The 131,539-nt window shown below is 50.7% G+C and overlaps 7 protein-coding genes across 7 annotated transcripts in view; 4 read left to right on the top strand and 3 right to left on the bottom strand.

The window, feature by feature from the left end:
* Positions 1-7,804, bottom strand: part of LOC103528983 (keratin, type II cytoskeletal cochleal) — a 9,684-nt gene extending 1,880 nt beyond the window's left edge. Inside the window, 9 exon segments of the mRNA XM_008494394.2 lie at positions 302-336; positions 854-1,074; positions 2,285-2,410; positions 2,539-2,703; positions 3,451-3,546; positions 3,735-3,766; positions 3,769-3,794; positions 6,365-6,573; positions 7,318-7,804. Of these exon segments, the coding sequence (XP_008492616.2) occupies positions 302-336; positions 854-1,074; positions 2,285-2,410; positions 2,539-2,703; positions 3,451-3,546; positions 3,735-3,766; positions 3,769-3,794; positions 6,365-6,573; positions 7,318-7,707 (1,300 nt within the window). The 5' untranslated portion in view covers positions 7,708-7,804.
* A 15,534-nt stretch (positions 7,805-23,338) lies between these two features.
* Positions 23,339-43,779, top strand: LOC103528996 (keratin, type II cytoskeletal 80). The gene is given in 12 exon segments (XM_008494409.2): positions 23,339-23,659; positions 26,977-27,191; positions 32,178-32,238; positions 33,220-33,315; positions 35,651-35,815; positions 36,281-36,319; positions 36,322-36,408; positions 36,503-36,723; positions 37,614-37,669; positions 37,750-37,779; positions 37,782-38,039; positions 43,640-43,779. Coding segments are annotated over 12 exon segments (1,689 nt in total).
* A 16,006-nt stretch (positions 43,780-59,785) lies between these two features.
* Positions 59,786-64,131, bottom strand: BCDIN3D (BCDIN3 domain containing RNA methyltransferase). Its single transcript, XM_008494410.2, has 2 exons — positions 63,933-64,131; positions 59,786-61,900 (listed from the first exon to the last, which is right to left on the bottom strand). The coding sequence occupies exons 1-2, from the start codon at positions 64,107-64,109 to the stop codon at positions 61,301-61,303; spliced, it is 777 nt and encodes a 258-aa protein (XP_008492632.1). The 5' UTR covers positions 64,110-64,131; the 3' UTR covers positions 59,786-61,300.
* Positions 64,132-68,741: 4,610 nt separating this feature from the next.
* Positions 68,742-83,936, bottom strand: FAIM2 (Fas apoptotic inhibitory molecule 2). The gene is made up of 12 exons (XM_008494396.2): positions 83,859-83,936; positions 82,154-82,334; positions 79,156-79,259; positions 78,951-79,015; positions 78,173-78,226; positions 75,354-75,404; positions 74,842-74,881; positions 74,330-74,367; positions 72,699-72,786; positions 72,074-72,169; positions 70,612-70,665; positions 68,742-68,891 (listed from the first exon to the last, which is right to left on the bottom strand). Exons 1-12 carry the CDS (start codon positions 83,871-83,873, stop codon positions 68,742-68,744), a joined length of 936 nt encoding a protein of 311 aa, XP_008492618.1. The 5' UTR covers positions 83,874-83,936.
* Positions 83,937-96,863: 12,927 nt separating this feature from the next.
* Positions 96,864-102,842, top strand: AQP2 (aquaporin 2). The gene is made up of 4 exons (XM_008494397.2): positions 96,864-97,239; positions 99,589-99,753; positions 101,360-101,440; positions 102,591-102,842. The coding sequence occupies exons 1-4, from the start codon at positions 96,874-96,876 to the stop codon at positions 102,804-102,806; spliced, it is 828 nt and encodes a 275-aa protein (XP_008492619.1). The 5' UTR covers positions 96,864-96,873; the 3' UTR covers positions 102,807-102,842.
* Positions 102,843-110,850: 8,008 nt separating this feature from the next.
* AQP5 (aquaporin 5) lies at positions 110,851-113,894 on the top strand. The gene is made up of 4 exons (XM_008494398.2): positions 110,851-111,228; positions 112,612-112,776; positions 113,036-113,119; positions 113,709-113,894. Exons 1-4 carry the CDS (start codon positions 110,866-110,868, stop codon positions 113,892-113,894), a joined length of 798 nt encoding a protein of 265 aa, XP_008492620.1. The 5' UTR covers positions 110,851-110,865.
* Positions 113,895-127,647: 13,753 nt separating this feature from the next.
* LOC103528998 (exendin-3-like) lies at positions 127,648-128,754 on the top strand. The gene is made up of 3 exons (XM_008494411.2): positions 127,648-127,748; positions 128,415-128,570; positions 128,694-128,754. The coding sequence occupies exons 1-3, from the start codon at positions 127,648-127,650 to the stop codon at positions 128,752-128,754; spliced, it is 318 nt and encodes a 105-aa protein (XP_008492633.2).
* Positions 128,755-131,539: the final 2,785 nt, after the last annotated feature.

The raw sequence follows: 131,539 nt of genomic DNA on the forward strand, positions 1-131,539 counted from the left end.
ACCCTGACACCAGGCGGTGCCTTTTCTCATTGGTAATTTTTCTTTCCATAATAAAAATGGAAGGAAAAGGTGATAATACTCTCCCCAGTTAAATTTCATACAGGTGAGTTAGAGCTGAAGTCTATCACAGAGCCAAGGGCACCACCAGCTTCTTTAGTGTTAGCTCCCAGTGCTAACTGGGATGCAGAAGCTGAGGCAGGGCACTAGGAGGCTCCTGCTCACAGGCTCCTCTGGTCCCCACCTGCATTTTCAATGGGATTATGGCTTTGTGTAACCAATATAAATTATAAAATCCACTCACAGATGTTGACATTACCAACGCCATCGCCGGCCAACCTGTTGGAGAAGGAAAACACAAAGGCAAAAAGGAGGAGGATGAGTTAGACTCTGCATTACTCAGTGTTCCCCCAGGGCTCCAGAGCTGAGGATGAAGACAATGGCAGGGAGTTATTACTCCTCTTGTAAATAATTCAGACAAGATAAGTGTGCCGTACAGAGCTTTGTTCTGGCCCTGCATTTACAAGCTCTGTTATCACTGGGGGTGGCAGAAAGAGCACAAAGGCTCCATCTCAATTCCATGGGGATTTAAGCCACTTGGAAATTTTCTGCACATATGATGGAAAACAACTTTTTTTTGCCTTCTTTGCATATTTTCACCAGAAGTATCAAACTTTGCCCAGAACTTGCCAGGCTGACTCTTCAGCTGAAGCATTTTCAGGACCCCCCCCCAAATTGATTTAAAATGCAAGGTTTTCTATTCTGTACTCCCACAGAACCGAGTCCTCATAATGTTCCCGAGCAAAGGGAAAAAAAGTGCTGAACCCTCAGGTGAAACCCCCCAGCCTGCACCCACCTGCTCTCCTCCCCCTCCAGCAGCTTCCTGTAGGTTGCAATCTCGATGTCCAGGGCCAGCTTGACGTTCATCAGCTCCTGGTACTCCCGGAGCTGCCTGGCCATGTCCTGCTTGGCTTTTTGCAGAGCTGCTTCCAGCTCCTCCAGCTTTGCCTTGGCATCTTTGAGAGCCAACTCACCCCGTTCCTCAGCCTCAGCAATGGATGCTTCCACCTTGGCACGCTGCAGGGACAGAGCAGGGAACAGCAGTGGGGACCTCACTCACCTCCTTGGGAGAGGACACTGCTGCTGATGGACTTGTGACATCTACTGGCCAGACCATGTCTGTGGAGACATCTGCTCAACTTAGAGCCCTACAACTTCATGCCTACAATTTATTTTTCTATTTTTTTAATTTCTTTTTTTTTTTTTTTTTTTTGGCACTCAGCAAGCAGAGGAAGCTCATCTCATCCCAAGACACATCTTCCCAAAAGGGAAGCTCTATTTCTCTCTTCTATTTCTCTCCCCTGGCTGCATTTTTGGAACACTTTCTCCAGGTCATCCCAGCCCACCCACACCACACACACTGAGATTTAAGGCAAGCTCAGGTTTTCTCCTGCTGTGCCCCAGAACTTGCTCAGAGCCACTTGGTCTCCAGTAAGCTCTGATCTGAGGCAAGCGTGGACTCGAGCAGACCTGCAGTTACCAAATAATGCAGACCTACCCCAAAATCATCCCTGTGGGGCCACAACAAGCTGGAAGTCTAACACACCCTAACCTGTGCCCCCTGCACCTCCCCAAAAACCCCATGAGCAGGAAGGGCTCACTGAACACAGAGCTTTTTATTCTCATTCATTATAGGAGGGAGCTGCACGGGGTCAGCTCTTTGCTTGCATGTGTTGAAGCCTCCCTGCCCCGAAACCAAATAAACAGAAATGGATGAATCACAAGGGCTTATCTCCAGCCTTGGGAAACGTGGTTATTATTCAGGTCCAGTTTTCAGCCCCAAACATGGTCTGAGCCACTCACTGGTCTGGCATTCACCACCCATTTTATCAAGAGATAACAGCTCCTGGAGAAATCAAACAGAGCTCCCATACAGCTAAAAAATTCTTTTCTGTGCCCAAACACCGTGTTCCCTTCTGGAAAAAAAAGGAGTAGACAAAGACCCCAAAGGAAGAGGGCACAGAGAATGCCTGTGGCTGGCAAGGAGACCACACACAGCCTTGCCCTTTGGAAGCAGCTCCTCATCACTGCCCTCCTGTGCTCCCAGGTCCCTGGCAGAATTCCCAGCAGGCTGGGAGTGTTCCCAGCTCCTGCCCACATCCCAGTGCTCCCAGCACAGCTCCTCCCTCCAGCAGAGTCCAGGTTTGGAGGTGAACACCCCAATCCCTGCTACCTGCTGCTGCTAAATCCACTGCTCTACTGCAGGAGGATGAGGGCAGTTCCTCACCTGGGCTTTGGCACCTTCGATTTCCCCCTGCAGCCTCTGGATCATGCGGTTGATCTCAGAGATCTCGTTCTTCGTGTTGCGCAGATCATCCCCGTGCTTCCCCGCAGTCACCTGCAGAGCCTCGTACTGGGACAAAAAAAATAAACCAAAACCAAACAAAAACCCAACTCAAAACAGAGTAAGAGAAAAGGATGGAGCTGGTTCAAATCTTTCCCCCCCCCCCCCCCTTTTTTTTTTTCCCCCCCATTCTTCACCTTGCTCTGGTACCAGGACTCAGCCTCTGCCCGGCTCCGGTTGGCGATCTCCTCGTACTGAGCCTTGACCTCTGCGATGATGCTGTCCAGGTCCAGGTTTCTGTTGTTATCCATGGACAGCACCACAGAAGTGTCAGAGATCTGGGCCTGCAGCTCATGAAGCTCCTGCCAGTTGTATGAAAAACACCACCATTAATCACTGACTTCTAAGGGCTTCTCTTTTGGAAGCCAATTAAAGAAAGAGCCCAAGAAGAAAAAGGAAAGGGAGGCAGATGAGATGAATTCAATCTAAACAATCATTAGTTAGAAGGAAACCAACTGGCTCACATCAACCTTGCAAAGCACAAAGTGCTGGAGTGGGGCTACTTCTTATCACCTGCATTTTGACAGCAAGGTTAATTTACCCCACTCCTGAGATAAGAATCCAGAATGAAATGGGAATCCAAGGAGCTTCAGCATCAGCTTCATAACAAGGTCAGGGCCAAATTCCAGCCCCTCACCCAGGGATGCAACGTGTCCAGTTCAATCAGTCTCTGATTTTGCTAGTAATGGGCAAGATAAAGAAGTCTGGGACAAGGAGCTTTCCTTTTTTTTCTCTCACACAGCTCACAAACACACACCAGCACTATAACTCGAGCTATGTTACACTCCTTTTTCTTGTTTTCATACTAACTGCAGCCAAAAAGTAATGTATGTCCAGCAATAAATCCATCTCCCACCCCAGACAGGGAGAAACCCCCATGACAGCTCACACCAGGGGAGCTTCACTAACAGGTTCTGTTGTGCTTATGCAAGGGAAGACACCAGGTCTCCATCACTCTTCTCATCTCTGGAAGCACCACATGAATTTTCTGTCCCCATCCACTGTTCTTCACCCACTGCAGCAGCCACAAGAAGCAGGAATGACCTTACCGCTTCATAGAGAGACCTCAGGAAGTTGATCTCATCTGTCAGGGCATCCACCTTGGCCTCCAGCTCCACTTTGTTCATGTAGGCAGCATCCACATCCTAAAAAAGAGTGAGAATCCACTGAGACTGCCGGAACTTTGATGACTAAATCCAGCCAGCCTGTGATGGCTTCAGAAGCAGAGCCCCTCAGGCTCCCCAACCTGTCTGCCTTCCATGTCCCCTACCAGCTCCTAAAAATTCTCTACCAAACCCCTGGGAGCAGTCCCAGCAACATCCCTGGCACACACCTTCTTCAGCACCACGAACTCGTTCTCTGCTGTGTGCGTTTGTTGATTTCATCTTCATATCTGCCAGAAAAAAAAACCAAAACAAAACAAAAAAAGGGATTGGTGTCAAGTTAGAGCCTGGGTAAAAGGAAAAAAAACCATGAGTGACAAGTTACCCCGATTCCCTTCTCTCTCCTTCCATTTCTTTTCATCCAGCTCAGCACAGCCCTGACCTCTCCAAGCAACCTGGCACGTCACAAGGGGTACCAGCTGCATGTCCAGGGATCTGTTTGGATCAGCTGCTGTCTGAAGGCTATTCTGATCCACACCACCAAGACCACTCCCCTGGAGAGCACTTCTCACCCAGGCTTTCCCATACTCCTTAAAATTCACTGCACTTTTCCTCCCTGCTGCTGCTGCTTCCTTATTGCAGACACTGGAAATGTGTCAGGCCCCTGTGCTGGTGAGAGCTGGGTGTAATGACCCTGATACCAGGCCTCAAAGCCACACAGACTTCTAATATCTGCTCCATTCCTTCTTTATGTGTTCCTCTCCAGCTGTAATGAGTAGATCCTCAGCAGATAAGCATCGTGCTCCACTGACTTCACGGGGAGGTTCCCTGGTTCGTACCAGTGCAAGCCTGGCTGAGAGCCAGACACCAGCCTAAACTACAGCCAAACCTGCTTAGTGAAACCAACAGCAAGAAGCTGCTAGAAGAACCCTGAAAGTCATCCAAGGAACAGAGCAGGAACCACTTTCTCTGTCTGTTTTGGATTGACTGTTGCCAGAGTTACCACTCTGTTTATTTGCACACTTCCCTGCATGGCTAACACGGAAATTTGCCTTCCAAAGGGTGAGCTGCTTGACTTTCAGCAGTCTTCATGCACCTCCCCTTCTGGTCCCCACTGGAAAGTTGCCTGTCCACATTGGCAGAAATGGACATTATCCCTTTCAAAGTCAATGGGCTGCATCCATTGGTATTGCAGTTGTATCACCTGCAAGCTCTGTGATCTGCTGCGTAGGCACAGAGGGAATCAGAGTAAAAAGACTGAATTATTCTAGAAAAGTTTGTTCAGTTCCTCATTTCCTGGGAGAAGCTCCCCTGTGCTGGTCAAGGAATTGATAAATCATTCAATATTCTGCCTGAGCTCCTCATGGCACCTGAGGAACAGTCACACCTTGGCATGCCCCATACCCAACGGGGATCTCCAGCTGCTCCTGCCCACCCTTGCTCTGCACCAAACCCTTGGGCAGGGCAGGTGCCAGGAAAGGGACTGAACCCCATCCCTGGGAGCCACCTGCATGGAAATCCCCTCCTCTAATCCAAAATGCAAATGGAGACTGACTTTGCAAACTGAACACAGGGAAAAGAAGGAACGACATGGGAAGAGCAGTCGTGTGTTGAGTGTTCTGCTTAAAAGATGAAATTTTCTTGGTGTAAATGGGGAGAAGCAGGTTCTAGATTCCAGCTGCTACATCCTCTGCTGCACCAGCATCTTGGGCTCTAAATTCCTGCTTCCCTTCCCCTAGCACACAGGCTTTTGGTTTTACACAGACCTGCAAGCAGGAGGAACACGGGTGCACACCTTGCACTCATGTAACATGCAAACTAAAATCAGGGTTTAATTCCCCTGGGTGCAAACCTGCTCCTTGCTGCTGCTTTGCAGAGGTGGGTGCAGGTGGGATGACCACAGAGTAGAGAGATACCTCAGCAAGTCTGGGGGGAAACATCATCATTTTCCATGGACCTCCTTGGGAATTACTGGCTATTGACTTGCCCTAAACACACCCTGGGTATTACCAGATCTGTTTGCTTTCAGTTCCTGCTTGATCCAGTTTGCCAGCTCCCTCTTTTCTTTTTTTCTTTTTTTTTTTTCTTTCTTTCTCTCTTCCTTTCTTTTCTTTCTTTCTTTCTTTTCTTTCTTTCTTTCTTTCTTTCTTTCTTTTCTTTCTTTTCTTTCTTTCTTTTCTTTCTTTCTTTCTTTCTTTCTTTCTTTCTTTCTTTCTTTCTTTCTTTCTTTCTTTCTTTCTTCTTCTTCTTTCTCTTTCTTTCTTTCTTTCTCTCTTTCTCTCTTTCTTCTTCTCTCTTTCTCTCTTTCTCTCTTTCTCTCTTTCTCTCTTTCTCTCTTTCTCTCTTTCTCTCTCTTCTCTCTTTCTTTCTCTCTTTCTCTTTCTTTTTTTGTTATTATTAAAGGCATTCCCCTGAACAGCTGGGTTGGGCACAGGCAGGGACAAAGGGTACTTTCTTCATGGGACTCCTCCACACCATTACAATTTGGGACTGAAAAGTCAGTGAAGAATTGCAGGTCAAGCTGCTCCATTCCCTACCCAGGAAAGCAAGCAGAGCTCACCCACCCCCTGCCAACCTCCTGGGCTTCCTCTGGCCCCCAGTGGGCACACCCAACCCCAAGTACAAAGCCAACTCTCAGAGGCCCCAAAGCAAAGCCAGGAGGATGGAGCCACGTGAGAACAAGAGTCCAGGAACAATGAGTGATCCAGGCAAGAAGAATCCAGGCAGATTCCCTGGACTTGACACCTAAGCCAGAAAAAAAATCTCACTCCCTAGCAGAAAAAGTTGGGGATGTCTCTGCCAAGCTACTGACCAACCTGCCAGCTCGACTACACTGTTAGGAGGGAAGGGGATACTTTACTTGGCTTTGAAATCCTCCACCAGATCCTGCATGTTCTTCAGCTCAGCCTCCAGACGACCTCTGTCACTCAGCAGCCCATCCAGCTGCCTCCTCAGGTTGCTGATGTAGGTCTCAAACATGGGGGCAATGTTACTCTGGGCAGTTTTCTGGTCTTGAAGAAGGCTCCATTTGGTCTCCAGCATTTTGTTTTGCTGCTCCAGGAACCGGACCTGGAAAGCAACCAAGGGGTCATTTTGGAAGCAGAAGGAAGGGGAGCTGACACTACAGGGTTTGGATCCTGGGGAGGGACAGGCTGGGGATGGCATCTGAGGAATTCAGCTTGCTCACGGGAGGATGATAAAGACCATGAGGGAGCAGGGCTGCTCTGGGGCTTGGCTTTTGGCTTTAAGGCTTTGTATGAATTAAAGATAAGTGAAAAGATAAGATTCTGCTTGCCTGACACTTGACAGAGCCATCCAGGGGCCTCAAAGTCAGCCAGTTACCCAAACTCCAGGTCTGGATTCTTTGCATTTTGAGAATGCCAGAGCTGAAGTTTACACAGGATCAAGGAGTGCAGGGGAGGAAAGCTGCAAACACCCAGAGCCAGCTCTGATTTATGTAAAGATCTGTTATGCTGGGACAATTCCTCTGCCCCAGGGGATGGTTCCCTCCTCCCTGAATTTGGTGGCAGTGGGTGCAGATTTGATCTTTAAAGTCTGCACCCACATTAAGCAGCAGCTAAACAGGGGGGTACAAAGCTGGCCTAAGCAGGGGAAAATCCTTGACTGATGGCAGTGCCAGCAAGGTGTTAATGAGTTACTGGGTTGCAGTAAGCAAACCACATCATGGTTCTGGGGACCTGTTCCTGAATCCCTGATCCCTGATCCTGAATCCCTCACTGGGTTCAGTGAGTTCTGGCTCAGACCTCGTTTTAAGCAGTGTCCACAGAGCTCTCTGCCTTTCCAAAACCTCACCTTGTCGATGAAAGAGGCAAATCTGTTGTTGAGGGTCTTGATCTGCTCCTTCTCCTCCTTGCGCACCTGCTGGATTTTGGGGTCAATCTCCAGGTTCAGGGGTGTCAGGAGGTTCTGGTTGATGGTGACCTCCTGGATGCCCCCGGGGCTGAGCATTCCACCGAATCCCATCCCTCCAGAGCTGTATCCAGCTCGGACGCTGCTGCCTCCGAGGGAAATCCTCTTGTTGGAGGAGCCGAGGTTGTAGAGGCTGGAGCTGCCAAAGCCACCAGCCCTGCCCAGGCTGGCAGCCCCTCCAACCCCACGGCTTGAGGCCACGGTGCTGACCCGCACTTGGCTGAGCCCTGGGATGGCCACAGAACGGGAGCTGAAAGTCACAGAGCGGGACATGGCTGCTCCGAGGGGCTGCTTGGGATCCCCCACCCTTCCAAAAGCTGAGGGAGAAGCTGGGCTGGAGAGACAGGGAAGTGAGCAGCCTCCTGGCTGCTTCTCCTTTTATCCGTTAGAAAAACTGGGCTTGGCCCAAGGGCAAAAGAGGGATCGTTTTACTGCCTCGGAGAGCTGGGTGTGACTGGCTGCCTTCCCACCCTCCCTGAACCTGCTGGAGAAGGGAAGGGAAGGGAAAAAGGGAAGGGAAGGGAAGGAGAATGGAAAAATGGAAGGGAAAAAGGGAAGGGAAGGGGAAGGGGAAAGGAAAAGGGAAGGGAAAAAAGGAAGGGAAGGGAACAGGAAAGGGAAAATGGGAAGGGAAGGGGAAAGGAGGAAGAAAAGGGGAAGGGAAGGGTCAGGACACACCTGGTGCCCCTGCCACATGGATTGAATCTGTGATTCCATGTGCAGCCTGGGATCTCCTGGGCTCCCTAGGCAGAGACCCAACAGCCCGACCCCCATTTCCTCAGAGGCTGAATGGATGTTGGAATGGGAAGAGGGGGAACACCCGTTGATTTTTAAGTCTGTGGCAGAGCAGGCAGCACCCCTGGCATCACAGAACCAGAAAAAAATGGGAGAGCAGGGAGTCGAAAAGGAGCCTGAGCCCAGTGCCAAGTCCAGCCTGGTTTCACCCAACCAGCCCCTGGCTGGGGACACAGACGAGGCTGCAGCAGGCAGGGGACAGGTGAGATGTCACAGCTCTGCCCTCACACCACGACTCTGTCTGCTCTCTCCTGTTGGTGCTAAAATCAAGTTAATTTCTCTGGCTTGCACCTTGCCCTTGGCAGTGCCCAAGGTGCCATTCAAATGAGACAGAATGAGGTTTCTGCCTGAATTTCTGGGCTCCTGTGCAGGAGAGGCAGAGAATAAAAAAATAAAATGGTGTCTCTGTATTTTCAAGTAGCCCTGAAGGGACAGATCTCTTCACTGCTAGGTGATAAAATCTCCATGAGATTTCAAAGTCTGGCCTCAACGTGTCACTCTTCAGCTCTTCTCAGGACAGCAAGATAGCACTGGCTGCACTCTGTGACCACAGCCTGTGACAAATATGAACTTCCTGCTCTGTGGTAAGAACACGAGCTGGCTGGAGGTGCCAGCTACGAGGAGGAAATTCTCTTGTTGAAGGAGGAAAAGGGGGAGATCAAAGGGGGAGATTCCTCCCTTGTCCTACAAGCTGGCTCAGCTTCCACCAGTCAAAAAACTCAGACAACCCATGGGGTGTAAATCAGATTTTTGTGTTAATGACACTCAGCTACACTTGAGCTGGTGGCTGCTGGAGGCAGCTGGGAAATTATTATCTCAGCTGTACACAGGTGGGAGTCCCTCAGCCCATGCTGGCAGAATTCTCCAGTTCCTTTTGTAGATCCAGGTCTTCTGAGTCCAGAGAGAGAGCCAGGCTGCTCTCCTGCCACTCCTCAGGATTCTCTTGAAAAGACAAGGATGGAATCTGAAAATGTGATTTAGAGTCCAACAGTCAGGCAAGAATAACTGCCCCCAAAGCAAGCCCTGGGTTTTATCAGGTTTCATCCCAGCCTCAGCTCCTTTGGATCAGCAGACAGGGATTTTTTTGCACAACCCAAGATACAAACTAGGAAGCAATCAGGCAGATAAACCCAACCCTGCTGCCAGATAAACTCCCATAAACTGTTCTGAGCTGCTTGGGCAGTAAGAGAACTGAATTCACCCTGGTTTGCACTATCAAGGGACAGATCCATGAAAAACCATGTAAAAATCTGGTGCCACCAGGCACCACTGACTTTAGGGAAGGATGAGTCTGCCTGGCAGCCCAAGTTCAGGCTTTCTTTCCTGCACCATCAGACAATCATAGAATCATAGAATCATAGAATCATAGAATCATAGAATTGGCTGGGTTGGAAGGGACCTCAGAGATCATCAAGTCCAACCCTTGATCCACTCCCGCTGCAGTTCCCAGCCCATGGCACTCAGTGCCACATCCAGGCTCTTTGGAAATATCTCCAGACACGGAGAATCCACTACTTCCCTGGGCAGCCCATTCCAATGCCTGATCACCCTCTCCAGAAAGAAATTCTTTCTAATCTCCAACCTAAACCTCCCCTGGCACTCCCCAGGTGGCCAAGAAGGCCAATGGCATCCTGGCCTGTATCCGGAACAGCGTGGCCAGCAGGTCCAAGGAAGTGATTCTGCCCCTGTACTCAGCCCTGGTGAGGCCACACCTCGAGTCCTGTGTCCAGTTCTGGGCCCCCCAGTTCAGGAAGGATATCGAGGTCCTGGAGCAGGTCCAAAGGAGGCAACTGGGCTGGTGAAGGGACTCGAGCACAGTCCCTATGAGGAGAGGCTGAGAGAGCTGGGGGTGTTCAGCCTAAAGAAGAGGAGGCTCAGGGGAGACCTCATCACTCTCTACAACTCCCTGAAAGGAGGTTGGAGCCAGGGGGGGGTTGGGATCTTTTGCCAAACGACTTTCAACAAGACAAGAGGGCAGGGTCTCAAGTTGTGCCAGGGGAAGTTTAGGTCAGATATTAGAAAGAATTTCTTTATTGAAAGAGTGATCCAGCATTGGAATGGGCTGCCCAGGGAAGTAGTGGATTCTCCGTCCCTGGAGATATTTCAAAAGAGCCTGGATGTGGCACTCAGTGCCATGGTCTAGCAACCGCAACAGTGGTTCAAGGGTTGGACTCGATGATCTCTGAGGTCCCTTCCAACCCAGCCAATTCTATGATTCTAGGATTCTATGATTGAGACCCTGCCCTCTTGTCTTGCTGAGAGTTGCCTGGGAAAAGAGCCCAACCCCCCCCTGGCTCCAACCTCCTTTCAGGGAGTTGGAGAGAGTGATGAGGTCTCCCCTGAGCCTCCTCTTCTCCAGCCTCAACACCCCCAGCTCCCTCAGCCCTTCCTCACAGCAATTCTGCTGGATCCCTTCACCAGCCCAGTTGCCTCCTTTGGACAACGCAGGAGAGGCTCGGGAAAGGCTCCTTCTGCTCCATGCTCCCCAGCGGGGTTGGTACCTGGCACTCCCAACCCATCCTACCCGTGAATGGTCCCAGTTTAAATCCGGTTTCCAGTAAGTTTCAGCCAGAGCAGGATCCGGCAACCCAGAGGTGTCAGGGACAGAGTTTTCCTGTGTTGTTGGGGTTGCCATGGTAACCCGGCATCTTTTCACAACCTCCGGACTCATAAATTCTTCCAAGCCCATGCAAATGACCCCCGGAGATTCAGGTTTGGCCAGAGAGAAGCCGCTGCAGGGGCTGGTTGGGCACCCGCTGAGGGAAGGGAGGAGCCGGCCGTGGTGTCACAGCCACAGCTGGCACTGGGCACCAAGGCTCAGGCAGCTGAGGAAAAAATCACCAGGGAGAAATCCCTCTAGAAACAGGTTGGTAAATTTTACTTTTATTTATATATAAATATAGATATAAATATAAATATAAATATAAAGATAAAGATAAATAATATAAATATAAATATAAATAACATAAATATAAATAATATAAGTATAAATAGATAGATATAAATAATTTTTTTTAAAACCTGTATTAATTAAAGTAAAGACCCATCCTCAGCAGCTCCTGGGGACACAGAGATTCCTCCAGAGGAAACTCGTTCCCTTCCTGCCCCACGCACACACTGACAGACCCCGGGGAGCAGTGCTGGGCGGAGGGGGGTGCCCAGCCCCAGGTTTGATGGGTCTCTTCATCCCTGCTCCCTCTCTTTAAAGCTCCAGATCATGACGCAGCTCTTCAAGGCAGCACTTCCAGGCAGGTGATGGTTGGGATTTATCCCAGGGATTGGTACCCAGACAACAGGAATTCCTCGGGACCCTTACATCCCATTCCTCCCACTCCTCACTTCCAGAGCAGATAAAAGGCTCTCCTGAACCTGGTAGGATCTTGGTAGGATCCTGAGAGGATCCTGCTGGGATTCCCCAATTCCCGTTAAGTCCCCACCCTCTGGCTCTCACACTGGGAAAGCTGAATAAGCTGAAATCCTCATTTCTTTGGTAAACAAGAGGTTTTTCTGAGGTCCTGATGTCCCTCTGGTGCCTCCCTCTGCCTCCAGTGCCCCTGCACACTCGTCACCATTGTTCACCCTGCAGTTCCAGCACTTTTACACCTGGAAACCTCATTCTGCTCCGACTCCTGGAACGCCTCAGATCTCGTGCTGGTGGGATGGGGCTAACTAAATATTCAGTTTTTCCAGCTACATCCTCTTCTGCAGCTGAGCAGAGCAGCCTTGGGATTAAACAGGGACAATCAGGGACATCAGGGATGCGCTGGGGTGACAGAGCAGCTCCAGGATAAGGAGAAGGCTCCCTCCAGGAGCATCCTCTCTCACCTTTCCTCTTCCTTTTGCCTTTTTGCTGAGGCTGGGAAGCCCTTGACTCAGCTCCTTGCTGTGGAATCCACCCCTGAGAACACCTCCCCAGGCTCAGGATTCCCCACGCCTCTTCTCTTAGCTGAACCCCCTCCCAAAAAAAAGAGCATCAGTCCCAAGGGGTTCAGGTAACAGCAGGAAACACCTCAGCAGCACCTGCAGAACAACTGGGACCCCCCCCCAGACACACACCAAGGAGTTGCTGCTGCTGGAGTCCCCCCCATTCCAGTATTTTCCATCTGCTCAGCACAGCCCCATGGATGGATTCCCATGGATGGAGATCCAGGGATCCTTCCCAAGTGCTCAGCACAGCCCCATGGATGGATTCCCATGGATGGATTCCCATGGATGGAGATCCAGGGATCCTTCCCAGGTGCTCAGCACAGCACCATGGATGGATTCCCATGGATGGATTCCTGTGGATGGATTCCCATGGATGGATTCCCATGGATGGAGATCCAGGGATCCTTCCCAGGTGCTCAGCACAGCACCATGGATGAATTCCCATGGATGGATTCCTGTGGATGGAGCCCCACAGATGGATTCCCATGGATGGATTCCCATGGATGGAGATCCAGGGATCCTTCCCAGGTGTCCAGCAGCAAATCTCTCCATGCCTGACCCGTGGTGGAACCATCCCAGCTCTGCTCTTTCTTCTCCTTCAGCCTATTTCACAAGCACCAAAGGCTGTTTTCTTTCCCCTCTCCTCCAAATTACACCACCTTATGATCAGAAGAAGTCGTGAAGGAACAACTATAAATATAGTTATAATTATGTGTAATCATAATTACACAGATAATTTTTACATGAAAGTCGAGAGTCACTCCTACAGCTAAAGCCTTGAGGAAAAACAAACAAACAAAGGAAAACACTGCAGTTCTCAGAGCAGGGGTGAAACTGCCAGCCCTGCTCAGTTTTTCTGGAAAGAGCACATCACAGAAAGGGATGGAAAACAATGTTCTCTCCTCCTAAAATCCCACCTGACTTCTGAGTCCTGCCTGCTGAGGCTGTTGGTTTGTTCCAGTCCCTAACAACTACTCTGATCTAATCCCTGGGGATACTCACAGGGTCCAGAGCAGGCAAACCAGGGCAGATCAGAGTCCACCTGACTGAAGCCAGCAATACATGTTGGACAGCCCTAAAACACAGTGAGCCTTCCCCTGTGAGCCATATTCCTCTGGCCATATTCCCCTGGCCATATTACCCTGGCCATATTCCTCTGGCCATATTCCTGTGGCCATATTCCCCTGACCATATTCCCGTGGCCATATTCCTGTGGCTATATTCCCCTGGCCATATTCCCCTGGCCATATTCCTCTGGCCGTATTCCCTTGTCCATATTCCCCTGGCCATATTCCTGTGGCCATATTCCTGTGGTTGTATTCCTCTGGCTGTATTCCCTTGGCCATATTCCCCTGGCCATATTCCTCTGGCTGTATTCCCTTGTCCATATTCCCCTGGCCATATTCCCCTGGCCATATTCCTGTGGTTGTATTCCTCTGGCTGTATTCCCTTGTCCATATTCCCCTGGCCATATTCCCCTGGCCATATTCCTGTGGTCATATTCCTCTGGCCATATTCCCTTGTCCATATCCCCCTGGCCATATTTCCCTGGCCATATCCCCCTGGCCATATTCCTCTGGCCATATTCCTGTGGCCATATTCCCCTGACCATATTCCCCCATCCCTCGGTGGTTTAACACTTCTGAAGCTGAAGGTTTCATCCTGACCAGCAGATTTAACCACTGCTGCAAGGTCTTCTCTCCCTGTTCTTGGTCCACTCCTTGGTTAAGCTCATCCCTACTTGGTGCAGCCCGAGGTAATGAGATTGCAGGTGGCATGTCCCTGTTTTAATTAACTCAGTTGCAAACGAACGTGTCCCGTTTCCAGCAGATGGGAACCGTGAGGCCACTTCACTGCACTCACCAGTTTCTAGGACCTGAAATAAAACTTGTGCAGCAGCAATCAGCATTGTTACAGGAGGCTCTGGGCATGATCCATGGCTTAAAGGATAACACCACAAAGTGAATGGAGCAAGGAAGGAGGGAAACACTCTTCTAAAATCCAGTTTCATCTAATCCAGCTTGGGCAGAGCCAATGGGGTGATGCCACTTGACACTAACCGATCCTCCATCTCCCAGGAAGTTCTTGCTTCCCCCATAATACTCAGGATCCACCATGGCAGCCATCCCAATACACCCGTGTTTGTACAGCCCTTGGCACAACGTAATTGTGGACAACAAGTGGGTTTCTTAATAGCTACCACAGGAAAAAACAACACCTTCCCCCTGGTGACTGCACGGGAACAAAGCTGCTCCGCACCCTCCGGCCCCGGTTAGGAATTCCAAGCTCTTTTGCAAAATCAAAGTTGTCCAAACAGATCTGTTGCCCAAGAAATGCTCCTAAGGAAGGAAAACAATGAAGAAAAACACAGAAACTGCATGGGGTGTTTTGGAGATAAAGTGTCCTGTGGGCAGGGAGGCCATGGACGAGGCAGGAATAAAAAACCTGTCAGGTCCCTTCACGTGGAGCAGGGGGTCCCAGCCATGGCTGCAAATATTCACTTGACTGGATTACAAAAACTCCATCAGATTAAAAGCAAAACTTTCCTCCTGCTCCAGAGAAGTTGTACCTGGCTACCTGGTACCAGCCAGGGCTTCCAGAGATGGTTTCTTCTCGACAAGCACTGGGACATCCACAACAGGAATGTTTTCCTTGTGCAGCTGCAGGAATTTTAATGCCTTCAACTTGTAAAAATGGAATTTTATAGGACTGACCCCAAACAGCTCAACCTTTGAACACACAGTCAATTTCTGGGAGGCAAAGGCACGGGAAAGCAAAGGCAGAAGGGCTAAACCAAAGAGGTACAGAACCTCTCCCAGATGAGTCAGATTCAGAGGACGAGAAGATGAAAAAAAGAACTCAAACAATTAATCTGTTATGAGCATTTTATTAGGGCTGTAATCAGCAGCCCAAGATGGTTATCTCTGCTTACAGAGGGGCCAGTCCAGCTCCTGGGGAGACAAGAATTTTTTTTTCTTACAACAGCAAACACAGAAAACACAGAACCAAGGACAACCGTGCCCCCAAGACCTGACCTCCAGCACTCCCCACCTGTCTGCTGTCTCACCAGCCAGATATTTATTTTATCTCAGCACTGATATCTCAGCCAGCAGACACCCTGCTCCAGCTTTTAACCCAAATACGACAGAGTTGGCAGCTTCCAAATGAAAGGCAACAGGAAGGTGGTGCAGCCCCTCCCTTTCTTCTGCTCTTCCCCTGGCTTTGGACTCAGTCTCAGGCTTTACAGGATGAGCAAAGGGCAACATTGCAGCCTTGGACCTGCTGGGGAGCCAAGCCTGGGGTGCTGATGGCAGCAGAGGGTGTGGTTGGGCTGCGTCAGGCTCCATCGTAATCAATACATTCAATTATGATAATAATCATCATAATTACCTTGTACCTGCCCACATGGCCTATGACATGAATGACTCTTCCCAGGCCAATGGGAGGGGAGGGAGGACCAGGTCCAGCCTGCAGCTGGGGCTCCCTATGGCCATGCCTGCTGCTCCAAGGAACCCCCTCCATCCCCAGCACCCAACAGCCTCCTCCATCCCCAGCACCCAACAGCCCCCTCCCTGGCCCTGCCAGCACCCAACAGCCCCCTCCATCCCCAGCACCCAACAGCCCCCTCCCTGGCCCTGCCAGCACCCAACAGCCTCCTCCATCCCCAGCACCCAACAGCCTCCTCCATCCCCAGCACCCAACAGCCTCCTCCCTGCCCCTGCCAGCACCCAACAGCCTCCTCCATCCCCAGCACCCAACAGCCCCCTCCATCCCCAGCACCCAACAGCCCCCTCCCTGGCCCTGCCAGCACCCAACAGCCCCCTCCATCCCCAGCACCCAACAGCCCCCTTCATCCCCAGCACCCAACAGCCCCCTCCCTGGCCCTGCCAGCACCCCAAAGCCACTTCCAGCTCTCAGCACTTTTCCACGAGGACAGCGTGGGAGGAGAGAGAGGCTTGGCAGGAGAAGAAGGGGGAAAACAGTGCCAAGTGTAGAGCAGCTCTCTGGGGTGCTGAGGATGTTTCCTTCCCATGTGTTGGGGACTGCACAGCTCCCCCCCAGTGCCAGGGAAGAGCTTCCAAGGGGATGAAGGGAGCTCTGGGGGGGACTCTGAGCTCCCAATCTTCACCGGGCGTGCACGGGGCGTGGAGCAGTCGTGCAGAATTTGACCCCGGGAGTTGAAAACGGGGATGAATCAGCTCTGGGAGCAGATTGAAGAGGGATTACCCGCTCGCTCCTGGGCTCGGCGTGGCCCCGACACACGCACACACGTGGGGTTACACGGGGCTCTCACACCCGCAGAGGTGGCCGCGTCATCTCCAGCCTCCCGAAGCCCAGAGGGAAAGGGAAGGGAAAAGGAGATTCCTCCCCCTGCCTAAAGGTGCTGAGTTGGGCCCTGCGCCCGTGCCACACGTGCTCTGCAAACTTTCCAAACCTGCTGAGCTGCTGCAGGGCACGGGCTCTGGTGCCAAAGTTGCCCTCCCAGATGCACCCGGGTGGCGAGTGGCTCCCAGGAGGCTCCCAGGAGCCACCCATCTGCTGGGATGTGGGAGGACACGAAGGCTCGAGCTCCACTATTGCTCCACCAGAATCCTTTATGGTGTTCACGCAGAATCCAAAATAAAAAAAAAAAAAAAAAAAGAAAAACAACAAACAAAAAAACCCCCTATGGTGTGGCTCACTACACATTTATAGACTCCCCGATATCTACTGAATGATTTAGGGTTTTGTTGGCTACATTCTCAGAAATGCTTTGCTCCAACATAAACATCTCATCCAGTCGTTACCACAGTTTGCAGCTTTTACAAGCTCAGAACATTTTCCAGGGTCCAAAATCCTCCAAGAATTCCCAGGCTGTGTGCTGGTCGCACCACTCCGTGCCTTGCAGGATTATCCACCTCCATCTCCATCTCCACCTGCATCTCCATCTCCATCTCCATCTCCACCTGCATCTCCATCTCCACCTCCATCTCCATCTCCACCTGCATCTCCATCTCCACCTGCATCTCCATCTCCACCTTCATCTCCACCTCCATCTCCATCTCTTCTCATGGTGTTTTTCGGGTCACCCAGCACCAAACCACTCAGGCACCATCTGCCCCCTGGCAGGAGCTCGGGTGCTGCTCAGGAGCAGAAGGGGCTGCACCTTGTACCCCTCTGCCTGCACTGCATAACCAGGGCGTGGGCTCTGCCAGGGGAGGTTTAGGTTGGATATTAGGAAAGAATTCTTTCCAGAGAGGGTGATCAGACATTGGAATGGGCTGCCCAGGGAGGGAGTGGATTCTCCACCCCTGGAGGTTTTTAAGAAGAGATTGGATGTGGCACTGAGTGCCATGGGCTGGGAACCACGGGGGGAGTGGATCAAGGGTTGGATTTAAGGATCTCAGAGCTCCTTTCCAACCCAGATGATTCTGTGACCACAATCCACCCCAGGAAATCTGTGGGGAGGGTGGGCTTGCTCTGAGTTTATTCCGGAGAGGTGTTGGTGGCACAAGGTGAGAAGAGGGAGACTGAGCTCCAGTTCAGTCAGGTGGCCAGGAAAAAGAAACAAATCCAGACCTTCTGCCTGAGAGTTCAGGCACGTGGCTCTGGAAAAGAGCAGGCACAAGGCAAGTGAGAGGACACTGGTTCTCCAGCACAAGGAGCTCCCATCCTGATCTCAGTGGGATCCCACAGCAAATTGTCCCTTGGTTTATTCAAACACAACCTCTGCCTTGGCAGTGACATCATCCCCAGGCTCATCCCCCCACTCACCATCCCCCTGGCTCCCACCTTGTGGCTCCCACCTGATGACAAATGCAGCAGGAGCCCAAATCACTGCCCTCAGAGAGGAAAAACACACCCTAAGACATCTCACTTCATGTGCCAGCCCTTACATTTCTGGGCTCAGGCTGATTTTTAGGAGAGAAACCACTGCAGGTTTGGCCCGATCTGATCAGCCACCAATCCCCACCTTGGAGCAAAGTGATCTGTTTCTGTGATTCCCAATGCAATATCCATCTCCTGACTATCACTTTGAAGTCTTAGGCATCCCTCCCAAAATAAATAAATAAATAAATAAATATCCCAGTGTGTTTTAGCCTCAGAACTTGCATGTTGCAAGACAAGCAGATGGCCTCATAAATATCCATACAAGCTTATTAAGAGCTGAAGGTTTGCAGAACCCAATGAAAGACAATACCTCATTATTTATGCTGCAAACCCTGTGAGAATGACACACAATGCAGAAACAAAATGCCTAATTAAAAGTGACACAAGAGCCCAGAACCAGATTGTAATCAGAGTGGTGGATACTGGGTGCTGTCTGAAAGGAATGAAGTCATCTGCTCAAGTGTGGATTGAGAAACACCAAGCAGTAAATCCTCACCTTGTGTCTCCTTTGTGCTCTTTTCATAAGCAGGGAGGTTGAGAAAGGAGAAGCCACAGCAACAGAACTGGTTGTTGGAAAGGGAACTGGAACCCTCAGGCTCCCAGCACAGCTCAAGACTGGGCTGCACCAGAACCTGGCAGGAGTCAAGTGGGGCAGATGGAGAGCAGAGAATCAGAGATTCAGCCTTCATCTGAGAATAAAGGAGAGGTTTCTATGATGAAGCAAAATCTCTTTATTTGGGAGATGATCCCATGTGGCTGCTTCCCCAGCTGCTGTGTACAGTGGGGAGGGAAGAGCCTGCAGCACACAGCAGAAACAAATGATATCACCACCACTTAACCAGTCCTCTTTTTTTTGTTTCAATACCTGAAATTTCCAGGAAACTATGTGAGCAAGAGCACAGGAGATGAGCTGGAAACATTCCTGAGTGTGAAGCAGATGTAGGCACGTCCCATCCTGCCTTCCAAACCCTTCTATAAATTCTTTACCGGTGACGTCTGTTTGGAGGGAAGAGATTGAGGCAGCAGGGTTTTATCTGTTCCCTCTTTCACCCAAAAATCAAAAAGGAGGAAGGAGGGAAGAGGGCTGGAAGAGATGTGAATGGCTTTGGACAGGCACAGAAAGGAATGACAGGAGGTGAGAATGGCACTGAATGAGCACGGAAAGAAGGAATAAAAAGGAAAAGCAGGGAAAGAACAGGGGTGGGGAAGGCTGCAGAGCTGTCCCCTGCCATCCCCCAAACCAGAGGGCACAAAAGCCCCAGAGTCTGGGTGAAATTCTGTCCCCAGCATGGGCAGGGTGGCTCCAGTTCTCCCCTCAGTGCCCAGCCCGTCTCTCCCAGGGCTGGAAAGGGTCATCCCAGGAGAGCAATGGAAAAACCACATCCATGGCTAAGTCAGCACAGAGCCCTGTGGTCACTGGGGTGTCCCTGGCTGTCCTAGCCCAGCACTGCTCTGGGAATGCCTCCAGCCCAGCCCAACACCTTCTCTTCTCCACCAGGCACTGCAGAGATGAGAAAAGAGCTGAGCTAAAGCATCTCTGCAATCCAAGCCCCTCAGCACAGAGCCAGCCCTGGGCTGGGGCCCCTGGGACCTCTCCTCCCACCAGCCCATGGCACAGAGCACAGAGCAGCCTCTCCTGTCACAGGAGACAAATTTAACCAAAGCAAACCAAACATTTAACACCACAGCTCCTCTTCTTGTTGCTTTTTTCCAATCTGAAGTGAACTTGGTGAGCTTGGCTCTCTGGAAGCAGGAACCTGCAGCCTCCCTGCCTTGTCCTACCTGTGGTCACACTATCAGCCATTCCTCTGCCATGTGTCACTTGGATCAAATCCCTGCTCCAGACACTCCTCATGTGCCTGATGGGGTTTAAGCTCAGTCCTGCTGCCCCACTCCTTACCCCAGCAGCTCTCTGCATCCCTCAGCCCTGTCTTGCTCTTACTTCACCTTCATCATTCAGATTGCTTTGGGCAAATGCTGATTCCTTGTTTATGCTTCATACACAACCTATACTTAATAAACAGCAATTACTTATGGAACCTTGATAAATAAATTATTCTTCTATGCATCTACCTATTGAGCCAAGAACCCTAAAAGGTGATTTTCTAGGTGGCTAGGATGAACCTCCAGGTATCAGGAGAAGGGGGACGAGGCTCTCCAGGTTTGTTTGCAAAGATTTAAGCAGACCCAAGCCACCCTGTGATGGTTTAAGCCTCCTTCTACCCATCCCCAAACCTCAGCCCACCAGAACACCACTCTGAAAGCTCAAAGCAACACCTTGCCTTGCTCCAGACAAGTCCAGAATGGGAGGACATGGGAGCACTCAGAATGTTTGGATGGTGATGACTCCATCCAAAAAGGATCAGGAGACAAACTAGATCAGGCTGCAAGGTCACAGGCAACACCACTACGGCAGGAGGACACAGAACACTTTAGCTGGAGGGGTCTGGACCCTCCAGAGCCTCCTGGTACCACCTTCTTGTCCCCATCCTTTTCTAGCTTGTTTTGCTGTGTAGCTAAGAATGCTGGCCCTAAATCCTAAAGTCTGCTTGGGGAGAGCAGCTCATCCCAAGCTGAACCTAATACCTGGCCAAGCAGGAGCATGGAGAGCAGAAGCAGGAAGGGAAGAAACCCCCTGACTCAGCACTGCCTCTCCCACGGGGCAGGGAAAGCAGCACAGGACAGAACCCTGCAGCAGATCTCCCTTCTCCATCCAGCTCAGGGTGGCAGATTTCTGCATGGCCAGGTGCCCCCACCATGCCAAAGAGCAGTCTCATTTCAGCATCAGGCTGAATCATGACTTAGGGCCTGAAATTTGGGTCCCCCGAGGAGCCAGCACCATGAGCAGCAGTGATGGGGAAAACCTGGATCCTCCCCCACACCCTTCACATCTCTGTCTGCCCAGGAACCCAAAAAGGAGAGGTTAGAAAGCAGGTAGAGCCTCCCTCTCTCCCTCTTCCCACACATCCTCACACCACTTGCCAGCAGAGATGATCACTTGCAAACAGTGTCCATTCCAAGCCATCATCCTCCTGCATCCTTCTGTAGCAGGAGGATTCAGTGCCCTCCCCCAACACCTAAGAGAGTGGGTATGGGATGTTTTCCACCCTGCTGCCCAGGAACTGGGGCTCAACAGGCACCAAAGCCATGTTTTACAATGAGGTCTGATCATCAGAAGGGTTTTTTTGTGCCATTCTGCACCAAGAGATGCCACTTCAGCCAAACTGGATATCATTACAGGCTGGATGTACTGTTAGAAATTTATTTTCAAGTGAAAATAAGCCCCAAGTAACAGGGAGAGCAGAACTGCCTTTTAGGGGAGGAAAGAATTGGGATGGATGCCCTGGCAGATGTGGGTGCTGCTGTGAGGAGCAACAGAGCTTTCTTTGGAGCAGTGGTTCCTGGGATCCTGCAGAATGCAACATCCCACCTTGCTCAGTGCTTAACATCCCACCCTGCACAGTGCAGGACACAGCTCCAAGCAGCTCTGAAACTGAATTTCACCTCCATCTCCTAGGGAGCCATCACAAAACTGTCCTCAGTACCCAGATGCAGCAAAAAACCTGCCAGGTGACCCCATGACCTGATGCTAATCAGGAACACTGATGTGCCTGCAACCACAAAGCCACAAGGAGATAGAGAATCTCACCTCACCTTGGAAGAGCCATGAGCTTTGTCATCTCCCAGCCATGCATTTTGGTTTAATCCTTAAAATGAACTCTCAGAGTGAACTGGAAAATGCTCCCAAGGGTTCACTGAGTGAGGGAGTCGCTATTCAGATGGAGCATTAGGGGAAACCCTGGTAAAGGTGTTTTGATAAGATGGGCAGCCATGTGAAAGCACACTGTTCTGGGCAAAATATTAGAATTACACTTGAAGGTTATCCCTACTGGAATGGCTCATCTTCCTTCTGAAGTCCTTCTTCAGACAGAAACTACTACATCATCAGATATGTTTCGTGTTGTAGCAGGTCTGTGACAGATCCCAGCTTTCACTTCACTTGGCAGGGAAATTCCCAGCTCATCTCCAACACAGTCCAGAACCAGACTGAGAAACAGCAGCTTTCCCACAAAATAAAAAATGTCAATTTGGGGCAGAGAAGACCATCATCACCTTTCCTGAGAACTCTGCAATGCCCTAGACAGAAACAGTTGCTCTTCTGTCCTGACTTTTCACATGAGAAACCAAATTAAAGCAAAAAAAAAAACCAAAAAAAACCAAACCACACACAAAAAAACTTTCAAGAGAGCCACGTTCAGCACTGATTTATACCTTGGTCCAAACAGGTATTTAAGGGCGTGCCAGCTGGGCAGCCTGCAGTTCATTAAAAGAAGTTTGGTTTCGTGTCTGCAGTGCCAGCTCTTAAAGAGCTTTCAAGGAGCAGGAGTGAGGCTGGCAGAGATGGACTTGGGCACTTCTGAGATCCAACTTTGTGTCTGGAGGTTCAGAAAGTCTCCAGTGTTGCCAGATGAGTGGACTCTGGGTCACCACACCCATGGGTCTCAAGATGAGACCTTTCATCCCTAAACCACCCAGAGCCCTGGAAGCTTCCCTGATGTGCTTGTGTGGTCACAGGAGGAACCGTGAGCACCTCTGCTCACGATGAGCTTGAGATGTGCTTCCAAATTCCTACCCCTAGCCAGTTCAGACTCTTTCTTCGTAATTTTGAACACTCACACATAGGAAAAAAAAAAAAAAAAAAAAAAAAAAGAAGAAGAAGAAAGAAACCAAACAAAGCCAAAACAAAAAAAACCCAATTCCTTCCTACAGATTTTGGCTGGAAAACAGTCAGGGGCTGAGGCCAAGGTCCAAGTGCCAAGTCCTGGGGAAGCAGCTGTGTTCAGAGCCATCCTCCTCCAGCTTGCTGCAGCTCAGCACCTTTGATTCCTTTCTTCACCATTTAAGGATGAGGAAAGCAGACGCTTGGGGCCCAGTGAATTACCTGCCAGTGATTTGTTTTTGCTATGAGTGCCTATGCCCTCACCACACAAACAACCTCCCAAAGAAAGGAGGGTACAGAGAGGAGGGAAGAAAAAAAAAAAAAAAAAGAAAACAACAAAAAGCCAACAGGTTGATCTGGATTACATCAACGGTTACACCCTCCTCCGTTTTAATGAACATAGGAGAACAGGTGCTTGTAATTCATTAGCCAACCCACGAGCTGAGGAGACAGGAATTAAGCCGACCAAACTCCTCAGCGTGCCACTGCTCTCCTTCCCTTTGAGGCAGCAGCAAGAAAACTTCATCTCCTTTTTTTTTTTTTTTCTTCTCTCCTTCCCCTCCCCTCCAGCTGCAGAGCCACAAGCTGAGCATGACTAACCCTTGCCAAGCCTTCAGCAGTGGCTCCCTCTCCTCCTGGGAGGTGTCAGGGAAGATGAGCAGGGGAAAGGCAGCGTCTCCGGATCGCCGGGGCTGCCGCAGTCCCAGCGGGGTTGGCAGCAAAGGCTGCAGCCCCCCCGGCTTCCATGGGGAGCCTGGATCCCAGTGCTCCTCTTACCCCTCCTGCTCCATCGACAGGAGGCTCTTGGCCCCCGTGCACCTGGATCTCAACCCTGAATTCCAGGCCATCCGGCAGCAGGAGAAGGAGGACATCAAGCTGCTCAACAACCAGTTTGTGACTCTGATTGAGAAGGTAAGGACAGGGCTGCTGGGAGCCAGGGGCCAGCGTGGGGATGAGGATAGGGGTGGTGAAGAGCTCGCCAGCTTCCCAGGAGGTTTCTGAAGGCCTTCAGCTCCCCGTTGCCAGTCTTGGAATATTAGGCTAATTACCCAATTAGTTATTCCTGCAGTGCTATCTGGGTGAGCATCATCTCGGGGTGAAACTGGGCCCCATCCCTGGTCATCTCCTGTGCTGTGTCTGTCACCCTCAGGGTCCCTGGGGAGGACAGGGAGCTCTGTCCTTGGGGACACAGGGCCATGGGGACACGGTGCCAGCCAGAGGAGGCCTTGGCTCCCATCATGAGCAGTGCCACTGATTCAGGCAGCTGCTCTCATTCTCCTCCAGCTGCTAAAGAGCTGGGAATTCATCTCTATGGCAATGTGGTGGGCAAGGGAGAGCCCCCCCCACACCACCCACCCACCTCCCTGCCCTGTGGTTTTTCTTGTGAGGGGTTGGGTGCTTAGCCAAGAAGGTGTTGCTTTCATCTCTTAAGATCCATAAGAAGGCAGAAGGTTTTCTCAAAGGAAAACAACTCCTCTGGCTGAGGCAGGTTTCTGCAGAGCCCTGGTGCTCTGTAAACAGATGGTAATCTCCCTGGAGGATTGCTTCACTCCAGTCTCCAACACAGGCACCCAATGCCAAGCTCCTATAGCTTGGGATTAATTTTTGGTTTGTTTTGTTTTAACGTTCCCTCTGAGAGGACCTGAATTCACACTGGGAAGGAGAAGGGTGGGGGAAGCATCTCCCATAGCATCCCTCCCAACTGGGGAGTTAGAAATCAACCACACCCACAGCTGCAAAAAGGCTTTAATGGTACCAGGAGGCTGACCCTGGATGGAGGGGGATGACAACCTCCACGTGTGAATCTGGAGAGCCCCTGGGTTGGGAATCACTCGGGTGGGCTGGCTTGCACATGGACTGGTCCTTTGCCCACCCAAATTGAGAGGTTTGCATGGATGTCATCCCTGCTGAGAAACCAGACCTCTGGAAAAAGGATGGGGGTAGGAGGAGATGGGACAAGACCACACAGTGACAATATGGACCTGAGCCAGACCACAGGCACTGACCTGATCCATGCAGGCAGGTATGGAAGAAAAGAGAGAGTCTCCTGATCAACCAAATTTGGTTGTTTGCTGCTAAAGGTGCATTCTGGGGCCTGATGGACAGAAGATACAAAAACCTCACCTGGGCTGCATGGCTTTGACTTTAGTGCTAGCACTTAGCTTTGAAGGCTGGAGCTTCAAGTGGGACATCAAGTGGCAAACTGGAGCCATTTGCCTCGGGCTCTCATTCCAGAGGAAAGTAATGACACTGCTTTAGCAAAGAGAACTCATCTTTTTAATCAGGAACTCCAATGGTCTCGAGCCTGAGCAGCTAATTCCTCAGATAATTGACTGAACTAACTTCAGGAATTTGCTGCTGATGGTTTCTCAGCAGGCTGTTCCAGATTTATTTTCCATCTAGGTGGAAGACAGGGAATAGCCAAGTGATGGAGCCCCTGTTTGAAGCTCTAACTTTAGCCTGAACAGCACAGAGGTAGAGACCTCTGAGAACCAAGCTTTGGTCACTTCTTCTGGTCAGAAATTTGGCCAGATCTGAGTGATACTTCTGCTGTAAAACTCTTGTTAAATTACCTTGGAAAGAAGAATCCCTTCCAAGAGGGATGCTGTGGAAGCAGCTGAGCCCAGGTGGATGAGGGTGGTTTGGGAACAGGAAAGAAACTGAAGAGTTGGTTAAGGGGGAAAAACAGAGCAGCTGAGGATTTAGGAGCAAGGTCAGAAACTGAGACTTGATTTGATGGTCAAAGATGGACTTGGAACAACAGCCAATGCCTTCAATCCTTTATCATCCCAGCAAGCTGCTGTTCCTTACAGCCAATCCCAGAGGTTGATCCCAGCCCCACTGATCACTGCCTCCCTGAGGGATGCTCCAGCCCAATCCCTGAGATGTCTCAGATGGAGAGACCAAGTAGCCCAATTGGCTCTTGGTAGCCCTGGAGGCCACTTACTTGTTCCACCTGCAATGTCCCTTCCTGGCTCTGCTGCAGCATCTTCTCTGGTCCTCAGCATCCCACACAGCTGCCAGGACAAAGCAGCCACTCAGCACTGGGGCTGCTGATGTGCTTGGTCTGTGGCCAAGTTTTAAGCTATTGGGAGGAAGAGGTCAGGTCTGGGACCTGGAAGATCCTCACACTGGCATTTTTCTACTGAAAACTGAGAGAGCACCTGAATTCTTCTGCTTTGCTTGGCTACTCCCTGCTCCTGCCTCTCTCTGTTGGGACAAGAAGCATTTTGGGCAAGATGCTGTCTCTGTCCATGTGCATCTGTGCAGTTCAGCAGCTGAGAATCCACCTCTTGAACACATTGCTGCTGCCTGGGGCCAAAGAAAGTTCAAGCCAAAGCTGAAGGCCAAGCAGAAGGTCCAAGGCCTGATGGCATCTGCCCCAAACTGCTCCCAGGGCACAGGTGAAGCTGCATCCTCCTTGTGATGCAGATGCTCTGGTACCATCATCATCATCTCTGTGACTGAGTGGAGGCAACTCCCAAATCAGCAGCCAAAATGGGATGGAAGGAGTTTGGTTTTGTTCCCAGGGCAGTAAGAGAGGTGGCAATTGGATAATCAACTTAGGCAAAAGTTTTGAAGAGGAAAACTGTTAAACACTGAGCATAATTCACTGAGATTGTGAATGTCAGGGATGAAGAGTGCCAGATTCACCAGCTGGGTGGATGGAAACGCAGGTTCTCCTCTCTCAAGCAGACAGATAGCCATGCACACAGCCCTCATGTGGAGCCTGTAATTATTCTGCTTCTTCTCCAGAGCTCCCATCAGCCTCATCTCTGTCGCTTTGCAACACAAACCAGGACTCTGATTCACTACTTAAACTTCACCATGGTGTAATCCCAGAGATTTGAGAGGATCCACCTTTGTTTGTGCCACTCTGAGTTATCAGACAGCTTGGGCACATGGGCATGACCTGGGGTGGACTCTTGGCCTTTATTTCACTACATTCAGAAGCAGAGGGGACCAGCACTTAACAATTCTTATTTTTAGTGACTTAATAAGCAATGCTCATTTCTTTGCATGTGAACACTTTCTATCAAGAAATGATTAAGTTGGCAATGTGTAAAACTTCTAAAAACCCCTGCAAGCCCCCATCCTCATGCCTGGTCTTCAGGAAACTTCTCGTTTTTAACTGGAGATCCCTGCTGATTCCAGCAGCTTCTGCTCCTCTCCCAGCTTTGCTTTTTGGGTGTTGGTGTCACTCACGTTCTCTGAAACCTCTTCTGCAGGTCCAGTGCTTGGAGCAACAGAACAAGGTCCTGACAACAAGGTGGAACTTCCTGAAGGATCAAGACAATTCCCATTCCGAGTCAGACATCAAGGATATCTATGATCAGTACATGAGCAAAATGAGCCAAGAGATGAAGGAGCTCAGCTACGAGCAGGAAAATCTCGAGTCAGAGCTGACAAAGGTCCTGAGCACCATGGATAACTTCAGAAGCAAGTAAGTGTCTGGCCCAGCCATCCCAAGGGGGAATGTTTGAAAGGTGTGGGTTCAGCTGTGCACACAAAGAGGAGCTTGGGACTGATTTAACACAGCCAGCCTGCTATTTGCAGGATTCCTGGTTCAGTGTGCACAGAAGTGTTTTGTTTGCAAAGTCAGCATCCTGGCCTCTTCTTGGTTAGCTAGTGATAAAAGGAAACATGCAAAAAGTGACATATCAAAGAGTTTAAGTCATCTGAGAGATGCCTCAGGCCAGAGAGCAGCTCTGGACAGAATTACTGGGAATAACAGCAACTAAATCACAGAAATGTTTATTCTTTGCTCTGTTATCACAAACCAGAACTTTCTCCCCAAACCATTTTATGGATCTAGGCTGCTTGGTATTAACAAACATCCCTCCCCACCCCTCTCACCCCACGTTTAGTGCAGACTTCTGCTTTGACCAAAAAGTCAGACTTTTCCCCAGAAAACCTCTTGGCAGGAAATACTGGGGTGGCTGAAAGACAGAAGGGAGGATCAGCTGCCATGTGCTTATCCATGCTTCTGCCAAGAGCTTTGAGATCCTCAGATAAGAGCAGTTGTGATGTGCCATGGTTCATTCAAGAAGACAATGCTTTCCTTATTATTGGTGTCATTTGCATACCACAGGTGAATCCACAATTAGATACTTTCCCTGACAGTTACACCCATCTGCCTACACCAGATCTTGGGTGTCTTCCATGCTGATTGTAAAGATTGCAAAGAGCCAAGTCTGGGCACTGTCAGGACAGAAGTGATGCTCAGGGCTGACCCTCCTGCTGGCACTGGGAGACATCACTGCAGGAATAGCCCAAACCTGTTCCTGATGTGCAATGTGATGCACAAATAATAACAGTGCCCTCTCCAGAGAGTTTAGCCCAGGGATCTTCAAGCTCTTTTGCAGATTTGATTAAACCAGCTCATCAACATCTCTGCAAATGAGGGGCAGGACTGGAAGCCCTGTTGACAGCCAGGTTAACGGAGCCACGGCAGGGAAATGTCCCAGAGGGAGCTGGGGGGAGCAGGAACAGAACTTAGGAGCTTGGTTCTTGACCTTCTGCTGAAATCATTATGCTCAGCATCCTTCAAGAGGTGACACACTGATACCCAGGTGCCCAGAAATCCCTAAATTCCCCCTCTCTGCCCTTTCTCTGGGTGTTGGTTTCACTGCAAGTTCGGGGCTCACTGCTGGCTTTGCTGACAGGCAGCAATCCTGAGCTTGGATCAAAGCCACAACATGGGCTGTGCCACTTGTTTCCTGCCCTAAAAAGGTGAAGACTTCTCCAGAGTGCTTGGTTTGCCCTGCATTTCCCCAAGCAAGTAACTGCTCTGTCACCCTCCAGTTATCAAGGTTTGTTCCTGGCTGGTTCCCTGACAGTCAGGAAAACCTCCAGAGAAAAAACCCAGCTCAGCTGGTGAAGAAAATGTCAGATCAGTCACCTGGATCTGCTCTCATAGTTTGTGCTCATATTTTAATTTAGTAATTGTCTCATTATCTGTCCACACCTGGCACTTCTTTTCCAGCCTGATTTCTCAGGTGCTGACACAATCAGGCTCTGTGTTCCCCTACCTTCTGATTTTCTTGGACAGTTGCTACCTAGTTGGGCAATGGGATAAGACAGGATAGGGATGCTACAGCATCCAAAATAATTAAAAAAGAAAAAAAAAAAGAAAAAAAAAAAAAGGGTGTTTAGAGGAACAGAACCTACACGGAAGAGAAGGATGCACAGGCACGGTATAGACAGCAGAGAATCCATGACAGCCACCAGCTTACAACCAGCCCAGCTATTGGTCTGGAGGATTGTTCCTGCTTTCTGGGGCAACACAGCCATGGGAAAACAGCCTTCAGCAATGGCAAATTTCTGCAGCATTTCCAAATGCTCCCCAGAGCACTTCTTGTGGAACCTTCCCCTCCCACTGCAAGGCGCAGGCAGGGCCAGGGGTGATCTCAGCAGCAACCAGGCAGAGCCCACCCTGGCACTGGGTGTTGTTACCCCCCCCAAACCAGTCCAGGGGGATTTCTGTGACAAGTGACAATCCCTGTGCTGCTCCCAGTGGTTCAGTGATTCTGCTGCTTCTGCTGAGCCTTCTTCAGGCACCAACCCAACCCCATCCTAACCCACCATGGCTCTGTTGAGTCCTTCCAGAGGCTGCCACAGCCCAATGGTTTTTCTGCAGCAAATGCTTTGCCTAAACCATGCAAATTTTGGAGGCTTCCACCTCCTCTGGAAGTTTCTACTGCTCAGGGAAATTTTTTTTTTTAGGGGGGGAGGATGATGAAAAGCTCATAACTTCCCTGGCATATGTAAGAGGTCACGTTCTGATCCAGGCTTCTCCACTCCAGATGCACAGACAGCTGCCAACACATCACTTCTGATGTGAATCTGGCTGTCAGGTCCTCTGTCTGTCACCTCTATTCAGGGACTGATTTCCAAAAATCACCTAGACAGAACAAGATGGGACACTGGCACCTTCCCCTCAAATTAGGTTGCTATTGACCAGCACTTCCAAATGCATCCCATAATGGAGAGGAGGAGAGAGGGAAGAGGGTTGGAGGCTGGCATGGGATCTCAAATCCTTTCTTAGGAAGAGAAGCTAGAAATGAAATAGTGAAACAGCTCCAGAGGGATGACTGAAGTGTAAAAGCTGCACAAGTGTTTCCTTCAGCTCCCCCCAGGGAACTTCTGATACTGGAGGAGAATAAGGGGCATACAGAGGATTTGTTCCTGAGATCCAGGGGCTGGGGTAATTAAATTTTGCCTCTGAAAGTAACCACCCCTCTACTTCCAACCTCTACAGTTGGTTTTCAGCTGCTTCCTGCCCCATTTCCTTGGTCCCCAATAAGCCAACTGACTTAATGCCATGCCACCAGGCTCAGATCCATCCCACCACTCCATCTTCCCCCTAGAGTAGTCTTGAAGACCCATCCAGAGAGGAACATAACCATAAAGCCTGAGGTTTCCTTCACTTCTGATTTTGCTCCGTTGCCTGTGGAAGGAGCCCAAGGCACCCAGACGCCTGTCTGAAGTGTGTCTTAAGTGGCTGACTGGAGCTGGGATGGATTTACACCTCAATGCCTGCCTGCTGGAGGATTATCTCTGAGGAGACAAACGCTGTGATGTGTTTGTGGAATGCTCCATCCCCATCTGAGTCATCTCCTGGCCCCAGGTCCTGCCAGAGCCACTCACGTCGGGCTGGCTGGTCCTGCTCTCTTTCAGGCAGGAGTGGTGTTTGCTCAATATGCAAGATTATGTCAGGGTGAAGCTGCTCTGGCAGTCTGGGACAGACTGGGATTGGGCTGAGATGCAACGAGGATGAAGGAAGAGTGGCAGGCTGTAATTAAGCTCACTACATAGTTGCTGGCAACATGGCCAACATTCCAGCTGGAGAGCAGAGAAACCAGACAGGAAAATCTTGTTGGCCATGCTGCCTGGCCTTGCAGCAGCAGGCAAGGAAAGGGTGAGGTTAACACCATGGGGGGGACTTGAGTAAAAGCACTGAGATGCTTAAGTATAGATCTTGGGACTGTCAGATCCTCTCCCTGCCCTCACTGGCCCCTTTGTCCAGCTCTAGGGAATTGGTTTTCATATTTCAGGGCAGCTTCTGAGGTTGAGTTACCCCTTGTCCTGCAACAGGATCCCCTGGGTTGGGTTTCCAACACCTTCCCCTCTGTCTGCTCCTAAGTACAGCTCCTCTTTCCCTTTTTCTGCTCCTAAGCACAGCTCCTCTTTCTCCTAGAAGTTTGTACAACAGCAGCAAAGGCTCTCCAAAGTAACCAGACCCCAAAACAACCAAATCTGGATGTCATTCCTGATTTTATCATCACTGGTAGCAGATGCCATTTTAGCTCATTCCCAAAGCTCTGAGCCTTCCCTCTATTAAGTTGGTGACATCTGTGTGGAGCACTGAAAGGTTTAATTCCTAGCCTGGGAATGCTGTGTGTGTATTAGGATAAGAGGAGTCCTGGAAGGGCAGGGAATCCACAACCTCCCTGAGAGTGCAGCAGAAGAGACAAAGTGTGTCCAGCAGCACAAAACTGGAAATAACAACCACCCATCCTTCCTGGCAAAGGAACCAACCTGCTAGGCATGCACCAGAGCCAAAAAAGACCCTTTCTTGCTCAGGGAGCTGCATTCAGCAACATCTGGGCTGGCCACATGCTTGTCCCAAGAGCCAACAAGGGCTGGTGTGTTCCCTGACCTTCCCTCTCATGGCTGCTGCTGGCTATCAAGAAATGCATTTGCCATTTGTCTTTCTTATGCTGGTCCTGCCTTATCAAACCTGTTTCTGAACACCTGCAGGGTTGGTTCCTCTGCTGGATAGTTAGCCATTAGGACTCCACCCTATCCCATCAGGATTTTGTTACCTTCTGCTCTCTGGGCACCGTTTTCCGTGATTTTGCTTTTGTCCTCTCTTACTTCACAAATTGTGTTACAGTTATGACACCAGTCCAGTAAACTTGCAAGGTTCACAAGCCAAAGTTTTCTCCCTGGAGAAGACTCAGCCTGGAAATGAAATGCTGAGGATACCTGAAAGAAACCCAAGAGGAAGGCAAAAAGTTTAGGAGTCTTTGGGCATGTGAATGGGTTTCACAAGAGAGGAACTCACCCCACCCCACCTCTCCATGCTTACTCTCTCTTTCTGTGGCAAATTTCAGGTAACTTGAGGTTGCTTAGCCCTCAAATTAAAGGAGAATTAAAGCCACCTCCTCTCTCCTCTGGAGATCTGGTGCTCGTGGTGTCACTACAGAGCAGCTGGCATGGGGCACATTGTCACCATTGTCACCCTCTCTCTTCTTTAAGATACCCACACCTAAGGGACACCTCTGCTCACTTTCTTGTGTGTGGCAAGTGGGACATCACAGCCCAAGTGGAAAGCTTTGACACCAAAGGGGTCAGCAAGACAACCTCAAGCATCCCAGAGGCTTTCACTGTGTGCACTTTCTTACTGCTTTTTCCCTCTCCTCAGGTACGAGGATGAAATCCGTCTGTGTAGTGGCATGGAATACACCTTCATGGAGCTCAAAAAGGTCAGTGCAAGAGGAGCTTTTCCCCTGGACAAGCTCTACACCAGCTCTGCATAGGCAGAGAAGAGCCTGGAGAGGTAGGATGGGCCAGTCCAGAGCTAGCCAAGAGTCCTTGCAGCACCAGGAAGGGGTAATAGAGTGCTGAGGAGGAAAGGGAAGCAGTGAACACAGTCACCACTTCCATAAGAAAAACACAAGTGAGTCTGGGCCGCCTGTGGTCATGGAGAAGTCCCAGGGCTCTTGGAGGAAGAGCCTGGGGGGTCAGACCATGCCTGCACCCAACCACATTGCAATTGCACTTGGCCAGACCTGGCCTGGAGGGGTCTGCACCCCAGGAGCCTCCGAGGCAACACCTCTCTTCTTCTTCCTCCTTCTCCTCCTCCTCCTCCTCCTTCTCCTCCTCTCCTCCCTGCCAAGTTTCCTCTCAGAATGAAATCATAGGTTGGGAAAAGCTGAAAATTGATAAATGTGTTTGCTTTTGTTTCCTGTCGCACAGCCACACCCTGGTTAAACATCCCACCCCAGCAGGAGCTGCCTTTGAGTAGCAGCTGAAATGGGAGGCTTTGTGCCCGGGCTTTGCATTCAAAAACTAAATCCAAGGTGGAGGAATGCAGGGTGTTATTAGACCAAGGAAACGTTCCCCACAAATGATCATTATTGCTAATTGTATGTTTTCCCTGGCACACTCATCAGTAAGGGCAGTCCTGGTGACTTCTCTGGATGGCATCAGTTTTCAATAACCTGTGCTTTTTGTGGTGAACAAAAGATGAGTAGGTATGGACCAGCCCTACTTATTTCCTTCTCCACCCTGCCTCATTTGAGACTTCCACCTGAAGCACACCTGAAAAAAAACAACCCCAAACACCAAAAAAAACTGCAGAGAAAAAACCCTCCCTACTCGTAGAGCAGGAGAGCAGATGCAGTGGGAAAGACTTCTTACTACAAAGACAAACCAGAGATTAATACACTTTCCATTTCCTGTAGGATTTAGACGTGAGCTCCTTGCACAGAACTGAGCTTGAGGTGAAACTCAACGGGCTCCAAGAGCTGATGGATTTGAAAAAAACCATCTACGAGCAGGTAAAAACACAATCTGGAGCCTTGCCTGGGAACACACAAGCTACTGTGCAAAAACATGCATAATTCCACTTGTTCTGGATTTACACCAAAGTGAGGCCTCGTCCAGAGGAGCTGCATGGTGTTGCAGACAACTATTAGATGGTTAGGGCAGAGTCTCATGAGCTGATCTCCTTCCCTTAACTAAACCAACCCCACTGTAAATTTGGGCAGGGTGTTCCTTCTGCCCCACAGCTCCTGCACAGAGGCTGCAGGAGTCTCATTGTAATCCTCAGGAACCCCCCAGCTCCCTGGGTTGGGGCTCAGCTCCCAACCGCCCCTGTCTGCCCTTCTTTGAGACCAGGCAGCCTCAGGTCATGAGAGAGCTAAATATGATTCTATCCAGAGGCTGACAAGAGATTAGGATGAGCTGTGGAAAAGCTGGGGGAGCTGCTGGATGTTCTGTAACATCACCCAACACACTGCACATCCACTGAAATGACCCCTGAACAGCCAGGTGGGATTTCACCAAGGTGGGAAGGGTAGAGAAAGAGTCTGCAGCCCTTCAGACAGACCCAAAGCATCCTCTATCTACTCAGACTCAAGTGATTTCAGCCACTTACTCAGAGCCTGTGAAATGTTACCAAGCAGGCTCAGCAATGGTTTGGGAATACTAATGATTTGTCTGAATTCTACCAATACAAGCAATTAAAATGCTTGGCACAAGGATGTTAACATTGCTCGTGGGGAAACTGAGGCACAGAGAGACAGAAGAACTTGGATAACACTAGAGCTGCCTTAGAACACATCCCCTGCTTGTCACTAACCACGAAGTACAAGGCAATTCACAGGGGTAGTTGGAAATCAGATCCTGCAATGAGGATTTTCTTGAGCCCATTTCCTCCAGGTTCCACTCTGCTCTCCTGGCAGAAAGCTGAAATTTATTTATTTTTTTTTAACCTGTGCTTCATATAATGAAATTTTCCCCCTTGCCTCTCTCTCCAAAACACATTTTCAGCTCAGTCATTTTCTCACCCGTGCCTCTTGATTTGATTTGACTGACAACAGAAAAGCACAAATACCCAGCAGAAGGGCAAATAAGGAAAACTTTGCTTGACAGCTTTGTACACAGCCTGATGGTATGAATCAGAAGGAAATCCCAGCCTTGATCCTCATTAATTAATAAACAAACCATCAGGTTCTTTATTTCCCCCCACCCCTGGCAGAGGATACTCAGATATTTGCCTTAAAGATGCATTTGCTATTGACCTGCTCAAAGATTAATAAAGAAGCTCAAGGATTAAACACCAGTGGGAAAAAATACACTGATAATCCTGCTTTTTGGAGGAGCAGGGGAGTGTTTTTCTGCTAATCATGAATCACCATGTCTGGGAGCCCTTTTTTTCTCCAGTCAGGGGAAGGGAAGGCAAACAAGGGGTACAAATGCTTCTCCAAGAGATCAGAGTCCTCAGCACAAAAGGGAAGCAGGAAAACCTCAGGATGAAAGGTAAAAGATGGGGAGAGATGGATGTTGCTCTCTTTTTAACCCTGGTGTACATCAGAAGCAATTGCAGAGATGGAGATAAGAGTGAAACCTCTGCAGGAGCCATCTGGGGGTGGGGGGAGCTGCCAAGGGAATGTACAAACCATCTGCCCAACATCAAGTCAAGTCTTGCCTGGAGACAAACCACCCAGGAGTGCAGTTTACTGGCAGGGATTAAGGGTCCTTTTCAGATTAACTGAGAGGAGCCTCTCTTCATCATTGTTTGGTGTCAAGGTGTGACAGGGGCAGCAATCATGAGCAAACATCCCAGGCAGTGACACTGCAGCCTGGGTGTCTGTGTTCCTGCTTCCACCATCCTGGCTGGAGCATGGGAGCAGTTCTGGGGAGGGACCCAGGTCTGATAGTGATGGATGTTTGCAGAGGAGGGAACTGCTTCCCCCATCTTTTACCATACACAAAGCAAATTATGGCAACAGCCTCATCCTCTCCAGGGAGTGGGGCTGAGCTCAGCAAAGGCACCACCAGTGCCAGGCAGGATGCTTCCCACTGCCAGGCAGGATGCTTCCCACTGCCCCAGTCCTTGCCCACCCTCTGAGTGGTGATGGATACAGAAGCACAACCAGCAGCTCCTCCTCATGAAGCACAACTGCACACTTTGGTCAGACCCTTGTAGCCAAAGGTCCCAAACCAACACCCTAACCCGAGTCTGGGTTTTATGGAGAAAATAACAGCAGCTTCCAAGCTTTGCAAACCAAACTTCTGAACTCTCACCACCTGCCAGGCTTCAGCCATCCTCTGGCTTGCAGCTTTGTTGACTATTTGGTGTTTCAATCCTGTTTTCTTTTTGCTATTCAGGAACTCGAGGAGCTGCTGACAGAAATCAAGGACATTTCTGTTGTCCTGGGAATTGATAGTGCTTGCAAACTGGATATGAGCAGAATTGTGGAGGAAGTGAGGGCCCAGTATGAAGCCCTGGCTCTTCGGAGCTGGGAGGAGGCTGAAGCTCTTACCAGAAGAAAGGTATTTGTCTGCTTATCTGATTGACACTGGGGAGAAGCAAGGAAGGAAGAGGGAGAGAGATCAGCCTTAAAACTACAGGAATCAGCAAGATGTGGAGGGACAGACTACACCTGGGGATGGAGGGAGGGACAGAATGCTAACCTAGGTCAACTCCTCCTCACTCAGGTGTGTAAACTGGGAGTTTCATAGCTCCAGGCTCTCCACACCACAGTGGAGAAAGGCAAGGCCATCTCCCAGTGGTAGCCTTGCCACCTGGGATGCAAATGACCTTCCACTTCTGCTCCTCCAAACAGAGCAAAAATGAATTAGGGACCACGTCCTCTACACCTGGCACAGCCGCAGCCCAGAAGAGGAGGAGCCCTAAGCCTTCCATGATGTTTTTCCCAGTTAGGTGTCTCTGGGAATCCTCCAGGTTGCTGTTGCTAGAAGGCAGGCAGATAACCCCCCTTCCATCTCCCCCTGCAGCTGAATGAAGGCAGCACCCAGTCAGGTACCTATGGGGGTCCACCTTCTCGACAAGCCCCCGGGAGATCGCGGACTCTGAACATCGGATCCAGAAGCTGAGGTCCTGTATCGTGTCCCAAAAGAGCCAGGTGTGTCCTAGGGGGTTGGCAAATCTCTGACAGACAGGTCTGAAAGGACAGCACACCTAACACCTCCCCCACCCTTTTCCCTTTGCAACACCAGTGCCTGTATCTAGAGGAGCACATCAAAGAAGCAGGGGAGCACGGAGAGATGGCCCTCAAGGATGCCAAAGCCAAACTCTCCAACCTGGAAGAAGCCCTACAAAAGACCAAGGAAGATATGGCTCACCTGGTGAAAGAGTACCAGGAGCTGATGAACATCAAGCTGGCACTGGATGTGGAGATCCTCACTTACAGGAAGCTGATGGAAGGGGAGGAGAGCAGGTAAGAAGCTGGGCTGCCTTGTGCCTGTGGTGGGGAAGGCAGAAAGCAGAGAATCCAAAATTTGAGTCTGGTATTGAAGGTTTGATCAAAGAACGAGCAAATCATAGAATCATAGAATTGGCTGGGTTGGAAGGGACCTCAGAGCTCATCAAGTCCAACCCTTGATCCACTCCCACTGCAGTTCCCAGCCCATGGCACTCAGTGCCACATCCAGGCTCTTTGGAAAGATCTCCAGACACGGAGAATCCACTACTTCCCTGGGCAGCCCATTCCAATGCCTGATCACCCTCTCCAGAAAGAAATTCTTTCTCATCTCCAACCTAAACCTCCCCTGGCACAACTTGAGACCCTTTGTGCCCTCTTGTCTTGCTGGTAGTTACCTGGGAGAAGAGCCCAACCCCCCCCTGGCTCCAACCTCCTTTCAGGGAGTTGCAGAGAGTGATGAGGTCTCCCCTGAGCCTCCTCTTCTCCAGCCTCAACACCCCCAGCTCCCTCAGCCCTTCCTCACAGCAATTCTGCTGGATCCCTTCACAGCCTCCTTGCTCTTCTCTGGACCTGCTCCAGCACCTCAAGCTCCTTCCTGAACTGAGGGGCCCAGAACTGGACACAAGACTCAAGCTGTGGCCTCACCAGGGCTGAGTACAGGGAAAATCCCAGCAGTCCCTCAGCCCTTTTTCTTGCTCTGAAGTTCCCTTCCAGTCCCCAAGCTGGAGGGTCCCACCACTTCTCTCTCTACCCAGGATGGTGTTGGGTTGAACCTTCATAACCCAACCATGCACTCGGCTCTCCCCACATGGCCCAGTTCACGTGGGACAAACTCCAGTCCCCTGTATCCCTCTGGCACTGCAGAGGTCACTCCATGTCATCACACTCTGTCCTTTCCTTCACAGCATGGAGCAACCAATCCCCACAGTCATCAGCACCATCCACTCCAAGCCAAGGCACCGTAAGTGATTTTATTCCTACAGCTCAGTGAGGCAGGGGGGGAATGAAATGTTTCTAACCTCCCTCCTCTCCTTCCCCCAGTTTCTGCCAGCACCTTGAAGAACTCCAAGCTGTTGCACAAGGAACCTGCAGCCCCCATGGGGAGATGAAGCCAAATGGAGGCAGCTCCAGGAGCCACAACTCAGTGATGCCCCAAGCAGACGGCTTTGCCAGCAGTGCCCAGCCAAAGCTCAACTCCCTGCCCACTGCAAAACTGCTCCTAGGAGGAATGGAGCCCCCACAGCATAAGCACAAAGACCTCGTGGCATCTGTAGCCACACGAGGCCAAAGCACTTTCTCTGGAACTCAAGCCAGCGTCCCAGGGACGAAGGGTGAGGGTCCACTCCAGGCTGTCGCTTTCAGGTCTGTCCTTACAGCATCCCAGTTCACCTCTCTGTTTCCCAGTTACAAGCAGAATCCAACCCCAGGATTTTAGAGGCTCTCCCAGTTCATGTCCCCACACCAACACCTTCCTCTCTAGGGCAGTTTTCCCAGAGGATTTGCCTTCATAGCCTTTGAGATCTACCAATGGCAGGAAGGGAAAGGATTTTTACAAAAAGCTTTTAATGCAGCAGCCAGAAGCCATCAGCCCCTTTAACCCAGTGTTACAAAATCCTCCTCTCTGTTCTCTCTGTGTGTCTGTTGGTCACTGATGTGGCTTTCAGAGGAAGGCAAGCATGAGCTTTCCAACCGTGCTGCTGGGGAGATGCAGCTAAAACAACATGAGCTGGGTGGATGTGCAACATCTGGGTTTGCAACATCTGGGTTTGCAACATCTGGGTTTGCAACATCTGGGTTTGCATCTCTGGTGACAAACATGCTGGCTGTGCTGGGGATTCTTGGCTACTTCTGAGCATTTAACTGTTTTTACTGCCTTTTGGATGGCCTCTCCTTCCTTTCCATGCCACCAAAGCTAAAATTCATAACATTTTTCACAAGCCACCTCTCTAGCCAAGAGCATCTCTGCCCAGTCTCACCCACCAGCATTCCAGACTCCACCTGCAGTGGTGCTGGGCCCCAGGAATGGGATATTGGTTCCCACTGAACCTCAACAAGCAGGACTTGTCTTATATTTATTGAACTTACACAGCAGCTTTTCCCTTTCCTGGCTGACACCAGCCCATACCCACCAGTCAGGGCTGGAAACCAGCCTCTGGAGATGCCACATCCCAGGGCAAGGTGGGGAGATGTTTCCATGGGCATCCCCTGAGGGCTTCCTGAACACTCACCCAGACAGTGTCCTGCAGTATTTTCCTTCAGGAGGTCAGGCCAGAGTTCCCAGATCTGGAGTTCCCAGGTTTGGAGTTGTTCACAGTCTCTTGGCAAATTCCCATTGAGTTGCATCACAGGATTCCACGTTTCTGAGGATAATCCATGTAACCAGAACACCACCTCTCCAAGGTTATGGCTGCTAAAATAAAAGTATCATGTCTCACATGGAAAGCTCTTGGGATTGTTGGTTTTGTTTTTACAAATCTCTTACCACAGCCCACCTGAAACAACAGTTCCTTGCCCAGTGGCCAGCAGGTCTCAGCCAAGGGCTCTTGCTCTCCTCTGGCAGCTCAGTGAAGCTGAAATTCCTTCCCAGGATGATTTGTTTGATCCATATTCCCAGGGAGAAGTGCATTGGGCTGGAGGGGCAGGCATGGCACCAGTGCAGCCAAAGCTTTGGGGAATTTCACTGTTCCTCTGTCTCCAGGCTCCCAGGTGGCTTTCAGAGTCCCCAGAGGGTTATTGCATGGGCCACCAGGTCTATCCCCCCCCAAACTCATCTAACACAGAGCTTCCCCCGGCTAAATTCTCCCTGCACCCCCTGCTAAGGGTGGTTCTGAGCACCCAGATCCATCCTAGGGCCCCACACTTCACCCCAATCCCTGTGCCAGAGGTGCCTTTCCAGGTGAGTCCTTCTGGGTGGTTTGGAGCAAGGAGCACCAAGAAAAACCCCAACCAGACCGAGGTCCCCAGAGCTGCTACAAGGACCTAAGGTGGGAGTGTCTGATTTTTGCTGCTGTTTGCTTCCAACCCCAGAGAAATTGCATTTTCAGGAGTATGGGAGCAGAGGGGAGCAGAGTCCAAGCCAGCAGACAGAGCCCTCAGCTCTTTCCATCTGGTTTCTCCACAATGGCAAGTTGGGAAAGGGGGTTTGGGGATGGCTCAGGGTGAGCTCCCCAGATGTGTGAGATGCTTCCAGCCCAGAAGGACCCCATCAGCACCCAGCTTCCCCCTGGATGCAGGACCCAGCAGAGCCTCCAGCAGAGAGGAAGGAACAAGGCTGGGGTTGGTGCTGCAGGACATCAAAAAATGCAGAGAGGGCCCCGTGGAAGGATGCTGGGAAGAGCTGGGGGGGGGAGCTGAGGAGAAGGAGAAACCCGGAGCTGCTGGTGCCCAGAATGAAACCTGAATGGGAAGTGGAAGGCTCAGGACCTTTGTCCACTCCCCTTGGGAGAAGTGGAGCCCAGCATAGACACAGATACCTGCTCACAATCTTGGCTGGAAGGGGTTGGGGCTCAGGAGCAGCCCAAGCCTGCAAGAAAAGTTTCTGGGCTGTTTTCTGTCCCTTCCATATGGGTTTTTTTGTTTTATTTTGCCACTTCAGAGCCTTCACCACCAGGGGGGTTGGGAGAGAGCCTGAGGCCAGAGCAGGGGAAGGGAAGCTGAACTCCTGGGTTCTGTCCCTGTTGTAGGATCCAAGGAAAGGACCTGACTCACTATTTCTCTGTCTCAGCCACTTCAACTGCTCCGTGCCTCAGTTTCCCCCATTAGAAGTGTCTATCAAACCATCTCCCACCTGGACAATGATTGCAGGGAGCAGAGTGAATTCCTGCACAACCACTGATTAGGAAGCTGGAGCCATGGCTGAGCTTTGGGACCCCCAGATCTGCCCAGGTACCCCTCTTCCCACTGCCTCACCTGGAGACCAACCCCTTCCTCAGGGGAATTTCTGGAGCTGTTCTTTACACCCAAGACACAGCCAGCCCTAAACCTGCTTTAAATACATTATAAACCTGCTGGGGGAGGGCTTTTGACAAGGCTGTGTGGAGAGAGGACAAGGGACAATGGTTTAGAAACTTGAAGAGGGGAGATCTAAGTTTAAACACCAGGAAAAAATTCTTCCCTGTGAGGGTTGCTGAAGCCCCTGGCCCAGGTTGCCCAAGGAAAGCTCTGTCTGCCCCATCCCTGGAGGTGTTCCAGGTTGGATGGGGCTTGGAGCAACCTGGGCTGGGGGAGGTGTCCCTGACCATGGAGGGGTTGGAACTGGATCAGCTTTAAGGTCCCTTCCAGCCCAAACCATTTAGGATTCTGTGCCATGTACTGGGGACATTTTCTGTTGATTTTTCCCCTCATTCAGTGAAAGGCATCAAACCCCTTAAGTCTTGCTGAGGCACAGAGCTGAGATGGTATCAAGCGTGTGGTACCATCAGCTCAGGATCTTGGAGTCCCTTTCAGTGTGCTGGGTGACAATCCTGCAAGGGACACAGCACCCATCACAGCAGCCCAAGAGACTGCAGGTGAGGGGTTGGGTGGAATAAAGGGAATAAAGTTTGTCCCTGTTATCCTGGTGAGCTCCACCTGTGCAATCCAAGGCATAGCCATCTCCAGGCAAAGCCAAGATGATCTCAAACCCTGTCTGGAGCCAAAGATTGGAACATCTGCCCCAGCCATGGGGATAGGAGACATCAGATGGCCAGGACACAGCCTAGGGGCAAAACTCAGGGTCAGATAAATAAAAGAAAATAAAAGCAGGGGTTAGAGCTGATTTTGGTGGGACAGACTCTGGCAGGGAAGATCACAGGGCAAATATTCACCTCTGCACAACAGCAGCTTGGGATAGAGTCCAGAAGAAGAAGAATCCTGAGCAGCCAGAGGAAGTGCCAGAGCTCCCAAGCCGGGAGAATCCGAGCCCCAAACCTCATCTGAGGGCACCGCATCCCTGAGCCGCCTCCTCCAGGGTTGGGGAGCATCCAAATGTGGAGCTCCAGGCCCATCTCCTGGGCAGAGACACCAACTGCAAACTTCTCAGAGTTAACCAAGCCTTAGAGAAACTGCCACAACCCAAACAGCCCCCTCCTTCCCTCCAGCAAGTCAGACTCCCAGGAGAAAGGAAAAAGAGGCAAGAAAGAGGCCAGCAAAGTGTGATGAAGGTTAATGCTTGTCTCCTTCCCTGGAGACATCCAAATCCCACCTGGATGTGTTCTGTGTGACCTGTTGGAGGATTTTCTGAGGTTCCTTCCACACCCCTCACTTTCTATGATTCTACCATTCCCTGGCTGCTTCGTGGGGCTACAAAGGGAACGAGGATCCTGAGTATAGTCCTCACCCACCAAGAAACTCCAATCCTGGTGGGAATGGTGCTGGGACCCTGCTTGGCTGGCCCAGACTCATTTACACCCCACACACAGCCTGAGATCTCATTCCTTCCTAGCCCACACACACTTCAGATCAGGCTGGGGAAGGCAAATCAGTTCCCAGCAGAGCTACAAGAGAGAGAAACATTTCCTTCCATCACATCTCACCAGTCCAGGGAATTGAGCCCTGGGACATCCCCCTCCTTGCTCTTGGTTTTTGGGGGTAACACCAGAAGATCTGGCAGAGGGCTGGGCTTCCAGCCTCACACTGGAAAAGGCCACGATCCTTTCTGGCCTGCAGACCACACCACTTTTCTTTCTTTTTTTTTTTTTTTTCTTTTGTCCTCTTAGGGCTAAATCCTGCAAGAAAACACTAAAAATATCCTTATAGAGACAAACCATGGAAACTCAGCTTTCAGCCCATCTGCTCCCCCATGAGACACCCATCCCAGCTGCAGCTGGGAGCATTCCTGGGCTTCTCCCACCTTTTCCTTTCCCTCTAGATGTTGGGATGCTCCTCTGGGCATGAAGCAGAGAGCACCCACCAGGCTCCCCTTAGGAGAGGACATGGACCTGGGAAAGCAGACAGCATCTCCTCCAGAATCTCCATGGGCCAGGGAGCAGCCCAGGATCCCACGGGAGTGGGGAAATCAGGCCCCAAGCTGACTCCAATGTTCTGTACCAGAGGGGGAAAATCCCTCCCTGTGTTCCAGGTTGTTAAACGTGTGGGAAGGGAGATGGAAAAGTGTTCTGGGGTAGAGGAAGGATGACCTAGAGATCTTTTTACCAGTCCCAAGGAGTGCAATTGGACTCTTCCAAAAACTCCCTCATTCCCACTCCAGTTTCCAGTCCAGTTCTATCTGCCAGCCCCACTTCACCCCCAGCTGCTTCCCCAGGGTCCAGCTCATGTCTGGGGAGATTCCAGCAGACAGGGCAGAGACCAAGGAGGAAGGTGGATCCTCTAGGCTCACCTCCCAGGCACAGCTGTTTCCAGAGAATGAAGCAATTCAGAGCTTCAGGGCTCCAAGAAACCAGAGGCTGGGAAAAGAACTCCCAGAGTTTTGTACAAAGAGTTAAATTTGCATTCCCTGCATGACAAAACTCTGCTCCTCTTTCTCTCACTCATTTTTGCCTGCAACCTAAGATGGGATCAACCTGGGGGGAGGGTGGTATGCTTGAGTTTTCCTAGCCAAATGCCAGGACAGAGAGAAGGGAATTTTAGGAAGCAGGGAAGAACCATCAGGAAGGAAATGATTTGTACTGTCCCTCCCGCCCAACCTGAGCTTGAAGGGATCTCCAGCCCCACCAAGGGCACAACTTGGGTGCCCACCCATTCCACCTCCCTGGCTCTTGGGGAACTCTGCTCTGGCTGAGGGGAACCAGGAGCCTCTTTGCAAACCTCTTTACAGGCTGTAATTGTCTCCTGGGCACCTGGAGAATGGAAGGGGAGGGCAGGGTAAGGTGGAAAACATGCCCGATGCCATCAAGCCCATCCATGCCTCTCACCCAGCCCTCTGCAAGGAGGAGGAGGAGCAGCCAGCAGAGGTTTTTTCACCGTATAAAGGTCAGGTTTTTCTCGTCTGTAGGCCAATCCGGGGAGGAATGTGAAACACCTAGGCTTTGCCAGGCCCATCTCCCCTCCCTAAACCTCCCTACACCCTGCCGACACCCTCCTTACACCTCCTACACCTGCTTCCTCCACCAGGTGCTGGAGCTTTACCTGTAGCAGGGGAGGGGAAGCTGCCTCCATGCAGCCCACTCCAGACCTGGCACAAACAAGGGGTAGAAACTCTACCCCGTGTGAATTCACCCCTGGTGACAATAGCCCAGTCAGGGTTTTCATCTCCTGCAGCCCTTGAGGCTCCTCAGGGTGGGCAGGCTGAGCTCAGGTTGGCTGCTGCAAGGCTGGGGTTGCCTCTTCCTTGCAATTAGTTCCAGTTATTCATCACCCCAGCCATGGGAAGCAGCAGCTCTGCTCCTGTCCTGCAGCCAACCCTCTTCTTTCCATCTCCACCTCTGCCTGGCTCAGGGCAGCCCTGGGGTCTCTACATCCCAGACAGTGCCTGGGAGACAGGAGCCTGCACAGACCTGCTAAAGCAGCTTCACCTTTGGGCTGTCCTCAGCCTGGCTTTGGTTCAGGGGACCAGGAGCACAGGGGGAGACCCAGAAGTATCCAAACCAGTGCACGACAGGGCTGGCAGCTTTCTAGGTCCAGTGGTTCCTGGTCCTGGAACCAACATCTCAGTGCCTCAGCCCAAGGTAGAGAGAAGGGATGAAGGGCAGGGGGTTGGTTCAGCACCACTTGATGCCCTCAGACTAAGTGAAAAAAAAAAAAAAAAAAAAAATAAAAAAATAAAAGAGCCTCAAGCTGCTTACCAGCCAGAAGGAGATTGGGAAGGGAGACTGGGGAGACCTGGAGCCCCCAGCCCTGTCTCCAGGCCTCACCTCTGCTGCAGTCCCCCCAGCTCTCGTGCCAACTCTGCCATGGCTCCACATGCCAGAGCCCTGACCAAACGCAAGCCCAAGAATTTCAGAGAAACCAGTGCTCCCTTGTTGTGCTGCCAAGATTCTGCACCCACCTGCCAACAATCCTGGTTAGAATGGGCCAGATTCCAGCAGTTGTGGTCAGCTCAGTGCCCTTGGGCTCAGGGGTGGGAGTGCCAAGAGGTCCCACACCTTCCCCCCCCAGCCATGCCAGGGCCTGGCACACTGCAGCAAGGCAGCAGCAGCTGCTGCTCCAACACACTCCCCACCCAGCCCAAATTCCTCTGTATCCCACAAGGCTGTCAGAGGCCTGGAGAAAGCCCCACCTGGAACAAAATGGCAACAATAAGGTTGGCCATTTGATGTTTGCCCCACGTTTAATCTCTCGGAAGCCCTCCAGGAGCCCCGGTGTGCGGGGGTAAAAAAAGGGTGGGGAGCAGCCTGTGTGGGATGGCAGAGGTTTCAGTCTGGGGAAAGGCAGGAGTCAATACTCATTCCTCAGCCCCTCCTAACCTGTTTCCCCCCTCTCCACACACACCAACTGTGCTACAGCATCACCCAGGGGGAGGCCTGGGTAAGGAGCAAAAGAGCAAAAAAGGGAAAAGCAGCAGCTCTGCCCAGAGATGGGGACATGAAACTGTTCCCCTGTCCCTGCCTGGCAGGAGGGGGGATGCTCCCCCCCAGCAGGTCTCAGCGAAGATGGGGGATGTTCCTCTGGAAAGTTCATCAGGCTGGGAAAGGCTGGCATGTCCAGAGTGATTGCCACCAAGGACTGGTAGGTGTGAGCTGGTAGGTGTGAGCTGGGGTCCATTTTGCTGAACAAAAAGGAAACCAGAAAGGAGGTCAGGTCAAGTCACTGCTGGTGACAAGGGCCACGAGTCTGTAGCTCAGATCAGGGTCTGTCTGCACCAGGCTTTGTGTGGTCTAGAGGCCATTGGCAGCCTCACCCCCCATCATCTTTGCTCTGCACAGATTCCAGCAGAGGCTGAGGCAGCTTCCAGCTCTGGAACCTGAAGAGCACACCATGGGGCTGCAGACCTTCCTGCTTGGCTTTAGCCTTGCTACCAGGCCCTGCTAGCACAGAAGACCATCTAAACATCAGCAAGACTTGGAACAGGGCTCAGTTTGGTGTCTACTTGAGAAGTAGAATTCAGGTACTAACATCCCTGTATCCCTGCATCCCTTCAGCAATCTCCCCAGGAACAAACCAAGCACTGAGGGTGCATCTGAGGAGGTGACAGAACGCCCAACACGAGTCCACTCTCAGTAAATGGAGATGGTTCAGGCCCAGCTCTGCTACCTCCCAGCTCCCCAGATCCTCCAATACCCAAGTTCACCAAAGTCTGGAGGTTGTGCAGCCTCCAAACCTGATGCCAGCACATCACCGAGGGCCTGGGTGAAGTGGGGCAGTGCCCAGCATGTAGGGCAGGCAAAGAGAGAAATTTGAGATTGCAGGTTGGAGAAGGTGACTCAGAGCCAAGGATGGGCAGCTCCAGCTGCCAGAGCTGCAAAACTCCACTCTCCACCCTCCCGGCACAGAACCCTGGAAGCTGCTGACCGTGGGAACTGGGATATCACAGCAGACCAAGCCAGGGCAAAAACGTGGCTGTTGCTGAGAGATTAAAACTGTCCATCTCTGCAAGGCAATGACTTAACCAGAGGAGCAAAACCCGAGCTCAGCAGGTCTGGGTGCTGGAGATTGGTTGCTGAGCCTGGCAGGAGCCCGTGGCCGTGGGCCAGGTATTCATAACATAATGGGAATGATGCTCACCCACTCCTTGCTGGGGCCTGCGTCTGTTTGCAAGATTTCAGAGCCACACCCTTCAATTCAGGGCTTTGGGGAAAAAAAAAAAAAAAAAAGCCAAAAAAAAAAAACAACTCAGCAACTGGGGAGAAGGGGGAGAAAGAAAGAAAGAGAAAGAACCACTTCAGAGCTGAGGAATCCCAGATGAGTCAGGGTGGGGGCTCTGACACAGGAAGAAAACAGAGATGGAAAGGGGAGCAGGGGCCTCTCTGGTCTGCAGCACAGCAAGGGGATCCTGCAGAGCCCCCTCTGAGCAAAGGGCCCCTCTGAGCAAAGGTCCCCCCTGAGCAGAGCTCACAGCATTCAGCTGCCCTGTGCAAAGTGGGGCTGCTGCCACCACTGCTCAACTTCTGCTCCTGGAAATGTTCCTGCCCATTTGTTAGCATCAGCAACCTGGTGTGCAGACTTTAACACCCCTCTGTGGCACTGAGGTCACCTCTAAGAGTCCCCCAAAGCTCTTTTAGTCTCTGACATCTCTCAGGCTGGGGAGAGTCAAGTGCAGCACTCAGCCAGCAATCTCTGCCACCCCACCAACACCCACCCCTTGGAGCAGCCCCACACTCAGACAGGAAAAAAAGTTCACCCTTGTAAAAAAAAGGGAATAGAAAACATCTGGAGCTTGGTTTCTAACTCTTCCAGAACCTTTCTGGGCAGCCATTTAGTGACCTGTCAGCTCCTTTTGTGCAGGGTAAGTGCAGCAGGGCTGGAAGACAACGCACCAAAGGCTGTTTTGGAGCCTTCTGTGTGGTTTTCAGGGTTAGAAATACACAGCAAGGGGGAAGGTAATGCCAGACCAGAACCCCTCTAGACTTACACCTGCCTGTGCCCCTGACCTCAGCTCGGTGTAAACCCAGCATTCCCTTAGCAGTTTGGGTAACTGGGTAACTTCCCTGCACTCAGTTTATTCCCCCAGTACCAAACTCTCCCAGTGGATTTCAGGTTTTAAGTTGGTTAAGTTCCAGTTTGTGAAATCAGGGCAACATGGGAGAAGAGCTGGCTGCCCTACTTCAAACCAAAGCTCAAGCCTTCCCACCAACAAAACCCACTCAAAAACTGGGGAGCCCCCAAATCCTTACAACCAGACAAGGAGCAACAAGTCCAAATGTCCTTTTTCTCTCAAAGCACTGGATCACAAGGCAACAAAAAGAACCCTGCAGTTACCCTTAGCCTTGAATTTCTCCAAGGAGAAGCCTGAAATTTAAAAGCAATCCCCCCTGGTTTGCCCCTCTGAAGAGCCAGACCCAAGCTGGCACCAGACAATTCCTTTGTACCCCCAAACCCATTCCTGCTCAGCCCCTTGCCAGGGCTTTTTCCAGCTGAGTTTGGAGCACAAAAAGTGGTGTAGAGGCTCTGGATGAAACAGGGCTCCATCAGTACATGTTTCTTCCCAGCCAGCCAGTTCATGCTGATGGTAAGGAAAACCTTCAGGACTTGTTCTGACCTGAGCACTGACTTCAGTTCTCCCAGGAGGAGTCACCCACGTGCATCTCTGCAGGTTACACAACACGTGTTATCCAGGGCAACTGGGACAAGTTGGATCCAGAGAAAAAAGTGGATCCAGAGAAAAGCCCCTGAGCCTGCAAAGTCCTGGGGGACCCCAGTTTGGGCCAAGACAGAGGATTTGGTGGTGGCAGGAGGGAATGGCAATACAAAATGCCTGACTGTAAGCCAGAAACATGAAAATTCCACTTTGTTGGAAGCTTCTCTCTTCCTTGATGAGATCTTAATAGAGTCAGAAGCAACTAGGGCACATCTTTGAGTTTTACAAACTAGTCTTTGACTACAGCAATGCTTCAGCCTCTGCACTGCTTAAAAACCCAGATCACAAATGGGAATTGCCTCTTGGCTGCATCTTCTATTCCCCACCTGGTCAGCATTTCCATCTCTCCTTCCTACAGCAGGCTGATCCCTCCCAATCCCATTGCCAGCCCCACAAGGAAAGACTCTAAAGCAAAGAAAACAACCCCAAGCAGCTTGTCTCTGCTTCTCCATCCATATCCTCCCAGCTGCACAAGGAAAGGCAGCATCACCATAAAGGCTCATGTGGCTCCTGAGCCTCCTAACCCCCAGAGCTCTGATTCTGAGATCAATCTCTGTAACTGGAGCAGGTACTGGGCAGAGGACAGAGGTGTTGGGATCAGCACTGAGGATGCTGCTGTCCACTGCAACCCAAACTTCAGCCTGACCTCCTACAGCATCACCTTGCTCCTGATTTCAGCTGCCAAGCGTTGGCATCTGCCCTCCACTGCCAGCTTAAACCCATGTGGAATAAGCAATCATTTGGAGGAGTGTTGGCTGTCATATTATAGTGGGACCAAACTCCCTGCAGATTCTCTGGGAGCTGGAGTGGGCCCCTTGGGGAGTGACTTTTGTGCCAATTTCTCTGTAATTTACTGAGAAGCCTGAGTTTTCTGCCAAACCATCCCCAGCCACGCAGGAATGGGGTGGGGATGCTTGTGACATGGAGTCTTGGATCCCTTACAGATCCCACCCAGCTCTGTCCGTGCTCACCTTTTAGTGCTCTTGTTTCACAATAACACCAAGCAGAGAGCAATTCAGAGAGCATGAGTTAAAAGCAAAACAGACTGCAGGGAGCAAACAGGCACGGAGCAGAGGGAATCTGCAGAGCTACCATTCCCAGGACAATCTGTGCCTGGGAATGCAGCAATCCGAGGCTGCCCCTGGAGCTGCTCCTGGGTGCACAAACACATCCCTGGGAGCACCCTCTGAGGCTCCCTGCTTGGCTGCAGGGACTGTGTCCAACTTCAGCAGTGCCACCACTTCCCTGGAAACCTGAGGAGAGCCCTGGCCTGGCAGCAGAAAAAGGGGAATGGCTGTTTGGAGGCAGAAAGGTCTCTGAGCAGCCTGGCCTGAGTTTCCTCTGGCAGCATCAAATTCCCTTTGCACCTCCACCTGCTCAGCAGAAGGGACAAAACCATTCCCACTCACCAAAAAACAGATACAGGATTTGTGCTGCCTAACCAGATGGATTCAGCCTTAGATTCCTGGGAGCTAATCCTCTGTACACCACCACACCTTTCCTCAGCAGGTCCTCCTGTCTGTGTGGCAGCTCAGCTCACTTTCACCTCCCCCCCCCCCAACACCCCTGGTTCTTCAGTTCATCTACCCTGTAAGAAAAAAAATTACAACTCTTTCTACTTATTTCCCAATAAACAGCTGCTTCTTGCAGAGCAGAACAGACATGCTTAGTGCATATCTACACGACTGCCCCATTCCATGCTTATCAGCAAAGCAGCCTTGCAGAATCACATCTGTTTAGTCTGCAGTGAGATCAAATCTCATTCCAGATGGGGATCTACGTTTCCCCAACTGGCCTTGATCCCTCCAAGCCACTATTCCAGCTTTCCACCTGAACCCCAAAGACCTGAAAATTTCAGGGGATCTTTCAGATCCAGAGCCACAAACCTTGCACTGATCCCTGGTGAGGGACCCAGCCCCACAGAGCAGTGAAAATTCCAGTTCTGAGACTGGGGAGAGTTTGGGATGGTGGCGAGGGATTTTTTGGGATGTGATAGGACACAGGGGAATGGATACAAACTAGAGGAGGGGAGATTTAGATTGGAAGTTAGGAAGTTCTTCACCATGAGGGGGTTGCCCAGAGAGGTGGTGGGAGCCCCATCCATCCCTGGAAGATTTTAGGGCCAGGGTGGACAGGGATCTGAGCAACCTGAGCTGGTGGGAGGTGTCCCTGCCATGGACCTGGATGAGCTTAAAGGTCCCTTCCAGCCCTGAAAATTCTGATTCTTTGAGTTCCCAGGAAGGGTCAGTTACTCACAGTGCCCAACTACACCCCATGGACCATTCAGGGAAGGGCAGAAAGGCCAGAAGGGACTTTGGTATTCCTAGGACAACAACAGATCCAGCTGGGAATGCTGGGGCACAAGCAGCCACCCATGGGTGCCCCCCAATCCACCCCATCTCCCAGCACACACCACTGGTGTCCCCAGCCCATCTCCCAGTCCACCCAGTGGTGCCCCCCAGTCCATGCAGGGGCTGTGCTGGTCAGGAGAGGGATGGGGGCAGGCAGAGAGCCCTGGGGCTGGGAAACCTCAGGAGACAGAGCCAGCTCAGGCTTCTTTTTCCACCTGGCTGGGAAAGGAGAATGCAGAGGTTGGGCCACCCAGCCCCAGAGGGCTTTGTCAGCAGAGTTTGCAGGAGGGGGAAGGCTCTGGGCCCGCCTGGCGCTTCCCTTTGTGCATTTGCTGAGCTCTGATCTTGCAGCGTCCATTGCCGTGGGGAAGGAGGTGGCTCCAGCCTCTCCTGCCTGGGTTTTGTGCTGGAGCCAACCTCGCAGCCTTCAAAGCTCCCACCTCAGCAATTGTCAGACAAGTGCCTGCCCGCGACGTCTTGTCAGGGAAATGCCAACCTAAGGGAAAGGGAAAGAGCTCTCTCGCGGGTGGGAGATGCTCAAGTTCTGCCCTGTTTTGGGGGACAGCTCAAGTAGCCCCCTTGCCTTTCCCCCAGCCCTCTCTGCCATCCCCGGTGTCCCTCAGCTCTGCCATCTATGCCTCTGCCCCACACCAGTTCCTCTGATGGGGAAGGAAATGAAATGTTCACCCAGCTTCTCCCACAGCCAACTGGGATTTCTGCAGACTGAGCTGGGTGAGCTGCTCCCTGTGACCTCCCTTGGAGAGGTCTGGTGGCCCCTCTGCTATCCCAGGGAAAGCCAAAGCCTTTAAGTTGCCCTTAGACACAGGAATTGCAATGGGAATTCTGTGGGCTCTGGAATCAGAGCAGGGAGCTGCAGGGAAGCAGGATCTGCATCGAGTGGTTTCCCCACTGCTGACAACTGGGAGACAACTGGGGACCATCACCAGTGTGATACCTCAGCTCCATTGCACCTTAACCCCAACATCCCATGGTTCTTCAGTTCCATCCTACCCTGTAAGAAAAAAAAAATCGAATTTCTATGTTTTCCCAACAAACAGCTGCTTCTTACAGAGCAGAACAGACACGTCTAGTGCATAGCTACATGACTGCCCCAGTGGGTGTGCTGGGAGATGGAGTGGGGACACCAGTGGGTGTGGCTGGACTGGGGGCACCAGTGGGTGTGCTGGGAGATGGGATGGAACTGGGGGACACCAGTGGGTGTGGTGGAGAAGGACTGGGACAGCAGTGGGTGTGGTGGGAGATGGGATGGACTGGGGGGCACCAGTGGGTGTGCTGGGAGATGCCTTGCAGAACAGAAGTGATTTCACCACTGGTGGTTTCTCCACTGCTGACAGCTGGGACCATCACCAAAGCACTTCTACATTTAGCCCTCTGGAAAGCTCAGGTCCCCCCTGGCAGGTGCCTCCTCTCCTCCCAATCCCTGCAGACACACTTGCACATTCCCACCAGGAGCAGCTTTACTCGTGGCTTTACAAGTATTTACACACTCCATAAAGCCTTCTTTTGCCTTGCAGTTGTGCAAGCTCTTTGTAAATCTTTATTACTCTTCCTTTTGAACCTGGAAGAGAAGCAGGCCACCTCTACCCAATACTCTTCACTGCAGTTTATAGCTTACAACTCCTTAAAAAGACGTTGTTTCCCTCTCCCCTAAACATCTACCCCTCTGAATCATGCTCTGCACAATGCCTGGAGTCAGCACATCACACAACCAGCTGGAGCTGGTCTGTGGAAAAAAGCAGAGACACACATACAGCCAGAGCAAGGAACCAGCCAGGACCTGCAGCCTTGGCAAAGAGCAGAGCAAATTTGCTGGTGACAGCACCAGCTAGAAATGCAGATCAAGAGAGAAACATGGAGAAGCAGAGCAGCACTCTGCTCTCCACCTCCCCCAAAGGCAAAGATCAGTATTTGGGACACTAAATAGTCACCTGGGAAACTTGCACTGGGGGAAAAAGGCCTGGCACAGGCCTGGTTTTCTCTTTGCATGATGCTATTTGTTAACCTACAGCTCAGGCAAACACATCCCTTGGCCTTGGGAATTCCCCCCCAAATCAGCTTTGCACTGATGTCATCCAAGGTCAGATGAGATTCCTGCTTTCAGCATTGAGAGTACAACCTCAGGAAAACAGAGCTCACGAAAAAACAAACCAAACCAAACCAAAAAAACCCCAAAACAACAACAAAAAACCAAAGGCCAGGGGTACCCAGGAATATCTAATTTAATTCCCAAGCCTCATCCATATTACTCTTCTTTTCTTCCTCCCTTGTCCTCCAAAGCTGCTACAAGGCTCACCATTCCTAGGAGGTCCTTTCACTGAACCACAATCTTTCTGCCTGTCTCTTTTCCATCTTTTCCATCTGCCTTTGCTGGACATTCCCATCCTCTCAGGTCCAACACCTCTGCTCTCACCCAGCTTTTCCACCATGGCAATACTTGAGCACTGCACAGAAGGTCATGGAAGAAGCCAAAGCATTTCAGGAGGTCCCACAAGGTTTTTTGGGGCCAAGGTAGGGCAGGTGCTGTCACTGTGGCTTCCCTGACCCCAGGACAAAGTTGTCCAAAGGGATGATCTGCAGTGGGCTCAGGGATCCAGGGCAACCCATAAGCAGTTCTCAGGTGTTCATCCTGAGTAAAAAGTGTGGGTATTTTGAGGAAAAGACTACAGATGTTTAAGTAATGGGTTAAGATGTGGAGTTAAAACTCAGCCTAAGTCAGTCAGGAATGCACTGCAGGTCCTGCTCTAGGGGCTGGAGGACAATAAATAATTCAGCATCTGCCCTACTTATCCACCTGGACACCAGGAGTCAGTGCTGGTCAAGCTGGGAACGTCTAGCAAAGGCAGTGATTACTCCAGCAAATCATTCCCAGGAAGTTCAAGAGCCCTGGCTCACACACATTCCTGAAAAGCTCTCAAAACTTCCCAATATTGCCCCACTAACCCCCTTGGATCCAGGCACTGCTCAGTTCCCTGCAGGGAAGGATCTGCCCAGGTACCACCTCAGCACAGCAGATTCAGGAGGAGGGGGAAGTTCTCCAGGTAGGAATTGCCAGCAAAGGCCCACACTGGGAAGCTCCATCCATCCATCCTGGGCTCTTTTTTCCTGCTCAGCCTGTGTCACCTGCTCTGAGGGGACACAAAGACTCTGGCTGTGTTTGTTAAAACCTTTGGATTTCATAGAATCACAGAATTGGCTGGGTTGGAAGGGACCTCAGAGCTCATCAAGTCCAACCCTTGATCCACTCCCCCCGTGGTTCCCAGCCCATGGCACTCAGTGCCACATCCAGGCTCTTTGGGAAAGATCTCCAGACACGGAGAATCCACTACTTCCCTGGGCAGCCCATTCCAATTGCCTGATCACCTCTCCGTGAAGAAATTCTTTCTAATCTCCAACCTAAACCTCCCCTGGCACAACTTGAGACCCTTTGTGCCCTCTTGTCTTGCTGAGAGTTGCCTGGGAAAAGAGCCCAACCCCCCCCTGGCTCCAACCTCCTTTCAGGGAGTTTGCAGAGAGTGATGAGGTCTCCCCTGAGCCTCCTCTTCTCCAGCCTCAACACCCCAGCTCCCTCAGCCCTTCCTCACAAGCAATTCTGCTGGATCCCTTCACAGCCTCCTTGCTCTTCTCTGGACCTGCTCCAGCACCTCAATCTCCTTCCTGAGCTGAGGGGCCCAGAACTGGACACAGCACTCAAGCTGTGGCCTCACCAGCACATAATTCCTGCATAAAGGGTCAGGGAGTTCTTCCCCAAGATGCAACCAAGGATCTCTTCCCTCATAGCCACCCCACAGATGAGATTTTTTTCCCCTCATCTCCTTGCAGGGATCTCCTAGGAGGTAACTGAGATTAAAGGGAGAAGCAGGGAAGAGCTGAGCAGTCTCAGGGGCAGGCAGGAGAGGAGCCGCCCTGCTCGACTTCCTTTTGATCTCCAGAGAGAACACCATGGAGCTGCCCTTCTCTTTTGATGTGTCACCCTCCAGCTTGTTCCCTTCCTGCCTGTTGCAGCATGACTGCTCCTGGATTTCAAGCTGCTGGGGTAACAAAGCTGAGTTGCAGCAGCTTCAGTGTGGTTTGCCAGACTTCAGAGTCTCAGGTTTGACCCCAGGTGTGGAGATGAACTGAGAAGGCCAAGGAGGGACAACACCCTCAGACTCAGCTCGAAATCCCTGTCACTCATGCACAAGGCACATAAATTGCTCGTGGAACAACCAAACAAAAATTAATAATGATGGACTCATCAAGTACTCCACACCAGAAAACAGAGCAGATTCTCAGTGCCATGTCTAATCTTTACCCCACTGTGTGGCCAAAGCCCATTTGGACTTTTTATAAAGGGTCTGTAGCAATGGAACAAGGGGCAATGGCTTTAAAGAGGAAGAAGGGAGATTTGCATTAGAAATTAGGAAGAAATTCTTTGCTGTGAGTGTGGGTCAGCCCTGGACCCAGGTTGCCCAGAGTAGCTGTGGCTGCCCCATCCCTGTTCCAGCCCAGGTTGGATGGGGCTTGGAGCACCCTGGGCTGGTGGGAGGTGTCCCTGACCATGGGGGGGGGTTGGAACTGGATCAGCTTTAAGGTCCCTTCATCCCTTCTAGCCCAAACCTGTCTGAGATTTTATAATTCTACAATTCTGACTTAGATGAAGGGGGTTTTAATCAATCACAAAGGCTCTTATCTGAAGTGCATTCTGCTGTGGAAACCCAAGATTTCTCCTTGGCTTCCCTGCTTCACAGTAAGGGCCTCAGACTACATGGAAGCCGTTTAGAAAGCTCTGCCAGTCTGAAAACTTTATCACTCAAAGTAAAACCTTCTGCTCCAGGTCAAGCCATTCTGTGAAATGTTAGGTTGCAAGTCAAGATAGAAATCCAGACAGCTGATAACAAGCACTTTATAAAGCCTCATCTACAGCTGATTGAAACTCAGATTGTCTGATCATAACAGATCAGGTTTGCAAAGCATCTTTTATTCACTCAAGAGCTTATCACACCAGATACCAGGTTATGCTCCCCAGTGACATAAAGAGGGCAAGGCTGCAGGTCCAAGAAAAGGGGCATTTTACCCAAGTTCTGCAGCCAGAAGTCTAAGAAAGGAACCCAAACTTCCCAACCCAGAACAAAAGTCTTTCTAGACTTGAGCACCTTTGGTTCTTGTCAGAGCTTTCTAAGCATCTGACCCCAGACCATGACCCTGAGCTTTCTTCTTCAAACCCAAGACCCCTTCAGAGTTCAGACTTAGTGGGGTGACCCAGCTTTAAGGTAACAAGGACATCCCCACATAATGAAATCCAAGAGACTCAAGCTTGAGCTGATAAGAGAATTGGTGGCAAGACTTCTGTCTGTAATGCTCCAAGGATTTTTGTGGAAACCAAACCTCCTGCCCATGTTAACACCAGTGAACCTCAGGAGAAAACAGCAACAAAACCCTGAAGACTGAGGAAGGAGCCCAGTGCAGGACAAACTTCCCACACTACCAAGAGACCATTCTCACCAAGGCATCAACCTTAACCCACATCCATCTCCACAGCCAGCAGGGCACAAGGAAGTCAGCAGCTGATCTTTTGGATCCCCTTTGGCCTCCCCCAACCTACCAAGCACTCCCATTGCCTTCTGCACATGCTCTGAGTCAACCTCAGACTCATCTTGGATTTGTGGTTGCTTTTGGCCCCCCAACTCTGCCAAGCTGGTTGGGTTCCACTTCCATTTCCTCCAGGCTGGCTCCACTTCCTCACACCACCAGCTCACCTAAAATAATATAAAATAAAATAAATAAACCAATTCTTTGCAAGACAACTAGTGCACACCTGGTACAGAAAAGATGTGTTTGGTTTGGGTCTGTTCTTTTCTCAGGTTTCTACACTGCAAGAAACAGATACTCAGATCTCCATGGGGTGAAACCTTTCACTTTTCTCCTTTAATTCATAGGCAGCAAAGTGCCAGGAAGAACAAGAATGAACTTGCCCTCAGCTGAGCAAAGGAAATCCAAAACCTGCAGCTTCTGCCATCCAAACTCGTGGTGACAAGTTGCTGGGTTTCCAGCTAGGGGAAGCTGCTCCTGGGAGCAGACACGTTGCTGCCAGCAGCTCTCAGCTCCTAAACTTGATTCCTCCACTCTTGGGCTGGTCACACACTCTGGGGAAAGTTGAATTAAACCATTTTTAAACCATGGCACCAGTTAGAAATGCTGATGAACAGTGTCTGCAAGGCTGTCAATACATCCCTGCCTAAGGAGGGAAGCAGACAGCAGGGAGATTGGTGCCTCCCACAGTCATTTGCTCTGGCAGCTGTCAGCCTGAAACTGATAAAACTGCTGCTCTTTCACTGTATTTACACACTAAAGCTTCTCCCAATGAATGCACCCTTTGTACTCATCCTGCACAAGAATCTGGGAAACAGAGAAATGTCTCTTACTCTAAGCAAGCAAGAATTAAAGTTAAGAAAAATTAAAATTAATTAAAAAGGATCTCATTGTCTCCACTGAAATCTTAATTCCTACAAAGGTTGGAAGCAACTGCAGAATCATCCAGGAACTGGAATCTCCAATTCTTAGCCCCAATTTGAGCCTTGGTTATGTGGGATTAGTGCTTTCCCCCTCCTGCCTTGACTTTTCTGTCCAAGGAAGGGGGATAATTAGCTGTGATTTGCTACGCAGCATGGCATGAGACTTCATTAGTCAGACCACTTTGAAGGACTGGTACCTAATTAATATCTGCAGTGATTATTATGAACAATGGCTCAGCTCACAGCTGATGATACAGCTCAGCTCACCAGGACTTTTTCATTCTCCAAAGTGCTGTGCAAATACCCAGCCAATATTCCACATCAGAAACCCCCACAGCTGGGGGTGGTTATCAAAAAAGCTGAGCAAGGGCTGAAGGAGCCCAAGGAACAATCCCAAAGCACAGAGCATGGGGACTCCTCACTTGCTGCCAGGGTGGGATGAGGCAGCAGTTTGACAGCCCCATGGCAGTGCCCTGCAAGGGGCTGGGGTCTGTTTGGAAATGCTCAGCAGTGTGTGTGCTCTGTGCAGGTCCTGAACTCAGACAGCTCCTGGGAGCAACCAGAGTGTTGGAGCTTGAGGTGTAGAGCAAGTGAAGACTTCTTAACTCACCCTCTACCTGCACCCAAATAATGTGGCTTGCAGTGCAGGTCAGGTGGCTACAAGTGCTGCACCCCAGCCCAGCCTGATGCTGGGTGCTCAGCACTGGGGACACCACTCTCTGGACTCACAACCAAGTTGCCCAGGTCCCCCGAGCTCTCCCAGGGTGACCACGTCCAGGACTCAGACAAGCCAGGGGCATCTCCATCCCTCCTGGTCTACGATGAACCCCAAGCAACCAGCTCTGCAACAGGGAGAAGTCTTGGCTTTAGCCCTCATCTTTAATTTCCTTCTGTCCTGCCTTCAGGAGACCTGGGAACACATTTTAGCCACATTACAAAATGCAGAGATTATTAAAAACAAACAAAAATAAATTTCTCCAGAGCCTTATTGCAGCTGAGATCCACAGGCACTGTTCTGCTGCTGCCATGGAGCTGGGTTCCCACCTCCCCCATCTCCCCACAGCCTCCTGGAAAGCACAAGCTGAAAAAGAAAGAGAAGTTTTGGGTTTTTTTTTCCTGTCTGCAAAGGCTCCATTGGGAGCTCCTTAGCACTTGAAGAACTGCAGAGATCTGTGTTGATGTTACTTGGAGCTGTATTTGGGGCAGTATCAAAAGGACAAGGAACCAAACACACTGCTGTGCCCAAGCCAAACAGAGCTGGGTTTGGAGCTCTGCCATTTCTGAGAAAGTGAAACATATTGATATGAGCAATTTAATAGAACAGACTTGAGAAACAGATAAGAAGCCATCGTGGTGTTACAGCCCCACTGGGCTGGTTTGCAGGTCTGTACATGGCCAGTAACAGGCTGGAAAAATAGAAGGAAAAAACCAGCCCACAGTCTTTCAACATGCAGCAGCCCCAAAAGATCCCCCAGACAGATACTGATCTGTCACTCAGTGCCTGAGGAACATAAAACAGGGTCTCTTGAAAGGGGGAGGGCATTCCAGCCAGGAGCAGGGAATGTCAGCCTGGCTGTAACTCCCCAGCTTGTCTCCTTTCCACCGTAAAAGTTTCCACAGGTGTGTAAATCCCCAAAGGAAAATGAAAGGCAAGAAACCCTGCACAGCCTTTAAAACCTGAGCGTGGAACAGATAAACCCCAAAACCTCTTTTAAAAATATTTCCAAGTAGAAAATTGCAATAATATTGACACAACCCTACAGAAACATCCCAAGGGGCAGAGCTGGAGGTTGCACGATGCTCCAGTGCCATCAGCTGCACAGGAGAGGCAAGAGCAGCTCAGCAGGAGGGAAGGGGAAGCTGAGACAAGGGGGAAGCCAAGACCCCCCCAGTCTTGCAGCTTCCCCCCATGTCAGCATGTCAGGGGAGGTGCTTCATTAGCAAACAGAAATGTTATTTTATTAAGAAGCTGCAAGAGAGCTCGGGCACTTGGGGAAAAATAAAATAAATATCCATGGCAAATTGCTTCTCCCTTTCACTCCCACAAAGAGTAAAACCAGCCCAGACTGAAGCCTTCTTTGAAGAAATTAAGAACCCCCAGCACCAAGGAAAAAACATTTGGCTGCAGCTGAGGAGCTCTCAGGACTCCTGCTGGGAGTCCTCACCATTTTCTGCCTGGCAGAAACTTCAATTTCTGTGAAGATCCTGGGGGGATTTCTGTGACCTTCCTCAGTCCCTTCAAACCCATCAGACACTTTTCTGACAAGTCCATCCCAGCAGCATTCCCTCTGGGAGGCTGTGCCCAGCCAGCACACTCACACTTCACTCTTCCAGCTGAGCTCACTGGAGGAAACCCAAAGCTTTCCTTTTTTTCTCTCCCCCCTCTGCTGCCACTGGGTGAAGAAACAAACAGCAAAGCCAGTCAGGACACGAAGCCAAACACCATCCAGGTTTCTCTCTGGGAAGCAGATCTGAGAGGCAAGAGCACCTCCTGGAGGAGATGTCCTGGAGGAGATTCCTCCTCTGCCCTCCTCTGGAATGGAGCTCCCATGACACAGCTCAGGGCCAGACCTGAGCTCCCTGCACAGGAAGGGAGGAGTGGAACTGAGAAATGGAGAAGTCACCGGTTCCTCACTTACCCATTTTTGCCTGTCAGTCATTTCTGCATGAGGTTTTTAATCTGTTTAGACAACAGAGGAGAAGTGTGGCTCTTACTGACTACCAGAGCTACCAAACCATGATGCTCTGCATGAACCAAAGCTAATGGGGCAATTAAAACAAGAAAAAAAGGAGTTTAGAATAAGCTATTTTTGCTCAACTTTTCTTTCTGCTGTAGATTTTACTGAGACAAACAAACAAAAAAACCACAACCCAGTGAAAGTTCTGATGTTCTCACCATAGCCAAACATTCCTTCAAGCTTACCTACATCTCCTCTGGGCTTGTAAATACCACAAAATTATCAACTCAGCTACTTGGGGCAGCTTAGGTGTTGAAAACAGTGAACAAAAAAGATTAAAAAACCCAATGCAGTATTTATGATAAAATTATTTTTATTTCAAGGACATTATTACAAAAAGCCCTCACTCTGACAGACACATAAATAAACACACCTCTCTCTCCACAGAGAGCTGACACCACCTCCAAACCTCCAAAACACACTCCAGACAAGCTCCCTCTGCAGAGCTGCCTGGGTCACAGCCTGACCAAAGAATATAAAAATAGTCTGGGTTGGAGGGGACCTTGAAAGGTCCAAACCCTCCAACCTGATCTCAAGGGTTCCCAGGGATGGGACATCTCCCACCTCCCTGGGCATCCTGTTGATCAGACAACCCCTGCAGTGCTCCAACTCACTTGTTAAACCACATTTTGTGTTTCCCAAGAGCCTTTTGTTCAGACATGACAAGCAGCAGAACAAACAGTGCACTGCATTGCTCCACAGAAAGGTTCCCTTTTCCTTGAGAAAGTCCAGGGACAAAAAAAACCCCAAATCAAACCAAACCAAACCAAACCAAACCATGTTCTCTGTTCTTCCAGGCTGTTCTTGGTACATACAGACAACACAGATGTAGGAATTTTGATTTCAAGAGCACTTTCTAGGCACAGGGATCTCAGAATTCACAAGGCTGGTTAAAACTGCCACCACATTTTGCAGGTGGCTGTCCCAGTGACCAGGAGTCACAATGAGCCCCTGTGGCCAAGGCAAATGGCACCTGGGGGACATTAGAAGGTCAGGAGAGGTTCTCTTCCCCCTCTGGTCTGCCCTGGTGAGGCCACATCTGGAATACTGTGTCCAGTTCTGGGGCCCCTCAGTTCCAAAAAGAACAGGGAACTGCTGGAGAGAGTCCAGAGCAGAGGCACAGAGATGCTGAAGGAGTGGAACATCTCCTAGTGAGGAAAGGCTGAGGGAGCTGAGGGTCTCTGCAGCTTGGAGAAGAGGAGAAGACCTCATTAATGTGAGGGTGACCTCATTAATGTGCTATGGATTTGTAAAGGGCAAGTGTCAGGAGGCTGGAGCCAGGCCAAGGACAGGGGGCAATGGGTGGAAGCTGGAGCACAGGAGGTTCCATGTAAATACAAGAAAAAGCTTTTTCACTGTGATGGTGACAGAGCCCTGGCACAGGCTGCCTGGTGAGGCTGTGGAGTCTCCTTCTCTGGAGAGATTCAAACCTCACCTGGACAAGTTCCTGTCTGTCCTACCCCTGGTGATCCTGCCCTGGCAGGGGGGTTGGAGTCAATGAGCTCTCCAGGTCCCTTCCAACCTCTGACATTCTGTGATTCTGTGAAAGAAAAACAGAAAAAAAACCCAGAACCACATAGAAGTTACTTGCCTCAGGCTCTCTAGAGGCCTGACCCCAGGAGGGATTTAGGAATTAGAGACTGGATGTGGCACTCAGTGCCACAGTCTAGTAACTGCAGCAGTAGTGGATCAAGGGTTGGACCTGATGATCTCTGAGGTACCTTCCAACCCAGCCAATTCTATGATTCTATGAACTTCTAGACCAAGGAGCAAGCACCTCCTTGCCTATGAACTCAGGGATCCGAGGCCTTTCCTCAGTCACTGCTCCTCTCCTGAGCACCCCCTGCCCTCGCCGTTTGATTTAAAAAGCAGGAGCCTCCTGTCCCAGCTGGTGCTCCCAAAGCAGCACACCAGCTCCATGGCACAATCCTCTGTCAGGATCTGGGTTATCCTCTGCACCATGTCCCCACTGATCCCCAGGGAGCGGAAGTGATCGAAGTCGCTGCGGCCCAACCTGCGCAGGCGCCGCGCGGCCGCTCTGTAGCACTTCCAGGGCTGAGGTTCCAGCAGGAGGTACCTGCAGAGGGAGGAGAGGAAGGAGAGGAACTCCCTCAGCCCCCTGTCCCCATGATTCAGGTGGATCCACATGGTCACGGACATGCAGAACCCGATGTCAAAGGAGGAGCGGCCGAAGCGGTGCAGGTGGGAGCCGAGGAAAAGCTCCCGGGCCCTGCAGTCCATGATGTCCAAGTGGGCAAAGGATATGGAGCCAGGGAAGGGACTGCACTGCTGAGCCCTCTGGATCAGCATGGGGTCAATGTCACAGCACAGGAGGTTCAGATCCCTTCCGGGTTGGTCGGGGTTGCCCTGGCTCTCCTGAAGCCCCAGGAGATGTTTGTACAGGGCCACGCTGAGCTCCTGCAGGAAGGGAAACAAAAGAGGGGCTCAGGGGACTGCAGGGCTCCAGCAGCTCAGCACCAACCCCCCCCAGGATCCCACCCGCAGCAACAAGGCCCAAGCACCAGCTCAGAGCTGAAGTTCAGAACCATTTGCTCACCAGAACCTTCCTTTCTGAAGCAAAAAGCAGCACGAGAGCCCTGGCTTGGAGAATCCCAGAATGGTTTGGGTTGGAAGAGAGCTCCAAGCTCACCCAGTCCAACCTGTGACCAGCACCATCATTTAACTACTAAACCCTACTAACTACATGTCTAACCCTACCTAAACTACATGTCTCTAAGGTCCCCAGATGTCATTTAAATGTCTCCAGGGATGGTGACTCCACCACTGCCCTGGCCCATCCCAATGCCTGACAACCCTCTCAGTGAAAAAATGTTTCCTGACATCAGCCTGAACCTCCCCTGGAGCAGCTTCCATCCATTCCCTCTGCTCCCATCCCATCCCTCAGGAGCAGAGGCTGCTTCCCTCCTGGCTCCAACCTCCCCTGAGGTGGTTGAAGAGAGCTCTAAGGTCTCCTCTCAGCCTCCTCTTCTCCAGAACCAACAACCCCAGGAGTTCAACCAGAGACTGGAACTGAGCCAGGCTCACCCCAGACTTGGGCTTTGCTCCAGAAATGGAGAAAGATGGGATTTTGTGGTAGGAATCTCAGTGGATATCCCCATCCATCCTGAGGGTGAAGGCTTTCCAGACTTCCTCAGGTGAGCCTCAGAGTTCCCTGGTGACACTTAAAACATTTAGAGCAAAACATCTCTGCTGCTGCTGCTAAACGAAGCCATTCCCTGACCCGACCGGAGCATCACAGGAGAGCTTGGCTCCCAATTCCCTTCCCGAGTGCGCCACGAAGTGGCAAAAGGATTCATCTTCCTTTAGAGGAGACAACAAAACTCCGGAAAGCCCAGGAGCAGCAGCGGGCAAACACTGGCATCTAGTGGGGAAAGTCTGAACATTTTTCACCAGACCCGTTCTACCACTCGGCCTGAAATAGGAGCTCAGGTTGTTCCCTGCTCAACGCCCCAGGCGGCTTTTCAGAGCGGGAATTTGGGGAGGAGAAGCCTCAGGAACAGCAGCAGCTCTGGTTCGCAGGCAGAATGCCTGAGTGAATAATTAAGGCTCAGTTAATGCAGTGTTAGAGTTTCCATCTGGGAAATAATAATAAATTGTTAACTCTTTAAACATATCTAAATGAAGCAGTGCACCTGATGCACGAGTGCTTCTGTGGCAAAGCTGCAAGCTGAGGAAAAGCCACGGGAAAAAAAAGAGCAGAATTAGGGAAAGAAAGAGAAGGAACTGTCAAAATTCTATAGGATTCAACAGCTCTGTCAGAAACTCTCCCAGAGCAGTGCCCAGGATTCTGGTGCCATCCAATACTCCAGAATTCACAACAAAAGATGGTTTCCAGCTTCAGGCTTCTCCAGTCCCCTGCTCTCAGGGCATCCCGGGACACTGCAGGCTCAGGCTCCAGAGGCAGAGGGCAGAGCCACCAACCCACACCCACCCAGGCTCTGAAACCACCTCCAGCACCACGGCCCCTGCCCAGCCCTCCCCTTGCTCTCCCAGGAGAGCTGCAGAGGGAGCTTCACCCCCAGCTCTGCTCTCCTCATTCCACCCCCACTCCCACGCTGCTTTTCCCACGTTTTGTCTCCTCCTTTCCCGTCACTTCCACCCCTCCCCAGGTCAGTGCCCCCCCCACTGCTCCCCAGGACTCCAGCCCACAGCTCCCACCCACTCTGTCCCATTTCTCCCCAGTATCCCCTGGGAGTGCTTCCCCCCGTCTTCCCAGTTTGCCCCACTATCCTCTTTCCCAGTCTTCCCAGTTGGCTCCACTGTCATCCTCCCAGGCCCTAATCCCCTCTCCCAGTCTTCCCAGTTTTTCCCACTGTCCTCTTTCCCAGTCTTCCCAGTTTGCCCCACTGTCACCCTCCTCCCAGGCCCTCACCCCCTCTCCCACTCTTCCCAGTTTGCCCCATCCCCCTGGCCCAGTGCTCCCTCTTACCCCCGAGTTGCAGCCCACATCGAGGCCCAGCAGCGGGCGGGCGGCCGCGGGGAACAAAGTCCGCAGGAGCCCTGGAGGCAGGAGGCTGACTCGTCCCTCGGGCGGGTGGAAACGGGAGTAATTCGGGAAATTCCCGTAGGGAGCAGCTCCAGACCCCTCGCTCATGGGCGCCGCCATTTTACCCTTCGCCCCGGTGCGCCGGGCGGGGACCGGGCGGGAGCAGAAGCGTTCCGGGACAGAAAGGTTCCGGCTTTTCGGGGTGAAACAAAGAATTCGTAGAGATTTTATGTAAAAAAAACCAAAAACCTGGCTGGTCTCTGTCACAGAGCCGAAGAGGGGCGGTTCCAAGCACCCGTGTGGCTCCTTCACCCCCCTCGCCATTGCCCTGTGCCTCGGCGTTGCCATGGCGACGCTGCGGCCTGGTGTGGGGCCCAGGCCTTATGGCGATCTTGGGGTCCCCCCTGGGTGGCAGAGGAGCCACCCCAGAGGAACCACTCAGCCCCAAAGATTCCTGTAAAACCCAGACATTGGTAAAATTCTGCCTTTCACTCAAATCCCCCTGAATTTGGGTGACCCAGCCCTGGCCGCTGCTTCCACTGCTGATAAAAGCTTCACAAACTTCTGCCAGAATGTTATCGACACGAATGTATTTATAAATGTATTTATAAATAGCAGACAAATGTTACTTCAGTCTCATTTAAGCGGGTGATGATGCAGGCCCCACAGGCAGGCAGCTGTCAGGTTTTACAGCAGTAGAAAATGGGAGCTTGGAGCTAAATGGGGAAGGGTTTTGGGGTCAAGCTGACACAAAGAAACTCCATTTCATATTAGAATGGTTTTTTGAGTTTTTTTGGTTTGTTTTTTTTTTGTTCTTATTGCAGCGTGGAGAGCAGAGGGCGCCAGGAGCTCAGAAATGTGCAGGTGAACACCACCCATGGCCCTTCTGGGCTTGGGTTTGTGCCATGCAAGAAGCAAACAAGGATTTGCAGGGAGAAAGAAGGCAGAAAGAAGTGCAAAAGGAGGTAAAATTCTCCCCCTTCTCCAGGCAGTGGCAATCAGGTTGGTTTTGGTGTGTTTTTTTTGAGGTCTCCTTGACTCTCTGGCTGTATTTAGCACCCTCAAGTTCCTGTCCTGTTCTCTTTAGGCAGGGAAACATCCCAGTCCTCTTTCCAGTGTCCTTCACACCCTAAGGAACATCCCCATATCCTCCCTTTTCCCACATCCTTGAATCCCACCTTGGAGTGGTCCTGCTCTGATTAAGCCAAAAGAATTGTTGCCCCATTTCTCAAGAAATTTGATTGAATCATCAGCTTTTTATCCGCTGTGCTGTAATTACAGGAACAGTTAATGATGCCTCGTAGAAATTCTCTTTTTTTTTTTGCATGGAAATGCTCCACTTCAATTATTTTCCCACAAATGCTGCCCCCCCCCCCAGCAGAGCATTTACCCAGTAAAACACAAGGCAAAATATTTTCTTGCTGCAGAAAATGTAGCTGAGGGCAGGGAAGCCCAGGCTGGCTCAGGGAACAATCTCACACTCACCTTTTGGGCACAGCTCCTTCCAAAGAGCAGAGACCTGGTGCAAAAAGATGCTGCAGCTGAGATTTCTCTTTTCTGAACTAATCAGCCCTTCCAAGATGATGGAGAGAGAGATGAATTTTCACCTCCCAGGGGAAGCAATTATTTAAGTCAGGTGAGTTACTATCTGGAAGCATTTCTTTGTCCCATTTACTGGTACATCAGGTTTGCTCTCCAGAGCTACAGAAAAAGCCCTCTGAGCAGGTGCCTTGCTTACAGCAATTCTTTACCCATCTTTAGATGGTTTTTTATCCTGTGGCCACCTAGACCAAGCCTAAGACATAAAAGAATCTTTACTCAAGGACCCCCTTGACCCCCAGTTCTCAAATCCTTCTTCTGCCTCGTGCCTGTGCTGGAGCCATGAGCATTTTATTCCTTTGTGTAGGATGTGTTCCTTACTCATAACCAGCAGGGTCATGGTCTCCATTAAAAATCTGGGCCATAGAATCAGCTTGATCTTTAAGATCATAAAGTCCAACCACAAACACACCACTAAACCACATCCCTCAGTCTTTTAAAACCCCCCAGGGATGGTGACTCAGCCCCTTCCCTGGAAAACCTATTCAAACGTTTGATGACCCTTTCAGTAAATATTTTTTTTCCCTAAATCAAGCCACAGCATTGTTGATTTTCTGTTTGAAGTGGATGAATCCTCACCCATGCAACCTTCAGCTGCACTTCAGGAAGGACACCTCCCAACAGCAAGAACAGTTTTGCAACAATTTATTAGCAATGTTCAGAGAAAATACAAAATCCTATTTACAGTGGGATCATCAGAATGGCTGAACAAAAGGAGCAGAGGATCCAGAGGATGCAGAGCTCAGAGAAAGGACATCCACAGAGAAGAAGAGAAGCAGCCCTGCACCTCCCCAGGAGGAAGATTCCTATGGGTCCATCCCACAGCATTTTTGTTTCTCAGCCTCATTCCACCTCCCCAGGTCTGCACCTACCCCTACTTCAGTCCCAGTGGTTCTGGTAGGTCTGGCTTGGATGGGCTGCAAGCCATGGGGTGAAAGCAGAAGAAAGACAAAGACACATGAAAATGGCCTGGAGATGGAGCAGGTGCCATGCAAGCTTTTTCCAGGCAGGAGCAGGAAGCCAGGAGGCAGCAGCAAAGCTCAGGCAGCAGCAAAGTTATTCCACACCAGAAGGAAAAACAGCAAGAGGTCCAGAGTGGGCTGCAGATCCCTGTTCTCCTCCCTAAGTCTCAGGGGATGCAGGGCCAGGTTAGAGGAGTCCTGATGTTAAAAAAAAAAAAAAAAAAAGGCTGCAGAGCTCTGGTCTGGCTTGTTCTTCAGTGCAGGAGTTTTAGGACTATTTCAGAGTCAGAACTCATGACATAACTCCATCCTCCCTCCTCAAAAGCTGGTAAGCAGAAAAACCTATGAGCCCTTTTGCTGGGAGAAAAAAAAAAAAAAGAAAAATAGGAGGCATAGCCAACCTGGTAAGATATCTCAGAAGTGCCTGAATGAGTCTGAGCCATAAAATTTCCTCTTTAAACCCCTATTTCATAAATTTTTAGAGTGCCTCCCATGCTGTCCCCTCTCCTGGTTCTGCCTGCTCAGTAGTTCAGGGCCCTTGTTTCTTCTCTTCAACATATTGCAGAAATCACTGGGTCATTAACTTACTCCTGTCATCACCTAATTGTCTCTTTTTCCCCTAAAATTATTTTGGCTCCTTTTTTTTTTGTATTGTTTTGCTTTGGGGTTTTTTTTTTGGGGGGGGGGGAAAGATAAGGTGGAAAGCATCACTTTTGCTCCTGTGTGATCACGGAGAAGGTGAGTGCAGCCCAAGAGGGGCTGAAGCTTTTCCACTGTAAATTTCCTCTGCCCAGATTGGGGCAGGGAAGGGTAAAAGCCAGGGCAGCAGCAGAGGAGGAATGTTTTGTCCAGAGCATTTTGGCAGAGAATCCCTGAACACGCAGGGGCTGCTGGAGGCAGCTCTGTGACGCACTTGCCCTGGCATTCCCAGGGAGATGGGAGATAGAGGTTCCTATCAGCAGGAAGGATCACTTTTTAAATAAGAGCAAAAGGCCTCTTATCTCCACTTGGAGCTTTACAGTTAGAAATCAGCCAGCTAATCCCTCAAGAGGAGAATGTGAGCAAGGGGAAGATGGAAAGTTACCTGAGCACTCAGAGGCATCGGGTGCCCTCCCTGACATCCACTTTTGGAAGAGCAAAACTGGAAAATGGCCCTGACAAGAGGGAGAGGGGACATTGGTGTTTGCTAGAAAGCAGTGCCCATTTTGAGCAACAAACATTCACCCTGGGTAGTAACTACTCAAGACCATTAATCTCAAGAAACCCAGACAATTTTGTGAGGGCATCAGGTCCTCAGGATGAGTCACAGGATCTCAGATACCCATTTCCCACATCAGGAGGTGCCTGGCTTTGCACGGGCTCTGAAATTCAGCCTCTTTCATCTCTTCTCTACCAAAATCTGTTATGTGGGATGCCAGCACTCTCAGGTGAAGAGCCACACTTCAGAGAACAGACATCCCTGTCCTGTAGGTAAACCTACAGCCTCCTGCTGTCCTGCTCTGGGTAGGAAAGAAAGTACAGATGAAAAGGAGACAGAACAATTCCTCCTGCAGGGACATTAGGGATGTCCTCAAACAGGCTGCATGTCCTGAACAACAGGTTCCCTCCTGCCTGGAGGACTGATTGCTGGGACATCCCATTGCTGGGAATCTGTGGGCTACTCTTGGAAAAGCAGGAACCATCAGGAATGTTTCTCTGCAGAGACCACAGAGCTCCAGATGAATGCAGGAGAGAACCAGGGGGATGCCTGGCCCTTTCTCTTTGTTCAGCTGTTTTTTTCTGCCAGGATCCTAGCAAAATTCCCTCCTCTCCCTCCCTGTAGTGTTATTTTTCCTCAGCAGAACCATTCTTAGCACTTCAGCATCCCATGGTGTGCAGGGCTCAGGCAGCTCTGGCAGCCTCTGGGGAAAAGATGATCCTGGCCTCATGCCTGATCTGCTGTGACTGCAGGAGGAGTGGAGGGAGCAGGAGACACAGAACACTTAAGCCCTGCATTGCTTTCTGGGTCACAAACAGCATATGTACAAGTGCAGAAGGAACCCAGGGGCTTTGCTCAGCTGATGGGATGGAGCCTGCAAGGGGCCAGAAAGGGCAGGTTTGGTTTTGTTTGTTTAACCTTCTTTTCCTCTTCTTTTAATATATATTTTTTTTAAATACTTGCCAGCAAGGGGAAGATGCTGCCTTGCTGCACTCACTCCTGGCTGGAGCCAAAGAACTGGAGGAAGAAGGAGAAGATGTAGATGATGTCCAGGTAGATATTGAGGGCTCCAAAGATGTATTCCTCAGGGCTCAGCGAGTACCGGCGATTCCCCATCAGCATCTGGGTATCGAGTGCCAGGAACTGGGAGGGAAGAGGAGGAAACCCAGTGACAGTCACATGGGGATTTGGCACAGGGAGACAAGTACTCTAGTGACAGGAGCTCTCCTGATTGCTTCACTCTACCCAGAACAAAAATGCAGCCATATTTTATGGGCTGTAACTGCAATTTAAAAGCCCAGACCAACGCGCCGAAGAAGCTGCAACTTTCTCCTTCCTCATTTCACTTTTGATAATCAAACCCTGAGCCAAACCATGACTCCAGACCTGCTTCCATCATGCTTCATCCCTCCCAACCCTGTCGCATGATCACCTTGAGAGCAGCTCTCCCTGTTCCTCCTCAATTTGGAAACCCCAGCCATGCAGCAGGGTGACCCAGACCCAACCTGACACTGAGCAGCACCACCAGAACAATAAAGAGCAGGAAACCCAAATTCCCTTGCAGCACCAAGGTCTGCAGAGCTGCCAGCACAGGCAGCCAGACCCAGAGGGGACCAAAAGCCTTTCTGAGGTACAAACACTGCTGGGTGCACTGAAGCCATCCCAGGGGGAACCCGCTGCCCAGCCTGCAGGGACACAGCACTCACAGGAACAAATGCAGAAAGGCAAAAAAATCTGTGCCTTAATGCATGATTTCCATCCCAATCTCTTTTCCCACCTCACCTTTATTCCCTCTGTTCACACAGCCTGCAACAGACACCTTGGCAGGGAGCTCTTGGCAGCACTCTGCCCACCCCAGCCATAAATAACAACAGATAAATAACTCCTCAGACCCAGCCAGGCTGAGCTGGCATGCCTGGCACAACAGACTCCAGCAGCTGAGGTTCTGCCTGAGGTTTATGGGGTAATTATAAGATGTTTAGCCTACTTATATTTTACAGAACAATCCTCAATCATGAATCACGGAAGAAATATCCGAGCTTGCTTGAAATGACTTTTATAGGCAATAAATGAAATTGCTCAACTGTTCTTATGCACAACAAGCCCAATGGGCACCGCCTTGAACCCCAAGGCAGCCCTCCTCCTGACCCCCCAAGCCTGGGCCAGTCCTTGACACCTTCTACACTTGGATGGAGAGCACAGCACTGCTGGGACTTGCTCTGGAAAGAGACTCAGAGGAGGGACCAGCAGGGACCAGTGGAAGGAAAGAATTGAGCCCTTTCAACTTTTCCTGGGGGAGCTGCCTACCTCCCGGGTTTTCCTGCCTGCAATGAACATTCCCAATGCCCCTTAATCCCAAACTGTGGCCTCTCAGTCTCTCTGTGCCTCTGTTTCCCTTACAGTGAGACTCAAACCCAATCCTTGGCTCACTGCCATTCCACCAGCCCCAACTTGACTTTGCTGACTTTCTGCAGCCTCGTTTCACCCCCAGGCTCCCTTTCAGCCCTGCAGTCCAGCTCCCACCACTCCGTTGAAGCTTAAACTCTGCTTTTTCCACTTCAGAGGTGGCTTTTGCCCCGTCCCTATGACTCTTTCTGCTGCTCACCCCTGGTGTTGCACACCCAGCAGGGCTTTGCCAGTCACACCGTGCTGCACACCAACGCTCACGTACACCAACACCTTCCTGGGACAAGCCTGAGGTCACTGCAATAATTGCTATTCAGGAGGTATTTGGGGCTGTGGAGCTCTCTGCAGTCTTGCAACTGGCTCTTCTCCCTTCCCCAAACAGCCTCCGAGGCTGAAAGCATTTCATCCTTGCTTATTTACTTATTTTCCCCAGCAGGACATTCCCAGGTTCACTCACCATAGTGAAGATGATGGCACCAAGTAGTGCGTAGATTGCATGGAGCCAGGGGACCTAAAGCAAACAAACCCATCAGTCAGTGGCTGGGAGAAAGGATTAGGACGTGACACAGAAGAGGGCTGAGCTCTCACATGGAGGATACAGGTGAGGGTAAGTGCTCTAGCAGCCCAGGCTGGACTTGCACTGCTTCCAGCTCCAATGCAGTTTCTGTTCCTTGAGCTTTTCATGGCAAAGGATGGGTCAGTGTGCCTCAGTTTCCTCTCTCACTGTGGTCTTTGTGTCCACTTGGCTCACAAGCTCCTAGATCAGGTACTTGTGTTCCCAAATAGCCTGCTTCATCACAGCTCTGTGGAAACATCTTAGTGCTCTCCTGATGGAAAAGCACTTTGCAGCAGCCCTAGGTGTTTAGTTATCCAGACAAGGTTGATCCCACCGGAAGAAACACCAAATGCTTTGAAGGGGCAGACCCAGCTTTAATTAACAAGCATCACTAAAAGCATTCACCTGCTGGAGTCACAGAAGAAAACTCACTGGACTGAGGACCAAAGCTCAGCCCCTGCTTGCCTTGGCCCAGTAGCCCCCAGTGGGAGTGGAGAAGTTTCCTGTATCCCAGGAGAACGTGCTCCCAGGGATTGCTGAATCAAGCCAGAGATCCCAGGCTGCCTCCCCAGATCGACAAGCTCATTACAAGCTGCCTCCAGCTATGCTTATCTTGACAAGCTGCACGATAAAGAGCAATTGTCTCCACACTTTAATGGCAGTGGTTTGGCACTGCAGCCTGGTTCACCCTCACGTTTGCACAAGGGAAAGATGGAGTGCAAGCCAAGACAACAACAACAAAAAAACCCCATTAGCTGCTGGTCTTGAAAACATCAGTGTGTGTACTTGTCCATCATCAGACCAACTGCAGGGCCAGTCCCAGAGGGAGTCTCCTGAAGATCCGGCCCTTAAAGTATGACTTGGGTGCCCAGAGAAGCCTGGTGAGATGTGAAAGGTTTGGAGGTCACTTCAAGGCTGTTGTGATCAAATCTGGGTGCCTGTCTCCAGCACAAAGCATTGAGGGTGATAAATGGTGGCTGCATAGCCCCACACACCTTCCCTCACTACCCTGGTTTTACTAGAAGGGAAACTGAGGCACAAGCAGGTGATATGGGGTCAGTGCACAGCTCCAGGAACAGGAGAACTGTTCTCCAGCCTGGCACCTGATTGTACAACAAGCAGCAGCCACCTGGCCTGGCCCTTTCTTTCTGTTGGTGTTTCTGCATGTTTTTGGAGAGCAGGTTGGGACATCCCTCCCAAGATGGATGGGATGGGATGGGATGGGATGGGATGGGATGGGATGGGATGGGATGGGACATCCCTCCCAGGTCCTGGAGCTTGCCTGCTTCAGGCTCATCAGCTCCCAGCCTTGTGCCAGGACTGGTAGCACTGGGGGAGGAGGGTGGGGGGGGTTGTTACTCACATATTGGTAGGGCAGAATCACTGCCAGGATGATTCCCCCAAAGAAGAGCACCATGAGCATCACAAAGAGGACGCCCTGGTAGGAGGTGAAGTCAAACTGTGGAGGTAAAGAACATCCCATTACCATGCAGGGGGCTGGAACAGGAGGTAGAGAGGGGATCCAAGCCCCTCCATGTCCCCAAACCCCTCCATGTCCCCAGGAAGGGACTCTCCAGCATCACACCCATCTGGCTGTCACACGGTGATTGCTTCCTCTGCACCTCAGCTCCTCTAGCCCAGAACCAAACCTTCCATCCCCCCTTCCATTGCCAGGGGCAAGAACTTGGTAGCCATCCCACACCTGAATCCCCAAAGCTGACCATTCATGTTTGTGCCAGTTTATCCCACAGCCTAATCCTTGACAAAACCCAGCTCATCCCTATCCATGAGCATTTTCCAGCCCCATCTGTACCCCTGGCAGATCCCTCCCCCCAACACGTGTCCTTACCCTTCTGGAACCTTTATTTTCCATGCCAGCATCCCTCAGGTTGCCCCAGGTCCCTCACACCTCACCCCAGCACTGCCTGTCCCTGTGTCCTAACCCTGGGAAATGCCTCTCCCAGAGGGCCTGATAAACACAAACTCACCTTGGACTGGAAGCTGAAGATGGTGACAGACAGACAGACCAGGGCTGTGATCCCCAGACATAGAAGGACCGATTTGGTGTTGTAATAACTGCAAAAATAACAGCAAAACCCCTTCAGTGTTTCCCACAGGGATGGGTGGAAGGAGGGATTCAGAGAGGCAGAAGCTCAGCACAGGGGAAGGGTGAGTCCAGGGGGCACTAAGGGCATGGAAATGATCCAGGTCCCCCCTGAATGTAAAAAAGGGAGGATAGAACACACTAAAAAAAAAAAAAACAAACCAAAAAAAAAACCTAGATGGCTTTTCCTCCTGCTTTAAATAGAAGAGGTTAAACAAGGAACATGTCTGTGCCTCCTGGGAACTCAGGAGCAGGTGAGATGGGGAGGTACAAGAGAAAGCTCCGTGCATGGACAGATGGAGAAGGGGGAGGATTCAAACTGGGAGGTAATAAAAATAGAATGACAAATATCACTGCAGCACAATTAGAAATCAGAAAGCTGCAGCCACTCTTACACTCCCAACATGCTCGTAAGAGGAATGTGGGGGTTGGAAAACTGCAGGGAAGGAGGGATGTGAAGAGGCACAGAGGCTGCAGGCTTGGGTCATGGTTTTGTTGTGTGTCTGACTGCTGAATTTTGGTGACAGCACCAGGCTCAGCCCTCAGAAAAGCCAGTTCCTCCTCTCCCTTTCACTTTGATTTGAGGGTGATATCACTGGTATTTTCCCCGAGCTGCTGAAGCCATTACTTTCTTTGTCCCCAGCACTCATCTATCAACACCCACTGGCTCATCATCACCAGGGGCCCACGTGAACCAGGGCTGATCTGGTGAGCAGATTGTAACAGTAAAAACACAAGCAACAGGCAGCAAGCTGTAGACTACAAAACCCCTGAAACTGCTGGAAAAAAAACACCTTATGTCATTCCAACCCCATCTGCTGCTTAGTGGAAAGGTGAGATCATAGTGTGTGGCTCAGCCATGCCTTGTCCCTGGCCTCTGGTGCTCTTCTTTAGAGTCATAGAATCATAAAATGCCAAAGTGGAAGGGGCATCAAGGATCATCTGGGACCTCAAGGATCATCTGGTCCAACCCTTCTAATATTACAGTTTATTACAACACCCCATAGAGCTGAGATTTAAAATTTGCAAACTGGGGGAATTGACCACTTCCCCTTGGAGACCATTCCAGTGTCTGAGTGTCCTCAGAGTGAAAAATCTTCCTCTTGTACTCAAATGGAATCTCTCCAGGAGCAGCTTGTGCCCACTGACCCTCATCTTCTCCAAGTGACCCCTTATAACCAGGGAGTTTCCATCTTTATAGACCCCCCCTTTAAGCACTGGAACATTGTAATGAGGTCTCCCCTAAGCCTTCTCTTCTCAGGGCTGAACAAACCCAATTTTTTCTCAGTCTCTCCTCATCTGGCAGCTGCTCCAGTGCTCTGAGCATCCTCTTTTAGGATCTAGCACAGCCAAGAACTCCCCTAGTGCTGCTTCAACTCTGAGAGAAGGGGATGCCCCCATGGAACAACTCCAAAGGGGTCTGGTGGTCCATGTATCTCAGAAGTAGGGAACTTTTCCATGGGAAAAGACAGGACAAAGGGCAGAAAACCTCTGGCGACCACATGTCCAGCCTACCTGGAGAGCATCCCAGTGAGATAAGCCATGGAGAGTGTCTGGGAGAGAAAAAGAACCACGTTACTCCTGCATTCATGTCCCAGGGAGAGACATGCAACAGACCCAACATCTCAATCACAGTGATAAGGGCAGGGAAGCCTCTTAAACCAGTGCAGGGAGAAGGAATTTTTGCATAGTTTCCAATCTTCCAATGATTAATATCCACAGGAGAGGTTAAAATGAGGGCAGCCCATCACCCTGAGAGCAGTCCCAGCTTCTCCATCCCTCTCCGCCTCTTGCCCAGCACCATCAGCAGCTTCCTCCACAGGCTTTTTAGTTTCGGTTGTTGTTTGTTTTGTTTTTTTAACAGAAGCTCCCTTCTTTCCTGCTTATCACCTCCTAATTCAACTACAGGGGGACTGGAGGAGGAAATTCCAGCTTTCTGCAGGAATCCAGACCAGGTCTCTCTCTCCTGTTTAAACCCAGGGCTTGCTGCAGAGGCCGGGCAGACTCTGTCCAGATGTGCTACTTACAAAGATGCTCAGCAGGATCAGATTCCATGGGAAATACCTCCTGGAAGTGAACAAACAGGGGCTGGTCAGCCCTGTGATGTGAAGGGCAGAGGGAGTCAGCAGCACAGCACAACACCTTGCATAAGAAATGCCACATAATTAGTGGCCTGGGCAGCAAATGGGTGGTGCAAGGGGACACTCATCCTCTTGGCAGAGAGAGAACATTTGGGGTGCTGCAAACATCCCCATGGGGTTCTACCAAAGCAGACAGCAGTGCTCTGCTCCTCTGAGATCTGCAGGGTTCAGTGTCAGCATTTGGAGCCAGGAGCTTCCTTCCCAGGGAGGAATTGGAATTTGGGTTTTAATGCTGTGCTGCAGCAACCCAGAGCTGCATCAAGCCTGGGAATACAGCATCCCTGTGTCCCTGCGACCCCATCCATCTCTGCAACACTGTTTGAAACAAGAGGGAAATATTGATCCTTCATTTCACGGGGCTGTTTGTTTCAAATCCAAAAAAAAATAAAAAATTTTACCTGGGTCCAGAGCAGCAAGCAAGAATCATGTAGGTCACAAAGAAAACAGCACTGCAAAGAAAAGAAAAAAAAAAGCAATTTAGGGAGGAAAACCCAAGTGCTGAGGTTGATGCAGAAGAGAAACCTCCAGCTGGGGAGCTGAAAATGCAAACACTGTGCCAGGAGCTGAGGCTGGGTAGGAAGCAAGGGAGATGCTGCTGCTCCCTGAAGCTTTTCCCTGCCCTCAGATGCCTCCTCTGCTTCTGCCAGGGTGGGACAGACCCCAGGGACCTGAGGGATGGAGGTGCAGGAGGGACACAGTCCTAACCCCTAACCCTAACCCAAAGGTGCTGGGGGTGCCTCAGCAGTGCAGGAATTGCTCAGAGCTGGCCAGGATTTGCCTCTCCCTTCCAGGATCCAGGTGTCCTGCTGGGATTTCAGTAGCACTCAGACCAAGAATCCCAGGGCTGGAAAAAGGGATTTGCCTGAGGGCAGGGGGAAAATCTTCATGGGAGAAAGGACCTGGACCCACGTTACTGCTGTGGAAGGATCCTGTGAAGGCAGCAAAGCTCCTGAGATGCTGTTGCACAAACCAGGTCACAGGGGGGTTGTTTATCTCACAAAACTTGACCCTTCAGCAAGGGAAAAAAAAAAATCAAAAAAAAATCCCCCAGCTGAGGGATGGTCCCTGCTCCATCCCTCACGCAGCCTGGGTGTTTTTCCACAGGGCTGTGGGCTGGGTTATGGCACAGAAGGAACCTGCTCTCCTGCTTTCACCCAGTGCCTGGGGGGGAAGCAGCTTCCAAGCATGCTGATGGCTGCTGATAGCCACTCACCTTGGGGCTGATAAATGAACAGGAGGGCAAAACCCCCAGGGCCATGAGAAATGCACCAGAGATAAAGCTGAGCACTGCTCTCCCGTGGAGAAACCAGGAAAGCCAGAGTGGACAAGAGAAAAATGAGGTCAAGCTTCACCAGGGGAGGTTTAGGTTGGATATTGGGGAAAAAAAAAAATATCAGGTTGGGTATTTTGGATATTTTTCTAAAAAAAAAAAAGAATTTAAATTTCTTCACAAAAAGAATGAAGGGGCTGCCCAGGAAGGTGGTGGAGGCACCATCCCTGGAGGTATTCAAAGATGGGGAGCTGAGGTGCTGCAGGGGATGGTTTGGGGTTGGACTCAAGGATCTTCGAGGCCTTTTCCATCCTTGATGGTTCTGTGATTCTGTGACATGGCTGAAAAGATGGAAAGGATCCTCTGGGAGAGGCACTGGAGCTTTCCATCTGCTTTGCACCCCTTGCTGCACCCCTCCTCTTGCTTCCTTCCCTCTGAGCCATCCCAGGATAACACCCCAGGGCACCCACTTCTGTTTTAGACATAAAAGAGAGAGCTGAGGTCTGTGTGGGGAAGAGATCCAGACCCAGTCCGGGACAAGCAACTGGAGGCACTGGGATGAAGGGAGGAGTTGGCTTGCTGGATGATGAAGGGACAGACAAAACCTGAGTCCCTCAGCTGGCCCAAGACAGGGTTGTTCCTACTAAAAGATCACAGAATCATAAAATGGTTTGGAGGGGACCTTAAAAATCATCAAGATCCAACCCCTCTGTATGGACAGGGACACTTCCCACCAGTCCAGGCTGCACAAAGCTTCATCCAACCTGGCCTTAAACAATTCCAGAGATGGGGAACCAACAGCATCCCTGGGCAACCTGTTCCAATGTCTTCCTACCCTCACGGTGAAGATTTTTTTCCTAATATCTAACCTGAATGCATCCTCTTTCAGTTTAAAACCATAAATATAAATATAGAAAAAAAATCAGGTTGGGTATTTTGGATATTTGTCTAAAATGAAATAAAAAAATTTCTTCACAGAAAGAGTGGTTAAACGTTGGAAGGGGCTGCCCAGGAAGGTGGTGGAGACACCATCCCTGGTGTCACCCTGGCAAATAGGTACTAATTGTTCAGTGATCTACAGGAGATGGTCCCAAAGGGCAAAACATAGACCTGAGGAGAGCTTGGTCTTGCCTCCTAACAAGGAAATGCAGCTTCTGGCCAAGGAGCAGCATGTTTTGTTCCTTTCAGGTTGGAGAGGCATCCTGATGCCAGTTCCCCTTTATCATTGCTATTTTGGGTCTTTTTTTTTCCAAGTTATATAAGCTGTTGTCTCATCTCCAGGTCTGGACATATTTCATGGCTTGGGTGTGAACTAATTAAAATCAAGTTCAGAGAGCCTTGTTCAGTGACCTCTCACACTCTGCTTCATTAGCAGCAAACACACCAGGGGCATCCAGGAAACTGCAAATCTACCAAGGTTTGGGCACGCAGCCTCAGCTCCCTCCCAGCTGATCCTTCAGCCCAGCAACAAATGGAATCCCAAAATTCTGGGCCATGAGCAGCTCTGCAATGGAGGAGCAGGCACAAGATATCCCACAGATACCCCAGTCCCCCCCAGTGCTTCCCTCCTCCTGCACCCTTCTCCATTCAGGTGTAAAATGCAAACCCAGGCAAACTCTTTGCTTCCCATGAGACAACCCCAAAGTCAAAGCTCTGGGGTGCCCTTTTAGGTCTCACGTTTGCGTTCCTGCACTGGAAACTCCTCAGTTTCCCCTGGTTTGCTCTGCAAGGAATACTCAGAAGTTTGATGGTTTTAGAAATCCAGCATCTCACCTAGGGGAGAACTTTTTATCATCTCCCCTTAGTTATCCATGGATTTCTCCAGCTCCCCCTGCACACACATTATTTCTCACATGCAAGACACAGAAGTGTTTGGGAAGTGTTTCACAGCCACTTCCAGAGCTGTTTGGAGCACACAAGGCCATAGGAGGAGACAGAGATACTCACTAGGAAGCCCAATACCAGGCAGCGTGTGTCTGGACGTAGCCCTTGACGGGCTCACTGCAAGACAGAGAAGAGAGATGCTGAGCAGAAAGCAGCAAAAAAAGCTGAACACTTCACAGGTCCCTGCTAAATTAAACCTGGGAACATGCACTGGGTGATGTAGCATGGGTTATGTGAAAAAGAAAAAAACAAAAACCCCCAAAAAGAGGGTGGAATCTACTTAGAAGACTGACCAACTGGAAAGCAATCCAGTCTGTCCCCAGTGACACAACTGGGCTTGTTGGGGAACAGCCCCTGCCTGCTGAGATGTGATTAAAGAGCTGAAATCTTCAGGCTGACAGTGATTCATTATTTATTCTGGAGGCAACTTGAGCTCTACATGCCCAAAAGGCTCAGTCATCCGAGCCATAGGGATGGGTGCTGCTTCTGGGGGGGGGGGATCTGCTCCTGTAACCCAGTCCCTGAGGCCATGGGGGGCTGGGATCTGATGGCCCTGAGAGATCCCAAAGGGAAAATTCAGGGGTAAATACTTAAGGACAAACAGCCCAGACCTCTTGGCTGGGGATGGCACCCATAAGAGTGATGCACCATCCAGGGGACATGCAGGAAGGGCAGGAGATGTGCTGCAGGCCCTTTCAGAGTATCCTGAGTTCTGGTTTGCTACTGCAGAACACAGGGGATAGGGGGGGAAAACTTCAGGCATCTACATAAGAGACAAAGGCCCCCAGGTAACAGTTACACAGAGGACACAACAAGCATTGCTGCTACACAAGAGACCTACCAGAAGGTGAAGAAAGCCACAATAACCACAGTGACCAAGAGCTGGACCATCAGGATGGAATAAACCTGCAACGAGAGGCAGCCCATGGGCAATCCACAGAACTTCCCCAGTCAGTCTGGGGCAGGCAGTGAGCCCATTGCAGCCAGGTCCCCCCCAGGGCTCAGAGCTGCTGGGCAGGATGAGTCTGGAGAAGTTTGGCCCTTACCTTCCTGATGAAAACCCTGCGCACGTTCCTGTCATCCCAGCTGAAGGTTGTGAGCATCTCGGTGTCCCCTGGGTACCCACTGCTGCCATAGCTGGGGCTGCTGCCTGAAGCAGAAGGCAGACAGATCAGCTCCCATCACCCACCTCCCTCCCTGCAATAATCACCCTGAGGCTGTTCCAGCTCGAGAGGCCCAGATTTTTTTTTTCTTGTTGCTCTGTAAAACAGGGATGTGCTGGGATGCCCTCTGCTCCCTGCCCACTCCTGCATCTTTCTAGGGCCATCTCCAAGAGAGATGAGGAAACCACTTCTGCCAAGGCCAGGAGGGTTCAATCCTCTCCCTGGTGACACTGGACCCTTAATGGCAATTGGAGCCCTGGTATCATCTCCCTGCTCACCTTTCACTGAGCACTGAAGCAGCCCCAGAGGAGCTGTGACTCAGCACCCCAGCACCAGGAGCTCTGCTGCAGGGGGTTCCCTTGCTGCTCTGGGATTGCCTGAGCTTCTTCTGTGTCTGCATTTTGTTCTGTGGCAATGTTGTGAGGGGAGCTCATCCCAGCCAGATTTGCCATCAGGTCCATCCCTGAATCTGATCTCCAGTCAGGGAGTTGGGGACCAGTTTAGAAGCAAACCTAAAGCAGGAGGAAACCACCCCAACCCCAGTGCTGCTGAGAGCCCCTACCCCGAAATCTTTGCTTTGCAGAGGGCTCTGAAATTCAAGCTTTTGCTGGAGGAGTTTCCCTGCAGGTGGGCAAGAAGGGAACCTGCACCAATAAAGCATCACTTTGCTCTTCAGTCTCAGGGGAGACTGAGGGAAACCTCAAGAAAATCTCTCTAGTGGGGAGGTGACTGGGGTGGAGGCAGCAGGGAGGATGCTGCAGGTCAGGGAGCTGCAAGGAGAAACCCAAAGCTGCAGCTTCTCCTTGCTAAGATCAGCCATAAAAATTAGAGATAAGTATCAGCCTTCTCCATCTTCCTGAACCTCATGCTTAAGAAAAAAACCAAACACCAAAACCTCAGTTGTCCTAGAGCATCATTCCCCTGGGACATTTGCTTCTCTTGCAAAAAGCCCTCTCCACATTCCTGCCCATCTCCCCACCTCCATTTCCTATAGAATAATCAAGGCTCAGGTGATTACAGCAGCTCAGTCATGGCCCTGACTCCCTGACAGATGCCTGCCTTCCTCCTTGGAGCTTTTCAGCTCAGTGATGCTCAGATCCTTTAGACAGATGGAGGAAAACCCTCTCAAACTCAGGCTGCAGGTACCAGGAAAGCCACACTCAAGGCTCTGGTCCTGGATTATCTTTTGCTGGATTGTTTTGCTGCTCAAAGTCTCCTTTGAGCATCCTAAAGATGCTGGAAATCAATCCCTTGTGCTTTTCTTGTGCCTAATAAATCTGTTGTGCCTTTTTTCTATGCCCCAGTGGAGCTGCTCCTCCTGCAGTGTCTTCCCTGTGTCTCTTCCAGCTCCTTCATCACTCACCCCTGGCTGAGAGTGGCTCAGCCCCAGAACCCTGGGACACTTCAGTGCCTCCTTTCTCAAAGCAATCAAGGCATCTAAAAACAAATTAAGCACCTAAATTAAGCCCTGGGGGAATGAAGGGGATTTCCTGATCCCTGCTTAGTGTCCCCAGCACCCAGCACCACCCACCCAGGGTGGCAGCAGGATGTGTATCCCAAGATCCTTACTGGGGAAAGGAACCCAAACCTTGTGCCCCTTCTCTGCAGCTCTTTTCAGGCTCATGTAAGTGTTAAACACAGCCCCATGGCACATCCACCCCCCCATCCCTCCCCAGGAGCCACAGCTTGCAGCATGGCTGAGGGCAGGAGAAGGGGAGGGGGATGTGGGATTAGAGCAAAACACCATGGGGAACACAGCTGCAGAGAGGAAATCCGTCCAGACATGTCAGGAAGGGGACAAAGGATGACACATCACCTAAACAGATCCTCTGGGATCCCCAAACCACCAGCATCCTGACCCATTTGGGCTTTACCCCTCCTAATTCATCATGACAGTGGAAAGACCCAGATGGCTGTTACAGCAAGCTGGGAGGTTGTTTATCCCCTCTGTTCGACCCCTGAAGGCAAACAAGAAGAGGAATAATCTGTAAAATCATCGGAGTGTGCAGGCACACACATCTCTGAGGGGCTGAGCTTGCTCTTTCCCCTTCCCTAAACATCTCCATCCCATCAGCTGCCCCCATCCCCCTGGACAGAGCAGGCAGGCAGCAAAAGCCCAACAGAGGAAGGGGATGGAGTGGGGAGAGAGGGCTCAGGAGTCATTAATCCAGAACCTCCAGTGCTCTCTGCAGTCCAGATGTGATGACAGTGGCCCAGTTGCCTGCCCAGCAGACTCACTTGCCACCCTCTGTGTCCTGCACCCATCCCAGCTCACTGCCACAAGCCCTTCCCTCCAACAGGCACAGAAAAACCTTGTCCACTGGCCATGGGCCAGCAGAAGCAGCATCCAGGGAATCCCTTGTGGTTGTTACAGAGGAGTCAGCCACTGGTCCAGTGCTGGAACAATTCAGTGTCCAAATCCAGCTGTGTTTTAGCCCCTGCAGAGCAGCTCGTGGCAGCCAGACAGCACTGCTGCTGCCCCAAGGGTTTTGCCAGCTCAGCAGCTTCTTTGAAAGCTGTGGCTGAGCAGGAGCTGGAGCTGGAGCTGCTGCCAGCAGAGCTGGGAGCATTGGACCAGGACAATCCCCAGCCCTGGGAGGTGACATTGCCCAGTGCAGCAAGCTGGGAGAGGGGGGGGGTTTCCCATCTCAGTATTGGGAAAGAGCAGGGATGGAGTTCAGTCCCACCTTGGGAAGGTAGCGTGGTCCAGAGGATGGGAAATGACTTTTACATCTAAACACAGCCCCACATGGCTCTTACTACTGCTCCAGGGTGAGCTCTGGACCAAACTGGTTCACTGTGGACCAAACTGAGCTCCACATCCTTGGTTCCTTCCTCTCTTCTCTACAAGCACCCGGGGGGAAATCTCTGCAGGACTTACTGGGGTCGATGTAAGCCCAGCTGGGGTGAAGAGGGACTGATGGGGGAGGAGGGAAAGCTCCAGACTTCATCCCTTCTCCTGCTGTTGCCTCCTCATAGGTCGGAGGAGCTGGGGGGGCTGTGGCATTGTCCTTCTTCTCCCCTTGCCCCTCGGAGCTGGGGGGTTTGTTGTTCACAGAGAGCTGCACAGAAAGGGAGGGAGTGGGGGGAATAAAGAGATTAGACTGTGAAAACAGCACAGAAACTGCAGTGGAAGCCAATGGGGCACAGACAGAAATCTGGGGCTCTCTCCAGTGGGTCCCAGAGACCAAAGGAAGGACACCCAGCAACTCCTGTGGGCTGGAAATCCACCCAACCCTGCACTCCCAGGAGGGAGCATCCTCTGTAGTCAATGAGGGGAGGGACAGGAAAACACCAGACATGTCCAAGGGGATGAAAAGTTACAGGCAACCAGGTCTGAGGAGAGACACAGCGTTGCCCAGGGTCCCCTGTGATGCCTCAGGCTCACACACAGCACTGGAAAGCATCCCAGTAGTTATCTGCTTTTCAAGCTTCTGAAATTCCCCTAAAAGAAAAAAAAATTATTTTGGTTAAAGGGGAGAAACCCCTGAACTTCGTTTGAGGAGCTTCTGCCAGCCCCCAGGAAGTGCTCTGGCTCTCCAACATTTTTTTCTAGCTGGCTCTTGCTCAGCCTTGCTGCTTCCCATAATTTGAAGGCGCAGTCAAGGGTCCTGGGATCCTGTGTCTTCAGACTATGAAACCCCATCACTGAGCCAGCCTGAGGCCATCGGAGAGCTTTCTTCTCCTTGGCAACATTATCCACTTGACCTTCTAGATCTTTGTCTAGTGTGGCCCTAGGGGCCTCTCCTTCCTGCCAAGGAGGGTGTCAGCTCAGCCTCAGGAGCAACACCATACCCAGAGATCACAGGGATGGGGGGCAGGAACCCCAGAAAGTCCAAAGTGAATCAGAAAGACAAACCAGCAGCACTGCAACACACAGCACAGCCCTAAATTTAGGACAGAAGGGCCTAAATTAAAATGGAACAGATCCTTGAAAATAAAGCCAGGGTACCAGGCTGGGGTGTGCACCATGAGCAGCCCCAGCTGCATCAGAATAACTCTGCCAGCCCACAGGGGATTCTCCTCTCTCACACAGCAGCCCTTGGGGGGAGGGTGCCCAATGTCATGCAAGACCCCCAGAGGTCCCCAAGGAGATACAGGAGGGATGCTGCTGCTTGCATCCAGGCAGCCTCCAACATCGTTGCCATGGCAATGTTGCACTGCGCTAGCAGAGGATGCGTGACCCCCAATCCCCTGGTTTCTGAGCACTGGAGAACCCCCAAAATCCAGGGGTCCCTGTCTGGGAAGGAGGGGTGCAGGGCAAGTGCTGATTGCTGGGGACAGGGAGGGGACAGCACCAGCACCCACTGAGCTCTCTGATGGGGGGAGGAAAAGGCCACAGGTCCAGCACCAGGGTCGAGCTGCACATCCAGCACCAGGAAAAACATCCCCGTCCTGACAGAGCCCCCCACCCAGCCCCTTCCTCTGCCCAAACCACCCCCAACGCACCGGTACCCACCCCCCACCCCTCCACAGCAATCGTTTTATTCCTTAAATCCCTTCCCTTCAACCCATTTTCCCCCTCTAAATACGCGGCAATTATGCAAGCTGCGTGACCGACCCCCCCAGCTCTGCCTCCCTCCTACCTTCCCCTGGGTCATGGCTCCTCTCTAAGGATGCTCCCGGGCCCTGCGGGCAGCAGCAGGAGGGAAAGGGCCCTGGCTGGCAGCAGCCTCCTCGCCGGGTCCCTTCTGCCCCTCTCCGGGGGTTAGGGGGCGATTTGGGGGCTTCCTGCAGCTGCTGAAGCCTCCGCAGCCTCTGCTGATGCCTTCACCTTCTAGCAACATCCAGGGAGCGATGGGCGCTGGAGGGAAGCGAGGACCGTACCATTCCCAGCCGGCAGGACAGGGGGAAGCCGGGAAAGAGGGAAAAGGGAGGCGAGAGGCAGCGCTGGAACCCGGGAGGATGCGGGGATGGAGACGCGGGGGAGGCAGCTCCAGGGTCCCCACGGCAACGGGGGCAGCGGCTGCTCCGGAGCTGTTGAGCTGGGGGGTGAAGGATGCTTGGCTGCAGCATCACTTGGTGCTCCAGGTCAGGGCTGACCACAGCCTCAGAGCTGACCACAACCAGGGGAGCAGCAGCTGCCCCAGACCCTGCTGCAGCCAGGAGAGCCAGGATGGGGGGCTTGAGGGGCTGGGGGATCCCCTGGGGCCGAAGGAAAGGCCTGGACCAAGCTCTGCCACAAGGGAGTGGGAGGGAGGAATGGGCAGATCAGCCCTGGCTCCTTTCCTGAACCCTTCCCAGGTTTTGCAGGGAAGAGGGATGAAGAGGATGAGGCTCATTTGCCCCGTATGTGTTGTCCTTTCTGGGGGTGCAGCCTCACCTGGGGGCACAGGGAGGGTTTGGAGGGGTGCCAGGCAGCCCCCAGACAGTGAGCACCATGCAGCCCCCATCACCAATGTTATTAATTCTAAAATAAATAACATTTAATTAACCTAATTAATAAAATTAATGAAATCTAGTGGGAGGTGTCCCTGCCTGTGTGTGTGTGGGGTGGTGGGGTTGATGATTTTTAAGGTCCCCTCCAACCCAAACCATTCTGTGATTCTTTTCTATGAATTCAAGCACATTTAGAAGGGGCTGAGTGGGTCCCAGCCCAGAGCACAGACAAGAGAATGGGCACAAAGTGAGGTGGGGTTTGCCCCCATGCCAAGGTCTTGAGGGGGGGGATTACAGTCTGGAGAGCACAGAGATGTGGAGGCATCTCTGACCCCCTGGCCACAGGCAGCAGGAGAGGTTTTGGGGTGGAATTAACACAGTGAAGTGCAGGAATTTTGTTTAGGGCAGAGTAAGTTACAGCACAAACCCCCCCAGCTCCCCCTCTGGAGTGCCATGCTGGGGGGGGAATGGAAGTTTCCCTGCCCTGAGCTGTGTTCCCACCAAATGAAAGCACAATTTTGGGACTGGTCTCCATCCCAGCTCTCCACATCCTCATCCCAGCCCCTGCAAGTAATTTATTCCTTGTCAGGCCACAAGCATGCATCACACCTCAAATTAGTTCACCCAGTCTATAGGACAGCTTCAAAAAAAGAAATTCCCTTCTCTGTTTACTCTGTCATGAAAAAAAATAAAAGACCCTGTCACAATTTAGGCTCCCAAACCAGACCTAGAGAAGGTAAAGAAGAGGCTGCCTGCAAGGAAAGGGGGGTGGAAAAACCATCCCAACTTGCAGCTTCTGCAAAGGAGGAGGCAGTGGAAGGGTTAAAAGGAAAGCATGAGCTGGAAATGAAAGAATGCAGCCAAGCAAAGCAGAGCTGGCACCCACACAGCCCCAGCTACTCAGTTTGAAAGAGAAGGCATTACCACAAGGACTGCAAAAACGTCTCAGGGTTATTCAGAATCAGTTAAGTGCCTGTTAACCACAAGCTCCTCAAGGGCTTTCAATCTCCCTGAGCAGAGGTGTAAATCTGGGCTGGTCTCAAGTGTGGGAGAGCAGCTCAGCCCTGCAGGTGGGGTTCTCATTGCTCCAGTGAAGCACGAAGCTTCTTGATCCCCTTCAAGCATGGGAAAAGCCATGGGGTCAAGGGCTTGGGAACAGAAACTCCAGGTGATGCATGGTTTTGTGGTGAGAAAGGAGACACCCATTTTCTTACAGAAACATCGAATGGTTTTGGTTTCAGCTCACCCAGTCCAACCACTAAGCCAACTCTACCCAGTCCAGTGCTAAACCCTCAGCACCACATCTCCACCTCTTCTGAACACCTCCAGGGAACTCAACCACCTCTGGTCCAGGGCCTGACAATCCTTTCAGTGAGGAAATTTGTTCTATCTAAACCTCCCCTGGCAGAATCTAAACCTCCCCTGTCCTGTCTCCAACCAGAGGGGTGAAGAAATCAGTCCCAGTCCCCTCTCTTCCTCTGGTGAGGAAGCCCCAGACTGCAGGGACCTCACCCCTCAGCATCCTTTCCTCCAGCCTGAGCAATCCAGGTGACCTCAGCCACCCCTAAATCATCTCTCCCAGACCCTTCACCATCCTTTGGATGCTCTCCAATAGTTTGATGACTTTTCTAGGCTGCAGTGCCCAAAACTCCACAGAGTACTCAAGGTGAGACAACCCCAGGGCATGGTTGGAAACGAAGCCCAAGCCTCCATCACCTCCCTTTTCACATCACTTTTCCATTGCTTGGAAGAAAATCCTGCAAACTGAGGCCAGCTGAGCTGGCACCCCTGGTCACAGGCACCTCCACACTGGGGAAAATCAGTGGATTTTAATTAGAGGCATTTTAATTAGAGAGGGCTCAAAGCCTAGTGATGGGACGGAGCTGCAAAAGAATGAGGACCAGGAGCTGAGGGACCTTTTTGGTTGCTTGCAGTTCTTTGCCTGGGGATTTGGGTGCTTTGAGAAACTTTGCCCTATTTTTTTGTTGTTGTTGTTGAGGTTTTTTTGTTTGTTAGTTTTGTTTTATTTGGGTTTTTTTTTGTTGGTTTCTTTTTTTGTCTTTTTGTGTTTTGTTTTGTTTTTTATTGTTGGGTTATTTTGGTTGTTTTTTTTTTTATTTGGTTGGTTGGGGTTTTGGTGGGTTTTTTTGGTTTTGGTGGGGTTTTTTGTAGTTTTTGTTTTGTTATTTTATTTTTTGTTTTGTTATTTTTTGTGTTTTGTTTTGTTATTTTATTTTTTATTGTTGGGTTATTTTGCTTGGGGTTTTTTTTTTTTTTTTTTTGGTTGGTTGGTTGGGGTTTTGGTGGGGTTTTTTTTTGTTTTTGGTGGGTTTTTTTGTGGTTTTTGTTTGGTTTTGGTTTTTTGGTTGGTTTTGTTTTGTTTTGTTTGTTTTGTTTGTTTTTTAAAGGCCACCAGAACCAGGGTGTGGGACCTCAGTGAGTCTCAGGGCCCAGGGCCCGAGTGCTGAGGTTAAAAAGAAAACAAACGGAAGCAAAATCCGTGCTTGCCCACGTCAGAGAGGAACAACCCCACGTGTGCCCTCACTGTCCAAACAAACAGATAAAGAAAAAGATGAGGCACTCCCTGGGATTAAGTTGTTCAGCTGCTCAGGGGTTGCATTTCACTCGGAGCTGCCAGCAGAATGTTCTCATCCCCATCCCCTGCACTCGGGGCTGTAAAGCGAAAGGAATTGCACAAGAATGCAAATCAGAACAGGTTTAGGTGACTCTTGGAGTGACACCTTCATGCCTCTGTGCAGCTGCTTCTTTAAACCATTATGAAGGGACTTTATATAACACCATCCGGGGAAGCAGGCAGGAATTGTTAAAATTCTTATGAATTTTATGAACCTCTGGCCTCAGGGTGACTCCCAGGTGATCAGCAGGGAGATGAGATGGAGGAAAAAGCTTTGGTGCCTTTCAGAGACTGCATTTCCAGCACCAAAACTGGCCTAAGATCCAGATTTCTTGGTGCTGTGCTGGAAGAGACCTCTGTCTTTGTCCTGGAATCTCAAGGTTCAAGTGAGGAGTTTTCCAGCTGTCCCAATGACATCCCAGGACCTCACTTCCGAGCCCAGGACATCTGCATTCCTCATCTCCATCCCCAAGCAACCAAACCCCTCCACATCACTCCAGGGTTCTCAGCAAGCCTCTCTTTCCTCTGTTTCCTCCTCTGTCCTGGTTTGGGCCAGGATAAAGGTGATTTTCTGTCTTGTACTTTTGCTTTCAGCTCAGTCTCTTGTAAGTAGCTGCACTTGCTGAAATTGTCAGCAAGTTTCTCAGTCAGTGTCTGCTTCTGGGACTCAAGTACTCGTACTTCTCACCTCCAGTCCTGCGTCCAGTTCTGGGCCCCTCAGCTCAGGAAGGAGATTGAGGTGCTGGAGCAGGTCCAGAGAAGAGCAAGGAGGCTGTGAAGGGATCCAGCACAAGTGCTGTGAGGAAGGGCTGAGGGAGCTGGGGGTGTTGAGGCTGGAGAAGAGGAGGCTCAGGGGAGACCTCATCACTCTCTGCAACTCCCTGAAAGGAGGTTGGAGCCAGGGGGGGTTGGGCTCTTTTCCCAGGCAACTCTCAGCAAGACAAGAGGGCACAAAGGGTCTCAAGTTGTGCCAGGGGAGGTTTAGGTTGGAGATGAGAAAGAATTTCTTTCTGGAGAGGGTGATCAGGCATTGGAATGGGCTGCCCAGGGAAGTAGTGGATTCTCCGTGTCTGGAGATCTTTCCAAAGAGCCTGGATGTGGCACTGAGTGCCATGGGCTGGGAACCACGGGGGGAGTGGATCAAGGGTTGGACTTGATGATCTCTGAGGTCCCTTCCAACCCAGCCCATTCTGTGATCCTGTGATTCTAGGACTGATAACACTCGATGTTTACAGTTACTGCCAGAGACTGCTGTGCAGAGCCAAGGACACTGCTCGGTTCTAAGGAACATTTTACCTTCTAGAAGGAATAAAGAGGTCCCACCTGCAGCCTCCTTTGGGGAGGAACAGACAAGATAAATGCCAGAACTGACCAGAGAATTCCATCCCATACACCTCATACTCAGGATAAATTTGAGGCATCACAAGGGCCAAGCCAGGCTTCCAGTTTCCAGCTTCCTGCCCTTCCTGCCTCTCCTGCTTCCCTTCCTTCACCCGTTCCCTGTTTCCTTCAGCATCCTGGGAGGATTCCATCCATTCCTCTGCTTGTGGTCCTGATCCATGCCAGCCTGAATCTGTGTGTTCCTGCCTCCAACTCCCAACTGCTCCCAGAATTCCAGCCTGGACTTTCCCAGGGCTGCCCTGCAGCCTCAGTGGTGATGTGAGAGTTATTGGGGGAAAGGGGGGAGGATCGTGGTATCAATTTTCCTGTATATTTGTACAGATTTAGTAATTTTTCCTATTTATCATCACTGTTTCATTGAAGTTGTGTAGTTTAGCTTCCAACCCATCAGTCTCTCTCCCTTATTCTCTCTTCTTTCTTTATCAGGGAGGAGAGAGAGGTTAATAGAGAGCATCTGGTACTCGGTTTCATTGTTGACCCAGTGTTAAACCCTGACATCCTCAAAACACATTTTCCCAGTAGCATTCCTACACACAGGGCTGTGCTAGGTTGGGATGTGGGTGCCTGCATTGCTGAAAGGAACTTTATTTCCTCAAACTCCCCCATTTGTCTGCAAATTTCTGGCTTCTCTCCCCCTAGTTATGCCCTGAGCATCCTGCTCTGCACTTTCTGTAACCCTGTATCCATCTTGCACCAGGCTGCCCTCATCCAAGACCCTCTCCACAGAAGATCTGCAGCCTTTGGTGCATGATTTTTGGGTGAGATTGTCCCAGTTCCTGCTATATGACAGTGTCACCTCCCAAAAACAAGACCTGGCCCCTCTTGGATTCACACTGCAGCAAACTGAGGAGCTCCATCAGAGCAGCCAGCAGGCAGAGATGTTTTCCAAAGGGTGGAAAAGGGCCCTGGCAAGGCTTGGAGAAGCTGCCAATGCTCCTCTCCACTCTGTACAATCCAAGGAAGTGAAACAAATTGCACTGACACCCCCAGGCCACATCCCATCAACACAGGCATAAGAGCAGAAGGGAACCAGTGCAATAGCCCATATATATATATATATATATACACATACCTTTTTTTTAACAGCAAAAGTCTTCAAAAAGTCTTTCTAACAAAGTCAGCTGACAAATCACTTTGCTGACAACCCAATCCCTGCACCCTGCCCCAGAATCCCCAGAGAAATGAAGTCACTAACCACAAACAATAATATCCCAAGCTGAACCTTTATTCTCAGGAGTGGAAAAGAGCCAGAGGCTTTGCAAAACCAACTTTGTGGTTCCTAAACTGTTGTGTGGAAGTTGTCCAGGTGTCTGGGTAGCACCAGAAGGCAGAGAAAGGGAGACACACTGGGGAAAAGAGGATGAAAGGTGATAGACAGGCAGAGAAAAAAGGAGAGAAGGAGGGAGGAAACCCTTTAAAATTTTAAACAAATGGCTTTCACCTTCTCCCATCCACATGCCTTATGTAAAACTATAAGTTTTAGAAGCTGTATTGGAGTCTGTTGTTGTCTTTTCCTGGTTTATGTTGATCCCACAGACCAAAGGAGATCTCTGCAGGATCCAGGATGGTGGAAAGGGCCAGCTGAAGGTTGTGTTTTCATGGCTGATATCCAATCTACTCAACTGCTTTGCTGCTTTCCCTGCTTTTCCCACCTTCCCACATCCAACATAAATCCCCTTGAGGGCTGGGAGAAACTTCCTGAGGCAACGTGGGAAACATGGAAAGCACAAAGCTTGTGCTTGATATGAAAATGATCATCAGCAAAGCAGCTCTGGGCTGGCAGCTTGGTGGAGAGGAACCTTCTGGGAACTCCCACTCAGCTCCTAACCCTGTTCCATTGCTGTCCCATAACAGAGCAATGGTTTCCAATGGTTGAAAACACCTCAGCCACTCCCTTCCCAGGGCTGCCAGAGCCAGGGACCTCAGCTCCACCAAAGCAGAGGCAGAAACAGCTCCATACTCAAGAGTCAACTTTCAAGTGAGTGTTTGGTTTGATGGCTGGGAGGGATTTCATGTAATCTGGCATCTCATCTGCTGCCACTGATCCTGATCCTGATCCTGATCCTGATCCTGATCCTGATCCTGACCCTTCTTTTCCACCCTGTGGACCACAAAGTTTCCTCCACTCCTCCCCTTATCTGTCTGTACAGTGAGGGCCATGGCCCTGACCTTGGCCTCAGATGAAAGATGCTGTTTGCAGAAGCCAAGCACCATTTTTTTTGTTTGTTTGTTTGTTTTTGTCCTCCCATCCCATCAAAGGTTTTCACAAGGACTTTCACCCCTGCACCATTCCTGCACCTCCTCACTGCACACATCTTGGGAAAGATGCTGAGCTAAGAGCCTCATCTTGAGGGTGAAGCTGCCAGACACCCTCCTGCTTCCCTCCCAGCAAAGGTCAAGAGAGAAAAACCAGAGAAATCCCCCAGGAAGGATGAGGACTCAAACCTTGCTGAGCAATGAGCATCAATCAATCAATCAATCAATCATTGGCAATCAATCAATGAGCATCTCCCAAGCTGCAGAAGACAGGACAGGAGGGGACAGGGGACTTCCAGAGCCACCAGCAGGACCTGTTCCTGGCCATATCTATCCCAGTATTTGTTTATTGTTTTTTTTAATCCAGGAGGATTACCTACAGAAAGACATCTGACTTGAGCTCATTGACTTCTCCTTCATGGTCTTGATTATTTCTGTTTTATATCTAAAGGAGGAAAGTAATGACAAGGCACTGGATGCTTTCAGTCAGTGTCACTGCACTGATGACAAAGTCATGTCCCCAGTTGACACCTGCTGGGAATTTGGCTCCTTTAATGTGATTTGTGTGGCAAACATGACACCAGGTACCCAGGGAAGGGTGAAGCTGAGGTGTCCTGCTCAGCTCTGTCACCCAAGGATGATGTTGACACCTGACTGATTTTAGCTAATGCAATATTCATGCCTGGGTTGGCAGCAAAGAGCTGACAGGACTTGCTAAGACCATGGGATCCATCTCACTTCAAAATCTGCTGGCTTTGTGGCTCTCCTGCTGTCTAGCTTGGTCTCATGGATTAGAGGGAAAAAGCATGAATTAATTATTCTCCTCTAGATGTTGACTCACAATAAACCATGGCCTGGCCTGGAATCTCAGCACTCAGACAAGGGAATAATATTCTCCTTTCTTCCCTCTTTAAGGCAACATTAAAGAGAGGTCATCTCCTAACTCAGCCCTTTCCTGATCTTGATGGGGTTGGCCATATATTTACTAAGTCTCTCTGCAGAGGCAGAAACCTCAGTTTCTCCCTCTGTTCTGGGTCTCATCCCATGTTGTTAGCAAATAAAAAGCCCTCTGTAATTTCCTCTCAGTCACAGGTGGAAAGAATTCAATCCCTGCCTACTGGGTGGAAACCTTCATGGGCTTCCCAGATGTTTTCTGTGGCCACCAGAAATGTGTCCTGAGCCTGAAATGATTGATAGCCCAGCTCCACCAAGCTGAGTCTCCCTGCCTGCCTTGCCTAAGACCCTGGGCAAACATTCAGGACTGAATTTATGAGCCCTTGAGATGGGATAAAAAAACAAATTGAAGCCTTCCCTAACACCAGCCCCAGCTCCTGGCTCCTGCTCAAGCTCGACTCATTGCAGGCAGTGAAGGAAGTTGGGGCTGCATTAATCCTTCTGCTTCAATTAAAGCAAGAACAACAAACACTGCGAGAGCCAGCAGAAGTTTTGCATGAATAGGGATTTAGGATTTGGCCTGAAATGCCGGAAAAGGTGTTGATTTTTTGGGTTGTTTTTCTCCTTTGGGTGAATGTGCTTTTGATCTACTGTGCCAACGGGAGGAGATGCTTTCTCCCAGTGGTCCCCTTGCTTTGGGGAATACAGAAATGAAGCTTCTGCTCTGTCTGTTCTTCAGCTAGGAGTGGGAGAGAGGGAAGACTTTCCCAGGAAGTGTTTGGAATGCAGTAAACATGCCTTGGGTTGCCACACAGCAAGAACTCTGCTGCTGCATCCCACGGTGCAGGATCCTGGAGTTGGCAGGGGTCTGAATCCCCTCCCTCGAGGCTTTGGAGCTCTCCTTCACCAGCCATCTCCATACACCCCATCCAAAAAGGGGCAGCAGGAGCCTTTTTAAGCCACGAGGAAGGTGGGAGAGCTGTGTTTGGTCCTTTCCCTGCCATCAGGACCAACACCAACACATCCACCTCTCTGCATAATGCCCACCAGGGCCAGGACATTCCAGCTGGAAAGGTCCCAGAAGCCAAACTGATTCTGCAGGTGCTCCAACACCAAGGTGAAAAGCTGGCTGAGGTGTTCCTGCTCCTGCTAATCCCAACACAAATATATCCAGCCCCTCATCCCCATCTGCTCCTTTTTTCCCCAGTGGTCCATTGCTGCTGTTCCCTGTGTTCTGCTGGGGGCCAGGGATGCACCAGCACTTCCATTTATCCAGGCAGCAAGCAGAAAACCTCAGGTGAGTTTCAAGATCAGTCACAATATTCAAATTCAGGGTTTTTTTTCCTTCTTCCCCTTTCTCTTCTTTTAAAGGCTTCCCCACGAGACCTCTCAGAGGCAGCTTTTGCACTTTTACCCCTCCTTTCTTGGAAATCTTATTTCAACCAGCAGCAGAACCATTAAGAGCTGGGTTTGGACAAAGATTTCTGCCAAGGCTCAGGCCTGCTGTGGATTCTCTGGTGTCTCATAAAAAAAAAAAAAAGCATTTGCTGCCACATGCAACATCAGCTCTGGTTGTGCATTCTGCTGTCAGGGAGGAGAGGGAGATGTCTGTAGGTGCCCTCCCTCCAAAAAAACCCAAACCAAAACCAAAAAAACTTCCAGCAGGGCCTGAGTCAAACACACCTCTTGTGAGGGATCAGATCCAAGCAGGAAAACTCACTGCTGCTTATGCAATAAATCTTTTATTCTTGGTGGCTCAGAGGTATTTTAGATGGAATGGAGATACCTTAAAGATGTTTATACTTTCCTGAAAGCCAGGGAAGCAAAGATATCTGAGCCATCTAAGTCACTCCAGAAAACAGCAGTTGTGCAAGCACAGTTCCCTTCCTTGCAAAATGTTCTTCCCAAATCCATTTACCTGGCCAGGTTCTGCCTCTGGGAGGAAGCAGAGTGGATCAGCCCTCCAGATGCCAACACACTCTTAGGGAGCATTTGCCCCTGATCCCAGGTGAGGGCTGAAAATGCTGTTACACTGCAAAGGCTGGGGTTTAAAAGGTACAGTCATGCACTTCCCCATCACAGCATCACAGAGACAGAATCACAGATTCACAGAATCACAGCATCACAGAACCACAGAACCACAGAATCACAGAGACAGAATCACAGCATCACAGAGACACAGAATCACAGAACCACAGAATCACAGAGACAGAATCACAGCATCACAGCATCACAGAATCACAGAATCAGACACAGAATCACAGCATCACAGCAACAGAATCACAGAGACAGAATCACAGCATCTCAGAGACACAGAATCACAGAAACACAGAAACACAGAATCAGAGATTCACAGAAACACAGAATCACAGAATCAGAGATTCACAGAAACACAGAATCACAGAAACACAGATTGACAGAATGTCAGGGGTTGAAAGGGACCTTGAAAGATCATTGAGTCCAAACCCTGTGCCAGGGCAGGATCCCCTGGGGTAGGTCACACAGGAACACATCCAGGTGGGGTTTGGAATCTCTCCAGAGAAGGAGACTCCACAACCTCACTGAGCAGCCTGTGCCTGTTCTGTCACCCTCCCAGTGAAAATTCTTTTTCCTTGTGTTTACACAGAACTTCCCATGCTCCAGCTCGTTCCACCTCAGGCAGCTCTGCAATGCTCCTTGCTGCTCCCAGTGCTGCAGCACCCTGGGTGTAAAAGCCACATTCCCTTCAACACCAGAGGCTTCAGGAACCCTTTCTGGAGCTTCAGCCACCCAGTACCAAGCTCTCCAGCTTGCTTGGTCTCCTGTTTCTCCATTTCCTATGCAGGACACGTGGCTGTGGCAAGGCAGGGACCTGAGGTTCTGCTACTGACTCTCTGCCTGGCTCCAGGGCATGGAGCCCCTCTCTGCAAACCCAGAAGGGTTACAGTGCCCACAGTGCTGGGAGGCTCTGGGTTTGAGCTGGGATGGGTTATTATCCTTACAGGAAAGCAGCAATGGTTTGCTCAGCCCTGCAGAGAAGACCATGACTGCAGAGCTCTCTTTCAGCAAGATGCCTCACTATACAACACCAACACTTCCAGCATGGCAGGAACCCCCCCTCCCCAGCACAAATGGCTCAAAAAGTGAATAAATAAATGAACCTGCACAGTGCCAGAGAGATGTGAGGCCCAGGAGGTTGTGCTCGATTTTTTAAGTTGCTCAGAGCTAGTCCTGCTTGCTTCTCTTTCCTTTTAATTAATCTTCATTAAGCACTGATACACCACAACTTGCTCCCCATGAATAACTATTAACCAAGCAGGGTATCAGCTCCACTTAATTGCCCTTATTAGTGCTCTGTCATTCCCTGCTCTAATGACAGCCTGCCTGTGGAGTCAGTCCCTGACACAACTCAGGATTGGGCAACACCAAGGTGGGAAATCTGCTCCAGGTAGGAAATCTGCTCCAGGTAGGCAGGAGCAGGAGCCTCCAGCCTGGCTGGGACCACGTTTTGTGCCTCATCAGCACCCCAGGTATTTTTAGCTTTGCACTCTGTTTTGGTGGGTGGCTTCATTGCTGGAAAACCAGAGGTCAGAACCATGTTGTGATGGGTCAAAGTCCCTGAGGAAGTCCCAGAGAAGGATTTTTTTCAATGGATAATGTTGAATAGAAGTCTTCCAGGCTCCAGCCTCACCAACAGCCTGGATTTGTTCTCCTCACAATCTCCTCCTTGTTACCAGCAGTGTCCCCATAGGGGATTCTTTTAAAGAGAGGACAAGAACAGAATGGAAGCAGAATAGTTCATTTGGAAGGGACTTACAGTGACCATGCTGACAAGAATGGTTACACACCTTTTGTGGGGGAAAGGACATGTCCTTTTGGGTTCTTTCCAACTTGAGACATCCTATGGCATAATTGGAGCACTATGGAATATTTTGCATCAATCCTTCCATCAGCTTGGTGGCACTTGCATGGTTTCTCACATAAGAGAAGTCTTTGTCAGAGCCAAAAAACAGGCTCTAAGTTCTGGTACTCTGCAGTCCTCTAAAATAAAATGGTCCCTTCATCTCCAGCTCTGTCCTGGGGGGTGCCTCTCCCAGCTCTCTGTGCCTTACAGCCACAGAGTCTGCTAACAAAGGAAAAAAAAAGAGCCCTGGGCTCCCTTGCCAGCAAAGCCACCAACCCCATTGGCACAGGGAGAAAAATCCTTACAGCCATCACCCCAGATTTGGCAAATTTGCCCTAGGCAGTGGAAGAAAAAGAGGAAAATGAACTGACTTGGCAACTAGTGGATGGTTTGATGTGAAGGATCAAGTACCAGAGGAAAAAAAAAAATTCTCTTTTGGGGATTAACACCAAGAATTAAAAAGACATTTCTGGAGAGCTGAGCTTGCCATACTCCCCCCTAGTCAGAGCACAGCTGGGACTCAGCTGTGAATGTCATTTTTATTTCTTTCTTGCCAGTCATTTCTTCAGGCTGTTTCCCAGTTTTCTGGGTAGAAAATCTATGCCCAAGTGGTAAAGTTCCCTGGGGAACTGAGTTGTAGGAGGTCACTTAGAGTTTTGTGCCCCTGAGAGATGCTTTTGCACCCAAGTTGCTCTGGTTATTTAACCCCAGCCCACATCCTGCTTTTCAACACCAACCCCACCTCAGGTCCATCTCTAGCTCTGCAGAACCCCCTTGGCTGATTCTGTCACCTTCATGTCATGGAGAAGAGAGGGGCACCTCTGGGGACAGGAAAGCCCAGGGGACAGGCAACAGAGCTCCTGGCATTGCTCCAGGCTGGTTTCTGACCTCCCAAGGGTGCCCAAGGCTGAGTTCCCCAGCTCTGAGGGGGGGGGCAGGGTCTGGTGTTCCCTCAGCTGGAACACAAATGCAGGAGGCACAAAAAGCATCAGGTTTCCATGGACCACAATCCCACCTCCTTCAGCAGGTGTTCCTTCAGCCCCATCCCACCCATATATACACCTCCTGGCCTCACCATCCTCCAGGGACAGAGCAGCTGTGGACACAGCTCCCTGAGGACACCAGGGGCAGGCTCAGTCCTTGCATCCTCTCCATGATGTGGGAACTGAGATCCGTTGCCTTCACCCGGGCTGTCCTTGCAGAATTTCTGGCCACATTGATCTTCATCCTCTTTGGCCTGGGCTCTGCACTCAACTGGCCTTCAGCATCCTCCCCCAGCATCCTTCAGATCGCCCTGGCTTTTGGCTTGGCCATCAGCACTCTGGTCCAAGCTCTGGGGCACATCAGTGGAGCTCACATCAACCCAGCAGTGACAGTGGCTTCCCTCATAGGCTCCCAGGTCTCCTTCCTCCGTGCAGTCTTCTATGTGGTGGCCCAGCTCCTGGGGGGGGTGGTGGGAGCTGCCATCCTCCACGAGATCACCCCTGCAGATTCCCGGGAAGGCTTGGCCATCAACAAGGTAAGAAGACTTCGTGTCCTTGGGAGCCAGCAGAAAAGGTTGGACAGGGCTTTTGGGAAGGCTGAGGGATGGGAGGAAGGGTTTGGTGGCCAGCAAGGGCTTAGTTAGTCCCCAAATTTTTACTTAGTTTTGGGTAGGAAGCTGCTGCCAGCTGCAGCCCAGAACCATGAGCTTGCTCCATCAAGGACAGGGAGAAAAGCAGGAGTCCCAGCTGCCTCCTCTGCTTTTCAGGACTAAAACCAGAGGGATGATCCAGCTGGACACATAAACACCTCCATTAGAAGACAAAGCCACAACCACCTCAGTTTTATCTGGAGCTCTCCTGGGGAGGAGACTCAGGTGTTAGAGAGGGACGTGATGAAACCCATCGCCTCTCCATCCCTCTTGCCCTCAGCTTGTCCCACTTTCCAGCCTGGCTCTGGCTCTGGCTCTGGACAACCTTTCCTCACCCATACAACTATTTACTGGCTGCCATGCCAGATTCCTGGCCGTGAGGATCTTGCACCAGGATAGAGGGGGGGTTTTTTTGGGTCTAAATCCCAGCTTCTCACTAACAGCACTGCTCATGGAGGTGCTTCCCACTGTGATGAGGTGGTACCAACAGATCCAGCAGGTTCATCCCAGTGCTCCCACTGCCTGGGCCCTGCTGAGGCATCACAAGGACCCCAAACTGGTTTCAGACACAGGGAAAAAAGGAAACTGAGCCAGGAGGGGATGGTGTCCCAACCTCCAACATCCCCCTCCCCACCCATGCATATAATAAAACTTTAAGAGGGGAGATTAAGGTTAGAGATTAGGAGGAAATTCTTTAGTGTGAGGGTGGAATGGGTTGGATTAGGTTGGAACATGTTGTCCAGGGAAGTTGTGAAAGTTCCATCCCTGGAAATGTTCACAGCCAGGTTGGAGGGGGCTCTGAGCTACCTGATGAGAGGGAGGGGTGTCTGCTGACAAAAAGAGGTTCTGAAACTGGATGAAGGTCACTTCCAAATCTAACCATTCTAGGATTTAAAAGAGGGAAAAACCCTAAAGAACTGCAGGGTTCACTCTCCCTTCTCTTCTTTTCTCCGTGCCCCTCCATGCCCCTATCTCCTCTTCAGATAGATACAGGAACCTGTGGCTCCTGTAGAATTCACAAACTCACAGAACTCAGGGGTTGGAAGGGAACTCAAAAGATCTATGGGTCCAACCCCTCCTGCCAGATCAGGGTCACCCATAGCAGGACACACAAGAGATGCCCATGCAGCACCCAGACCTGGCCCAAGCAGCAAGGGATGAGGGATCTCTTGGGAAGCATCCCACAGAAATCCCCTTTCTTGCAGTAGGGATGCACTTCCAGGACTCAGCTTCACTGCCAAAGGGATTAAGAGGGTTGCAAAAGGGATTGTGGGTTAATCTGAACAAGACTATTTAGACTGATAATAGCTGAGGTTTAATAAACCCAACAAAGGAAGTAGGAGTTCTATGAGAGACTTTCAAAACACCCAGCTCTGTTGTTTTACACCTTCAACCATCTAAAAGAAGGAAAGGGGATTTTGACTTTTATTTTTTTTTCCCCCTGTGGGCTCTGCCTCCCCAAATCACTTTTTGAAAAAGAGGGAGGAGGGAGGAGGGGGGGACAATGCAGGAGAGAGGAGAGTGACCAAGATGTGGTTCTGGATCTTGGCCAGGAGGGCAATTGCCACCTTTGTGGCATCACTCAGCAAAGTGATCTCAGGATCAGCGTTTGGGAGGATGCAGGGATTGACGTGGGGCAAGGGAGGGCAGAGCTGAGGCTGGATGAAGGGAAGCAACTGGGAGAGGGAAGGTCAGTGGCACTGCCAGCTGCAGCTCCACCCAGAGCTGGATAAAAATCCCTCAGAAAGCAATCAAGTGTCAGAAAGCAGAACTGAAGGAGAGGGAGTGCAGCCAGGCACTGGTTCAGATCAAAATGGGAAAATTCTTTCAGTTAAAAAATAGGAAGGGATTTTAAAAAAATTTTTTAATGCCAAAACTTTTTTTTTTTTTTGACATTTTCAAAATGTAATTTGTAAATTAATTTTTATAAAAGGCATTTTGTGTGTTAAGTGTGAGGAAAATTAAAAAAAAATATCCCTAGGGGGAAAACCAAGGTGAAATGTAATATCCAAAGAAATGGAACTGAACTATATCCTGCCAGGTCAATCAGTTCCCACTGACCTTCCCTTTTTCCTGGGAATTTTTTCCTTCTCTTCATATTGGAGTAAAAGTTCTCACCTATTTCCTACACCCTTTTCAGTTCTCCTTGATTTGGGTTTCCCTCTCTACCTTTCCACCCCAAACTTCCCCATCCCTGAGACATGTTTTGTTTGTTTGTTTGTTCTCCCCTTCCAGCTGCACAACGGGACCACCACGGGGCAGGCAGTGACTGTTGAGCTCTTCCTCACCTTCCAGCTGGTCCTCTGCATCTTTGCTTCGACTGATGAGCGCCGGGAGGACAACCTGGGCTCTCCTGCCCTCTCCATTGGCCTTTCTGTTGCCGTGGGGCATCTCCTTGGGGTGGGTAGAATGGGATAAAATGCAGAGCTTCTTGGGTTGTCTTTGCCTCTGAGCCCAAACCTGCCTGGCTGCATGCTCAGGGGTAGGCAGGGGATTTGTAATTCCTGTGATGTCCGTGGCTTTCCCACTCCTGGCTTTCCAGAAGAGAAAAATCCCATCAAAGCCATAGCAGAGCCTGAACTTGACTTTTATTGAGAGAGAAAAAACTTAAACTGCTGGGTTCTGCTGCTCCTTGAGTTCCTCAGGGAGCTCCCAGGGATCAGTGGGGTCTTCCCTCTTGTAGTGAATGTGGCATCAACTGAGGCACCCAAGACCATGATGAGACTGTGAGTTATTTGGGATGGTCACCCAGGCCAGTCCTTCTGGGGTGACAATACAGAGCAGCCCCCAGCACCCCCAGATTCTCAGTGCAGGCATTAAACCAGTGATGCTCGTGCCACATCTTCCAACCTTCATGAGCTGCAAGCCCATGGGACTGTTCTCCTACCCTCCTTCCCAAGGGCCACAAAGATGCTGGGAGGGCTGGAGCAGCTCTGGAGCCAGGGGGAGAGTTGGGGGTGTTCAGCCTGGAGAAGAGAAGGTTCTGGGGAGACCTCAGAGCATCTTCCAGTGCCTGAAGGGGCTCTAGGAAAGCTGGGGAGGGACATTGGACAAGGGCCTGGAGGGATGGGATGAGGGGGAATGGCTTTGAACTGCAAAAGGGGAGATTGAGATGAGATCTTAGGAAGGAATTCTTTGGTGCGAGGGTGCTGAGCCCCTGGCCCAGGGGGACCCCAGAAGCTGTGAAGAAGAGAAGAGAGGAGAAGAGAAGAGAAGAGAAGAGAAGAGAAGAGAAGAGAAGAGAAGAGAAGAGAAGAGAAGAGAAGAGAAGAGAAGAGAAGAGAAGAGAAGAGAAGAGAAGAGAAGAGAAGAGAAGAGAAGAGAAGAGAAGAGGAGACCTGGGGAGACCTCAGAGCACCTCAAGTGCCTGAAGGGACTCCAGGAAAGCTGGGGTGGGACTTTGGACAAGGGTCTGGAGGGATGGGACAAGGGGGAACAGTTTTAGACTGAAAAAGGGTAATTTGGCTGATATATGGGTAAGAAATTCTTCCTTGTGAGGGTGCTGAACCCCTGGCCCAGGATGCTCAGAGAAGCTGTGGCTGCCCCTGGCAGTGTTGAAGGTTGGATGGGGCTTGGAGCACCCTGGGCTGGGGGAGGTGTCCCCATGGCAGGGGGTGGGAGTCAGGATGAGCTTTCAAGTCCCTTCCAACCCAAACCATTCCATGAGTCTATGACCCTCAGTGGCAAGGAGCAGCAATTTGCTCCTGGAGCAGGCAGAGCAGGAGCTTGTCCCTGCAGAGCTGGTGATGCTTCAGGGCTTGACACCCAGCCTGGAGCTGAGTTACACCATGTACAGGACACATCCTTGTACAGAAGGTGCTGGGATACAGACAACTCACCCGTGTTGAGTCAGGAGCTGGAAGCTGCTGGTATCCCTTTTCCTGGAACGGGCCTGCTGGAGGGCGAACCAGCAGCTCAGGAGATGAATCATGCTAATAACACACCAAGATTTTTTAAAATGTGCTAAAAGGGCTTAATGCTAATAATGTGTGGTGCTCCCTGGCAGATCCGTTACACCGGCTGCTCCATGAACCCAGCCCGGTCCTTCGCTCCCGCTGTGATCGTCGGAGACTTCAGTGACCACTGGGTAAGAAATCAGCTCTCTCCGTGTTGGTTCAGTGGGATGAGCCCCTCGGGGTTACCAGCATTCCTAGAAACCCACAGAGCCAGCCAGATTCCTGGCATTTCCATGCCAGGTCCTAGCTGGAGGAGAGATGTAGAGATTAGCAGAAGGAGGTGGGGCTGCTGGGTGCTTATCTAATCAGGGTGCATTGCAACAGAAAGAGGGTGTGTGTGGTTTGTTGAACATGACTTATCAAAAGAAGCAAAAGCAATGGATAGGGGAGCTCTTCTTGCCAGTCCTGGGGACCTTTCCTGGTTCCGCCTGGATCCGGGCACACATTTTGCACCGGCTCCTTTGGGAATTCCGCCCGGCATTTCCTCCTGCAAAGAGGATGTTTGGAGCCAGAGCTCTGGTGGTTCAGGTCCAGAGGTGTCCAGTCCAAGCTGGTAGCCCCCTCCTCTCTATGGCAGTGTGTAAATGGGCAGGAAAACCAAGGAGGAACCCAAATCACTGAGTGTGCTCATGTTGGTCACCATTGTTCAGTCTGCAGAAAGGGGGGCTGAGGGGTGACCTCACTGCAGTCTGTGGATTCCTTCAGAGGGGAAGAGACGGGACTGATTTCTTCACTCCCGTGACCAAAGAAAGGACTCAGGGAAATTATAGGAAGCTGAATCAGGGGAAGTTTAAGTTAGTTATAAAAAAAAAAAGTTTTTGATCCAGTGGGCAGCTGAGCACAAGCTCCCCAGGGAAGTGGTCAGAGTACCAAACCTGCCTGAGTTCAAGAAGTGTTTGGATGATGCCCTCAGGCACATGGTGTGATTCTGGAGGTGCCCTACACAGGGACAGGAGTTAGAGTTGATGATCCTGATGGGTCACTTCCAACTTGGCATATTCTATGATTCCACGATGGACCAATAATTAACGAAGATTTTGCAGCTCTCAGCAGAGGAGGAGAGACAGAAGAGGATGGTTGGGTATATTCAGGCAGAACAGAAATGGATGGGACCTCAGGTCAGCAGTAACACTGCTGCCAAAGCAAATTCTTCATTTTGGTCCCAAAATGCTCAGTGGGTAGTGAGGAACACAAACCCCTTACGATGCTGGACTCCTGGATCCTCTCCATCCTCAAAACTCAGGATGGATTTAGCTCACCTGGTTCTTTTCTTTCCCACAGGTCTTCTGGGTGGGCCCCCTTCTTGGGGCAGCAGCTGCCTCCATCATCTACAATTATATCCTCTTCCCACAAGCCAAAACCTTCTCAGAGAGACTTGCCATCCTCAAGGGCTGTGAGCCAGAGGAGGACTGGGCAGAACGGGAGGTCCGGAGGCGGCAGTCGATGGAACTCCACTCCCCACAGACCCTGCCAAGGGGGATGTCCGAGAAGGTGTAGCCAAACCTTCTCCTGGGTTGAGGGAGGAGCTAGGGAAAACTCTGGCACATGCTGTAGAGCTGGTGTTTGTTTAGATGAGTGTTTCACCTCTCCCCTCTCTGCCTTCATCTTTTTGGGGTACTCAGGTTGATTCATCTCCTGGGGGGATGCCCTGGGATGGCCCAACACACCCCATGGCCGATGGATTTCAGATGCTGGGGGAAAATGCCCTTAAATCCAAACCACCAGTGTAGCAACAGGAACAAGGACACCGGGACCCTACCCTGGGCAGGCTCCTTCCACCTCCCCCTTGCAAAAGTCAGAGCTTGGTGGAGTTTGTTGCCCTTCACGAGGAGCTCGGAGGCACTCTCAGAGGTGTTATTACAGCCATTTGCTGGGTGTGGAGGTTGCCACCCGATGCCTCATTGCTGTTGAGCTCCCCTCACCTGTCTCCCATTTCTTTTCCCTGCCTGGCCCTTTGCACACACACACAGAAGTGCTCACTCCATGCCAGGGGTATGTCACAAACTGGAAGATTTGCTGCTGCTATTTACCCATGGGATGCAGGTGTCCTTCGCTCCCATGGAGCCTTTCCTGAGAAGATGGGACTGGAAGAATGTCCTTGAGTCCCTGATGCCCTGGTGAGGAGCTCCTGCAACTGGTCTCTCCTGTGACACTGAGAAACCTCCTGATTTTCAGCCTGAATTCCTCTGTGGCCAGTGTTGCTTTCATGGACCAGTGTTGTCATTTAGCTTCAGTTCTCATTTCCATGTTTTTCACTTCTCTCCCCCTGTTCCCACTGATTCTCAGATGAGTTACACAAAGCGTTTCAGGTGTGATGTTCTCCATCACTTGCTGCCTGTCTGAGCTCAGCAAAGCCTCATAACCATCCTCCCCCTTTCTGCTCTGTCAGGACCTGGTTATGGTTGCCAGCATAGTCAAAGAATTTGGGTTTAGTCTTTGGGATGCAACTTTGCTATTCCAGCCATCAATTCAATCCTATTTCTATTACATATCCTAAAAGTCATGCAATTCCAGTACAACTTCCTGATGTTTCTTTCTGCTGCTGATGTCTCCCCAGCATTGCCCCATCCCACCAGAAGTCATCACCACATTCAGGCTTTTTTCTGCTAAGGCTGTTAATGGAAATACTCAGTAGGATCAGACCCATTTCCAAATCAAAATAAACATTCCCCGTCATTTTCCTCCCTCTGACTGTTTTGACATGAACTACCACAGAGTCACAGAATCATGATGCTCTTCCCTTGCTCCTTACCCTCCAGTTTCCTCCTCCTTGGGAATCCATAATTTCCTCTGTTCCTCTTTGTGCTCCTCCTCAAAAATGTGCTAATGGCTATTGCTGGAGAGGAGAGGAGTGAACAAAGCTTTGATCTGAGCCAGACCAAGTGTTCTCATGGTCTTCTTGTCACCATGCCAAGGGATGCTGAGAGCATGGGAACTCCTGCATCACCTCCTCCAGCTGCCGTTTGCTGCCCATGATGTCCATGAAGCAAGGGGAGAATCATATCAAGCTGTTGTGGCCAAGGATGCATTTTACTCTCCCAGTTAATTAATGCAAATATCCCCAGGAGGCTGCTATGGAAGTGCAGCAGTTTTAGCCCTGGCTTAACCCATTCTCTGCCACAGCAAAAATATTGATTCTTCCCTCCACTTTGTTCCTGCAAGAGCAAAGGAACATTTGACTATTACACCAGAAAAAACTTGTCACAAAACCTGTCTGTCCTCCTCAGTGGGAATTAAAATCATGTTTCAAATCAATCAGAGTGTAAAATTGTATTTAGATTACCAAATACTCAGTTTTAAAAGTAGTTTGCATTTTTGTTCCAAAGGAAAATAAATCCATGTGTGTCAGGGAAACCCAAAGAGATTTACCCAGAAGTTATCCTGTATAAAATGCCATGCAGCTGATCCTTTTTTGGGAGGGCAATGTTCAACTTCATAACATGTCCCTTCCCCTTCAGGTCTAAGCATTTAATTTATCATTTGCCCCAACAATGTTTAAGTTTATGTTTAACATAAACTGCACAGACCTCAAGAATGAGTTTTCATGTCTAATAATTACTGTATTCTTTCAAATAAATGCTTGAAATTCACTTCTGTCCACTGAATTTGCACACGTGCATAAAATAGTGACACATTTATGCCCACATAATATATATACACTGATATAAAGTAACCTCCCAACCCCAAATTCTGCAGCTCTGAGTGCAGCTGCCTCATTCCAAGGACTTGGGCAAAGTGACATTAGACCAAAGCCCAACTTAAAAATAGGGCCCTGCAGCACAAAATCCATTTCCCCCCTTCAGCACTACTTGGGTGTTCTGGTTCTGGTTCTGGTCTCAATGTCCCCAAACCAGATTTTTGGATGGCTAAAGCAGCCTGAGTCCTCTGGAGGCAACTGGGAATGGTAACTGACCTTTTCTGAGAGCTGTGTCATTGACTTCAGTGACACTTCCTAAACTTGCAGAGTCAGGAAACCAAGCCAGTCCTTCCAGATTTGCACCAGGGCAGCTCCAATTAGAGGGCAGGATCAGCAAGCCCGAGATCAGAGCTACCACAGACCAACCTGAAACCCCACCAGGCTGATCACACTTTGGATATTCCATCTCAAGAGCTGTGGTTGGAGCCAGGATTTGAAAGCCATGCCTGTCCATGAGCTCATGACTCTCCACAATGAAGATCTGCAATATTTCTTGCCTCATCCATCACCTTTATTGCCTTCATCATGGACCTGTCATAAATAGTATGACCATGAAATCAAAATTAAAATCACTGCACAGTGACCATGAAATCAAAATTAAAATCAGTGCACAGTGAGTCTCAGGTCCCATTGCTCCTCATGTCCTTCCATCACCTGAGACTATGAGGTTTTCCCTCTCCTCCTCTTGTCCCACCTCTGAGTTCTGGAGGGTCTCAGCACAATGAGGTGAGAGGTGCTCATTCTGCAGAGGATCCTTTGGGTGCTGTGAAAATTGAAGACATGCCCAGACACCTTTCCTTGCCTTTGCTGCTTGGCTGCCTGAGCCAGCCCAGCCCTTTGCTTGAAGATACCAATTAAATGCCACAATACTGTCTGTCTTCAGCAGAAATATCTGATTTCACAGAGGCAGCATTTGTCACCCAGGGCAGTCACATGGTTCCCTAAGATGATTCCTCCATCTGGCCCTGCTGAGCTTCTCATTCCATCAGGTCTCCAGGGGCACAAAACTGCACAGCCCAAACACTGCCTGGATCTCAGGACCTTGTTCCCCAGAGCCACGTTGGAGAGGCTGCTGGGACCAGCACACTGGGGAATGGAGCAGCCCGGTGGCAAATCAAAGTTTCCCAATGTCTTGACCCTACCTGGTGGAGGAAGGACAAGTCCAAAAGGTGATGGATACGTGCAAAATGTTATTTTGAAAATGATTGGTTTATTTCCAGGCAAACGAAATCTCTTCTGCTGCAGTTTCCTGTGCTTCCAGCATCATCTGTTCACCACTGGCCACATGAAATGGTGATGCCTTCCTTGGGTGGTTTGTAGTTAGTAGGGAGCCAAGCTCTGGTTTCTGCATCTGAGGTCCATGAAGTAGGGCTGCAACACTGACCTCCTGATTTTTTACCTTCTGGAGAGGCAGATGAGATCTATCTGAAAGCATCCAAATCTCTGCTCCAAAGCCAGCTCAGAGTCTGTCCTGCACCCAGCACCTCCATCACATGGCAGGAAAGGGGGAAAGTGACTAACCTAGAGGAAAACAGAATGCAAACAGCCTGGCTGGGATCACAGCAAACCTGCTGTTATCTTGGAAAACACGATGCAGGGTGAGCTGCTTTAGTGATGGAGAGAAAAGCTCACACTTGCAGGACAGAGAGGAGAAGAGCACAGCCCAGCTTCAAACCTTGGGGATCAGACCTGAGTTTTCTGCTTTGAATTTCTTGGCTTGACCTTGTACAAATCCTCCAGGTCTGGATAGTTCAAGGAAATCTGAGCACTGAGTTCCCATCTGGCACCTGCCTTGGGTGGCCTGACCCACCTAGGATGGAGGCACCTCCTTATTTATATATGTAGAAATATTTCCCAAGCTTGTTTTCCTAGAGGAGGTGCTGGGGGGGCTAAATCCAGCCTGGAGAGCAGGAGGATGAGGTAGCATCAGGTGTAGTCTGGAAAATAAAGGACCATGGACCTTCTCAGAAGGCTTCATGGGGAAGCCAAAGCCCCAGCTGGTTCCTGTATCTTCAAGGCTTGCAGCAAGTCTGATGTCACAAGGCTCTGTCAAAGAGTCTGGATGTGACACCAGAGGCTCTGCTTCCATTTTCAGACTGGTTTTCCAGGAACACCAAGAACCTAAAGAAAAATCACACATTTCTCCAGAGAGCACTCAGTTCAAAAGTCTTTAGCAGCTCTGACACATCAGGGGATGCTACCACCATGACTCTCTCTAAATCAGAATATACTGTCTAACTTTTTAGGTTAAGAAATTTCCCAATCCATTTGCTCTGGGTCTTACAGGCAGAATGGAGTGAAAACCATTTTTTCAAGTTCACCAAGGTAAAACCATCTGTTCGTGTGTTGTCATCAAGAGAGGCTTTCCAAATGCATGAGCTCTTGGACACAGGTGATCGTGCAAGAATTTCAACTTTTAAGAGTTTCCAGATGTCCTCTCTTACGTTATTTATGGTGTTCATGGGTGCTTTGGAGGTCGGTTGTACTTTTAGTTGCTCTCTGCCTTGATGCAACTCAACCACTTCCACACCAGAGCTGGTCCTGCTCTCCATCCAGCCCCATGGGAGCAGGATAGGATCCCACCTGTCCCCAGCTCTGGTGCCAAGGTGAAGAGGGGACATCCCTTTCCAGATGGCAGCTCTCCTCCCACATCATTTCTGCAGTTATTCCCAAGAGTGCTCCTTGCAGCCTTGCCAGGAGACTGCATGGGTGGAGATGAGATGTCCACAGCAAATACAGCGGAAAAACACCACAGCCCCGAGCACAGCTCTGTCTGAGTCCTGAGGACACTGATAAGTGCTGGCTGGCCCATAAGAATTCAAAGTATGCCCTCAGAATGAGCAGAAGCTCAACCTCTTAATGTTGCTGATGCAGGTGGCTTTGCTGGAAAGGGCTAGACTTGAAAATCAGGACACCAGGTCTCCAGCCCTTGCTCTGTGATCTCACATGGGTCTTTTTTCTAACCATCCTTTTGCTTTTTCTGATACACATTATTGTTGTTATCCCCATGTGATGGTTTAATGATGATTTCAGTGCAAATTACTTATGAAAGCTACTGGCATTTCCATGGCAGACCAGCCCCAAAACATTTGCATCCTCTTGCACACCTTGGAGACCAGCAAATCATTTCCAAGCAGAGAGCAGAGCGATGCTGTTATTAAGCATTAACACTATTCAGCATTTAAATAACAACATCCCTATCTGTACCAGGTCACCAGGTCACTGTGACCACCCAGCTGAGCCCAGCAGCCACCAAGGGCTGGAAGGCAGCTTCAAGACCCATTTCTCCAGACAAATCAGTGGGATGGGACGTGGTAACATCCCCAAAGGGAGATTAACACTTGGAGGTTTTTGTCCCAAAGTACCCGGCCAGGTTACTAGGGGAAGTAAAAGCTTCATTGCTGCAGGGCAGGAGACGGTGGAATCACTCAGCCTCAGGCTGGCAGAGTAATCCCTTGCCTTTCAAGAGAGTGCAAGGAGGTGGTGGTGCAAAACCCATCCTCATCCTTGTGACCCCACCACGTAGGTGTCAGTCTGGCAGCAGGGACCTGCCTAATGCCTTCTCAACATCTTGCCCAATTCAATTAAACCTGACACATCAAAGGCACTTGGAGTTTGTACAAGCTCCTTGGAGGGCACGCAGGAAGAGGAAGGAGCCATCCCAAAGCCTGCTCAGCACGCTCAGGCACCAGAGAAGCCAAGCAGGAATGCCCTGGAGAGGAAAGTCTGGCAAACAGCCTGGGGAAAACACGCTTTGCATGACATGTTAGCAGGGAAACATCCTGTTTCTCTCCAAAAGCTTCTCCCATGGTGTCCATCTCTTGGTCAGCCAAAGGATTTTGCCAGGAGGAGTCGTTATCCACAGGGGGACCTGGAGGAGCATCCCTGGGCTCAAGGCTGCTTTTTTTGTTGTGTGGTGGAGGAGCTGCCTGCAAACTGCAGCCACTGCCGAGGGAAAGCTGTGGTGGGCGTGTTACAAAATGGTCTGGAGGATGGGAACAAGGTGCGTTTTAACCAGCTGGAGCAACAGGCAAGGCTGAAGGGAAGTGGCAAGTAACTCCAGCTGGAATCTGGCCAAGGTGTCTTGAAATACCAGCTTGCAAAACTTTCACCAAAACACGCCAACGGACCAGGTGTTTCAAGGATAAGAGATCTGGTCTTCAGCTCTGCAATCTTCCCCAGGATCAGCAGAACGAGGGGAAAATCATTCTCAGGAATTAACTCTGTAACGGATCCTCCCTCCCTTGAGACTCCCTGGGTCTGTTTGCTCAGCTCAGGACTTTGGGTACAGCTGGAGGAGAAAGGCTCATTTATTTTCCTATCTGGAGCAAGAACTCCCCTCCTCTGGCTCTGAAGAGGAATCCCTCCTGGATTTTGACCCCCCTGGATGTGTGCAGGTCTGACTGCACCCAGCAGAAGGCAGCAGCGAATGCAACTTTTTAGGGCTTTTTGAATTTAAATTGAGATTTAAATGATTTTACCAGTCTCCTGCCTGTAGAGCTTTGCTCACTGTGTGCTGGAGTGTGACTTTCTGCAGAGGTAGGTGGGAGCCATGGGTAACCCCTTCTCAGGCTTGCTGTATTAGGCATGGAGAGATGGCATCAATCAAGCCAGGAGGGCAGACCTGGCACCCAAACCCATTAGAAAAACAGAAAATAAAAATAAATCCTGGCAGAAGGCTGCAAGAACAACGAGGGGATCAAAATTTCATTGTTAAGTGTCCCCACCCTAAAATCTCTGTGCCCATCAGCTCCGTGTTGCACAGTGCTAGGAGCCTCCCCTCTCAGCTCCCTGCCAGCCAAGGATTTGCAGCTGGATGGGTTTGGGATGGAGGGCAGCTCGACAGGAACATGCAAACATGGCCTGGGTGCATGCAGAGCCTGTGACTTCATGTTGACATACCCAAGAGTAAAATCATTGACTTCGTTGAGCAATATCTTGAAAGGCAAAAAAGAAAAGAAAAAGGCTGGAGATGACAGGGGTTGGATACACCCTTCCTGGCCACAGGCCAACTGGTGCAACCCCCCCGAGATGCTCTGTGAAGAGCAGCAAAGCAGAAAGGCAGCAGAGGGGTCTACAGCCCAGCTCTGCACCACCACCACCAGCTCTCTCCACCCGAGACCCACTGTCCCTTTCTCCCTCCACCCAGGCACCTCCAGGAATCCCCAGCTTGTCCATGGCTTCCTGGCTAGGCTAAGAATCCCGCAAACCCTGCCCTGCTCACAGGACCATTTGCTTCTTGGAGCTGAGATGTTTTGAAAGCCTGGGAGCAGGTCCAGGTGCTTCGCTTCGCTTTACATTTCAACATCCCATGTAAATCCAATACATGGAGAGTCCTGTCCCAGGAGGGCTCCTCCAGCCCAACACCAGCAGCAAGACTTGGGACTTTTCAAGCAAAAAGAGAGTCCTCTCCAGTCTGCAAGGACACGGAGGAAGGGAATATTAACTACACCTCTGTTAACGAAACACCCAGCACCTGGTGAGAGGTAGTAAAAGGGAAAAGCAGAGGAGGGATCAAGGCGTCGTTATGCAACCGCGTTATCTAACGACCACAGAGACACCCTATAGGGGCTCTTTGTTTGCAGAGGGAAGGAGAAAGAAATGCCACCACCATCTGAGTCACTGGTTCACCAAGAGGCTCTGAAGTTATTTTCAGATGGAAACTTTTCCAGTTTCACATGATAATTTGGGAGGACTGGCTAATTCCGTGGCTCCACCCACTGCCTTGTAACACAGCTCCCTGTTGCTCTTGCATATATAGATAGGTATGGCCCTACAACTGGGTGCAGGCAGAAGAGCCTGGAGACAGAGGAAACCTAAACTTTCTTCCTTCCTAGCTGCTCTCCACCCGCTCCCACCATGAAGAGGGAAATATTAACCCTGGCTTTCGCTCGCTCCGTCTTTGTCGAGTTTCTCTGCACGCTCATCTTCGTCTTCATCGGCCTTGGCTCAGCCCTGAAGTGGCCATCTGCCCTCCCCAGCATCCTTCAGATTGCACTGGCCTTCGGGCTGGCCATCGGCACCCTGGTGCAGGCATTTGGCCACATCAGTGGTGCCCACATCAACCCGGCTGTGACCATTGCCTTCTTCGTCGGGAACCAGATCTCCTTCCTCCGGACCCTCTTCTACGTGATTGCCCAACTGGTTGGGGCCATCGCCGGGGCTGGCATCCTCTACGGTGTGACACCAGCCAACACCCGTGGCAACCTGGCCATCAACGCGGTAAGTCTGCCTATCTGGAGATGGTTCCCCTTGCCCCCTGGCTTTCCCTCTCCTTGAGACCAAGAAGCTGATGCTGGCACCAAGGCAGAGAGCCAAATCCATCGGAATGCTCAGTCTGGACACATTGTCCTGTCCTGCACAGAGGGACGGGAAAGGGCCAGGAGCAAACATGGGCATAGGCAGCAGGGTATTGCCATGACAGCTTTACTGTGCGGGGTAATGAATAGCATGGTTTTTTTCCTCCTTTAATAAGTGCTTCCTTTATCCTAAGGGACTGAGTGAGTCACCACACCATTGAGATGTTCTTGACTGCAGCCTCTCCACCTGGAGATTAATGCTGGGATAGGAGCTGCGCCAGGACGGAGGAGGGAGGGCAGGAAGCAGAGCCCAGTTAAACCAGTACAGGCAGGGGGAGCAGAAGCCCACTGTAACCAGTGTACTGGAGGAGCTGGGAAATGGAGGTGGATGGAGAGAGGTGGTGGAGAAGAGCTGAAGAAGGAGCAATGCTCAGGACAGAGTGGAGAGGCTGCAAGGGGCAGGGGCTTAGAGGAGGAGGGGAGACAGTGGGACCCCCTGAGTTAAGTGGGGACAAGGAGCAGGGCTCAAGTTCTTGGAGCTGTGCTGAGAAACCACGTGAAATGTGGTGGTGGAGCTGCCACTCCAACCACAGCACAGGTTAGGACCCCCTGGAGCAGCACAGGGACGTTGAGGAGAGTTTAATCACTGGGATGAAGTGCTGCAATCCATCTTATTTCCACATGTCCTAAGACAGTCAGATTTGCCTAAAAACCAAGCTGTGGAAGCTTGGGTCACTTTGTGCTTCCCATACCCAGGCGGGTTGAGTCCAACAGAGAGTCCCCAAAGGAGAGTGCGGAGGCAGTGGGACAGCAGCAGCCTGTCCTACCCCCATGAACACCCCCAACCTTCATCCCAACCCTCACCCCTCATCCTGTGCCCTTCTGCAGTGGCTGCCGGGTGCTCCCCAGCCTCCCAGGGAAGTGCTGCACAGAGTGGAGGGGAGAAGAGTCAGGATATGACAGCAACCAGCAAGGGGGGAAGAAATGCAGGATAAAAAGGGACAAATCTGTGTTGGACTTTGAGGGCAAGTGCTGAGTGTTGCAGAGCCAAGTTAATGGAAAGATGTGGAGAGTCCCAGGGAGGGAGGGGATGGGGAGAGACAAATTGTGGAGCATAAAACAGAAAGATAATTTGTTCCCTTTCAAGAAAAGGAGCAGTGGACCTGAGCAGTGGCCAGCACAGCACCCTGTGCCGAAGGGCTGGGCAGAGGACCTGGGGGGGCTTCTCCCAGGCTTTGGAGAACAATGAAAAGTGATGACAAGCCCTGGGGTTGGTTACTTATTTTATGCCCTTGCTGGTTTGCAGCTCAACAACAACATTACTCCTGGCCAGGCCCTCGTGGTGGAGATCATCCTCACCTTCCAGCTGGCTGCCTGCATCTTTGCCTCCACGGACAGCCGGAGGAATGGCAACGTGGGCAGCCCAGCCCTGTCCATCGGCCTCTCCGTTACCGTGGGACACTTGGTGGGGGTGAGTGTCCAAAGCAGGAGAACAGGGCAGAGGATCCCACGAGGATGGGGTTCCCCAAAATACTCTTGTGCTGTTGATCTGAGACAAAGTGGGACTGGGAAAGCCCCCATGGGGTGTTCGTGGGCTTCTCCGTGGTGTTGGAGAGTTCCCACCACGCTGCAAGAGAAATGGTGCTGGGGGCTGTTTCAGTACCTGCTTCTGAAAAGTTGGTTGTGTCAATATGAGACATCTTCTCTTGCTTTCCTTTCTGCACTGACAGATCTATTTCACCGGGTGCTCCATGAACCCAGCCCGGTCCTTTGGACCAGCAGTCATCGTGAGGAGGTTCAGCCCAGCACACTGGGTGAGTGTTGGCCGTGTGCTGGGACAAACTGGTCAAGAGGCTGCCAGGGACAGATGGGGAAAGAGCAGCAATTGCCGTGGGGGTCAGAGGGATGGCTGGTTCAGAGCCTATCCCAGGCCTGAAAGGATAAAAAGGGACTGGAGAGGGAGGGGGGGTTTCCCCCTTGATCCACAAGGAAGCTGCTATCCCAGTGGCACAGAACCAGCAAGGGGACAAACATAAGACCCCTCCCTCCACCCACCCATGGGTTCTGAGCCAGGGCATCATCTGAGGTCAGTAATGCCCACAGGGGAGCCCAGCTTAGGCTTTTGCAGTCACCCAGCACTGCATGCAAGCCCAGACCCAGCCTGCAGAGCTGGGTTGGTGCCTCCTTTCCAGCACACACCACATCTTTGCACTCAGAAAGACCTTTGTGTCTTTAGCTTGGAAAGGTTGGGGGGATTTCAGCCCAAGAAGTCTCCTGGAAAGGGTTTTTTCATTTTTCCAAGGGTTCGGAGATGTGGAGCAGTGAGGGATGCTGGTGTGGTGGCTGGACGTGGTGCACCAACCTCCCAGACCTGCTCTCACCTTCTCCCTTGTTGCTTTCCAGGTGTTCTGGGTTGGACCCATCCTCGGGGCTTGCTTGGCTGCTCTGCTCTACTTCTACATCCTCGTCCCCTACTGCATGAACATCTCAGACAGAGTTGCCATCGTCAAGGGCACCTATGAGTCTGAGGAGGAGTGGGAAGAGCAGAGAGAGGAGAGGAAGAAATCCATGGAGTTGACCCCACCGTAGGAATAGTTGGAAAAAAAAAACCAAAAACAAACCAAAAAAACAAAACACAAGCAAAAGGAGGGGAGGAAGCCCCACACATGGGCTCATGTGTGCACCAAAGCCAGGCAAGGAACACATCCAGCTACAGTAGACTCTTAAGCAAAAGTCTTGGAACTTAAAAGACCACCTGTGACTAAGATGGGAGCATTGCAATGTCTGTTTATATAACCCCTCTACCTGAGTCTGAGTGTTAGAACCTCTCCTTGCTTAACTGCTCAGCCCAGTGGAGAAGCCTCAGCCCAGGGCAGCCCCTCAGCTGCTGTCTGACCCCCACCCACTGCCCCCTGCCCTCCTGGGTGCCAGTTTTGCACCATTCCCAGACTCCTGAGACCGCATCTTCTGGCACAGGCAGCACCTCACCCTGATGGCCCAGGGGATGGAAACACCGTGGAGGTGCCAGCAAGGAAGAAAAACTGCTTTAGGCAAGTGGGTGCAGCAAAGTCCCCCCCTGCTTTCTCCCCACCACAGGGCCCACGCTGCTCATAGATGCATTAGCTGGTGCTGGTGAGTCCTATTTATTCGTGGCTGCAGAAAGAACATGATTTTTGGATTTTGTGTTGAGGTCTTTGTATTACAGTATCTTATTTATTGTGAATAAAGGGAAATTAAAAAAAAAAAAATAATCGTGAGTGTAAAAATGGGTTAAACTGGATGGCAAAGGGCATCCCAAAGAGCCAGGGCAAGAGCAACAGCTTGGACCCCAAATGCTGCTGCAGCAGCACCAGGAGCTGAGGGTTTGGGAGTTTCTCCCTCAGCCCCAAGAAGGAGAAATTGGCAAGTGTTGGAGTGGGGTGAGAGCAGGAGGTGCCTCACAGCAGGACCATCTCAGAGCCCAACAGGAGGGGGGAGGAGCCAGCAGCAAATCCTCTGCACCCTTTGCTGCTTTGACCCAGGCAGAGCTTTCTGCCATACCAGTTCTCCCAGCCGGCTCTGCAGGTGCCCTCAAAAACTGACCTGCAACACTCGCCAGCCCCCTCGCCAGGTGCCAAACCCACACCTTTGCCCCGGCCTTCTGCTGGAGCCCTGCTCTTCCAGTTCTTCTGGAAGAACTCTTCCACAACCTTCTGCCAAAGCCTCTTGCCCCTGACCTGGGCACAGGGACGCTGACACCATCCCAATCCTCCCTCCCACTGCCTCCCAAAATCCAGCCCTCTCTCCAAGCTCCAGCCCCTCTTCTTGCTGCCAAGATGAGGTTCCTGGTGACCACCAGGCAGGTGGGAGGTGTTTTCCTGGGACCTTTCGTCTCTGGGGTGCAACTCCATCCCCATCAGACGGGTTGTGCCACCTTCTCGTGGCAGTGCCAGGAGGGATACCCAGCATCACCTGTATTTTGGCATGCCTAAACAGATTTGTAATCCAAGGCCCTGGCACGGTGTGAGTCTGGGTAGCAGCAGATCCTTGTCCCTTGTTTTCCTTTTCCCATCCCCTCTCAGTTCCCAGCAGATGTTTGTGACAAGGGAGGGGAGAAGAGGAGATGGGGAAGCCCTCAGTTTGGGTCACACAGGTCAGCAGCAGAACCAGGAAGCTAAAAATGCAACCCTGCAGCCTGCCTTAACCCTCTGACCTCACCCCTCCTCAGGGATGGGCTGAGATCTATGAGCCTCCTGTGCCTCAGTTTCCCCTTTTGTATTGGGGAAGAATATGAAGCACCTTTCTTAGTGGGAGAGGGCAGCATGGTTGGACGTGGCATGGGAGATTCTTTACAGGCATCAGCCTCAGGAAAACATTAAAGCACCTCCAGATCCCAAACATGCCCTCTGGGAGTGACCCACAGGGAAACCTGGGGCTCAGCATCCCTGCATCCTCCCATCTCCTTCCACTGGAGATGCCCCCAGAGGGGGTGCTCAGCCCCCCACAAGCAGTGAACCCCAATCATCCCTCTGGCTTTGCATCCACCCCACAAAGGAGGAGGAGGGAGCTGGGTACCCCAGCACCCCCCACAGCCCTTCACACCCAGGACTCAGGAGCCACCAGAGCACCCAGTGGGGGTCCCAGCCCATCCCAGCACCTCTGACAGGATCAACAACTGGGCCAAGGAGCCCAGCCCGGGTGTGAGCCCGCCGGGGGATGAATCAGAGGATCCTGCTGTGCTGTGCTGCCTCAGCACAAAAAGCACCCAGGGCCTGCCAGGATGGACCCAGAGGGGGATGGGGTCAGTGGGACGGGGGGGACGTCCCTGTCCCTAATGCACGGGCAGGGCAGACCCTGAACCATGGGGTAAGCACAGGCAGGAGCCCAGCAAGCCCTGCTGAGAGGTCAGCAGCATCCCCCCAGGGTGCTGAGTTCTGGTGCTCAGCATGAAGCTCAGCACATCTTCCCTGCCCAGCTCCTCAGGAGTTTCACCCAGGAGATGTTGTATGGGATCCAGAGCAATCCCTGGGATCCAGCAGGTACCCAGACCTCACCATCCAACCCTGGCTGGGACACCCTGGGGTCCTCCTGCCTGTCCTCACCTGCCCAGAGGTGGGAACAGCAGCACTGAAAAGCAAATAGGGATTTATTTTAATTTTTTTTTTTTTTAACATTTAAGCCTCTTCAGCATTTTTTTAAGGAGGTTGCTCCAGCCTTGCAATGTTTCCCTGTGAAACAGTCATTTCACAGTAAAAAAGCACCTTGATGTCAGCAGACACAGCCAGGGCTGGTACAATCCCTGTGTGTTTGAACCCTGTGCTGCACAACAACAAAGCCACAGCTGTGCCATGCTCATTTTCCCATTTTTTTCCCAAAACCCAGGAGTTTTTCTTTGGGTGCAGTATCCCAGAAAACCTTTACCACCCACCCCCAATGCTGCCCCTCCCCATCCTTATGGCCACACAGATCCTGCAGCCTCCTGGTTATAAAAAAGTGCATTATATCAAAGTTTTGTATTACCAGTTCATTTTTTTCCCCTGTTTTCGAAGTATTTCACGGGGGGGGTGAAACCATTACATCCCAGCACCTCAGCGTCCCATCCTTGCACATATTTGCTGTAATTAAGAAGGAGGGGAATGGATGTGGTTATTTCCCAAACATGCCTACTAGCAATTTCTTTGCACCAAGAGGATTTCACAATTTCTCATTCTTGACTATCTTCTCCATTAGCAGGTAATTACTGCACAGCTTTAAACATTTTTTTTCCCTTTTTTTTTTTTTTCCTTTTTTTTTTTGTTCCTGTCAGGGAGGAAATCTCCAACTATTTTCACATGTTGTGACAATCTAGAAACCTCATATTTTTCTATGTATCAAATGGCACTCACTTAAGGAAGGTTGCTGGTAGCTCTGGTTTGTCTCATTTAAAGCCCCCAAAACACAAATTTATTGGGGTGTTGAAGAGACAGGGGAAGAACCCAGCTGCAAGAGCCAGTGGCAATATCCTAAAAAACCACACACGTTTTTTGGTGGGTTGCAGATGCCTCTTTGCTTCCATCCTTTGCCAAGGGTCAGCCCCAGCTCTCTCCATCCCTTTGCCCCTGAATCCCATGGGATGATGTTACCCAGTTTGGGATCACATCCCTCCTGCCCTGCTTCCAGCTCGGATCGTTTTGCAGCCCTGAGAGCTTTGCTTCAAGCTGTGCTTTCTGATGTCACCTGAAAAGTGCAATGAGGAGAGATGAAAAAGGAAGCCAGGCAAACAGCAGGGAAGAGGGGAGAGCATTGCAGAGGGGTAGTGCAACCCACTGGGAAGTTCACAAGGCACAGGGAAGGAAGATTTCCACTCCAGGAGGATTTCCACTGGAGACTCCAGGAGAGTCCCAAGCATCCAGGCACCAACTCTGGGGCAATGTGAGCCACAGAGAAGCCCCTCAGGAGAGGTTCCCCCTCTGCACAGAGCTCCCCAAGCACTGAGATGTGCATGCTGTGCAAACAGACATCCCCAGCACATCCCCCAGAGCTGATGGACAGAAACACGGCTGGCAGAGGAGAAAGCTCTGTGCAGAGCCATGGCAGAGCCCTGATGGGTGTTGGTGTTAGTCATGGGACAGACCGTGCCAGCACCCACCTCCTCCTGAGCAGAAGCACTGAGCCTTCCCCCTCCCACTCATCCTCTGCTCAGCCTCCAGTTGCTCTGGTACCAGCTCATTACAAGCCCGGAAACTGCTCATGGGGCCACCAAGGGCCAGCAGCCACCCTTCCTGTTGTCACAAGGCCATCACCCCAGCAAGCCCTGCAGCCACCACCTGGGGATCAGCTCTTGGTGTTGGTATTTGCTTCCCAGTTCATCTCATGGGCTGAAGGCAGCAGCACCTCAGGTCAGGCTGCAGCACCCAGCAGTGATGGGCACCCCTGGAAGAGGCTGCCAGACTCGGGTGGGCAAAGCCATCAGTGTCCCAGTTGTCCCTTGCTGCAGGGACACTGCAGTGCTCCAAGACCCTGTGGTGTGGGTGGGCAGGCACGGGGAGATGCAGCACCATAAGTGGGTGGAAATACAGGAAAAGGTGAGTGTTACCCCCAGATAAACCAGCCATTAAAGAGAAGAACCTTAGAATGGTTTGGGTTGGAAGGGACCAACCAGATGATCCAGTCCCAACCTCGCTGCCATGGGGACACCTCCTCCAACCCAGGGTGCTCCAAGCCCCATCCAACCTTCAACACTGCCAGGGATGGGGCTCAGCACCCTCACAAGGAAGAATTTCTTACCCATATATCAGCCAAATTACCCTTTTTCAGTCTAAAACTGTTCCCCCTTGTCCCATCCCTCCAGACCCTTGTCCTAAGTCCCTCCCCAGCTTTCCTGGAGTCCCTTCAGGCACTGGAGGTGCTCTGAGGTCTCCCCAGGTCTCGTCTCTTCTCTTCTCTTCTCTTCTCTTCTCTTCTCTTCTTCTCTTCTCTTCTCTTCTCTTCTCTTCTCTTCTCTTCTCTTCTCTTCTCTTCTCTTCTCTTCTCTTCTCTTCTCTTCTCTTCTCTTCTCTTCTCTTCTCTTCTCTTCTCTTCTCTTCTCTTCTCTCTCCTTTCCTCTCCTGCTCTAGCCCTCCCAGCATCTCCAGTGCCTCCTTTGGAATGGTTCCAACACCTCCGTGTCCTCCTGGTGCTGGGGACCCCAGATCTGGACCCAGCCCTGCAGGGTTGGGGGGGGGGCAGGAGCTGTTCAGAGACCATGGAGGGCAAGGGTAGATCTTCAGGTGTTCACCTTCTTACATCCCCCAAAAGGCTTTTTCAAAAGCCTGGCAGAGCTGGGCATTTTTTAGCAGGTCCCCTAAGGAGGGGAGGACAACAGAGGGACAGGGCTCAGCCTGCTCTGGTGCCTGGTGCTCAGGAGCAGCACCCATGGGAGATGGATGAGGTTCCTGGGTCATGTCCTGCTGCCCTCTGCTGGGATGCTCCCTGGAGAAGAGACAGAAAAACCCTCACCAGAAGGGGACAAATCCACTCTTCCTTCCACCCACCCTACCCCAAAGATCAACTGCTGCCCCCCATGAGAGAACAGAGCTCCCTGGCACATGGGGACAGAAGGCTCAGCACCAGCTGAGGTTCCAGTTCTGGTGCCAATTGTCCTCTTGCTCAAACTTTTGGCCTCTCTTTTCCAGGATGCAGCCTGCAGCTGCCCATTTGTTCTTAATCACCCCCCTGCACAAAGCAAAGTACAGCAGCAGCTCATATAATGGATCCTTGTGCTGCTGGGTGGTGACATCCATTAAAAAAAAAAAAAAAATAGAAAAGAAAAGAAAAAAGAGGTAATAAGTAAAGAAGAGAAAATAAAAGAGCAAGCCCTGAGGTCTGCTTGACAAAGGTGCTTTGTTGGGAAAGGTCAGCTCTGGAGATGGGAGGGTTTCCCAGGCACAGCTGCCAAGAATAAGGAGAATGCAAAGACTTAGCAAGCAAGGAGGGGATTAAACCCAGCTTTGTTAAACCACAGCCCAGTGGAAACCTCTGAACTGCCTGAGCTCCTACCCAGGGAAGCTGCACACACAGGATTGGGGCAGGTTTACTCCAAAACTGGAGGTCCCCAAGCTCTTTGCTTCCAACCAGCATCAGGATGCAGAGGAGCAAGGGAGGATGAGTCCTTGAGGACCCTTCCCATGCAGCAGAGCTCCAGAGCACCAGATCTGGGAACTGGTTCAGAGCAGAAAAAAAAAAAAAAAACTAAAAAGTAACCACTAACCAACAAAATAAAACAAATAAAATCCCCTGGCATTGTGTCCTCCAGGATACAGGAGCTTTTCTGCCAGCTTGACATTAATCCTGTTTGGCAAGACAGCAAGAGCTCTTTTGCCCACAAGAAAGGTGCAGCTGCAGGTTGATAAATGCCCTGTTGGGCAGCCCAGGAAAAAATGGATGAAAACAAACTTAAGGTGTCCTACAGGATTTGTCTTTTTTTTTTTTTTTTTTTAAAAAAAGCCACAAAGAAAAATCACCTCCCTTCCCCATCTCTCAACTTGTAACCACTGAGATTTTCCACTCCCTCCCCAGAACTGTTTTTATTTGGTGACATAGCAGCTCTTTTCCTGCCAAAGAAGCAGCAGTCAAAGAGCCCTCTTCCCATTCTTTTAAAAAATATCATAATTTTTTAAGCTACTTATCCAAACAGCCAATTGCTTTTTCTCTTAGAGCTGTTGACCCCTGCGTAAGAGTCCCTGGGAATTATGGCAGTTGTTATCAGCACCCAGTCCCATCCTAAGGGAAAGGGATATAAAGTATAAAGTGCTATCGGGTGGTTTTGTTCCAAGTTGATAAGAAAACACCTCTGGGTGTTTCACAAAGAAATCCTGTAAGAACAGTTAATCGGTGGATAAAACCTTCCTTTAAGTCAAGTGTGTAAACATGCACCTACTAGCACTAATGACATCAGAGGCCTTTTATCTCTGCTTTTTTCTCCTGGATTTGTGCCACATGGTCTGCATTAGGGTTTTGCTTTGGATTTTGAGCAGCTGAAGATCCTGAACCAGCAGAGCTGAGCTCTCCCTCTCTGCAGGATGAGAGAACCTGTGGTCGATTTTACTCACCCCTTCTGTATCTGTTCAACCTGCAGATGATCTTTTTTTTTCTTTTTTTCTTTTTTCCCATGGAAACAGCAATAACAGAATCATTACAGCTGGAAAGATCTCTGGGATCATTAAGCCTAGCAGTCAGTGTGTCTCAGGAACACACCTTTTCTCCAGCAGCCACCCCAATTTTCAGAGGTTCAAGCAAAACAAAGACCTTGTTGCATTACTGAGGCTCAGAGCGTGTCCACCCCCAGGAGGCACCTTCCACCCCTTCCATCAGTGGCTGGAAATGAGACATCCCCCAGCAGCAGCAGGATCACCAGGAGCAAACAAACACCCAGCAGCACATCAGCTGCTGGATTTTCAGCTCCTGTCATTGCTATTTAGCACCTTCCAGAAGTCTCAGAACTAAACCAGAGTGCTCAAAACGACTGCAAGGATCTTTTCCACCTGGGCTGAAGACAACCCCTGCCCTGGTCTGGTGGGGCTCAGATAAATGCAGGAAGAAATTTTGCCTCAAACTCCTGGAGAAAGGAAGGCTCAGACAACTCAGATTTGCTGAAAACAGTGCAGGTGGACAGACAAACCTTCCACCTCCCAGGGAAGGAGCTGAGGCCAAAGGGTCTGAATTCTGCAGCTGCAGCAGGGTGCAGCTCCCCGAGTTTATCGTTCGTCATCCCCCGGGGTAGATTGAAAACCAGAGCCAAGCACATGGGGCTGAGCAAACACAGCTTCTCTATATAAACAAGCAAGTGAATCTTGAGGCATAATTTGTCATCTAATTGCACCAACACACCCAGGATTAATTGTTGCATTTGAATGCAAAGAAGTTTTGATTTATGGCTCGATCAGGTTTCATCAGCCGCTTACCAGAGCTTGCTGCCAAACCCAAACCATCACAAACAGCCAGAGAAGGTCTCCTGTAGGGGAGTTTTTGCAAAGCTGAAGAGTCAAAGGTTATTTATTCACAGACCAGATTGCTGAGGGCCTGTAGAAATCCAGAGGGGGAAATTAAAACCTCTGCCACATTTGCTGCAGACTCTGCTGAGGCCTCTTCAGCCTCTGCACAGCAGTGCCTTGTCCCGTTGGGGTCTGTGAGGGTTTTATGGGATTGTGGGCAGGAAGAAGAGGCAGGCAAAAAAACCCAAAACCAAAAAAAAACCTCATAAGGTTTTCCACATTTCACATTTCCCTATTTCCACATTTCCATAGTTCCTCATTCCCTCATTTCAAAGCCAAGGGGACGTTTAGCAGAAAGCAACCGTTCATCACCATCTCCCTTCATCTCAGACAAAGAAGAATATTTAAAAAAAAACCCTCCCAAACGAGGGCTTGGGCAGGCTGCAGGCACACAGCCACCAAAGTGCTGAGCCACCCAACCCCACAGGCATCACCCTAGGAGCTCCCCAGGTGCTATCAGCTTCTCACCCAGAACTGCCCCAGTTCAGCTTCCCCAGTGCCCCAGCATGAACCAGTGGTCACTGGGTGCTGGGCCAGTATTCCCTGAGGGACCCAACCTGCTCAGAGCACCCACAGTTTGCTCAAAAGCACCCAACAGCACCTGGCCCAGCTCACAGGAATCTCACATCTCCCAAGGGGGATGGGAAGCACCCACTGCCCGTTGCAGCTTGAGGTGCTGAGCACCCAGGGAGCAGGGAGGGGGCTGCAGGGCACTGCTGGGGGTAGTTGCTAGGGCTTGAGCCAAATGAGGGAAAGTGCACTAATTAACTGGAGAGCAAACGCAAAACTTCTAAACTGACCTTCAGGGGGTCCCCAAGGACCAGCAGCTCCCACTCAGGAGGAGGAGCGGGGACATTCTTGAATCAGTGTCACCACAGCTGCATCCCCACTGGGTGCCTTGGTCCCAGGTCGTGCCTGGGAGTTTTAGATGGGAGATTGGGAACATTTTCCTCATGGCTGCCCAGGGCAGTGATGGAGTCCCCATCCTTGGAGATGTTTACAAGCCCTGGAGATGTGGTGCTGAGGGCCATGGGGCAGTGGTGGCCTTGGCAATGCTGGGGTGATGGTTGGACTCGATGATCTTAAAGGTCTTTTCCAACTAAAACAATTTGATGCTTCTATGGTTGACCCCAACACATTTTGCCTGCAGGTCCCCATGAGCTCTCCTGTCTCCCAGCACAGGAGAGGTTCAAGGTGGTTTCTTGTCCAACCATCCATTCATGAGTCCCCTTCCACGTCTCCAGGCTCACATTCACTCTTCAGTGGAAGCTTGCTCTTGACTGTGATACCCAATGGCTTTCCTTGCCATCTATGTATCATGGACATCCAGAGCTTGGGAAAGTTGCTCAGGGAAAGGATGGGTGCTGGGGACAAGAGGTGCCTTACTCCTTCTGCTCTGTCAACAACAAAGAGAGTAAAATGAAAAATGGAGATGCAGCATGGGGCAGACACAACCTGAGCTTCATTTTGGGAAGGGCTACGTGGCACTGACCCCTCTTCTGAAGGTCTCATGGCTCCAGATGAGTTTGGCAACATCTCTGCAACCCACCACACTTGTTCTCTGGCATCAAGGGTCAGCCAGGAGGCTGCAGGCATCAAAGGCAGATACTGTTTCCTGCTAAAAAAAAAAAAGTGAGCTCAGAGGGGAAAGAGGCAGGAAAATAATTCCTTCAGAGCTGCCAAAATACCTTGCTGGGAAGGCAGAATATCCTCCTTCAATGGCCCTCCCTGTGCCCCCAAAGAACATCTGCAAAGTAAAGCACACACAGACACACAAATAAGAGGCCCCAGTGATGCTGAAATTAAACCCACACTCAGCGTCATCCTGAAGAGGTTAAACCACTGATCCGAGAAGGTTTTCCCTGCCCAGTTATGCCTTGGCATGCACACAGGTGTAAAACTGCCTCCAGTTTTGGTGGGGAGGGAGGAGGCCATGATCACCTCCAGCCATGGGGAACACGACTGGGGAGAGAGTTGATTCACAGGGCACCAGGCTCTGAATTCCAGGCTTGGGGGACACACAGGAAGGTTTTTCCATCCCTTGCTCTCTTGCCCTGGGTTGGACCTGAAATGCACCCCTGTGTGAAGCAAAGATCTCCTTGCAGGAGATGCAAGAGGGTGAATTCAAAGCCTTTATTTCTTCTCGCTTGCAGCAAATCCCTCCAAATTTAACCTTAACTCAGTTTGACTGCATCTGCAGCTACAGAAGGTGCTAGTGGAGCAGCTGGATGTGTCTAAGGTGACTCTGTGGTTGCCTTGAAGCTTTTTCATGGAGACATCCAGGTATCAATAGGTGTGATCCTGACCCAATCCCTCCAGGTTGGGAAACTGAGCCCCACAGCAGGACCAGGCTGGAGGCACCATGAGGCTCTGCAGGGCTGGGTGGTAATTTAAGGGCACGCTTAAGCATAAACTCCTCTTGTTTCCAGCCTGATTTTGGATGACCCAGCAAGGCCATATCCCACCACCCCCAGCAGAGCAGCCCAAATCCTCTGCCTGGCTATAGATACCAAGAGGAGTCCAAGAGGAGTGCAGGTCAAACACAGGGCCAGTCCTGGGGGGACCTAATGGGAAAATACAGCAAAGGTTGTGTGGGGTACAGATGAGCTGATCTAGGGGTTGGTGGTCACAGACAACAGACTAGGAGGTTTTCCTTGTATCAACTTCTTCTAGGCCATCAACACAGGATGCTCATGTGTCCAATGGGCAGGGACATCTCCCCCCAGCCCAGGGGGCTCCAAACCCCATCCCAACCTTCAGCACCTCCAGGGATGGAACAGCCACAGCTTCTCTGGGCAACCTGGGCCAGGGGCTCCCCATCCTCATGAGGGAGAACTTCCCCCCAATATCTAACCTAAACCCACTCACTACCAGTTCATACAGTTTATAGAGCAAGGGTCTGACCCAAATCCAACCCAGCTGAGCTGGGGCATCACCGTGCCACCAGCAACAGCATCCCCCAGCCTGAGCTCTCCCAACCCTCCAGAGAGGGACTTTTCATCACTTTGGTCCTTGCAGATACTGAGGGTGTTTTGGGAGCTGCTGAGCAACAAGGGAAAGGCTGCAGGGCAGGGAGAGGATGAGCAGAGGAGGAAGGATGGGCAGAGGAGGAAGGATTGGAAGAGGGAGGCTGCCACCTGCTGTCCATTAAAATCTTTCCAAGTCCTAAACTGGAACAAAATCCAGACCTGTGTGTGCACGATAAAACACAGGTCCATGCCCCCATGATGCTGCCCCCCAGCCTGGGAGACCCAGCAACAACTCAACCCAGATGGAAAGGGAAAGCCCACAGAGGACTCCTGGGAAAGAGACCATCGTGTCCCAGTGGGCTCATGAAAACCATTTGTGGACTGTGGAGAAACCCACAGAATCGCAATCATAGAATTACAGAATGGTTTGGGTTGGAAGGGACCTTAAAGATCATCAAGATCCAACCCCCCTCCATGGGCAGAGACACTTCCCACCAGACCAGGTTGCAAAAGGTTTCATCCATCCTAGCCTTGACCACCTCCAGGGAGGACTCATCAACAACCTCCCTGGGCAACCTCTTTGTGTCCTACTACCCTCAATGATGAAGAATTTCTTCCTGATATCTGACCTATATCTCCCCTCTTTCAGTTTAAACCCATTACCCCTCATCCTAGCACTATGTTTCTGGTGAAAAATATCCTGTGGGACATATCTCCAACTCACTCCAACATTGGGAGCTATCAGAAAGAAAATGAAGAAGTAAAACGCCAGGCACTGCAGTGGCTGAGCTGGATTTCTCCTCTCAAGAGCCCCCAGGTACCTTCCTGGGCCAAGGGGACATGGCAAACAGTGCCACCAGCAGCTAATTTGGTGGCATTAATAAATATCCCACCCAAGTGACAGATAGGAGATCTGGAGCTCTCCTGTGAAGGCTGAGCTAATTAATCTCCTACCTTCCTCCTCTGATGTCAGGTTTTCTCCTAAGGCCATTGTTGGCCCTAATTAAAAGCCTCTCCCAGATGAGTGTCCCCTGAACACCAGTCATATTTTGACAGTGACAATAATTACAGAAAATCTCTTTGGTAGAACAGTAATAATTACCCAACCATGAGCAGAAAGGTCCCAGGAGGAGAGAACAGTAAGGAGCAGGGAACACAGGACTTGGAGCATCTCTTCTGGTTGCTGGTGTTGAGTGAGGGAAAACCATGGCCCAGCTTCCTCAGCCGCCCTTTTCTCTGTTTGTGCAGCTGTGAAAAGGGCAGAATAAGTCCCTTGATCACTGAACCATAGAGATTCCTTAGACAAGAGCTTCCCAAGTAACTCAAAACTGCCCCAGAAATGAAGCCTGCTGTCAGTCCTCTGAACAAGCAGCCCTCAAAAGCTCATCTGACCTCCCAGCATCTTCAGGGACCTGAGCACTTTGCTTTGTGCCTTCTCCTCCAGGGTAGACCTGGTTCTTTAGGATTACCCTCAGTTTTGCTCTTCTCAAACCTTATTCCATTTGCTGGACTCCAGGATTTAAAAAACTGTTCCCAGTTCCCAGGAAACACCCCTCCAAAAACTCTTGTCCTTTGGCTCCAGGAGTTCCAGGGCTTCCTCCAGCTCCTGGGCTGAGCCTGGATGTCCCATGGGGAAAAACACTGACCCAGATCCACCACCCCCAGTGCCTCCTGTCAACCTCAAATGGAAGAAACTGTGGTGAACAGCCCCAATTTCAGCTCTGACCCTTGGGGACAAGGCCAGGCTTGGCTCTCCAGAGGTCTCTGTCCCCAGCCTCACACTGCAGAAAGCACCAGCAGGTGCTTGGCTACCCAAATGCTTCTTTTACGTTTTTCCTCCTGCTTTTTTCTTCGTGTTTTTAAACTCAAACCAAAGGCGTTTGAAAGGGCAGAGAAATAATTTCTCCACCCCAGATGCGTTGTGGCAAGAAGGGGCCACCTTTCACCTGAAAGGAGGAAACCCACGGGTCATCCCTTTGGTCCAAGAAGTGGGAAAAAAAGAGAAAAGACAGGAGAAAAGGCATCATCAACCAAAAAGCTTCCTCGCTGAAGGCGTAAGCTGGAAAACAGGGTAACTACTGCGTTTTTTTGTAACAGCCCCACTGAAAAAATCTTCTAATGATTCATGATGACCCATCCAACTAAAAACAGGAGCACTGGTGACCTACCCGTCAGCATTTAGCATCCTGCTAACAAGCTTAAAAGCCCTGGTAAGGAGTGGAGTTCAGCCACAACCAGCTTGAAGGAGGAAAATAGGATTTTGCTTTTAGGGGAGCAGTTGGCTTCACAGAAGGTAAGTGCCTTTTCCTCCCTTCTTTGCTACCAATCTCTGATGAAATTAAACCAGCCTAATGGAAGGGCTTGGTGATAGGCAATCAGAAGTCTCATTTTCAGCAAATAAAGGGTGGGGGTTGGCATTTTATCCCTCCCTACCCCCTGAACTGCAAGAGCATCCAGCAGAGGTAAGAAATGGAAAATTAATTGATCAGCTCTTCTGAGAGCTGCTTTTCTGAGCAGCTAATGGCTGGGAAAGTTCTTCAGCCCTCTGGTGATAAGATCAAGATAGAAATGTTGCTTCTAGGTAGAAAGGGAGAGGTTTGTGGTCAGGTTTATTGCGATGAATTACACCTTTAGATTGTACAAACCCTTCCTCCTGGCTGTGTGCCTGCCCCTCAGCTGCAGCAGATGTGCTGGGAGATAATCAGAGGATGTGATTTTCACCTGCACCCATCAAAATGCTGCCAGGACACTGGGGAGGAGGTTGTCTCATGCTGGATCTGCTCCCTGCTGCCAGGGCTCCTGCATGGACTCGGGGGGGGTTTGGTGGTGATGGAACCCACCAGGACATTTCTATCTCAACCTCTGCCTTCTTCAGACAGGGTGATGCTGAGCTCCTGGTGGTTGTGTCTCTCGGGGTTGGTGTTTGCTGTGCTGATCCCAGCAGGGTGGCAGATGGGCCCCAAGGACTTGGCTGATGCATCCAGGTACAAGGAGCTGGCAGAGGCAGTGTGGGCAGGGGTGGTGGGAGCAGCTCAGCCCCATCCCCATCCCCTCTGCCCCAGGTCCTCTCCCCACCTCCCTGTCACACCATCCCCCTTCCCTCTGTGTTCAGCCAGCTGAGCTCTCTCCCAGCCCTCCAGCAGCCCAGGCAGGGATCCTGGATTTCTGGGCTGTGTCAGAGCAGGGATGTGCAGAGGGATGTGGAGGGGCAGAGTCAGCGTGGGTGATGCTCTGGGCATCCTGGTGGGAGGAAAACCCTTTGGGGTCCTTCTGCATGGGGCGAATTTGTGAAATGGAGAAACGCAACATTAGGTTCATCCTGGAGGGGGCTGAGCTGAACTTCAGGCCAGCACCTCTGTCCCTCCCAGGAGCAGCCCCCAGGGAGCAGGGTGGAGGCACAAATCCCCCCCCAGCTCGGCAGAACCTGGAGCAGACACTGTGGGACAGGAGAGGGGATGTATCTGATGTCAGGACCAACCCTGGCCAGGCAAGACAGATCCTCCCACAACTGGAAATTATATTCTTATAGCTTTTCTGGAGGCTGATCCTCACACTAAAGTATTTGAGAGGGCACCAGGTCTGGGCACCTCCTGCAGGGAGGCTGCCACAAGGTGCATTAACCCCCAGAGCTTTGCCTCATCCCTCCCAAGCAGATGGCAGGAATACGAATCCCAAAGCACCCAAAGCTTCACATCCAACATCAAGAGACACTCAGAAGGGACTTTCAGCAGTGACTTCACCCGTTACCTGGACAAGATGAAGGCCAAGGACTTTGTGCACTGGCTGATCAACACCAAGCGGCACAGGTAGGAGGGGGAGAGGAATGGGACTGGGCTGGGAAATAACCTCCCACCAAGCCTCGAGCCCCAGTCCTGACAGATAATGCACTCTGGAAGTTTTCTTTCTGTGTGTTTGCTTATTTTTGGCAGCTCAACAAAAAGGCACCTGAAGGAGGAGCCACACAGCATCCCCTTCCCAGCCCTGATGTAAGTCATCCCAAAAGGGAAATATGAGGAATTAAACTCAATAATCGAGTAATCTGAAAACATTGGCACAAATCAGTGGGTTTGGTGCAGAGTTCAGCTCCCTATAGCTGACTCTGCTGCTCATTTTTGCTGGCTTGTGTGGATTCTCTGATGTTTACTTGTCATAACATAAGGAAAATCAAGGTATTGGGGGGGAGCTGATGGTTTGTGATGGGATGAAGCAGTTTTGTTCTCACTCTGCTTTGCTCTGACGCTTTACACTTCATTTCAGTGGGGGGATCATTTGTATTCACAGGGGATATTGCACCCTTGTGGTCTCATCAAAGCAAAGCTCTTCCTGCTCCAAAAAAATCACCACTGCTGTTTCAAAGCTCCTAAACTGACTTTAAGGGAAATTTCTCTCTCATGAAGCTGTTTGGTGTTTGTTTGCCTCCTAATTTTAAGGTACAATTAAATGGCAAATCAAGACATCAGCTTTCCAGCAGCAGCAGCCTGGAGATGTTGGACCCCATCGTGGCAGCAGAGATTTATCCATCACACGTTGACCCCTTTTCAGGTGTTTCCAGTCACCTCCTCCTCGAATCCACACCTGAGGGGCAGCTTCCCCTTCAACCCTGGGTTTCCTCAGCTTCATTTTCCCTGTAACAGCTCCCATGGTGCTGCAGCTTTCTCTCCTCTCTAATAAAACCTTTGCTAAATCCAGCAGCTGCTTTCTGATGCCTCCCAACCTTCCAAGCATCCTGTCTGGATCCCAGGTGGCATTTCTGATTTTGGGGCCCTGTCCCTCAGCTTGGCTCATGTGCCCTGTTTTTCTCTCAGTTCCTTGAGTTTTAGGTAAAAGGGGTGTGGGGATGTGCCTGCTTGACCCCAAGACCTGTGCAGAGGGAATTCTGAAAGAAATTTTGAATATACATAGGTATCATAGAATCATAGAATCCTTGGGGTTGGAAGGGACCTCGAAAGATCATCTAGTCCAACCCCTCCTGCCAGAGCAGGGCCACCTAGAGTACATCGTGCAGGAACGTGTCCAGGGGGGTTTTGAATGTCTCCAGTGAAGGAGACTCCACGACCCCCCTGGGCAGCCTGTTCCAGGGCTCTGTCACCCTTACAGGAAAAAAATTCCTCCGGATATTCAACTTGAACCTCCTGTGCTCCAATTTACACCCATTACCCCTTGTCCTATCACTGGTCACCACTGAGAAGAGCCTAACTCCATCTCCCTGACACTCACCCCTTACATGTTTGAACACATTGATGAGGTCACCCCTCAGTCTCCTTTTCTCCAAACTAAAGAGACCCATCTCCCTCAGCCTTTCCTCAGAAGGGAGATGTTCCACTCCCTTCATCATCTTAGTAGCTCTGCGCTGGACTCTTTCAAGCACTTCCCTGTCCTTCTTGAACTGAGGGGCCCAGAACTGGACACAATACTCCAGGTGCGGCCTCACCAATGCAGAACAGAGGGGGAGGAGAACCTCTCTTGACCTACTAACCACACCCTTTCTAATGCACCCCAGGATGCCATTGGCCTTCTTGGCCACAAGGGCACATTGCTGGCTCATGGTCATCCTCTTGTCCACCAGGACCCCCAGGTCTCTTTCACCTACACTGCTCTCCAGCAGGTCAGCCCCCAACCTATACTGGGCCATCGTGTTGTTCTTCCCCAAATGCAAAACTCTACACTTCCCCTTGTTGAATTTCATCATGTTTCTCCCTGCCCAACTCTCCAGCCTGTCTAAGTCTCTCTGAATGGCAGCACAGCCTTCTGGTGTGTCAGCCACTCCTCCCAGCTTAGTGTCATCAGCAAACTTGCTCATCCAAGTCGTTGATGAAGATATTGAACAACACCGGTCCCAGTACCGACCCCTGAGGGACTCCACTGGTCACACACCTCCAACCAGATTCTGCCCCATTGACTACAACTCTCTGACTCCTTCCTTTCAACCAGTTCCTGATCCAAATATATGTATATATATGAAAGATAACTGGATCCTCTTTGAATTTAATTCTAATTAATTGCATTAGAAATTGTCTGAAAAAAACTCCCCACAAAACACAAGGAGGAGGAACTGCTCACTCTGGACAGGAGGTTTCTACCTTATGCTGGCACCTTCATCCCCCCAGTCCCACTCCTGAACTCCCTGCACACCACAGGGTCTGGCAGAGGTGACAGGGGTCACACTGCTGTCCCCTCCCTCCTGCAACACAGCACTCACTGCAGTTACTTGCAGAAAGAAAGAAAAAGATTTTTAATTGAAAAACCAGTGTTACAATCAATTTTAAAAATTAAATATTAAAAATAATTTTAAAAAAGAAACCACACCAAAAAAATTAAAATAAAAACAAACCACTAATATCAAATTTTTGCCCAATCAGCTCTGTAGCTGGAAGAGCCTTTCTTGTTCCTGAGGCTCGACGAGCTGCTGGCCTCTCCATGGCCTCACACCTGAGTGAGCTGAGGTGGCCTGCCCTCTGTGGGTGTGTGTCCCACCTTTATTGGCACCCTGGTAATAGGGGGCCTGCCCTAACCAGGCACAGGTGGACTCACACTCACTCTTTGGCAGCTCGAGGTACCTGGTTTATCTTGTTTCTCTACACAGCTCATTCCTGACCCAAAGCTCCAGGGAGATGGATTTTCCCCCACTCAGCACCACCCACTCCATCACCCCCAAAACCCCCTTAAAAAGTTCCAAAGATGCCTCCGACTCCCCTCCACCCTTCCAAAGACACAGGAGCAGCACAGTAAGACAATCAAGACTTTTATTCTCTTATTTTCCCATGACATTCATTGG

Source organism: Calypte anna, unplaced genomic scaffold (assembly GCF_003957555.1).
Source record: "Calypte anna isolate BGI_N300 unplaced genomic scaffold, bCalAnn1_v1.p scaffold_87_arrow_ctg1, whole genome shotgun sequence".
Classification (NCBI taxonomy): Eukaryota; Metazoa; Chordata; class Aves; order Apodiformes; family Trochilidae; genus Calypte; species Calypte anna.

What these genes read in the sequence shown, in the direction of transcription:
- BCDIN3D (XM_008494410.2), bottom strand. Translation starts at nt 64,109, where the DNA reads ATGGCGGCGCCCATGAGCGAGGGGTCTGGAGCTGCTCCCTACGGGAAT. An exon ending in ATGTGGGCTGCAACTCGGGG is followed by an intron (nt 61,901 to 63,932) that starts GTAAGAGGGAGC and finishes CCCTTCCTGCAG; the next exon opens with GAGCTCAGCGTGGCCCTGTA.
- FAIM2 (XM_008494396.2), bottom strand. An exon ending in CTGGGCTTACATCGACCCCA is followed by an intron (nt 79,260 to 82,153) that starts GTAAGTCCTGCA and finishes CTTCTGCTTCAG; the next exon opens with GCAGCAGCCCCAGCTATGGC. An exon ending in GCAGGGTTTTCATCAGGAAG is followed by an intron (nt 79,016 to 79,155) that starts GTAAGGGCCAAA and finishes CTCTCGTTGCAG; the next exon opens with GTTTATTCCATCCTGATGGT.
- AQP5 (XM_008494398.2), top strand. Translation starts at nt 110,866, where the DNA reads ATGAAGAGGGAAATATTAACCCTGGCTTTCGCTCGCTCCGTCTTTGTC. An exon ending in GCAACCTGGCCATCAACGCG is followed by an intron (nt 111,229 to 112,611) that starts GTAAGTCTGCCT and finishes GCTGGTTTGCAG; the next exon opens with CTCAACAACAACATTACTCC. An exon ending in GGTTCAGCCCAGCACACTGG is followed by an intron (nt 113,120 to 113,708) that starts GTGAGTGTTGGC and finishes GTTGCTTTCCAG; the next exon opens with GTGTTCTGGGTTGGACCCAT.
- LOC103528998 (XM_008494411.2), top strand. Translation starts at nt 127,648, where the DNA reads ATGCTGAGCTCCTGGTGGTTGTGTCTCTCGGGGTTGGTGTTTGCTGTG. An exon ending in GACTTGGCTGATGCATCCAG is followed by an intron (nt 127,749 to 128,414) that starts GTACAAGGAGCT and finishes ATCCCTCCCAAG; the next exon opens with CAGATGGCAGGAATACGAAT. An exon ending in ATCAACACCAAGCGGCACAG is followed by an intron (nt 128,571 to 128,693) that starts GTAGGAGGGGGA and finishes TATTTTTGGCAG; the next exon opens with CTCAACAAAAAGGCACCTGA.
- AQP2 (XM_008494397.2), top strand. Translation starts at nt 96,874, where the DNA reads ATGATGTGGGAACTGAGATCCGTTGCCTTCACCCGGGCTGTCCTTGCA. An exon ending in AAGGCTTGGCCATCAACAAG is followed by an intron (nt 97,240 to 99,588) that starts GTAAGAAGACTT and finishes CTCCCCTTCCAG; the next exon opens with CTGCACAACGGGACCACCAC. An exon ending in CCGTGGGGCATCTCCTTGGG is followed by an intron (nt 99,754 to 101,359) that starts GTGGGTAGAATG and finishes GCTCCCTGGCAG; the next exon opens with ATCCGTTACACCGGCTGCTC.